The sequence below is a fragment of the Aquila chrysaetos genome, chromosome Z (genome assembly GCF_900496995.4).
Source record: "Aquila chrysaetos chrysaetos chromosome Z, bAquChr1.4, whole genome shotgun sequence".
Classification (NCBI taxonomy): Eukaryota; Metazoa; Chordata; class Aves; order Accipitriformes; family Accipitridae; genus Aquila; species Aquila chrysaetos.
In genome coordinates, this window is record NC_044030.1 from 75,526,428 (window position 1) to 75,646,544 (window position 120,117).

Sequence of the window (120,117 nt, forward strand, 5' to 3'; positions counted from 1 at the left end):
ACAGTCTTGCCTGTCTCTGTAGAGTGTTTACGCCAGAACACGCTGCATCCGAAGTGCCGTGCTGGTGCCTGTGTCAGGACTTGAAGAAGGGCTGCAGGCTTAGTTCATCTGAACAAGCACGCAACAGCTTCCGAGGTAAACCAAAATGACACCTCTTTGGAGGGATGGTAGGGAGAGGGTCTTCGGTCCCTGGCTTTGAGAAGGGAGAAGACTTTAACAGCCCTTGCAAACTGCAGTAGGACCCCTGAGCACGAGGGGTTTCATGTTGCGTCTGCCTGTGTTACCTGTTTCAGCCTGTACTTTCTTTTGGTTCATGATGCGATCTATTAACATTTAAAAAGTATTGTCGTCAACACAACTTCACACAAAAGTAACATAACCTGTTATTGTTTGCTTATTACTGTTTGCACTGATGGCTGATGTAGTTGGGCTGTAAGCATGGCAGCATGCCAGTGCTTCAGATACCCATTACCAGTTTAGTTTAGTCCTTTTCTCATTGTTACTACCTCTGGAGCTGTGCTTTTGCTACCATGGCAATGCAAGCTTTTCATAAAAAGTGCAAGCAAACCATTAGAAATAGGAAGTGGACTCTAGTCCCAATCCTAGCTTCCAGATAAAGCTGTTGTTGGTACAGGTAGAGTGGGGTGGTGGTTGATTGGCCTCTGTAGTTTCAAGAGCAAACACCTATTAATGAAGTGTTTGAAATCAAAAGTCTTGGGCCTTTTTAAATTCCAAAGATCCCCGTTCATTAACATGGGCCAGAAGGATAGACATAATGTTTCAAGAGGGGATAATCCCCCAAAATCACCATAAGCAGCTGCAAGTCCTAAGCAGTGTTTCTGAAAAAATACTTAATGGGTGGTAGGCGAAGAGGTTTTTAGAAGGGATACATGAGGTCTTTAAATCTCTCACCATGAATTGAGGTAAACTGGCTCTCACTTTGCTTTTTCACTTCAGCAGCAGGAAAACAGGAAGTTAATACCAGAAATTAGAAGTGCACTCTTTTAACCGATTCTTGGAAATTGGCAGTTTCATACTGTTATGTATCTTGCAAAACAAAAAGAAAAATAGAAAAACATACAGTTCTTACTACATGCCTGACCTTTGGAAAATAAAATTATGGTTGTTTATACGGAATCAAAGCACAGTAAATCAAATGCATGCAAATACAGTAATTATCACTACTGCGCAAATATCAGGCTTGTCAAGCCATGTAATTGTGGAAGATGAAGAGATGATCTTTTAATACTTAATGCTCAACTCCAACAAGAGAAAAAGAAAAAAAGAAAAAGAAAATACCTATTCCACACAAGATGGTCTCCACATGTGGAATATGAATTTGAAAAACCATAGCCATTCTTTTCAAGGCTTTTACTAACTTTTCATATGAGAATAGTAACGGCAGTTCAGGTCTCTGTAATCCCTATCTGCTTTGCTTTCTTATAGGTCAACACCTGGTACACAGGGAATGCTAAGGTTTTAGAAGCATCACACTCAAATCAACAATTCTTTATGCATTTTTAATCAAGTCCTTCAGCCTTGAAATAAATCAAAATGACTAAAAGAATGAGATTTTTCTGCTGGATCGTAATGAGTTAATTTCTCCCACCTGCAGCATTTCCTCCAAAGCAAGCACCAAGTTTATTTTTACAGCTGAATTCCCAAATAACAGGTCAGTGAGGGGAAGGGAGTGTTTGCTGTAACTGGGGATTTCATGTTCTGTTTTTCAGTAATGATAGGTTTCTTTGAGAATTATTCTGGTTGTTGAGTATATTGACTGTTTGAGCTTTTTGGTAAATGACCTTTACTGTATTTTATTCTATTTAGAAAGAAGATACTAAGAAAAAATGCTGGCTTTAGAAAAGTGGGAAACGAGCCTTAATTCTTCTAAGGTAAATTTCTTCTGTTACCTTCTGAGTGAGTCATCTTTCCCCCCAAGGGGTATAGTTCACTTTCTGAGCTCTTAAAATAGATTTTTGTAATGGGTTTGTTCCCTCATCAGACACTTTCCTTCTGTAGCTGCCTTTAAAGGGCTTGAATTCTTCTACTTACTGCCTCATTTCATATCACACATGTCTTTGGCTGAGAAGAATGTTGAAGCATTAGCTTTTTCTTCAAAGAGAAATTTTAGCATGCAGATTTGAACAGGAATGCTGCAAAATACAAGCTTATGCTTCTGATCACGTAGCAATTACTAACTGCAATGGTTGACTTCTATAGTTACAAATAGTAGAGATGGTAGGAAACACCCTTTGGGGCAAGCAGAATGAGGGACAGCTCTTTAAAGTTTTAGTACTCAGTACTTACCAGTTTAAATGTGGATGAAGAAATTGGCTGAGGAAGGGAAGGTTAGTGTAGAACATGGACACTAATTTTATTAAAGTATCAGGAAAGAAAGAGTAAGGGATACTGCCGGGCAGTATTTTTGCGTGTGTACTGAAACTGGTTCGTTTCTTGTGTGTGTGTGATGTGTAATTTGAGTTTGCATTAGCACTCGCATGATTTTGTATTATGCTTGGGTTTGGGAGGTGGTGGGTTTTTTATGTTGCAATTTGGTATTCTAAATGCTGATAACTTCCATATGTGGTTTAATAAATTACTTTATTAACACTTCTGTTATGGTCACTGCTCAATGTCTAAACCCTGTTGTTAAAAGGTAACACTTTCTTGCTTTAATCACTTAAAACCTTGGTGAAAACATCGGGTCTTTGTTTACACTGCTTAAAAAATGCAATTTCACTTTAAAATAAGAAGGTTGATAAGCTGATGAATGTCTTGTCTCTGCAGCTACCTGAAATAATTTCCAGGTGAGAAGACAGCATTGGACTCCTTATACTGATTTTAAATCTTCTCCTATTTACGGCTTTTCCAAGGAGAGCACTAAGTCTTAAATTACCTTTTCAGGAAATAAAAGTGCAGCTTTTGTTAACGGGGTCTGTAATTTACTGTGTAGGAAAGCTTTCATCTTTGGCTACCTCTGCCCTGCCCTCTGGTGGTCACACAAAGGCCAGCTGAGAGTCTGGTTTTGCATAAACTGGAAGGTTGCTGCTAAGAAATCTCACCTCCATCTGCTGCCAAAAAAAAAAAAAAAAAAAAAAAGTTGACGTTTGCTCACTTTTAGTGGTTTACAGAGAAGGTAGAAAAGATTTAAAGTTTTCCCCATTGTGTTTCAACTACAGTTTTGTACAGTTTTGCAGTCCTGTGGTAGCAGCAAAGACATGCATCTTGGACATTAAATAGTAGAATTGATTACACTACATGTTATATGGTGCTTTCTTCTTCTCACCATATTTTGGACATCTTTTTTCATATAGTTGAAATGAAGGCCAACGGTTTGTTTTTCTGAATGCTAGCTTGCCATTTTTGTCTGTGATATTTTTAGATGCATTGAACTCTGCACAAATAGAGTAGCTGTGCTATTTAATTCCAATTAAACTTTTGTGTTCCAGTGTATGTGTTTTCATTCTGGAAGTTCTTGGCTGTTCTTCTGTAATCTTAATAGGAACAGAGATAGAGAAGTTTTTTCTTCCTGTTTAAAAACAATCTTTTGAATGTTTCACTAAAGCTTTTGTGCCTTTCTCCCTCTGCCACGTGATTTGCACTTTATCACTCCATTTATTTTCCTCCCAGTTAAGGATACAGAAATCAGTAAAGTTCAAAATGCCCTAAAGGATTTAATCTGAATTTATTACTGTTTCATTTTGAAGCATATCTGATACACATGTCTTACAGAGATGCAATCTTGTTTTATAACCCACTGAGGTTTTTTAAGTGTAGACTATGAATCTGATCCTGCGAGCTAGTAGTAACATAAATAGATGTTATGTAATGGTTCATAAAGTCACCAGGAACCATCGGGTTCTTATTAGGGAACTGCTGAGGGAAAGACTTGTATAATACCACTGGGGTTTTTTTTCCAAGAAAATGGGAAACCTTCTTGGGTTTTTTTTTTCCCCACAATTAGTAAGTGTGAGTTCTCATAATGTATGTTTTAATCTTTTTTAAGTGATATATGCACTGAAGAGTCAATATGCAAAATTCACCCAGGAAAGTAATCTGAAACTTCTGCTGAAATTGCAGCTGAATCAGGCTGCCAAACACGAGCTTATGCTCAGACGTATGCAGAGCTGAAATCACAAGATATAGGGTGGAATATTTGAATTAGAACTACTAGAAATTACTTGGATGAAAGAAGTATGAAACCTAAGACAGAAATCTGTATTGTGAATAAGAAAGTGCTTTTTTTTTTTCCCCCTTCAGTTTGTGGAGCCAAAGGTTGAAAAGAGGGTAGATATTCCGAGTTAACCTCATCAGTGAAGAAGGAATAGGCAACTGCAGGCCTACCCACTTGCAAAACATAGCTTTAGTGATACAGTGTCAAAAGATGTGTGAATGTCTGTGTGTGTATATAGATGCTTATATTTTTTATGAAATGTATATTGAATACTGTATATTTATCAGTATATTGGAAGGTTTATAACTGAAAAAACTTGAAATACAGTGGAACAAAGAAAACTTCCATTTCCTTCCTGTCCAAGTACCATGATGCAGTAGTCCAGTTATGAACAATTTTTAATAAAAACAAGGAGAGGAGAGTATAGATATCTCTCATTTGTGTATCCTGAGTCCATTGAGGTTCTCATGGCAGAGGTCATGCCCTTTAAGTTCTTCTATAGAAGATTGTGTAGAGCCCTCTCCTGAAGTACTCTTGTATATAACTTAAGGATTAGGGATTTTGTTTTTATAAGCAATAGCAATTAAAAGTCATCACCCAATAGCTGCTTTCTTCACAGAAAAGCAGCTTTGAGTGGAAGTGCACTGCATAGGTTTGAAATTAATTTTTTCCCATGCAGGTTCCTTTTCGTATTGTGCTTGATTAGGATAAGAATGAACAAGAGTACAGTGCTATTTAGTTCCTATGCAAAACTAATAATAATAATGACCAATGAATTATGTTCAGTGAACTGGCAAGGATGTTTGGCATCTTAAGTAGCTATACTTCATATGTAGCTGCAATAATGTAAGCTTTAGATGAGAAATTGCTTTCCTCCTCTCATTTGTTTTATCAACAATAATATCTTCGTTGAAGTCTTACTGCCTAAGACAACCGCAGGTACTGTGGGATAGGGGAAACCCCTGCTTTTTTGAGGACTGTGGGAGATCACAAGCAGGGCCGTTCTGAGTAGGCGTGGCTGACTGAAAACAAATACTTCTCGAATGATCGCTTTGTAATTAATCCAGAATTGTTTTGTAAGTCTTGATTAGTTTATGAAAAATGCACATCATAGCACAGACAAAGTACACAAATGAGATGCAAGTATTTAAGGATTTGAGTTTTGCTTTGTTCAGAGATTGGGCAAGCATCTGCGGCTCAGAGGGAAGGATTGCCAAAAGGTGGAGCAGAGTCATGGGGAACAGAAGTAAATTCAGTCACTTTGAACGGGAGGTTACTGCACGGGCTGCAGTCTGCCTCCCAACGGTTTTTAGGAGCAATCTGATGGACTGCTGGTGCCTAGAAACTTAAGATGAATGGGCCCTGTATGGGCGAGGCTGCCCGGGGAAGCGGTTGAGTCACCATCCCTGGAGGTATTCAAAAAGCGCGTAGAAGGGGTACTCCATAACATGGTTTAGTGGGCATGGATGATGGTTGGACTCGATGATCTTGAAGGTCTTTTCCAACCTAAATGACTCTCTGATTCTGTGAGGCTTTACCTCATGCGTGCGCTAAGGGAACTATCACAGAATTAATTTGTGGACGTGTCAGCTGCGGTGCCTCGGGGACAGGTCAGACGATGTGCATGTGGCTGTAGTTGGACGGCAGCGACGTTGCTCTTCATGTGTGCGGTCGTGGTGGTGCAGCCGGGGGCCCAAGTGAATTTAAAACTGGTTTTATGTTTAGACGAGCCCGAGGGCTTGCTGTGAACCTTGCAGGAGCTGCAGCTGCTGCCGTTTAGCTCTGCGGCCTCGGAAGAGTGCTAACTATGTACCTGCTGTGTATGCCAGGCTTTGGCTGACCGTGTGCTTGCGTGGGAAAGCCGGTAAATACGGACCCGTGCAGTGCACGCGTGGGGACAAGCACCAGTAAGGCGTGCGTGGCGGTGGCGGGGACCCTCTCCACCCGGACGCCTGTTACTGGAGCTACCTGCTGCGGCGCGTTGTGCCTTTGCAGGCAAGAAATGAGAAACCGACCCTGTCCTTGCACTGTGAGTCCGCGGGTGGCGGTGCGGTGCGGCCCGGGGTGCGGAACAGGGGATAACGGAGGGAGGAGGGGGACAGGCGGGCGCTCCCCTGACAGCAGCTCACCGTAGCGCCTGGGCCTCCGGCGCGGGGAACTACAGCTCCCGAGAGCCTTTGCACATCCCGCGCATGCGCAGGCGAGGACCGGCGCCTCAAGGGCGGTGGCGGCTCCCGCGGCACCCGGCGCGCTCTTCTGCGGGCGGGGGGCAGGGGGCGCGGCCACGGGCAGGACTACAACTCCCAGCGGCCACCTCGCACATCCCGCGCGTGCGCACGGCGCCGGCCCGCCCTCCGCCGTTGTCGCCGTAGGTGGGTGGGGGGAAGGGAGCGAGCGCGGCGGTGAGGCGGCGGGAGGGGGGGGCTGAGAGTTGAGAGTTCAGCTGCCGCTGTCGCTGCCAGCTCGGACTCATGATTCCCATATGCCCGGTAGTTTCGTTCACCTATGGTGAGTAACGGCGCTCGGTGTGTATGTGTGTCCGTGCGCGCAGAGGGGGAGGGGATGCGGCCCGCGCGGGGGGGGAGGGAGGGTGTGAGCGGGGCGGCTGGGGGGTCCTGAGGCGCCGTGTCTGACCTAGCGCTCGCGCGCTCTTTCTGTCCCTTGTCTGTCTGTCCCCTAATCTTCCTCCCGCCCCCCCCCCTCCCCGCCCCCCCCGCCTCCTCCTTCCCCCCCCCCCTCCTCCTGCCGGGCCTCCTGTCATGGCCCCGACCGCCGCCGCCGCCACCGCCTCTTGGTTATCGTCGCTGCAGTGCCCAGCCGGCTGGGAGAAGATGCCAAAATGGCCACCGGCAACTACTTTGGATTCACCCATAGCGGGGCTGCTGCTCAGTATAGGTAACCACCGCGACCCCTCCCTGCCCTGCCCCGCCCCTCCCTCTGCCCGGGCCCGCAGCCCCCTGTCCCCTCTCCGCCTCCGGCCCCCAGTCCCTGAGCGGGCCCTCCCCGCCCCCTCGGGGTGAGAGCTCGGGACTGCTCCCGTCCCCCGCCCCGTGCGGGTGCATCTTCTGCGCCGCCGCTCCTCCGGGATGGCTGTGCCTGGGACCCTTCTGCTTGTCTGCCCCGCCCGCGGGTGTATTTTCTTATCCTCCTGGTAAGGGCCTCCCTGTATCCCCAGCGGTGTGAGGGTGGGGACGTGGAGCAGGGATCTATGCAGGAGGAGGAGAATCAGCGGCAGCATCAGGTCCTAAGGCCCTTAAATTAAAATGGCCACTTGCAGTCAACACCACCAGCAAGTTACCATCTGCTGCCCCCGGGCCCTTCTCCTTCTTCAGCTTCAGGGAAGATGGGGTTTGCTCCTCAAGTCTTTTGCCCCCACTTATGTCAGTGTGGGAGGACAGAGTCCTTTTTAACATAGGTTAGAACCCAGCCTCTGGGAGACTGGGTGGGTAAGGGAAGAGCTGAAGCACCAGAAAATACAGGGGATTTCATTCTATTGAAGCAACGTTATAATTAATGTCTCTAAGAAAGTAGAGCAGGTACGTTCAAGGCCAGGCACCTTTTAAAAAGATTTTCTGCTTTGATATCTAAGACCGGGAGCAGGTCTTCTCATGTTGCTCGGGGACCTGTAACTGTACATTTTGTATAGACACACTGCCGTAAGTCTTTGTATCTTTGTAGTTTTTGTGCGTCCAAATTGTGTATCAGAGTGTTAAGAAGTAATTGGCAGCATCTATTATCTCACATTTTCAGAAATCAGATTACTTAATTAGGCAAAAGCAGATACAGTTGGGAACATCTTCACATTTGTGGCTTGTAGTGAAGTGGCACCGTGTCGTGGTTTAACCCCAGCTGGCAACTAAGCACCATGCAGCTGCTTGCTCACTTGCCCCGCACCCAGAGGGATGGAGGAGAGAATCGAAAAAAGTAGAACTTGTGGGCTGAGATAAAGGCAGTTTAAGATGACAGAAAGGAAGAAAATAATAATGATGATAATAATAAAATGACAGTAATAATAAAAGGATTGGAATATACAAAACAAGTGATGCACAATACAATTGCTTACCACTCGCCGACTGATGCCCAGTTTGTTCCCAAGCAGTGATCCACCCCCCCACCCCCTCCAGGCCAACTGCCCCCAGTTTATATACTGGGTATAATGTCATATAGTATGGAATATTACTTTGGGTTAACTGCCCTGGCTGTGTCCCCTCGCAACTTCTTGTGCCCCTCCAGCCTTCTTGCTGGCTGGGCATGAGAAGCTGAAAAATCCTTGACTTAGTATAAACACTACTTAGCAACAACTGAAAACATCAGTGCGTTATCAACTTTCTTCTCATACTGAATCCAAGACATAACACTATACCAGCTACTGGAAAAAAATTAACTCTGTCCTAGCTGAAACCAGTCCACATTTGAATCTATGTTACTCATTTCATAAATCTGTAATAAAGACCTTCCTTGATCCCTAAGTCTTGGTTAATGGGAAAAGCAGAAGAATAAAGCAAGTATGTGAGGCGTTATTAACAAACAAATGCAGATGTGTGCTACTGTTAACTAGCTAATAAAAATTGCATACCTGACATAGTTTCAGGAATATACAGTTTTATGGAGGTCTTGGAATGACTCCCAATCTATTCTTTCCATCTATTTTTTCCTGGAAATGGACATAAAGTACATTAAATTTCATTTGCTCCAATGTTTAATAGTTAAAGGAGAGGATTAAACTTAGCTCATCTGCTAGTTCTTTTAAGATTAGGTGCTCACAGTATGGTTATGTTTTACTTGACAGTTGCAGTGAAATTTGAAACTTGAGGTGTCGTGGGGTGTGAAGGAGTTTCTAAATAGGATTTTTTTTTTTGTCAGTAGACAAATTAAGTGAATAATAAACAGAGGTCACTATGTCTGCAGTTTTGAAGTAGAGATTAATTTTTTAAATTATTACTCCTTCTTTTATTGTGGAGCTGAGGTGGTCTTTAGACTTACGAACCTGAACAACTCATTTGAAATTTTGTTTTGAATTGCAATATAAAAACATATAATTGGAATAATGTTCAAGTTCAAAACTTGTTTTCATAGTTAATCCTAAACGTATTCTTGAGAAAATGGAAAACTGATCAAAAGAAGCTTTTTCCTTTGCTATCACAAGTGCAAGATACTATTTCATTTGCTGTCAGTAAAAGACTCTACATGCGATAAATGGTTTGTATATTTACCACATCTGAAAGTGAAGAGACACAGCCATGAGTGTTAAAGCAGTCCTTTCATAAGAATGAATTTAATATTTTGAGCAGAAAACACACTAGCCACTTAAAATGTCTAAAAGGGAGCTTACCTTCATGAAGCAGACTTGGCAGGTCCTTAGTAGCTTGTTTACAGAGTGCTACAAAATGTATATTCCACTCCAGTATATTTGAGAAAGAGATGGAGATGGCAGGGGAAGATAGGAAAAGATTTAATACTGCAACAAGTCCTCTACAATTGTTACTAGTATTTGAAGTAACAGTTTATAGAATAATAAAATTCCTGCGTTCTTAGAAACCAGGATAATAGATAAACAAATGGGTGTTTATCTGCATAGTTAATACATAGGTGAGCCTCCTAAATCTAAAAATAAAAATAAACTTCTGGCCACAGGACTAATCCATGGACTTTTAAAAAGTTGCTCAAAATGGCAAAAGATGCTTGTAATAAAGGTTTTCCGTATTTAATTCTGGACTTGTTGGAGACCAGTATAAACCTTGTTGGAATTCATTTCTCAAAATGACAATATTCTCATTTGTATTAGTAGTAACGAAGGGACAACATATTAGAACTATTGGGCTCAAAGAAATAGCTTCTTTGAATCAACAACTGAAAAGTCGATGAAGCTATTATTGGCACTGTGTCTTCCTGTGATTCTAGTTTATGTGTGGCCATGGTGGATCATTTAAATACTCTCTCATCCTTCACACGAAGGGTGAATTAATATTTGTCCAAGGAATATGGTCTTAACTTTAAATACTGGTATTTGAAGCAGTTATATAGGCCAGATTGGTAGCTGCTGAGGTGTTAGATCTTGGATTTGGGAAATTTGTGAGTAGTGTGTGCAGGAGCTGATAACATATTTACTGTTATAACAGTGTAAGCAGTATAGTTTCTCTGAATTGACTAGATAAGAAAGGGAATAGATGTCTTTATTAGTTCATAAATACTACTTTTCATAAAACACACTTGAAATCTTAGCTTGTTTCATATTTAATCAAAGGCAGCACAAGAGCTAAGTGTCCTTTAAACCTGTAAATAATGGATTAGAAGCATTCTTGTTCCTTTCAGTGTTGTCACTGCATAAAATTTCCTGCTGCCCTGCTCATTCAAAATTCTTTGTGTGCACTACCCAGTAATAATATCATGACTTAATGAGAGAAGCATTAGATTACACCCATACCAGTATGGGAAATTTTTCTGAATATTGCAATACCTTTACAATTTGTGCCTTCTGCTAGTGGTTGTATTAGCGCCTAAAGTTATAAACCTGCATGCAATGCAAACTTCATCTGTTACTTATTTAAGTAACTGTATTAATCCATCTATTTAGGAGTCTGAAGTAAATGTAGAATTTGGTGATACTAGTCCTCTTTGTGTTTGTGTGTGTGTGTGTGTGTGCTCTGTAGGTCACCTGAACCACTGTGTGTCTATTCAGTTTGAAATGAACAACCTAATACTGGCTTGTCTTCCATGTGTAAAAAATATTGGCTTTCTTGATTCAGTGCTGGAGAGAGTCATAGTTATGCTTTTATTCTAAAGTTGGCTGACTGAAATGGGGGGATGCTGGTAGAGAGATAGGGGCATTGAGAAATGTCTGGACAGAGAAGTGTGCAAATGTGGTAGTCTTATTTAATTAATCTTGTGTTGAGATTTTGGTTTCTGTTAAGAAAATAAAGAATCTTTAAGTGTCTGAGTTTCATCTTAGTGATACTCATATCGTGTCACTGCTCTAATGAGACAGGACACAGATGGGAGATTCTTGGGTAGTTAGGAGTGATTTGTTAACTTCAGATTGCCTTCAAGTAACGTGAATATTACCGTGTGGCGAGCTTTCACAGATAAAGGCAATTTTAGCAGTTCAGGTCCAGAGCAAACCACAGTGCCTGTGGGTTTAGTTTAAGATGCAATCTTCTAGGCAGCCATATGGAAGTGAACTCTTGCAATTATAGCTGGTTTGAAATTCAAGTGCAGTGCACTATGTTACAGGGTATTCGAGGCTGGTGCAGAACAGCAAAGGAAGGTGAAATGCTGTGGATGGATAAGCTGGCTATTGAGAACTGTTTGGGGGTGGAGTGTTTTATTCACATTTGCTAGTACTTCTAATTAACTTTACCTTTGTCTTCAGTGTCTGCTCCAGTTACCTCTTCTTCAACTAGACACTGGTTTCAAAAGTATTCAGTGTTTCAGAGACATTAGGCCTGTAATTCACACAGGTCTGCTAGCGCCAGTTTAAGGTATCCCTAAAGATAATTCAGACTTGTACTGGTGGACAACAGGAAGATAAGAACAATACTGAGTAGGACTTTGGCTTCTTCTGAAGTGAAAATGTACTGCTTAGACTTAAATTTATGTTAAGAAAAACATTTATTCATCTTACAGTATTGTGTTACATGCACCCCATTCTAAAATGCATGGGGAATGAAGGTAATAGTTCTGTCATAGGATGAAGGTACCTATATCATAGTGTAAAAACTCCAGATGCTTTCTTTCTGCGAATTTTATGACCATGCTATCTTGAGTTGCATCACATCTTAAAGCATATGCATTTTTAGCAAAAGAGGCTTCACCAAATATGATAGAGCTGTGTGGTGCTGATTCTCTTCTGTTCAACCAATGTTAGTCTTAAGTGCTATCCTAAACATGCTGTTCTAGCTTACTTAATGTACACAAGAAGCCTCCAGTAGGCTACTGCTGTTTATAAAAAGATTTTGATAGACTTATTTTCAAGTCAGTGAGGTCCCACTCTCAAAGGAGGTATGCCAACATTAGAAAGGCAATAAGGGGCTCTGGGTTTGTTAACATGGGCTGTACGCCAGTATTGCAGTTGACTAATGATGGGGAGATGGAGGAGGTGGTGGTAATTGGGGAGGAAAGGTGCCTCACTAATCAGAGAAGCCTTTGTCATTTTTAGTAGGGAAGTCTGCCAACTAGTTGAAATTTGCAGCAGGCTCATGTCTTTAGGAACTGAGCACTTGGGGAAGCTTTTCTGTTAATGGTGGTGTTAACATCCTTGGTAGTTCTAACCTCAGTTGTAGGCTTAACTCTGGGGTGCTAAAATAAGTGTAAAATTTTGTCTGCTACTAAAATGCAACAATGGTAAGTTAAAGTATAGTTGCATTATTGGTACTAGAAAAGCAAAGTAGTAGCTTAAGGCAGGAAGTATAGAATGTTTTAAAAATTGAATACAGTTTTCCATGTTAGTGAAGGATCTTTCCTTTTATAGACAATTTGCCAATTCTAGCATTTTTTCTGTTTAACCTCTTCATTAATGATCTGGATGATGCGGCAGAGTGTACCCTCAGCAAGTTTGGTCATGACACAAAACTGGAAGGAGTGGCTCATACACCAGAGGGTTGCACTGTCATCCAGAGGGACCTCAACGGGCTGGAGAAATGGGCTGACAGAAATCTCATGAAGTTCGGCAAAGGGAAGTGCAAAGTTCTGTACCCAGGAAGGACCAACCCCTTGTACCAATATATGCTGGGGTCACCCAGCTGGAAAGCCAGTTGGCAGAAAAGGACCTGGGGGTCCTGGCAGACACCAAGTTGAACATGAGCCAGCAACGTGCCCTTGCAGCAAAGGTGACTGGCATCCTGGGCTGCATTAGGCAAAGTATTGCCAGCAGGTCGAGGGAGGTGATCCTTCCTGTCTAACTCAGCACTGGTGAGGCCACACCTGGACACACTGTGTCCAGTTCTGGCCTCCCAGTACAAGAGAGACATGGATGTACTGGAGGGAGTCCAACAAAGGGCCCGCAAAGATGATGAAGGGACTGCAGCATCTTTCCTATGAGGAAAGGCTGAGCGAGCTGGGACTTGTCTAGCCTAGAGGAGAGAAGGCTGATGGGAGATATTCTTAATGTATATAAATACCTGAAGGAAGGGTGCCAAGAGGACGGAGGTCAGTGATGCCCAGTGACAGGACCAGAGGCAAGGGGCACAAACTGAAACACAAGAGGTTCCCTCTGCACACCAGGAAACACTTTTTTTACTGTGAGGGTGACTAAGCACTGGCACAGGTTGCCCAGGGAAGTTGTAGGGTCTCCATCCTTGGAGATAGTCAAAAGCTGTCTGGACACTGTCCTGGGTGACTGGCTGTAGGTAGCCCTGCTTGAGTGGTGTTGGACCCCCAGATGACATCCAGAAGTCCCTTCCAACCTCAGCCATTCTTTGATTCTGTGACTTTGACAGGGAAAATGTTAGTAGTTGGTACTTCTTCAGGCAGATGTAACATCTCAAGGTCAGTTCTTTTTGTCTTGCATGTTATTACTGTGAACATGGCTGTTGACTAGACTTGAATAAAATCAGTGTTTTGATAATTAAGAGAGCGGTATAGGCAATGAGCTGTCTGTTGCGTGCAACTGAGTAAAGGGAGGTAGATACAGAGCATATATTGCATCACTGTTACACTTGCAGTTATATTGTGATGTACAGTGAGGAAAACATTGCAGAATTTGATTGGATTTAAATCAGGTCGTGGACTAAATCCGAAGAGTAATAGAGCAGTAAGTGTGTATTGAAAACCTGAGGATATTCATCTTCGAAGTGAGTTATTGATACTATATGGTTTAGCTGTCTAGTAGCAATCAGGATTTTTTGTTTGTAATAGAATGACGCAAGGATGTTTTTAGAAACAAGGAAGAGGAATGGAAACTCAAAATTGCTATGAAGAACTGTCTTTTTTAGGCCTTGTGTAGTTAAACCATAGAATACTAGGAGCTGCTGAAATTTAACAGAATTCAAGAGGGGATTGCACATTTGCATGCCTTCAGGCCTCTCTTTGGATTCTTACTGAATTGTGTTACAAACTATGTTCTGTTCATAAAATTGTAATAATATGAAATAATAATTTTAATTAAAGTTCTAAAAAGATATATTCAGTCTTCATCAAAATTTTATGCTTGTAGTGAGTGGACAGGCCCTAGAAAAACAGAAGTAAAGTCACTTCTAAAGTCCAACTTACTGTGGTGTGATATTTCATTTCACCATTTTATGCTGTTTATTGTCAAGTGTGTTTAGGAGGAAAAAAGCTCACTGGATTTTTTTTTTTTTTTTTTTTTTTTTTAATTATTATTGTTTTGTTTTCACTTTGCTTTGCCCAGGTTCCATTAACACACCTGAAACTTCATCTGACCAGTTGTTCAGTAGTGCCTCTTCCTAGGTTAGGATCTGAAGAAGCAGCAGATTGTAGTGCTTCTTTAAGTTTTTGTGGAGTTAGGTCATACTTGTTTCAATCTTCATGTCCCTGAAAGAAAAACTGCAAAACTGTATTTTTTTGTATTCTGCTTCTAATAGAATAATCTATGAAAGTTTCAGAAATCTGGCAGTTAGGTCTCAAAAAATATGGTTTCTGTAATGCTAAAATGTTCAAATGTTCTTAAAAGTTAGAATTCAAGAAAAAAGTCTTAATTAGTGGGGTTTTTTTAGTTCAAGATATTTGTATTTTAAAAATCATCTTAAGAGTAGCTTAAATGTGCTAAGCTAGCCTGAAAATCACTTCTTTAAATGAAAAAAACCTGCAAGAAATATGTTTTAGAAGTTGTAATTTCTGAGGAAGCTTGTGGTTTGGATAGAGACAAAATTGGTTTTAGTCCAGATCTTAACTCCATATCAAAATAGCACTCTTCAAATAACTAAAACTAAAAAAAATTAAGGTATTCTTTGCCTCTAGGAAGAGAGTTTTCAGTGTTCAACACCCTAAACAGAGCTGGAATAACAGCAGTGTTAATGTGTGTGTGTGTGTGTGTGTGTGTGTTGGTTGGTAGTGCGGAGATGCACTGGAGATCAGCATTTTTGTTTGTCTTGGGCTTACATGCATATGCGTTACAACTCATTTTTGTTTTTAGATTAAATCAGTCAGTGTGAAGAAAAGCAAGCCTTATAGGCAACCTTTGTGTGCTTCCTCTAAATGTACCTTTTACATGCTATATATCTTATATGGAAATAGACTGCATTTTCCTGAAAATGTATTCCTCTGACAATAATTGCTACAGATACCTTTTTAAGTTTCTTAACACGTGACTTTCTCCACAAATATCTTAATGTGGAAAATAACATATTACAATCTTAAGTCATCTGAAATTATTACCTGGCAAAATAGATAGCATTATATCAAAGCATTGTATTTTCCTGGTGTTGTTAACATGCAAAAAATAATAAAGCTTTCTACTTTCAATTTACTTTTTTATAAAAAAAGCATCAACACTTTTTTACTAGAAAAGGCCAAGAGCTGGAAATGAAAAAGGACATGAGTCAAGTGTCCTACAGAAGAGATTCAGTATTTGTTTCTTAATTGCTCTTAATTCTCTGTAATTCTCGGGCTGATATATCAGAGGAAATCCAGATCTTCTGTCAGTGTTGCTATATAAAAGTAGCTAGCAAGTGAGGATTCTGCTATATTGGATCTAATAGGTACAACACAAGTTCTCATCTAAGCATTTTTTGTGAAAGAATGTTGCTCATTTACAAACCTACATTATATAGCTGTTTAAGTTAGACAAACCTGTGTGGTTTTAGAACTGGAGAACAATGTTTTGCTAAGTGGACACCAATACTTCATTAATTGCTCTTGATCAGCAATTTCTGCCTCCTAGCCAGCTTCTAACTAAATAATTTTAAGTGTGCTGCCAGGTTTATTTCACTTTGGAAGTCTGTATTTCTTGTTCTATATCAAAAGCGCTGCTACAGTTTCCTTGTTGAAAACCTCTGTGCATTTCAGAAAAGGTTTTTAATTGCTGCTTGAATAATCTGGTTTTTGACAAGGGGAATAAAAATTACCAACAGAATTATGAAATTAATCCAGTTATTATAATAACTAATATGGAGTAGTGATGGCTAACACCTTCTGTTTTGAGAGCTTGTTCTCAGGGTGTAGACTTTTTGTTGCTGGTGTTTTAATACAAGTTGGCCAAATGTAAGTGTTCGGGCTGGAATTTTCCTGGCTAGGTATCTACGTAAAATTACACTTTTTTTTAAAGCTATACTATAGCTTAATTGATTTTGTGGTGTAGAATTGGGCAGGGAGATCTTCATAATTCTTTATGCCTCAAAGTGTTGGAATGGAGACTTCACAAATGAGAAAACGGGTTTTACATGTTATACTGTTTCAGAATCACAGCTCTGAGTGTACACAGCAATATCGAATGTTGATACCATGAAACAGCTGCAGTGTTAGTTTTATGTCCAGCTTCCAAAGTATCAGGACAAAACAGGCACCAGCCTTGGGAAAATGTACTTTCACTTAGTGAAAGGAGTTTCATACACCAGACAGCAATGTGGACAAGGCCAATTTTTACTGTGGCCTTTGCTGTGGGATGAATTCTGCAAGACTGTGAGCCAGTGTGGCCCCTCACCCCTGTCGTGGTTTAACCCCAGCCAGCAACGAAGCACCACGCAGCCCCTCACTCGCTCCCTGCCACCCAGTGGGATGGGGGAGAGAACCGGAAGGAAAAAGGTAGAACTCATGGGTTGAGATAAGAACAGTTTAATAGAACAGAAAGGAGGAAACTAATAATGATAGTAATAACAATAATAATATGACAATAATAATAAAAGGATCGGAATATACAAAACAAGTGATGCACAATGGAATTGCTCACCACTCACTGACCGATGCCCAGTTCGTTCCTGAGCAGCAATCCCCGCAGGCCAACTCCGCCCAGTTTATATACTCGGCATGACATCACATGGTATGGAATACCACGTTGGCCAGTTTGGGTCAGCTGCCCTGGCTGTGTCCCCTCACAACTTCTTGTGCCCCTCCAGCCTTCTTGCTGGCTGGGCATGAGAAGCTGAAAAATCCTTGACTTAGTATAAAAACTACTTAGCAACAACTGAAAACATCAGTGTTACCAACATTCTTCTCATACTGAATCCAAGACATAATGCTATACCAGCTACTAGAAAAAAATTAACTCTATCCCAGCTGAAACCAGGACAACCCCCCAGAAAATCAGATTGACATGGAATTGGAGATCAGTGTGGAGAAAGGTACACAGTCACAGCTCACTGCAGCCAGCCTTATCTAGGAGGTTTAATGTCATAGTGGTGTTTCATAATATATGGCACTTGTTCTGATACTAATGCATCAGAAAGATTAGTGTTTCCCATCATTAGTGTCAGTAGAAATTACAATAGGTGTTATTCAAAGATTTGAGTCAAAGGTGTTTTACAAAAAATACTTTTCTCATGCACTGTAATACAATAATTTTGAATAAAGAATTAATTCTCTTCGTCTTGAGGTTACTTAGGTTGTGGAAGATGAGGGCAAGCTAGGTATACACTGGGGTGTAAAACTTTTGAATAGAAGCAAGCTTGTTTGGGAGGAAGAAGCAAAGAGCATGGGGAAATAGTGATATGCATGTAGCAGTGTAAAGCAGGTAGGGAGAGACAAAACATATGGGTAAGGTGCTGGAAACGACCTTCTGCAGTTGACTGAAACATGCAGCTACAGAACCTGGAGCAGAACAGTTGAGTGCAACATGTAGACTGTAAACTGGCTGTGGCTGGGATAGTGAAAACGCAGTGAAATGGAAATCTGACCTGGAAGATGAACATCAAAGAATGTGTATTATTCCTAGAAAATAGAAATTAAAGTCACCTTGGTGGGGAAGCACTGTTATTATTATGATCAGCTAAAGATATAGGTATGGTATGAATAAAATATATTCTTTTGAATGAAGATTTCTGGTGGAAGAGGTAATATAATAGCAATACAACAGCGTACAATTTGAAGCTGCCAAGTCCTTCACCCATAACTTCTTAAATCAAAGAGTGATGTTTATTTTGGTAGTAAATTAAAACACTGTGAGAATTGTAGTATGAAGTTATGTTGAATTGAATGGTCACAAACTGGGTTTGCCTTCTGTAAATGTTGGTCTAGAGCTCATTTGCTTTTGAAACTGAAGCTTTTATAAACTAAGGAAAAAATTCTTGGCAGTGAGGATGCTCAAACACTGGAACAGGTTGTCTAGAGCAGTCTTGCAGCCTCCATTCTCGGAGATGATCAGAACCTGGCTGGACAAAGCCCTGAGAAGCCTAATGTAACTTGGAAATTAGCTGTGCTGACCTCCAAATCCTTGTTTCAACCTAAATTATTTTGTGATTTTTAAGCTCCACCTAGTTAATAAAGCCAATTGGACTGATTATCTTTTCATATGAAGAGAGCTGGATTTCCTTGAACTCAAAAGATGCTAATAAGGATATTGGAATTTATTTGGGGGAAGGGAAGAATTGATCTACAAAGAAAAATGGCAAAGTTAACCAGGTCAATGAGTTAAGTGTCTCTGTCTGCTGTGCTGCGGTACTTGTTTGCATGTCCTTAGTCCATAGAACATAAAGAGTAATTTGGTTCAACTTTTTCCCACTGTGTTGGGGGATTAAGCTAAACTGAATTACTTTCTTTGTTGTGGTGAAGAACACACATGTGGTTTGTTGCCATAGCTCAGCTGACATACTGTATTCCATTGTTTCTCTAATAACTTGTTCACATGCATAAATCTTTTCAAGTCGTGTTTATTGGGACTAGGTTGAAATACTTGATGTGGTGCGGTATGGAAAATTGCTACTTAAGGTAGACATTAGTAAAAGAATGGTAGAGAAGGAGCTGCTAGAGGTGGTTAGTAGAACTAGAAGAGTGATTATCAAATAGGAATAATTGCAGTGGAGTTCCTTAGGGATTGGTTCTGAGCCTTACTTAGTATTTATATTAGTATGGCATGTCATGATATTTGATGCAAGGAAAATATTGTCAATACACAGGTAACTTTACAAGAAGCTGCTCTGAGGAAGCTAGACTATTTGGAAAGAAAGCACTATCTGGAGCAGAGCAGGTAGCACAGCTGAAACTTCATCTGAAATGATGCATACGGTTCTTGCCACCTGTAGTCAAGAAAGAAGAAGAGATAATGCTAGGATAGGTGCACAGATGAACTGCAAGAAAGATGAGTGGAATAGGGAGTCTGGCAAAGTAATCTAGGAGGAGGTAAGTTCATCTCAGCAAATGTGATCAGGCACTAGCCAACAAACAAGGATAAAAACTCTTGTAAGTTAAATGAAGAAATTGGCACAAAAATCTTCTTATGTAAACTAATTCCATGAAAATGCCTGGTCATCTTAATGTTAAAAGGTTTTCAGTAAGACCACAGGGACAAAAAGGAATGTCATAAATTTAGAAAATATGTCACTGTGAATTTCTGTAACATAATGTAACATAACTTTTAAAAAGGAAGAAGCAGTCAATTCTAGGATATTTTTCTTGCATTCTTGCAAACTCGATCACTAGCTCTGCGTGATGTTGCAGAAGCAAGGGGAACAAGTTTGCTAAAGTAAACATGGTCATAGAACTGTATTAGCCTTAGAAATCAAATGATTGAGGCTGTTAATTCTATACCATGATAAGGAATTTCGATACAAAAATAGCACAAAACAAATGAAGCTGCCTGTACCAGAATCTTGTTAATAGTCCTGCTGATAATGATCCTAATGTCTTCATAGTGTTAAATACTGAAAACTATCAGGTAGCTTTAATCGTATATATTCTGAGAACAAAAGCATTTTCTTTGATAAACTGACTGGTACTGTTACGTGAACACTGTATCATATTTTGTAATAGTAACTTAAGCACGGTTTCATGACACTTGGAAGAGCCAAGTTAGTGCTTCCTGGACAGGTCCCTGTTCTTTCTCCTCCTTCCATTTTTTTTTTTTCCATGTTTGCCTATGTATAACTTACATGGGTTCTGGCACTCAGCAGACTTGTTTTGTAAGCTCCAATGTTTCTAACATTTCAACCATGTTAGAACACAAGCCCAGCAAAAGAAATTCTCCTTGGTTTCTGCTAGATTAATGAATTACATCGGTGCACTGAATGGCTTGACAAGTTACAGAACTAGCATGGGGAGGAGTAGGATGGCATAACCAGGTTTGGTATATGGGAGGAGGGAAGGAGGAGGGTGGGGATAGGATGCAGCAAGACTTTCCTTGTTGGCAGTAGTGGACTGTTGATGTGTTCAACTGCAGTCTGAGTTAAACAGTCTGCTGTCTGTTTTCTCAATTTAATGTGTTTTTAATAGACCCATATGATAATGATTATTACCTCAGAATTTGTGAGTATTTTATACTTCTGTACTGTTAGTTATGTAGCTAATGCAGCCTAACGTTGTAGACTGTCATTCGTTTTTACCATCATAAAATAGTCTTCCTGAATTTTCTGGTGGAGTCTGATTTCTCGCCTTAAACTGACAAAACAGAGAATCTTCCTATATACGTCAAGTAGGAGGATTTGTTTCAAGCAGTGGTGGGAGGTACACCAAAGTGTTTTAGGTCTTTTCCTTCCACTGTTAATGCTAAGAAATTGAAAATAAAATGAAACACAGTTGTGAGTACAACTCACAACTGAATTAAACTTGAATGGAATGCAAGTGGTCTTTTAAGCAGTCAGCGGCCTATGATGGGAAGAAGGTGGAGTCCAGGCATGGAAGTCCAATAGTAATAAAATTTTCTCTGTTTCTGCAGTAAGAATATTTTGGAGTGTTTTTAATATATTGAAGTTAATGGCTTCTGCTGTAATTAAAATGACAAAATCAGGTTTTTCCCATAAATAAATAAATAAATACAAATTACTAAACTCAAGGGAGTTATGGAAATGTCTTTTGCAAAAATAATAGTATATGTAGTTAAAAGGTGCTTTGTTTCTGGTAGGTATGTTGGAGACAGTATTGCAGACTTCAGGAAAAAATACTGTAACTTGTTCCTTTCGGTTTTGAGCATAACCATACTGCACTTCCAGTGTACCACTGAGTACGTTTGCTTCAAGTGAGATTTCATTTTTATATTTTCTTCTGAAAAATAGGGAATACTACCTCCTTGATAGGCATGGAGTTCGTTTTGAATGATCTTTTCATAGTGCTATGGAGATGTGAAACCCTATAGAGATTCTTAAATGTTATTGAACAACGGTGCAGGAAGTGTACTAAAAAATTCAGAATAATCACTCAATGCCCGCTTCATATCATCATTCCAGACAGTGATATTTTGCCTGGTTCACTTTATTTGTTGAAAAATCAAAGTAACTATTCTAAACTTCTAATCATGATGCACAATTATACATCGATATAGGACAGTAATACTAGTTTTCTTTCAAATAATTAAACCTTTGAAGCCTTCATTTTTTATTTCCGCTGTTAATATTTACTCATTCTCAGTAAATAGCCACATACTAATGTCCTACCTGCAAATTTTAGAGAGGCAGATTAGTCTCGGCATGTGCCTGGAAGATTGCCAGAGCTCTGGTAGCAGTTTTCTTGCTGGATTTGACTGTTCTTTTGATGCTTCATGTTGTGAGGCAGTGGACTTCTGTATGAATGAGTGGGGCCAGCTTTTATAATTCTAAATTTTGTGGGAGAAGTCCCTTATCAGAGGTGTGTATTTAAAGTGTCTGTGCCTTAAATGTAAGAGTTCTGAGTTAATTTTCAAGGAAGTCTTTAAAATGTCAGTGCTTTAATATGGTTTATTGAAAAACTTCATCCAAGTGCAGGTTGGTAATGAGGTCTCACAGAAAAGTAGTATTTTTCTTAATTTGACAAGTATGTCGGTTTTATGGAAGAACTGCTAAAGCATTTAAAAACTTGTTGGTCTTGAAAAGATAACAGTTTAAAACTTCTGTATTATTTTGAATGAAAGACTTGTGCTCCTCTGCTTGAAAAAAAAAAAACAACACAAATGCCCCACTTGCTAAGAAGGTCATCACCTGCATGATATGTGTGCATCCACAGAAACTTCAAAATGATACAGCCTTTTTAATGGGTGTGGAAGAGAGGTAATAAAAGCCATTAAAGCGTATACATGTATAGATAGCTGCTCCAGGTCGGTTTGTAGAACAGACAAGTGTTAATCAAATCTGGGATTTTGAAATGTGTAGGCATTAACTTAGTATGTTGGATTAACCTAATTATTTACTTACTGTCTTTTTTAAATATAGCCAGCAGCCAGCTTCGGGTGTAGCCTATTCCCATCCAACTACAGTTGCTAGCTACACTGTCCACCAAGCACCAGTTGCTGCGCACACAGTTACTGCAGCCTATGCTCCAGCAGCAGCTACAGTTGCAGTAGCCAGGCCTGCTCCAGTAGCTGTTGCAGCTGCTGCAACAGCTGCTGCATATGGAGGCTATCCTACAGCGCACACAGCTACAGATTATGGTTATACGCAGAGGCAACAAGAAGCACCACCACCACCACCTCCTGTCACTACGCAGAATTACCAGGTGGGTTCCAAAAAAAATTACTTCTGTTGTATGATTTTTAAATGATACGTTAAAAGGAGGAGGCCTGTTTGGATAAGTGTTGTGGTTTAACCCCAGCTGGCACCTAAGCACCATGCAGTGGCTCTATCACTCCCCCTGCCCCAGTGGGATTAGGGAGACAATCGGAAAAAAAAGTAAAACTAGTGTTAATAGGACAGAAAAGGAAGGGGGGGAGGGGAATAATAATGAGAGAATATACAAAACAAGTGATGCACAATACAGTTACTCACCACCTACTGATGGGTGCCTAACCAATCCTCTCCCAGCTTCTTGTGTACTCCCAGCCTCTGCTGGCAGGGCAGTATGAGAGGCTGAAAAGTCCTTGACTTGGTGTAAACGGTGCTTAGCCACAACTAAAACTTCGGTGTGTTACCAACATTATTCTCATCCTAAATCCAAAACACAGCACTATAGTACTAGTAAGAAAATTAACTTTATTCCAGCCGAAACCAGGACAATAACAGAATGTGATGATATTTATATTTTTTTTTTCTGTGAAGCACAGTTTGATTACAACTCAGATTACTTAGTAGTGAAAACTGATAGAATGTGAAGTGACTGCAGTCTCATATGGCCCATATGGAGGAATATCAGCAGTACTGTTGTACTGCAGGAGCTAAGATACAGACATTAACACAGTAAGCAATGAACTGATGTTTACCTCCAAGTGATTTTGTGAAACTACTGCTGAAAAGAGTAGTACTGTCTTGTCTCAGCTAGCTTAAATGTTCGAGTGGTATGCAGTAAACTTGGTCTTGGAACCGATGTAGTTGAAAAAACTGTTCTAGTAAAAATTTTCAGTGGAGGTAGAAATAGTTCCCTTGCCAGATACCTGGGTGCCACAGGAGTTCTAGTACCAAACATATAAGGTGTGGTGGGTTGACCCTGGCTGGAGGCCAAGTGCCCACCAAAGCTGCTCTATCACTCCCCCCTCAGCTGGACAGGGGAGAGAAAATGTAATGAAAGGCTGATGGGTCAAGATAAGGACGGGGAGATCACTCAACAAGTTACTGTCATGGGCAAAACAGACTTGACTTGGGGAAAATTAATTTATTGCCAATAAAACCAGAGTAGAGTAATAAGAAATAAAACCAAATCTTAAAACACATTCCCGCCACCCCTCCCTTCTTCCTGGGCACAGCTTCACTCCAGGATTCTCTGCCTAGCCCCCCTCAGCAGTGCAGGGGGATGGGGAATGGGGGTTACAATCAGTTCACATGTTGTCTCTGCCACTCCTTCCTTTTCAGGGGCAGGACTCCTCACACTCTTCCCCTGCTCCAGCGTGGGTCCTTCCCATGGGCTGCAGTTCTTCATGAACTGTTCCAGTGTAGGTCCCTTCCATGGTGTGCAGTCCTTCAGGCACAGACTGCTCCAGCGTGGGTCCCCCCGTGGGGTCACAAGTCCTGCCAGAAAACCTGCTCCAGTGTGGGCTTCTCTCTCCACGGGGTCCCAGGTCCTGCCAGGAGCCTGCTCCAGTGTGGGCTTCCCACAGGGTCACAGCCTCCTTAGGGTACATCCTCCTGCTCTGGTGTGGGGTCCTCTACAGGCTGCAGGTGGAGATCTGCTCCACCGTGGACTGCCCTGGGCTGCAGGGGGACAGCCTGCCTCACCATGGTCTTCCCCACGGGCTGCAGGGGAATCTCTGCTCCGGCGCCTGGAGCACCTCCTTCTCCTTCTTCTTCACTGACCTCGGTGTCTGTAGGGTTGTTTCTCTTACATGTTCTCACTCCTCTCTCTGGCTGCTGTTTCTGTCTGTCCCAGCAACTTTTTTTCCTTCTTAGATATGATATCACAGAGGTGCTACCACTATTGCTGATGAGCTTGGCCTTGGCCAGCGGCAGGTCTGTCTGGGAGCCAGCTGTCATTGGCTTTATCAGACATAGGGGAAGCTTCTAGCAGCTTCTCTACAGAAGCCACCCCTGTAACCCCCCAGCTACCAAAACCTTGTGACACAAACCCAATACATAAGGATAGAAGATTGCCCTAGGAGAGGAACTACGCTTTGGGTAGTTTTGCGGTACCCTTTGTGAGATCACTGCCTAACCTCGTGTGGCTACAGGCTTCTACAAAAGGGAACCGTTTGTCTGTTTTCATCTTGGATGTTGAAATAGTATGTCTTTTGTAATAATTTTTTAACTTTTTAGTCCTAAACTTATCAAGGCAGTATCTAGATTCTAATAAGTATTTTGTTTTGTTTAAAAGGACTATACTATTGCTGCATGTTCTCAATTCTTTTGTATAGCTCTTATACTTTGTTACATATGGTAATGAATCATAATGTAGGAGGCTTTCCAATAGCACATGTACTCATAATTGCGAGGTCAGTTATTAGATTCTTTTGGACAGAAAAAGAGAGTCCTCTAAACCAAATAAAAATAATTCCAGTTTACACAGGTTGGATGTAAAGGAAATTTTATTTTTATATTTCTTGGAAATAAAAAGAATTTTTATACTTTGGTACCTTTCAGCTATAGTCGTTCATGCTTTGCTACCCCTCAGTTGATCAACTTTTTACGCTTTACCATAAATACGGTGAGGATAAGAAAATATATGTACATACATATAGTGGGTTCCAGGGCCTTCCCTTCTAACCTTACTAGCCATCTCCTGAGTTCTAGAGGTGTCAGATGGGCTACTTGTCTTGCCATTATAAACTGGATATGGCTCTGTAATGGACTAGTTGATACACCAAAAAGTAAAGAAGGCTTTAAAAATATCACTTTCATACTCTAAAAAATATAACCAAGAGAAGTACTGTTAATGATGGGATTTTTCAAGCCAATATACGGTCATGTTCATAAACTTGTGAATTTATTGTCGTTTGTAGAAATTCACATTTTGTGGAGATCTGTGGTGGTTTTTCACTTTGTATTTTACAGAAATGTAATCTGATACAGTCATTATGAAAAACTAGTGAGATTATTTGCTTTTCAGTAGCAAAAATAATTTGATAGGGAAAGTGATTTACTAGCATGAGGTTAATTCCTGTGTTAAGTCTGAAAAAGACCATCAGGGTTGTTTTCAGGCCTGAAGTGTCTGTAAACATAAATTTAATTTCCTTAATGCATTTATTTATATATACTGTATCTGTGAATGTTTTTTTAAATCTACTTCAGTAGACCAGAAGAAAATACAATGATTCTTTGACTCTGCTAATGACTTTTATTACTCCAGATATATACTTAAAAGAGAAATTTGCTGGTTTTTCTTTTTTGAATTTTTAGGATTCCTATTCTTATGTTCGATCTACCGCCCCAGCTGTAGCTTATGACAGCAAACAATACTATCAACAGCCAACAGCGACTGCGGCGGCTGTGGCTGCTGCTGCCCAGCCTCAACCTTCAGTAGCTGAGTCGTACTATCAGACAGGTGGGTGGCATGATTCAAACTTCTGTCAATACACACAGTCTGTGTAGTACTTTAGTACCTTAAAAATATCTTTTTTAATATTTCATATTATCCAGATTTTTTTTGTTTTATAGTTTTGTCCTGTGATCTCTGTCAATGTGTAGAGAAATTTGCTGCACCTAGAACTTGATTATGTGACATTGCCATAAGTAGCTATCTCTGAGGTTTGGATTATTATTAAATACACTCAAAACACACTTCTAGACAAAATTCTTGTTGATTTGTCTAGAAACCTTGCTGAAATAGGTTCAAATAGTCAATGGTGGGTTCAGATGGTAACTTGGTTAGAAAGACTCTTAATTCTTTAGTTGCTTAATACATGTAATTGTTTAATTATTAGTATCATGATTGCTATAAAGCATAAATCCTATTTACTTTTTTTATTTTAATTAGAAATAATAGGAAAGTTTAGGTGTACTTTGGTTTAGTGTACTTTTATTAAAACCATTGAATGAGAAGGTTGTTTAAAAACATGGCAGCACAGTTAAAAATAAATGAGTAAATCTGAGGCTTCCTAGTGTGAGCTGTGACATGATTAAACAGTTGTGTGATACATGGTACATAATGCATAAACACGACTCTAAAAAAAAAACAAACACCACAACACAAAAACCCAAAACCAATCAAAAAAAACCAAAACAAAACCCACTTGTTAGGTGTTTATTCCCCAGCATATCATTAAGAATCCCTTAACATGTTTTGCATTTCATTCAACTAAAATATATCAGTGTACACTTTTATTTTCTATCCTAATCAGCTCCAAAAGCAGGATATAGCCAAGGGGCAACTCAGTATACCCAAGCCCAGCAAACACGACAAGTGACAGCTATAAAACCTGCAACACCAAGTCCAGCAACAACTACGTTTTCTATATATCCGGTGTCCTCTACTGTGCAGCCAGTAGCGGCTGCAGCTACTGTTGTTCCATCCTATACTCAAAGTGCAACGTACAGTACAACAGCAGTTACTTACTCTGGTAAGAATTTTGCATATTATGTTGCTGGGATCTTTGCAGTTGCTACAGGAGAGGCTTTAAATACAATTCTAGCAGTTCATGTTGAATTACATCATAGTCTACTGAGAAGTATCAGCCAGTTAAATCGTTATAATGGCAAAATATTTTGCTATATCTTGAAAAGATGTTTGATGTTTGTATGTGCCTATTTTGTTACATGTGAGAATATTCGAAGCATTGGCATTGCTACATGCACAGAGTTTTGTGACTTGCTGTAAGATTTGGAGAGAAAAGATGGGCAGTAGAAAAAATAAGGAAACACATCCACACAAATATTACCCAGGGAAATTGGAAGGGAGCATGCTGCCATCAAACAGCAGTTACAGAGACAGGGAGGAGCAGTCCAATATAAATCTTGCAAGTTTGGGCTGTCTTGACCCAAAAGGGGAGGAGAACAGGTGCTGAAAAAAAAGACTTTCCTTCAAACATTAGAAATCTATAAAGTAGTTAAAGATAAAAAGACGTTAACTTATGGCCAGATGGTAATCAACTGGCATATTATAGCTACCTTGGAACTTTTTGTTTTGTTTTGTTTTGTTTCCTGTTTAAAAAGGGATTTTAAGACTTGCTTGAGACAGAGCCTGATCAGAGGATTAAAATAGTTGAACCAGTAGATGTAGAAAGTTTATGGGAAAACTGGCTTAAAGGTATGAAAGCCCAGTTTCCTTGATTTATTCAACTTTGATACTAGAAATCAAGGACTGCATAGCCAGGTCTTAGCAGGCAAGCAGCTTGTTTGCACTAAACCAGCTTAAATCAGTGAAATAGAATGTAATAGCACTAGCAATTCTGTCTTCTATCTTCATTTTTTTTTCCCCTTTCTCTGCATGATGTCTGTCCTCCTTGCCATTTGGAAACTTGGAACAGCAAATCTGGTCCTAGAAGACTGCTTACTTCATGTGGCCTTTGATAAATCTATTATTAAAATTCTTGTTACATCATACTTGGTGATACCAGATGTACCGGGAAATTTCACATATTCTTTAGGGATGCTTTGATTTATCTAACATAACTGTGTGTCTGCAAAGATGTGTCTAAAGTCAAATATATTCCTCATACAATTGGTAGCTACGTATTTGTGTACTGTGAAACATCAAGAAAAATTCAGACTGCCTAAGAAGATCTCAATAAGTTGTTTATATCCTGCCCTGCCCCCCCAACTCTGTTATGCAACACGTTTTTAATTAGTGTATTATGTAATTGATACATGATGTACAGTGATGTAACATTTATTTTATTTTGATCTTTGAGGTACCTCTTATTCCGGCTATGAAGCCGCAGTGTATTCAGCTGCATCGTCCTATTACCAGCAGCAGCAGCAGCAACAGAAACAGGCAGCGGCAGCAGCTGCTGCTGCTGCTGCAACAGCTGCTTGGACAGGGACCACCTTTACTAAAAAGGCACCATTCCAAAATAAGCAACTGAAACCAAAACAACCTCCCAAACCACCCCAGATCCACTACTGTGATGTTTGTAAGATCAGCTGTGCTGGACCACAGGTATCTGTATTATGTAATATTCTGCTATACACTTTAGTCATAATTTCTTCAGCTAAAAAACTTACCCCTTTAAGAATACTTGTTCATTTTTAAAGACCTGATTCTGTACTTCGACTAAAGGAATAATTAAATGAAAATGTGCACTATCATAGAAAGAGTTCCTATGAGAAGACAAAAAGAGACATCCCCTGAGCTTGTGCAGAGAAGCTTCAGCTGTGCTTTGGACTTCAGAAATATTCTAAACCTTGAGTCTGATTTGCTTTTTTAGCACAGCAAACTTCTTAGAAAATACTTTTTTCAAAACTATGGAATTACATACATTTTGTGAATGGTAGGCCTGAATGTTTATTCTTCATTGTATTCCAGCATCCCAGTTTAGTTTCACAGTGGGTACAAGCGCATGGAAAGTAGATACAGATTCATGCAGACTGTTTCACGTGTGTGTCTGGCTAAACAGTTCTTACTGTTTAGGTAAACATGTCATTATTTCCCACCCTGTCTGCTCTCTAGATTGCCAGTGTTGGTATAGGAACAAATGCCAACTTTGGCATTTCATTTTCAGCACATCTTTATTTATGCACTACCTTCTTTTGAATTGTTTTCTTAGTTCTTTGGGTACACGTGATCACTGTGGTCTTATAGTTTGAGGAAAAATCGAAGTCAAGAATAATTGAATGCAGTGCAGGAAACTGCAGTTTTCTGATCCTACCAAGTTTTCAGTGGTAATGTCTGTTGATCAGTACTTGATTGAGGAAGTGAGAAACTAGAGGAGAAAAGCCCATATTGTATTACATAAAAGTGGAATCCTGGTGGTGAAGAATAGAATTTCTTGGTCTTAGAAGTGGCCTGCTAATGCCTTAGAGTATATCACATGGAAGAAATGTTCAATGTAGAAAGTGTTTCTTACACAAAGCATGTGTTTTATGCTATGTTCTATATTACATGTATTCACATGAATGATGAACAAGCAGTACAAAGACAACTTATTCTGTGTGTATTATTTATTTAAACAGACTTATAAAGAACACTTAGAAGGCCAGAAGCACAAGAAGAAAGAAGCAGCACTAAAAGCTTCCCAGAACACCAATAACAGCAGCACTTCTGCTCGTGGAACTCAGAATCAGTTGCGCTGTGAGCTTTGTGATGTGTCTTGTACAGGGGCAGATGCTTATGCTGCCCACATCCGTGGAGCCAAGCATCAGAAAGTAAGAGTTTTCTCTTGTTCTTATTATACAAGTCAGTCATATATTTCTTCCCATCGTTTTTTTCCCATCTTAGAGAGGAGAAAATACACAGAAACAATATAATCTGGATTATTTTGTTTAACAATGTTTCATTTTGCTTTTTGTTTCAAACTTACCTTTAAGCTCACTATTAGAAAGGCCTTGTTGGGAGAAGGGGAGAAAAATATTGCCATGGCATCAATGAGAAGAGGATGTATTGGGGAAAGTATGTAAATTGTAGGAAGAAGGTGTAGAGTAAGATGGGGAAAAGAGTCAATGAGGACATGTGGTAGCATGCTCGTGCCCCCTAACTCTTTTCAAGACTTTTCTTGACATTTGTCTTATTCTTCTGATGCTGTGAAGCTTTCAGTGCACTTTGAAACACTGTAAGCTGAGTCAGTGCCAAGGGACAGGACTATTATGTATACCTCCTTGGTATTTCTTGCAAAGAAGATTGGCATATGGGAACAAGGAACAATGTCCTGTAGTAGACTTTATAATGAGTATGTTTGGAAGACTTCTGGTAAGGATGTTTTCCCTGCTGTTTGGGTGCAGTTCAGTGGGCATTCTGGAATAAAGACTGGGCTGCAGTGTGAACCCCTGTGACCTGTCTTTTAAATTTGGCCATACAATAGTAAATGCAGTGGCATTGTAGAATGTGTGTTTAGATATTACAGATTTTCCTCATAACTCTGGAAAGATTAGTGTCACTAACAAACACAGTATTAATATTCAGCTTTTATAGCTCTTTGCATCTCAGAACACTGTACAAAGCGGCATCGGTAACATTGTTCCTATGAAAAGAAATAAATGTTATAGCAGATTTAAGACAATTTTCCCACAAGAGCAAAAATGATGGTTTAGATAGACTTGCCTAGTGTTCTTCCTTTCGTTAATAAGTTAAGCCATTACATTTTTGGGTTGTGCCCAGTAACTCCATAGGTATATGGAGTATAGTATATATTATCCTTAAATATTTGCATGTAGCTTTCTCTTCCTCATAGATAGTTGCTAACCACTTTTAATTTAGGTTGACATCAGTGTAAAAATGAAGTCTCAAAGGACTTTACTTATGTCTGTGGTACACTAAAGGATCTTGTGCATTCTACTCGAAAAAAGTAATTTTGAAGAGTTGCTTGAACTTAAATTTATAATATTGTGTGACACTAATATGTCTGTATTCTGATGGGGAACATACTTTAAAAATAAGAACAAAAACCTAAAAAGAGTCTGTACACAGTTGTGTGCATATCATGATTGTGTACGTGTGCTTGCATTAAAAGCAAGTCTTGCAGACTGTTTTTTTTTTTCCCCTGCTATTTTCAAAACCCAGTCATTAGTTTTGATTTTGCACGTTTTGTTCTTATGGACTACATACATTGCTTTTTCAGGTGATGGTCAGCAGTCACCAAAAAGAAGTATTATTCTATCTCAAGCATGTTGTGGAAAGGCCTCTGCTTATCACTTCTCAGGATAAGCATGTATCTCTTTACTTTCTATGAGATACTAAAGAGCTCTGAAATACATCTCTCGTGTCCTCCTTAACTATCTCTGCAGTTGTGCTTTTTTTTTTTAAAAAAAGAAAACCTTTGCCTAAGGTCTTTTCAGTTTTGCTAGGTAACCTGGACATTTTTTCAATATGCATACTCTTAAAATGTAGTGACAAAAAGAGACAGTGTTGTTGAATCTGAATTAAATAACTCTTATTTACAAGTATTGTTTGTAACCAAAATAGTTCAATGTACTACACTTCTGGAGGGAGAGTAAAAAGCAACCAGGCAACAAAAAAGTCACATTGAAACAGTTGGAGCGAAATGTTTCCTTGAGTTGTACTGGCTTGTGAGTTTATTGGCTTTCTGTTCTCATCTATACAGCTTTTGGAGTAAATGTCTGAATTTCTAATGGAAATAAGCAATGTGAGATAACAATTAACTATTTCTTTGTTAGAGATGACAAGAGCTTTTACATGTCCTTTTTTTCTTTTTTTTTTTTCCAAGATAACTTTTTGTAAAGAAATAATAGCTAACTTTTTAGTTATATTAATTTTTTTAGTTATATTGATGTTTGTGTTACATTATTTTTTTATAGTTATCCCAGGGAAGATCAAATTAGGAATTTCTCTTCATTTTACAGGTAGTAAAGTTGCACACAAAACTTGGCAAACCCATTCCTTCAACTGAACCAAACGTGGTTACTCAAGCTACTTCCTCAACATCCACATCTGCTTCCAAACCAACTGCCTCTGCTTCAAATATAGCAACTAGCAGCAGTACTGTGAACTCCTCTGTTGCATCCTCTGCAGTGAAAATTCTTACTCCCACAGCAAACACACCACTTAACACTGCGTCCAACAACAAAACATCTTCAACCGCTGCTAATATAGCTGTAAAGAAAATATCTACACCGAAAATAAACTTTGTTGGCAAGTACAGAAGTCAGTCTTTATTTTGAAACCTAACCTATTCTATAATTTTTTTAAGACTTAGTGCAGCAAATACAAATGTATTTAGTTAACTTTATGCATGAGTAACTCTGTTGTGTTTAAAAGAATTACTGATAGGTGAAAATAAGAATGTATATAAGGTTTTGTTTCAGAATTTATGGTGTTTTCTGCCAGGTTGTCTCCACTTGACCTCTCTTGGAGGCTTTTCCCACCTTCGTAAGAAGCCTCCCACCTTTGATTTCTTATGTAGTAGCTGCTGGAGTATTGCAGTTTATAGTTCAGTTGGTCCTAATTTCAGTTCACGTCCTGGGCTGTTAAGGCAACCTGCAGTGGGTTGACAGTTGATAACTGGGCAACTGAAACATCCTTGTAACAATGAAAATCTAACAGTGGAAACTTTTGAAATGAGCATGACAGACATTCGGAGTTGGGAAGCAGCTGTTCAACAATAAGCTATCCTGCTCTTTAAGGAAAGACCTATGCAGTTGGAACACTGAGAGTATACTACCTTTGTTAGTACAAACATTATAAGGTTTTGAAGTACTTTTTTGGATCCATTTTAAAAAAAAAAAAAAATTACCTGATGACAAAAAAAAGATTATTAAAATAGATTTGCTGAGTTGTTCCCGTTCAGTCCTATTTTGAAAAAGCATGAAAATGAATAATGAAAATTGCAATTATATAAAGCAAAAGTTTTTCTTGCTAAAATAAAAAACTGTTTAAATAACTTGATTGTTGTTAAACTTAGTTTTAAAAATCTTTAATTGTATTTAAAATATGTTTAAGTTTTAACTAATTTTAAAAGACTGATAATGCTTTGGCCAGAGCATTGATATTTGCAAATAAAGTCTTCAGTTTGCACATCATGTGTAATCACATTCTCATTTTATGAAAGTTAATGATTTAACTTTTTTCATTTGTAGGTGGCAATAAGCTTCAGACAACAGGAAGTAAACTGGAAGAAATGAAATCAGCTGAAAGTGTTAAAGCAACGCCTGCTGCTACAGTACAAACACAGGAAGTAAAACCAGACACAGCAGCTGAACCAGTGACTCCCACAACTCTTGCTGCCTTGCAAAGTGATGTCCAGCCAGTGGGCCATGACTATGTTGAGGAGGTATTGATATGAAAATGTGTATTATTTTTTAACTATTTTAGTGAAAATGTGTTCAACATGAAACAGAATCACAGAGTGGTTAAGGTTGGAAGGGACCTCTGGATGTCATCTGGTTCAACCCCTCTGCTCAAGCAGGGCCACCTACAGCCAGTCACCCAGGATGGTGTCCAGACAGCTTTTGACTATCTCCAAGGATGGAGACTCCACAACTTCCTTCTATGACCAGGTGACCTCCCTAGTGGATGAGGGAAAGGCTGTGGATGTTGTCTACCTGGACTTTAATAAGGCCTTTGACACTGTCTCTCACAGCATACTCCTTGAGAAGCTGCCAGCTCATGGCTTAGACAGGTGTACTCTTCGCTGGTAAAAAACTGGCTGGATGATCGAGCCCAGAGAGCTGTGGTGAATGGAGTTAAATCCAGTTGGCGGCCAGTCACAAGTGGTGTTCCCCAGGGCTCAGTTTTGGGGCCAGTTCTCTTTAATATCTTTATCAATGATCTGGACGAGGGAATCGAGTGCACCCTCAGTAAGTTTGCAGACAACACCAAGTTGAGCAGGAGGGTTGATCTGCTCGAGGGTAGGAAGGCTCTACAGAGGGATCTGAACAGGCTGGATCGATGGGCTGAGGCCAATTGTATGAGGTTCAACAAGGTCAAGTGCCAGGTCCTGCCCTTGGGTCACAACAACCCCACGCAGCACTACAGGCTTGGGGAAGAGTGGCTGGAAAGCTGCCCGGCAGAGAAAGACCTGGGGGTGCTGGTCGACAGCCGGCTGAATATGAGCCGGCAGTGTGCCCAGGTGGCCAAGAAGGCCAACGGCATCCTGGCCCGTATCAGAAATAGTGTGGCCAGCAGGAGCAGGGAGGTGGTTGTTCCCCTGTACTCGGCACTGGTGAGGCCGCACCTTGAGTACTGTGTTCAGTTTTGGGACCCTCACTACAGGAAAGCCATGGAGGTGCTGGAGCGTGTCCAGAGAAGGGCAACCAAGCTGGTGAGGGGCCTGGAGCACAGGTCTTGTGAGGAGCGGCTGAGGGAACTGGGGTTTGTTTAGCCTGGAGAAAAGGAGGCTGAGGGGAGACCTTATCGCTCTCTAAAACTACCTGAAAGCAGGTTGTAGTGAGGTGGGTGCTGGTCTCTTCTGTCAAGTAACAAGTGATAGGATGAGAGGAAACAGCCTCAAGTTGTGCCAGGGGAGGTTTAGATTGGATATTAGGAAAAATTTCTTTATTGAAGGGGTTGTCAGGCATTGGAACAGGCTGCCCAGGGAAGTGGTTGAGTCACCATCCCTGGAGGTATTCAAAAAGCATGTAGACATGGCACTTCAGAACATGGTTTAGTGGGCATGGTGATGCTGGGTTGACAGTTGGACTTGATCTTAGAGGTCTTTTCCAAACTTAATGATTTGATTTGATTTGATTCCCTGGGCAACGTATGCCAGTGCTTAGTCACCCTCACAGTAAAAAAAGTGTTTCCTGGTGTGCAGAGGGAACCTCTTGTGTTTCAGTTTGTGCCCCTTGCCTCTGGTCCTGTCACTGGGCATCACTGACCTCTGTTCTCTTGGCACCCTGCCTTCAGGTATTTATATACATTAAAATGTCCATGTCTCTCTTGTACTGGGAGGCCAGAACTGGACACAGTGTGTCCAGGTGTGGCCTCACCAGTGCTGAGTTAGACAGGAAGGATCACCTCCCTCGACCTGCTGGCAATACTTTGCCTAATGCAGCCCAGGATGCCAGTCACCTTTGCTGCAAGGGCACGTTGCTGGCTCATGTTCAACTTGGTGTCTGCCAGGACCCCCAGGTCCTTTTCTGCCAACTGGCTTTCCAGCTGGGTGACCCCAGCATATATTGGTACAAGGGGTTGGTCCTTCCTGGGTACAGAACTTTGCACTTCCCTTTGCCGAACTTCATGAGATTTCTGTCAGCCCATTTCTCCAGCCCATTGAGGTCCCTCTGGATGACAGTGCAACCCTCTGGTGTATGAGCCACTCCTTCCAGTTTTGTGTCATGACCAAACTTGCTGAGGGTACACTCTGCCCCATCATCCAGATCATTAACGAAGATGTTAAACAGGACTTGACCCAGTATTGACCCCTGGGGTACACTGCTATTTATTAGCCTCCAACTAGGCTTCATTCTACTGATCACCATCCTCTGGGCCTGGCCATTCAGCCAGTTTTCAATCCACCTCACTGTATGCTTATCCAGGCCATGCATCAACAGCTTGTGTATAAGGATATTATGGTGAGACTGTGTCAAAGGTCTTACTGAAGTCTAGGTAGACAATATCAACTGCTCTTCCCTCATCTGTCAGGCCGGTCATCTCATCACAGAAGTTTATCAAGTTATCAAGCATGACTTCCCCTTGGTGAAGCCATGCTGACTACTCCTCATGATTTTCTTGCCCTTGACATGCCTGGAAATGGTTTCCAGGATCAGCTGCTCCATCATCTTTCCAGGGATTGAGGTGAGGCTGACTGACCTGTAGTTCCCTGGGTCCTTCTTGAAGATGAGAATGACAAGGCATTGAACCTGCAAAGGATTGTGCATATGTTTACATTTCTGTATTGTACATGTTTCTTCTATGCTCACTGGGACATTCTTCACATGGGTGGCATGAGATATGTGGATGAAGTCTTATGTAAATTTTTCATGATTTGCAGGTTTGTAATTACTCAACTCAGTATGTTCAGGCTCAAGTTTAAATCTGTGTACTCTTTAGAATGGAATAACTTTGTTCATTACCAAGCACAATGGTGTGTCTGTCAGAATTGAAATTTCTACTTTGCCTTCTTTCAGGTATTGTGTGAACTTTTTAGCATGTTTTGACACAGAGGTAGACATTATCCAGTGTCACTGATCAGATTAATTTTTACATCCACTTTGTTTTTATAAAAAAAAAAGCCACATGTGTTATAACTTTATTTTCCAGGTAAGAAATGATGAAGGAAAGGTGATCCGCTTTCACTGTAAACTTTGTGAATGCAGTTTTAATGATCCTAATGCCAAGGAGATGCACTTAAAAGGGAGGCGGCACAGACTTCAGTATAAGGTTGGTAGAAATGCTAATGCTTCTATCTGAAAATCCTCCATATGTCAGCTGACTGATTACACATACTTACATTTAAAGACTAGACAGAAGTAGGTACTCTAAGTAAACAGCATATAAAAAAAGGTGGAGAAATATATTTCTTAGGGAATATAGTCTTTAAAGAAGTAATGCAGACTGAAACTATTTTGGTTTGGGTTTTTTTAAACATTTTGAATATTGCTTTCAAGCAACACTAAAGTATGGTACAAGGTATGCAAGCAACAGTAGGTTTTTTATGTTGCTTACCATGAATTTTAAATAGCGTAAAATAGTAGTGCTCAATGTTTTTGGCAGGATAAACCACATAAACCCTTTGTGGAGACATCTGAGAAGCAAGTGTTGCAGATTTTTTAGTCATGAATGGAGAGACACCTGTACTGACATATGGTGTGCATTTTGATTATTACAAGATTATATTGGAGGAATCTACTGTGGTCACAGGAGATACAATGGACCTGCATAATCATGAAAGGGATGAAAGAAGAGAAAAAATTGCCAGAAAATTTTACTCAGGAACTCATGGTTATCCCCCTTTATGAGGGACCCTTCAGGAACAGGGCATCAGGAAGCACACTGTAGTTAAGATGAAATGTTTTTTTCAGGCTATAGCGTAGTCATCCTGCTGCAGAATGAATAGTAAATTCCTTAATATTTCGTGTAACATTTTAATCTTAAATTGCTTTGTTCTCATATAAGTGAAGAGAGAATTCCTGCTATTTGTAATATGTTGCTATTTCTTTCCTTTAAAATAGTGGACACAGATTTTTCTTCTTCAACTCCTCATTCAATGCAGTTCTAAAACTGCATTTTACTCCCCTTGATTTTATTGTAGACCAGTAGTGTGTGTTAAATATGTCAGAGGAACACTGTAACCTTGACATGAGAAGAGGAAAAACAACATTTCATTCATTATTTTTCTGAACTAGAAAAAAGTAAACCCAGACTTACAAGTAGAAGTAAAGCCCAGTATTCGAGCAAGAAAAATTCAAGAAGAGAAGATGAGGAAACAGATGCAGAAAGAAGAATACTGGAGAAGGCGAGAAGAGGAAGAACGCTGGAGGATGGAAATGAGGTGATGCATTCTGTTTTATCAATGAATGAGACAAAGCTGTAGTCAGGTTATCTAAAACTAACTCTGCTTCTGTAGTTACTTATTTTGAATACTTTTTTTGGGAACTCTGTACTGTCTTGTTTTAAATTAAGTTGTTGTTATCCTTCTGGGGTTTTCGTTTGTTAGTGTTCAACCCCTCTGAGGAATGCAGACTTAGAATTGTTTTGCTATAAATTCAGACCCGATTTCAAAATAGCGTTCATTTTAGTTACCCTTTGGAGTTAACTGATATTTGCTTATGACTACTAGAAATGAGTTCGTGAGGACATACAAGAATTTATTTAGAATGGTTGCAAGTATTGTCTGCCATATAAAGAGAATACTTTGATTCATGCACTTCAGGCGATATGAAGAGGACATGTACTGGAGGAGAATGGAGGAAGAGCAGCATCACTGGGATGACCGTCGCAGAATACCAGATGGTGGATATCCTCATGGTCCTCCAGGACCCCTAGGCTTACTGGGAGTTAGACCAGGAATGCCTCCTCAGCCCCAAGGACCAGCTGTGAGTTTCTTAACTTGAGAAAAAAAATTAAATCATACTTACCAGGAGGCACAGTTAAGAACTATAAATTATTTAGTGCTACTTCAGTTGTTTCCAGTGTTTCTTAATAAAGGATTTGGAAAAGTGAAGAAGAAATTGTATGGTAATGATACTGTGTAGATGGACCTGTCTTCCAAAGTAAGTCCACTGAAACGAGAAAATGATGCCTTAAAGACAAATATTGTTTCTTCTGAAATAGAAGTCACTCTGGATTTGTGTACTAATTTTTATTTTATTTAATTGCATTATACAACATTATTTATCTAATTGTGGACAAATGTATGGATAAAAAGTGGTTGGATTGTCAGTCCCAGAGGGTAATGGTTAGTAGTGGGTCATACTCCACCTGGAGGTCAGTAACAAGCGCGGTACCAGGTGGGTTTATCCTGGGATTTGTCTCTTTAGCACCTTAGCAATGATCTGAAAGGTGGTGGAGTGAGTGCACACTCATAAGGTTTGCAGCTGGCATGAAACTGAATCAGTTTAAGGTGGGGAGAATAGCTGATACCCTTGAGGGCAGGGCTGCCATCCAGAGGGATGTAGGCAGACTGGAGGAATGGACCAACAGGAACTTTATGGAATTCTGCAAGGACAAATGTCTAATGCTGCACTTGGGAAGGAATAACCCCTTGCACTGATACAGGCTGAGGCTGGGCAGCAGCCCTGCTGAAAGGAACTGAGGATCTTGGCAGATAGCAAGCTGAACGTGTGTCAATAGTGTGCCCTGGCAGCAGTGAAGGGCAACAGCATCCTGGGTTATATTAACAGGAGCATAATCAGTAGATGAAGGGAAGTGATCAGCCTTCATTAGACCCAAACTGCAATACTACATTCAGTTTTGGGCTTTCCAGTACAAGAAAGATACTGTAAACCACAGTAGGTTCAGTGTGGGGCTACGAGGATGGTCGGGGTCTGGAACACATGCCCTGTGAGGAGAGACTGAGGGATCTGGGCTTGTTCAGCCTAGAGGAAAGAGAGCTTCAGTGGAACATAATAGCCTTCTAATACCTGTCCATTATAAACGCAATGGAGCAAGGCTCTTTACAGTCATGAGAGAGCGAGATACAACCAGCTTAAGCTGAGACAAAAAAGATTCAGATTGAATACAGGGAATAATTTTTTTCACACAGATGTTGTGCAGTCTCCATCGTTGGCAGTTTTCAAGAACCAACTGGATAGAGCCCTAAGCAACATGATGCGGTCTTATAGCTGACCATGGTTTGCACAGGAGGTTGGACTAGAGGACCTCCTGAGGTCCCTTTCTATTTGAATTCTTCTGTGATTCTATGAAAGCAATCATGGATATTTTATTTCGCAGCAATATACAAGTATTTCCCAGTTGATAGAAAGACAATAGGTATTTATGTTGAGGAGATGCTTTTGATCTTGGGATTTCATAATTTGTTTAATTTTGATACATTTCATGTTTTTTCAGACATGATTTATTGTCACCAGTGTAACTTGTTAAGGACACTTCAGTTCATGTTTTGTTACATTTCAGTGATTTGAGGTTTGAATGTTTTGTTGTTTAGCCACATGTTTGGTTTTTGGTCACTTATCATTTGTGATCTTGGAAGTGTACCCAAATTTCAGAAGTATGCTTTTTCATCTGTTTAGCCTTTACGCCGCCCTGACTCCTCTGATGACCGCTATGTGATGACCAAACATGCCGCTATATATCCAACTGAGGAGGAACTTCAAGCAGTCCAAAAAATTGTTTCTATTACTGAGCGTGCTTTGAAACTTGTTTCTGACAACATGACTGATCATGAGAAAAGCAAGAACAAAGAGGGAGATGACAAAAAAGATGGCAGTAAAGACAGGTATTTTTTTAATTACTTTTTAAGAATTTCATCATTTGTTTCTGAAGTTTCTCCTTACACTGTTATCAGTGCTTCCAGGGCTTCTCTTCTCTGGGTTTTGATACAGTATGTCACCATGGCCTCAAAAGTATGTGGAATACTCCTATTTTATTTCACTTTTCTATCTTCAGAATTAGTTTTAAGGGTTTTATGTTATTTTAAATGCAATTTTTAACTATAATTCACAGAGCTTTGAAAGGAGTTTTACGGGTAGGCGTTTTGGCTAAAGGTTTGCTACTCCGTGGAGACCGAAACGTCAATCTTGTTTTGTTATGTGCTGAGAAACCTTCAAAGACGTTACTCAGTCGTATTGCTGAAAGTCTTCCCAAACAACTTGCAGTAAGTAGAATTTAGATTTTTTTATTTGAACTTTTGTAAAAATACTGTAAAAATCTATCCTCAGGTCAAATGTCTGCAGGGCTCACTGCGCCATGCTTCTGTCGTGGTTTAACCGCAGCCAGCAACTAAGCACCATGCAGCCCCCCGCCCAGTGGGATGGGGGAGAAAATCAGGGAAGAGTAGTAAAACTCATGAGTTGAGATAAGAACAGTTTAATGGAACAGAAAAAAAGAAACTAATAATGATAATGATAATGATAACACTAATAAAATGATAACAGTAATAATGAAAGGATTGGAATACACAAATGATACACAGTGCAATTGCTCACTACCCGCTGATTGACGCCCAGTTAATCCCCGAGCAGCGATCCCTTGCCCCCACTCCCCCCAGTTTATATACTAGATGTGACATCACATGGTATGGAATACCCTGTTGGCCACTTTGGGTCAGCTGCCCTGGCTGTGTCCTGTGCCAACTTCTTGTGTCCCTCCAGCTTTCTCGCTGGCTGGGCATGAGAAGCTGAAAAATCCTTGACTTTAGTCTAAACACTACTAGCAACAACTGAAAACATCAGTGTTATCAACATTCTTCTCATACTGAACTCAAAACATAGCACCGTACCAGCTACTAGGAAGACAGTTAACTCTATCCCAGGTGAAACCAGGACAGCTTCATAACTCATGTTCAGTTTCTTCCCATTTTCTGAGTGTTTCCATCTGAATTCGGGGACTATGCTGCACTTTTTTGCTTTCTGTATATTGTGTCCATACAAGTGTCTAGGTGTTTACGCTAGTGGTGTAGTATCAAACATCATTTGATAGATTTCATTTAACTGGGAAATAGAAATGAACAGAACAAAGACTATTATCTGGTTGCTAGCAGCTACAGAGGTAATTTGTGCAGTGTTACAGGAAGCTTGCAGCCTGAAGGTCAAAGTTCTCTATTAATGCCAGTCTGTTTGTGCTTATATCTTGTTTCCAGTTTGTATGCATCAGTGATTTGTAGTTCTGCAATTAGTTAACTGTCTTGTGTGGTTTTTTTTTTTAAATTTGGCCCTTAAAAAAAAAAAGTACCTGCAGTCTTAGACCATTTAGCAAAATTCATATAAACCATTTGCTGTATTTCCACAAGAAATGAAAGTCTAGAATAAAGTCTCTGCTCTCTGTTGAACAAAGCTTGTCCACCATCATTACAGAATGCTTGTCACAGCGTCAGTATTCCAATACAGTCCGCTAAAATGTTCAGCAGAATCAGTGGCATGGTAGAAACTTTAGCAGGATCAGATTAATTAGAAAACAATCTTGAGTTTGCTCTTGTTTGAAGTAACAGAACAGAAGAAAACCTAAAAACTGCACATCTTGGTCTGGCTTTGTGGAGAAGTCACTTGTCCCTCTAGTTTGTGGAAGAAGGTGACAGAGGTGCCTACAGCTTCCTTTTGGGGGTATTTAGAATTATTAAATGTAGTTTCAAGAAGCAATTTGGAATAACAACCTTGTTAGTTACTCTTACATTTTTTTCCTCTGCTGTTTATCTTGCCCTTTGTTCTTAGCCTGTTGTGACAGCCAAGTATAGAATGTACGTAGCAGTACCCATCCTGTAACTGCGAGCTTGAAGAACAACCACTGCATTTTTGTGCTTTTTAAAGGCTCCTATGTTTCAATGAGAAACATATCCAGCTGACATTTTAAGTGGCTCTGATGCTTTTCTTTATCTCAAACACTGTCAAGGTTCTTGTTATGTAACTTACTTGTATATGAGTTTCCTTTCTGGGTAGTTTTTTTTCTTTTGCACGCTTTGTATTTTCATTAATGATTTGGAAACAGTATGCAAGTCCATATATGTATCTTAATTGTGTATGCTGTGGTTTCTTTGAATACAGAGGTAACTGCTTTGTATAATTATATTGCATTTCTGTATTTCTGTTAAAAAGACTGTTGAAATCCGTTTTCTTCCCCATACTTTTATTGGCCACATGCTAATAGAAATTTCTGTTTCTTGATATGTAGGTAATAAGTCCTGAGAAATACGATATCAAGTGTGCAGTCCCAGAAGCAGCAATAATTTTGAATTCATGTGTGGAACCCAAAATGCAAGTTACTATCACACTGACATCTCCAGTCATTCGGGAGGAGAACATGAGGGATGGAGGTTGGGAAGTTGTTAAAGATGTTACTTCTTTCTCATCTGTTTTTATATGTTTATCTATTCTGCTTAAGATGGCATTAAGGTCCTGGAAGGCAACATGCTGGCACATGTATTTGATCGGATACCTTGTTTTTCAACAACCAGTCTTGGTAGAGAGCAGTTGGTTAAAATAAATGCTTATATGATGCGTTTATTTAATTTTTAAAATTTCTAACTTTATGTCCAACCTCAGCTTTCTGGAAAAGGTACAAACTTGACTATTTTTTCCCCTCTTTTAAAATTATGTGGAAAACTAAGTATTTTATAGCAAGTGGCTATAAACTGGCTTTCTAGAACAGTCTTGCCCTAAGAGAAAGATTGTATGGTTTTAGAAAAACAAATCACATGTTTTTGGGTTTAAATGGGATCAGTATTGCCATCACTTACACATTCCAAATAGCAGCGCCACTTAAAATGCACTTTTATAATACTTTTGATGATAACAGTGCTTCGAACTTTAAAAGAGAATGCGATTTTTTCCAGGTCTCTGAGGTTGCTTTTTGGTCTGGAGTGCTTTTTGAGTATATTTAGGCTCCTGGTATTACAATCAGTCTTCTATCCAACTGGCAAACCCAGATTAGTACAATAAGAAATGGCTTTGTCGTTGAGCTGAAGCAGAAGGTGGAGCTTGTAAATCAATTTACATTTCTGAAGTCTGCAGTTTCTCTGGTGCCAGCAGTGTTGCTTTAGGGTCTGTTCTGTAACACTTTCAAAGCTCCAAAAGCTTTTAAGCCAACAAGCATGATTAATGTCTGCAGTACATCGGTTCTTTTTGTTTACGGGTCAGATAAAATTAACTTTTGTTTCCTTTTAATCCTGTATTTTCATAGTTGAAAGAGATCATGGCAAACAGGGTTCTGGTGTTTGACAGTGAACCTACAGTTAGGAAATCTGAGGCTATCTTAACACTTCTCATATGCAGGTTGAAAAAAATTGTATGTGTGTATGTATACATGTGCTTGTGTATATACATATTTATATAAGCCACAGAGGCTTTTTTATTTCATCTCATCATTATGTGTCTTTTAAAATACTTGAGGTTTTTATATTGCATTAGTAAATGTTCTGTAGCTATGACTAGTGTATTGTAAGCAAGCTGTGTTAACAAAGTCGTCCTACATAATCAGAAAGAAAAACTTCAAGATACATTCTCTAGTTTGGATGACTTCTGAAGAGTCTTTAAGAGTGCTTTGTACATGATTTTTAAGCTGTGCATATTATTCCTAGCTATAAAGGCTTTGTACATGTACTGTCACACCCAACCGATTTTACTTTTTTGACAATCTAAGCCTAACATGACTCTTGGTTTGCCTGTGCTGAATCAGACTTCACGTATTATTTAAGTTCATAAAGAATACTCTAACTTAAAAGATTTGATTATTAAATTATGTTAACCATTAAATGAAGTTAACCTTAAAAACCATGTTTATTTCTTAATGTACTATGCAAAAGTGCAGTATTGATTCCTGTCACAATACTCAATTTCAGTTCAGTGGTTTCTGGCCTAAAATTCTATGACGTAGACTAAAAAGAAAATAAATTTCAAATTACTATGATCAATCCCTTAACTTATGCCACCTAAAGGAAACAAATCTGTATTTTTGTCTGACCCACACTTGAGTTAAAATGATCATTGTGAGTTTATTCACTGCTGAATGCAGTACTGCCTTTAGGCAAGCAAAATCAAGTTAGATTTCTCTTCAAGACACTGAGCAGTATAAAAAGGATGTGCAGAAAAGTTCACACTTGAAACTAGAGCAAATAGAAGACTGAATTCCAAATTATTGCAGCAAAGGCGGCCTTATTATGAAGACTGCTGCTTATTTGCTGCAGAGTAATAGTATTTATTTGTGTTTTTTCTTACTGCAGCTTCTCATGCTCTGTGTCTTACAATGGTTTAAAGTTTTCATTGTTTTTAGCCTGCTTGGGAAGCTAGTTCAGGTGATAAGGAAGGCTTTACCGGAAGAACCAGTTTGAGTAAAGATGAGACTGAGACTTGCATGTGGGGTAGAATCATGTTTGATGTGTAATAATCCCATTACATGATAAAAGGCTAAAAAAAATACCGTGAAATAAAATTGTTGACCGCATATCTACTGTTCCTTACAGTATTGTGCGTTTGACAGTTTACCGAATCTGATATCAGATTCGGTAAAGTGCTCTAACCCCTGCTGTGGAATCTTTCCTTCAGCAAACAAAGTGTACATACTTATAAACGCGTATATGTGTGCGTGTGTGGGGGTGTTTTTTTTAATCCTTAGCTAACAGCCCCGGTCCAAAGCCTTCTAGCAGAGGGACTTGATTCCTGTCAGGGGTTGCTTGCCAAGACATTGGAAGGATTTTTGACCAAGGTTTTCTAAAGCTCAGTGTCACACCTGCCATGCTTTAAAAAAGGAGGGGGTTTGGATACATAGTCCTAGCATTTACTGTTACTTTGTGTGGTTTTGTTTCTTTTTCTTTTTGTCTTTGTCTCTCTCCTAGAATTAAGCAGTGTTCACACTAGTCTTGAAATAGTTGACTGGGTAAAATGTATTTCACATAATAAAACTTACCAAAATTGATATACCTGTTAACTTTTAATGAAGAGGTAGTGTGGACACAGCATGTCTCACTGAAGATTAACCCCTTATAATTAGGCTAGTAATAAATTAAGTTATATAGGGTAAGAATTTGTGCTTGTGGTTTTTGTAAATTAATTCATTTTTTTTTATTAGCTTAACAGGGTAGTAGGTTAAGCATCTGAATTTAGTTAAATAGTCTTTAAGGGGTTAATCCTGCAATGTCAAACAGATGCAAAAATCCACAGATTAAGTATTACAAGAGTTTCCTTGATACGTTTTTTTCAGTCAATGTATTCTCAGTGCAATAGGTGCCTTGGCAACTTATGGCTTTCAGAGTCTTTTTAAGTTTCAAGGGTATTCATATAATATTTATTAGTAGCACATTTTAGATCAACATTTCCAGCACTGAGTAAGATTCTCTTCTGTGCACTTAAACTGTAATTCTTTTTAGTAAAATTATTTTCCAAATTGAAGTTTTTCAGAGCTAGAAGTAATTGGAGTTTCAAATTATGTAGTGAATTATTGTGATAAAAGTTTGCACAGTGTCACCTATTTGCATATTAGTTTTAGAAGAATGTAAAAAACTGATTGATTAGGCTATTAGACCCAACAGAGCCATATTTTTATTTTTAATTTCTCAACCTTACTTTGCCTCTTTTTACCTGCTGTGGGTTTTCTCTAAATGTACTCCTTGTCTTTTATATCCAAGTTGTACTTGTTTCATCAGTTATCTTACCTGGCACCTCTCTTGTATAGGTTTGGGTTTGGTTTGGGGGTTTTTTGTTTGTTTGTTTTATTTTGTTTTAAATGAAATACTGCTTTAAATGTCTACATGTGCTCTGTAAATGCCTTGTTAGTGCAGTTTTTCTTCTTTCCACTTTAACATATAGTCCATAAGTTTGAATATCTGTGTGAGAAGATACCTATGTTCTTCTCAGCTTTGTTCTTCTTTTGAAATCCTCCCCCTTTTAGTGCTGTGCAGAGCAACGGGACTTTCCTATAAAAAAATGCTCAAATCTGAATGTAGTACTTAAGATTAAATTTAATTATTATATTGCAAAGTTGTAGCACCGTGTTCATTCATGGCTTTTTAGCTCTCTATATAGTAAAGCATCCTAATATTTATTTCATATTTGTGTAAAATAGGTGGTTGCAGAGCTGTCTTTCTGCAGCATGCCTAAAAGCTTCTCATTGTGGGCATGTTTTGTGAGTCTCAAAATATTTTTTTTAATGTTATTTTCTGACTTACCTAAATTTATATCTTGCTGGAGTAAACTATATTGTTCCATACAGCCAGCTCCTGTGAAATGAGTGCCATTGAGTGAGGGCTTTTCCTTTTGTTTTATCTGGTGTATCACCAGTTATGCTACTGATATACTTTGTCACTAGTCACAATAGCCATTTTCATAATTAGTAAAACAAAGAACTTTTAAAGCTGATCACAGCATTGTATCTGTATAATTTTTAAGTAACCCAAAGATACCATTTCATATTGTTTGGTGGTTCCAGTTTCATTGATTAAACCACTTCCAAAAGGGCCTTGTGGTCTTTTCCTTTTTGTTAACAAAGCAATCAGTTTTATAATTTAATTAATCCTTTTCTGAACATTTAAATATACAAGATTTACTGTATTTTCGTTGTCTTTCAGTCATTCTGCTTTGTTTTTTAAACTATTCCTTGCTTTTCTTTTTCCTGCTGAATCTTAAGTAAAGCAGTCCCTTTTCAGATCCTTCCTTGCATCCTAAATGATATTGGAGTACATATATCATGGGCTGAGGAATTTTATTTATATGAGTAAGAGAAGAGGGTACTAGAAAGTAATGGAACGCTCTAATACTGAAGAGTATTTCACGTTCCTCTAGTCAGGTTTTTTAAAGCAAAATCATTTCCATTTTAAGTTTAATGTATGATAAAAATAACATCATTACTAAACATCTAGTGCTTTTGAGATTTGTTATACTTAGTCTTTCTTTTAAGAATAGGTCCCAATAGTGACCATTAAAATTTACAAGAAACTAAGTTTGAATCTTTCTACTTGGTTAAAGTGGATTTTTGTGTTTCTTCTGTCTTGTGTTCTCTGTGCTGGTGCACTGTGTCCAACCATCCTTCTTTCAGTATTTAATTTTAGGGGATATGTGTTTTTCCAGTGTTAGCTTAAATAATGAAGTATTTTGCATTGCATAATCTGCAATGCATTTGAAAATAACCTGAGAGCTAAAGTATAATATGCTCTTGATCTTCATACTGGGTTGATGCCGTAATCCTAATTGAATGACTTTTATTGAACATTTACATTTGTTATTCAAGTGTTTAAACTTTAAATGGCATGTGTGACATTGAAGCTACTTTAAGGAACTGTCTTGCTCACCTGGTCAAACACCCATTCCTCACTGCATTTTGCCAATTCAATCCATTTTAGATGTAACCTCGGGTATGGTGAAAGACCCACCGGACGTCTTGGACAGGCAAAAATGCCTTGACGCTCTGGCTGCTCTACGCCACGCTAAGTGGTTCCAGGTTCGGAACATCATTTTACTTTCTTCTTGTAGCCTTATGAGAGATTAGTTCAGTTGCAATATAAATGTTTAACTGTGTGAAAAACACTCAGCGTTGTTCATGCTAATAATACTTAATATTTTTCTGGTCCCTAAATTTAAATGTAGAAGGTTGAATATGGAGGAACTGCTTTATGCAGTTATTGCTCATTTGACATGACTTTTTTTTTTTTCTGGTCATTGAGAAGGCGATGTTGAAAGCTTGACTCGCTTGGGGTGATCATATGTTGTGTATTTGTTATATATTCCATAAGGCTGCAGAGTAACTTTGCTTTAAATAATGGAATATGTGTTTAAAGCTTTGTGTTTAGGTTTAAGACTTTTTCTTCCTATTTCTTTAAATGTATTAAGCATAGGGAATGAAAGGCGAGAAGCAACTGTTTGGTTTAGTGACTTTGCATTCTGGCAAAGGCACAATAAAGAAACCAAACAGATTCCCTTGACCTTTCAGTCTCTATACCTATTTCTTAAACCTTTACTTTATTCTTTTTATTTCTAATATAGAAAGATACTGTATTTATTGTTATAAGTGAACGTAGGTCAAAGTGTACAGGGGATCAAGAAATATTTTTCTTGTATAACCTGTGCACTTTGACTTCTACCACCTTAAATTACTAACCCTGTATAAAATACTGCTGTAAATGGCAGCTCATGGAATAAAGTTGTAGAATGATTTGTTTCAATCTTGTATCTGAGCTTCCATTGAACAGTGGTGTTTTAGTCTTTCAACAAGCCCTATTTGCTGTAGGTGCTGGGATTAATTAATTTGATTTTGTATTGCTCTCAAGGCTAGAGCTAATGGTCTGCAGTCCTGTGTGGTTATCATACGTATTCTTCGTGACCTCTGTCAACGGGTTCCAACTTGGTCTGATTTTCCAAGCTGGGTGAGTAATGTTCTTTTGAATGAGTCTTTTTAATGCACATGGTACTGCAAGCAGAGCATAGGAAAGCCTTACTACAGTTTTAAAATGTAGACTTTTTCAAGGAGTAATGTAGGGGTTTGTTTGGGTTTTTTGGGTTTTGGGGGTTTTTCCCCCCAACAAATGATCCAGATTCCCTCTAAAAATTTAATTTTCTGAGGTTTTGTCATTTGGAGCTGGAATTTATTTTTTTTTTCAAAGGGAATTTTCTTGTTCTTTTGAATTCTTTGTGGGTAACATTCTTATTCTAGATTTTAGCATTTTTTTCCTTTACTCTGTATAAAAGAATCTAATTTTTTCTAACGACCTACCCCGAATTGCTTGGAGTTTACTGAAGTGTACTTAAAGTTTCAACTGTGCCCAGGTAGCTCTGTGATAACAGAAAGGCTACTTGAAAGAATAAATCACAGTAATTCTTGTGATCATTAATATATCCTTTCTGCAAGATGAAATATTACAGTACTTCAGTACAGTCTGTGAATGTGTCACCATTAGCATTTTATTCAATGTCACTTAAATCTCTAGGTTGTACCCAGTTACCTCTCTCAATTCTTGCAGCCGAGTGTTCTTGGAGCATTCCTTTTATATCAACTGTCTTAAATGATGCTCTCCAGGAGTGCAACTTGTGCTCTGCATATTAACAGATGTTTAATCTGTGGACTGGACAAAGTTAGTCTGAAACAAAATCTCTGAAACAGGTATCATGTGGAAGTAAACTCGACTCTGACTGTTTTGTTTCATAGACCAAATCCTGTTGCACTGTGCTGCTTCCTAATGTAGACTTTTCAGTTTTGGCAGGAAGAGCGCTAACATTGTCAAGACAGTTATAGTAGTTAGCATTATTTCAATGAGAAATGTTTTACAACTGTATTAAGCTTGCAGACGATTTTATTAAATTACTTCTGATAATATTTATTGCTTCTGGAAAAAATGTGGAGCAGTTATTTCTGTTTTTTGAATATTTAAAGTAAAAAAATTTAGTGCCAGTTTCCATGTTACTTTTCATGAAAGATACACTGTACAAATATAGCTTAAAAGAAGCTAAGAAGTATGTAAGTACCCTCAATATCACTATGATACTGAGTTGTCAAAGAATAAACCCTGGCATACTTTTAGAAAAGCATCCTTAGAACTATTGCAACACACAACAGGCACATAGATAAAGAACAAGGAATGTTTTTTCTTATTTCTCACATTATCTATTCTAAGGCACATCCAGAAGGGAAGAAAGGTGTGAAGCAGTGTGTCAGGCCTAGCTGTGTCTCAGTTGTCTCCAAAAGTGATTCCCGATTTGCTCATGGTACCTGATGCATTGTCAGTGGCATGGATCAACACTGAAGTCCATGTAGTCAGCTGTTTTTTTGGCCCTTTGGCAAAGTCATACTGATGAAAACAATGACAGAATGAAAATGGTGATTTTAAATATATGTAATTTCTGCCAGTCATGGATGGAATTTCATAGATTGAAGGAATATATTTTTCTGGATACAGAACTCCTCCTAACCTGTATGCTAGAAGCCTGTTACAAACCAAAGAGGTGCCAGAGCTTCTCAAAAAGAACCTAGGTAGTTGTAAAAATAGAAGATACTAGGAAGTCTAAACATAGACATTAGTAGCACCCTCTTCATGTACCTAAAAATAAAAACTAAATTAGGATAATTTTGTCAAGTTCCTACAAGTTAGAAGGAATTATTATTCAAGGTTGGTTTTTCAAACTTGAAATCCAGCCTTTCATGCACCTAAACACCAGGGCATCATAATTGACATTTTCCTAGGATTAAGTTTTAGACCTTAGTGTATTGTATGAGGATCCAAAAGAACTAGACTTGAATAAATGGAAAAACATGATCTGCTTTTTTCTTTCGTGCTGTATTTTGCGTCATACTTGAAAGCAACTAAATTACTGTTGCTAAATCCTGCGTGATACTGTGGGAATATGGAAATACCATGCTCAAGAATTGATATTTGTCAGTTAAATGGAGCTAAAATAGAAAGGAATGGGCACCCTTAGTGAAGGATTGTAATCAACACTGCATATAGTTACTGGCATGCATCACAATAGGCATTTACTCCTGGAAAGTAAAAGTAAAAATTTGAACAACTGTAAACTTGATGGGGAGGGGGAGGGCCAAAAGAACCACAAAGAACCAAGAGAGACACATTGTTTGAGAATTAAACTTGCCAAGGAGGCACTATTGAACTATCTATTTAATAAAAAAACCTAAGGAAAGCTATTCTTTACTTTTACAAATATCTTTCATGGGTTTTTCTGGAAAAAATAGTGTCTACTAAAAGTAAACACTGGAAATATTTACAGAAAAAACAATATTTAAAATACAGCTAATAATTTGAACCATTTAAATATCAAATAATGTATAAATTTTAGAAAACCTGTTTATCATCAAGGTTTTTTTACACTTGTTTAACATCTGAGTTAGTGTTATCCTATAATCGGAGAAAACTTGCTGTGAACTTCAGTTTTGCTAAACTGAAGAAGTAGTAATCACTTAAATGTTAAAAGATCATTACATTTTTGATGGTTTAAGTTTCTGTACTCCTGTAGAAAGAATTTATTTTTCTATAGCATCCTGTTAATTTCATTAGCTATACTGTGTGCTGTTTATTCCTGTGGCTGACAGATTTAGGTGACCCATCATGTTTCATACCCTCTCAAAAAACGGCTAGACAAGTTGTCTACTTACATATGTGGGCTACTACTGTATAAATTTCTACAAAACTTTTGAACGACTTGTGATGAGAAGCAGCATATCAGTGTCAGTACTCAACATTAATCTTGCACCAGCCTTCTTTTTATTCATCTTTATAAAATACTGATTTTTTTTCCATTTTGACTGAAAGTGTTCTGTGATGCGTAATGTTCTTCAGAATTCCCGATTCAGAAGTTCTGTACTGAACAACAGTAGCAGCTTTTTTCTGTTTTAATCAGTCTTCTAAATTGGCTGGATTTTCTTATTGTTGATCTAGGCTATGGAGCTGCTCGTGGAAAAAGCAATTAGCAGCGCTACTGGACCACAGAGTCCTGGGGATGCACTGAGAAGAGTTTTTGAGTGTATATCTTCAGGAATCATCCTTAAAGGCAAGTTGCATTTGATCAGTGTCTGTATGCTTATGCTTAACTAGTGTAAAATATCTAATCTTGATTGAAATAAGGTGGAGATGTGCTACTAATTAGCCTAACCATTGTAGGTGGTCCTGGCCTTCTGGACCCTTGTGAAAAAGATCCTTTTGATACACTTGCTGTAATGACAGATCAGCAACGAGAGGATATTACTTCAAGTGCACAGGTAAGGAAATGTGTGAAGTAACTAAATTTGATGGCTGGGTTTTGGGGTGGGTTTTGGTTTGCTTTGTGTTTTGTTTTTGTTTTTTATAAATGGAGCTATATGGTGGACATTAATTTTCCTTTCTTAGAATACAAGAGTCCGGTCTTATCAGACTTAAGCTAGGCAATTAACATGTCACAACAGAGGATATATAATAGTGTTCATTTTTGCACTAAAATTAACATTTTCCTGAAAAGTTTGAAGCACTCCCATCTATATATATCTGTAAAGATGCTTACTCTACAGCAGTATGTTACGGGATTTAAAATTACATTGGCATTTAATATTTTATAAATAAATCTGTGTAAGTTTAATTTTTAATATTTATTGTATCCATTTACAGTATTGACCATTCACACTTGCAGCTTAAGAGGTTACTGCGTCTACCTCTTCATTTGATCCTTTTGCCAAAGATTACTAACGTGCAATGGGACATGTGAGAAGCCGTGGCTGCTTCAGTCCAAGTCCAGCAGCTAAAACACATGTACATATTTTTAAGCTAAGATGATGTACTTTGTACAGAAGCAGCAAATGTGGCACACACGTTTTATTGTGTTGACTTCGTAGGGGGAAGGAAGAGGGGATAATGAGAGCTAAGGATAATATCATACACCGCGAACGTTCTTCATTAATTGTTTGACAAAGTACTCAAAGTCTACATTTGTTTCTAACAGAAATACCTTCTTTCTACCCTTTTTCTAGTTTGCACTGAGACTCCTTGCATTCCGTCAAATACACAAAGTTTTAGGAATGGATCCATTACCACAGATGAATCAACGCTTCAACATTCATAATAATCGTAAAAGGAGAAGGGACAGTGATGGGGTTGATGGATTTGAAGCAGAGGGAAAAAAAGACAAAAAAGATTATGATAACTTTTAAAAATGTTTGTCATCAGTGGTAAGATCAAAGGTGATAAAAAGTCCATTTGTTGCCTTGCTTTTACTTCATTCATAATAATGTCTGTTTAAAACATCCAAAACCAAATTGGGAATTAGATTTGGAAGAGAACAACCTAGCTCTTCTGTGAGATTCTGAATATTTTAATGGATGTACTGTACCAGACAAATTATGGATGGAAAGACCGCAAATGGAAACTCTGTTGTAGGAAAAAACAGTTTTCCCTCACTGCGTTTTCTTTAAATGTGTTCCTAACTTTAGTAACTTTTCTTATTTTTTTTGTCTTTTTTATTAACAAGTGTGTTGTCTTCTTATCTTGACTATTTAATGCAGCATTTGTGCTTCTGTTGCTATGTGTATTTTGACTTTTTATTTAGAAGGGTTTTTGTTTGCCTTTGACACTAGTTGTATAAGTTACTTTGTTAGATAGTATAAACTGTTCCCCTCCCAATTAATATTTTTCAGAACTTTTTTTTGTAAAGTGAGACTGCAGGATTATGTTTTTTTCTAAATGTGAAGGGGTTACAACACATAATTATCCTGCCATTTGAGTGCTCAGAATTAAATGTTCTTGCCAATCTTGTGGCATTTGTCTCCTTAGTGTGATATAACGGTGTAATTAAGACAAATTTGTGTTAATCTAATCAAGTTTGCTGTTAGTTGTGCATTAGCAGTATAAAAGCTAATATATACAGTATGGTCTTGCAACAGTTTTAAAGCAGCTGCATAATTGATCAAAGTTTTGCATGATGTTTTTGATAGAAGGGCTTTTAAAACTATGACTTTAGGTTAAATGCGTAGGTCTTTGTATGATTGACTTTGTGACATAGCAAGGCCAAAAAATAACTTTCTGAATTTATTTTCTCAACATACAAACAAAAGTGGGCATTTCCCATTCAGACAAAGTTAGTCATTCTTTTCAGTCAGCTTTGTCAGTATGATATTAATGCCTCTCAGCCCTTAAAATAAATGTTTGTCCTATCAGTGCCTGTGAGGTTATTCCTTATAGCTATTCCTGTATAAACTTTCTGTGATTTTTTCAATAATTCAAATTTTAAAAGTGAAGTATTACTGAAAAAGTGAAGGTTATCAAAGAAAAAACCCAGAAAATTATTTGATGTGGCCATAGTGTATGCTTATGTCTCTTTCAAAAAGCTAAATATAGCAGTGGTGTAAGTAAAGTTACATCATACTGTTGATGTATGCTCTGGTACACAGGTGTGATTTGTTGTCACAGCACTACAGTGGAATACACAAATAAAAACTAAAATTTATTAAATTACTAAAATTCATTATACACTGGAAACTGAAGTTTCACTCTTTCTGTTCAATGTCTATTAGCTTTGTTGCAAACCCAGAAGACATAGATTAACATAGACTAACATTCCGGTAACTACTTTATCGATGGCTGTAGGAGAGTATCGCACATTACAAAGATCATTTATTATTTCTGGTACCATTTATTAAAAAAACCTTTTGTTCCATTTTGAGGTCGAATTTATCTTTGACCATTTTAGTAAGCAGCTCCTGGAGTAGGGGGATGTTTCTGTTTGCAACACTTAACTGCTAACAGCATGGGCCTATGGAATAAAAATACAGTATTTTAGAAAAATAGAGGGTGTCTAAAGACTTAAAAAATATAATACCGTGTTCTTCAAGCATCGGAGTGCAATTTTTAAGGGAGTGATTATTAGTGGTTAGCAAATAAAAGGAAAGCTTTCTCATTATAGGAAAGATTTCTTACTAGTTTCAGCATCAGAAATACAGAAAGCAGAAATGCTTTAAAGTTACTTTAAAAAAAGATTGCACTAGTTTGTGTTGTTCAGCCTTCATGCATAGCTCCAAGCATATGCTTGTTCATAGTCTTTTTTTAAGAGGATATCTTGCTGCCATGGCGTCTAGTTAGCCATTACTATTTATTTTGAAAGCTACAGGTGCTATTCATGTGGCTAGTTCAACTCCATACCAAAGTTTCTTTCCTCATAAAGCAAACTTGTCTATTCAGGCGTGTGACTCTAAAGTTCAGGATTAAAAAGGTCAAAGATGTATGTTGGATTTCCTGTATTTTTGTTCTGCTGGCTTCTAACTCTTAACCAGTTTCTGGATCTTTTGAAATATTGTATACTTAAAGTGATTCCACATTAAATATGAAGCTGTGACCATGATTTTTGCGCTGTGTGGTGAAGAGTGAATTTGCAGTTTGTTTCTGGTTTTCCTGTCATGTTTTAATGGGCTATTTTAGGTAGCTTCTGACTCTTGTTAATCTAAGCAGAATGGAAAAACAAAAGGTTTTTAAAAGTACAGAGCTAGCTTTGACTTTCAATATTACACTGTGCACCTAGGAAGACAAAACCAAGACCAAGTAATCAACTTATGAACAAGTAATCATTTTAATACCCTGTGTTTTGGTAATGCTAGCAGTTTTACTAATAAGCAGTGTTTGCTTTTTTATTCAGCAGTGCTGTGTGTTAAATCTCAAAATTCCAGACACCATAGTCATCATTACACAAATGAGAAATGTACACAGCAAGAATTTTCCCCTCAATGCTCACCTTAGAGTAACAGTTTGTGAGTATGTGAGCTGTTCTGTGTTGAAGCTTTTTCAAACTTTGACTTGTGTGCCTAGTTGTTAAGTGCGTCTTGTCTGTGAGCAGTGTGGTTTCACATGGATTCCTGTGTAGAGGCATTGATAGAAATTAAAGTCTGTTGGACATAGTCCATCAACTTCTTGCCCTTTTATGAAATTCTAGATGAACTGTTAATCTTACAGGGCTATTGAATGTGATTTGCTGCTTCTATTTTTAGACCTATTTCACTACTCAGAAGTGATTTAATAGTACTTAAAATTGTTGTACGTAGCAAGTTCCTGAGAGTTGGAATCAACTTTAAATATTCCTACAACAATTTGTATGCATATTTAACATTCTTCTTGCTGGTTGAGTATCTGCTGATCATTAGTCTGTTAAGTATTCATACAATGCTGAATTCATTTCTTTATTAAACAATTAAGACTTGTTTGGACTACCCAAATGGATTTTAATAGCTGTCATGGTTTAACTCGGCAGGCAGCTAAACACCACACAGCCTCTCGCTCATCGCTCCCCCCCCCCCGCAGTGGGGTGAGGGCGAGAATCAGAAGAAAAAAAAAGTAAAACTCATGCATTGAGACAAAGGCAGTTTACTAGGACAGAAAAGGAAGGGAAAATAATAATAATTATAAAATAATTAGAATATACAAAACAAGTGTTGTACAATGCACTTGCTCAGTTGTACAATGCAATTGCTCACCACCCACCAACTGATGCCCAGCCAGTTCCCAAGCAGCGGCCCCCGGCCAACTTTCCCCCTAGTTTATATACAGGGCATGATGTCATATGGTCTGGAATATCCCTCTGGTCAGCTGGGGTCAGCTGTCCCAGCTGTGTCCCCCCCCCCACCTTCTTGTGCACCCCCAGCCTGCTCACTGGTGGGGCGGGGTGAGGAGCAGAAAAGTCCTCAGCTTAGTGTAAACACTGCTTAGCAACAACTAAAACATCAGTGTATTACCAATATTATTCTCATCCGAAATCCAAAGCACAGCACTATACCAGCTACTAGGAGGAAAACTAACTCTATCCCATCCGAAACCAGGACAATAGCATAGCATTAATAATAGAGGAAAAAACAGTAGCAGGCACAATTTGCAATCTGTTTTTTTCCACTTACGTTGTAGGTTTACAAAATATAGTGATAAATTCAACAAAAACATCTGTTTTTTCTGTTTGGTTTTTTTTTTTTTTTCTGGCAGCTGTAAGCCAAAGATCTTTCTAGCCAAAAAGGCTAGCAAATTAAATTTCTCCTCAGAGATTCTTTTATAAATCTTCTCAAGAGTTCTTTTTTCCTTCAGCATGGTATTTCTCAGCCTTTTTAAAATGAAACAGATACATGGCTTTTTGGGGAGGAAGAAAAATCCAAGGAGTGTCATCTACAGAGTTACCACAATGGTTTTGATTTACATCCAAATAAAAATCAGGCTTAGTTCTGTAAATATCTGTTTATTTGTACTTTCCCATTTTGTTCCACTTTCTCATTTGGATTATGAAAATGTGCATATATATTCGTACTACTGAGAGAAGTTTGCTGTTGTTTATTGAAATGCTTTCTGATGCTTTGCAGTTTGCATTTTAAGAAATGCTGCCCTAATAATACTTAGCAATTGTAAAGTTCCTAACGGGGTAAAGGTCATTGTCTTTCATGGGTACATGATTGGCAGCTGTTGCTGGGGATTTTTATTGTGCACAGTGCACACTTTCCCATTTAACAGCCTTAACATATCTGCATTAGCAAGGGTCATCATAAAGAGTCATCTTCTTTAACACCTGTATTTTCTGAAACTATTTTGCAAAGCCATGGCCATTAGTATTTATTCTGAAGCCAATGATTCATTTATTGCAGGGTAGTTTAAAGCCTATCAGCTTTTAGAGGCCCAGCCTAGTTTAAATACTTTCACATATATTCTACATCACTCCTATTTCAGATTAATATCCTAAATCCAAAGAAACATAGAATGGCATCAAGAAACCTCTATGGATTTTTGAAGTTTCTGTAGTTAAAAATCTAAGATTGCATAATGGAATAGCTGACCAAGAGAAAATAGATCGCTTTTTCTACAGTAAAAGGGAGACAAAAAGCCTCTTGTTTCTACATGAGAATTGCAAACCTTGTTCTTTATGTAAGCTTTTTTTCTTTCCTTTTCTGCATGCTGCATCGTGTTTGTATTAATTGTATGCATATACAATTAGGAAGTTCTGTCCAGAATACGCAAGACAGCCTTATCACAGACTTAACTTCTGGCATACATTTAAATGTGCCAGTAATTTGCTGGTTATACAAGTTAATGTTTTCTAAAACAGTAAGCTGAGCTGCATTGCTAACAGTGCAAGTCAGAACAATATGGGAGAGATGAAGATGCCTGAATATGGGGAGTTTACTGTCATTTTATATGCTCCTAGGGTATGCACTGCTCCAAAAGGGGACGTGTCTCAGAGGTGCAGGCCCACAGCTGTCAGCCCCATATGGATACCTCAGTATGCCTTAGGATGGCTAGAATGGCGTATTTAGGTAACTAACATGTATTTACATGCATGAGAGAAAAGTGCAGGTACTTTTAAGAATTGGAGCCAGTGTAATCCAGAGTGTTGCCAATATGGTCATGCAAAACTGCAACTTCAAAAAGGGGGGTTAATCATGAAGGAAGCATTGTGGCATCAGCAATGGAGTGTGCTCATCACAGTAAAGTGCCTATGATAATTGAATGCCTTCCCAATTGCTCCCAGTAACTTCAGTAATTTTTTGTAGTGTTTTGTAACTGGAGAGGGAATAGACTAGAACAGAATAGAATATTTCAGTTGGAAGGGACCTACAACCATCTAGTCCACCTGCCTGGCCACTTCAGGACTGACCAAAAGTTAAAGCATGTTACTGGGGGCATTGTCCAAATGCGTCTGAAATACTGACAGGCATCAACCACCTCTCTAGGAAGCCTGTTTCAGTGCTTGACCACCCTCTGGGTAAAGAAATGCTTCCTCATGTCCAGTCTGAACATCCCCTGGCACAACTTTGAACTATTCCCACGCATCCTGTCACTGAATCCCAGGGAGAAGAGCTCAGCACCTCCCTCTGCCTCCCCTCCTCAGGAAGCTGTAGGGAGCAATGAGGTCACCCCTCAGCCTCCTTTTCTCCAGACTAGATGAACCCAAAGTCCTCAGCTGCTCCTTACAGGACATTCCTTCCAGCCCTCTCACCAGCCTTGTTGTCCTCCTCTGGACGCACTTCAGGACATTGACATCCTTCTTAAATTGTGGGGCCCAGAACTGCACACAGCACTCAAGGTGAGGCAGCACCAATGCTGAATACAGCAGGATAATCACCTCTTTTGACCGGCTGGTGATACTGTGTTTGATGCACCCCAGGATGGGGTTTGCCCTCTGGGCTGCCAGGGCACACTGCTGACTCGCATCGAGCCTGCTGCCGACCAGCACCCCCAGATCCCTTTCTTGCGGGGCTTCTCTCCAGGCAGTCATCTCCCAGTCTATCCTTGTGCCTGGCGTTACTCCGTCCTAGGTGCAGAATCTGGCATTTGGACTTGTTAAATTTCATCCCATTGATCATTGCCCGGTGTTCCAACCTGTCTCGATCCCTCTGCAAGGCCTCTTGTCCCTCAAGAGAGTCACCAGCAACTCCCAGTGTGGTATCATCAGCAAACTTGCTAATGGTGTGTTCAACTCTGCATCCAGATGATTGATAAATACATTGAACAGAACAATATGTACATGACTTTCCCTTTATTTCTCATATAGAGCAACCAGTTTTCTACGGCCATAAGTGTCAAGAACGGCACCCAACACATTTTCATTCCCAAATGTATTGTTTCCTATAATGTATCCTGTTTCAAGTTCATTGTCATTTTGGTGGTCTTTTACAGAACCAAGAGCACACACATTTTAGCAGGAAAATGTCTGCTCTTCCCAGCCATTTTCCCTTTGATGATCAATAACCTCAGTAGCTGCATTTTTCCAGTGAAAAGGAGTAGTCTTTGAGTGAATTGTGACTTTGAGAAGACAGAAGAAAGGGAAAAAAACCCAAGGAAAATGGTATCGGAAAGAACAGAACTGATTAAATGGGTCCAACTGAAGAAAGAAAATGAGGAAGGGCATTAGAGAGCTACAAATCAAAGCTAAATTAAAAATGAAAGAAAAGTTACATCAAGTAGTAAAACAGTCAACTACAAACTACAAAAATAGCGGGGGAAAAAGAGAAAGGCTCTATTTTGTGCGGAGAGAAGAGCTATTCCAGTACATGATTTGCCACCCATGCAGCAGCTGCAGTGCTCCACAAAAAGATGGAAGAAAAAAGAAGTGCCAGGTGATTGAGGAGGTTGAGACTGAAATGGTTTAGGCCAGGTGTTAATAAAAGTTACACGAAATGTCACTGCAAATGAGCTGGGAGGAAAGGTGAAAGGAAAGATGAAGAGAAGGGATTGACCTTTCATACATCTATCCTACTTCACAGACAAAACTGTACATCCAGTTGGTGTCCATGTCTTGCTCCCTTACATGTGAATGAAGAGGAGAATGTTGGGGAGCACGTGAGCACACTTCTCCAAACAAAAGTGCAGTGTTACGCAGCAAATCAACAGGGTCAGCTGGGCTGATACCTGAAACGTCTTTGTGTGCTCCTAACAGCAGAGAGCGCTGTGACGTTAGCAGCAGCTTCCATTTGGAAAGGCAGAGTTAATTTTCACCTTGCTGTGACAAGCACGAAGCGAAAACTGTGATGTTTCAGCTATTGCAGCGTTCCTCTCTATTGCCAAAGAATGCATTTCAGAATAATTTTGAAATAAATTTTTAAAAAAATGCAGCAAAGTTGCCAGGGCAGCAAAATCCGATATAAAATCTCTGCTAGTGCCTAAGAAGAGAGCAGTGGTTAGAAACACAATCAGGACTATCTCATGAATAAATTAGAAGTAAATACTTTTGGGAGTGAAGAAATGAAACATTTCAGAGTAGGCATAGGAGAAGGGAGAAGAGAGATTCAATTTGTCCAGAGTCACTGAGAGGCTGCAAAGAAGGAATGAGCTATAGAAGTTCTCCAAGATAAGGATTCCTGCTGAGGAAGGCAACCTAAGAAAGAAGTTGTAAAGAAAGACTTCATAAAATGTGTGTCAGAAGAGTATATCTGGCAAATCACTGAGAACAGGAGGAGAAGGACATTTCAGATGCAATTCTTGTGTGAGGAGATGGTGTGCATTTTTGCTTTATTGCAACTGTTTCTTAAGAAACTTTTTGCAGCTGCTGCCAGGGGTGATTTCAGGGCAATAGATTCAGGATAAGCATTCCTCATATGGCAGTGGTAAATCATAAACCAGGATTCTGGATGCTTTAACTAATGTCCCCAGCATGTTCTCTAGCATATCCAAAGGCATAAGATGTGCCAATTTACAAGCTATGTGACCAGTTCAGAGCTCCTACTACAGGACTAGCCAGGGCTGAAGTGTTTCCCAAGGAGCAGTGAAGCAGAGTGAGAGAAAACAAACCTAGAAGCCAAGGGCTTGGAACAAAGTCCACACAAGAAGCTGCCACCGACCCTCTGCTGGTTTATATATTCTCCCTGAGAAACAGTCCCTCTACAAATGTCACCCATGCCTCAGAAAAGAATAGAAGATTTAAAATAACTTATTTCCCTGGGAAAGCCCTCTGGAGTTCTGGAAGCACAGGTGAGTTCCAGAGTCACCAAGACAAGTGTTTCCAAATACCTGTCCAACATTTAGGTGTGCCAAGTTCCCATGCAGACGTCAGCATGAATATGTTTTAGTTCTAGAAAGTTTGGTCAAGAAACTTTTCAAAGGCCTGGAGCTGAAAACCACAGCAATTCTGGAGAAAAATGTTCTAGCAAATCAAAGACAGTTGCTAACAGGGAAGAACATATGGGCTTATGAGATTTCATTTACAAGATTCGCTGCTTCAAATATGCATTTGTCTTAGCCAGATAAAGGTTTACCTTGATTAGGCAAAGGCCTTTTTGGATTCAGGGACAAATATGGGAAGCTAGAGCCAGCCTCTAGACTCATGTTTGTGTTTTACCATTAGTTTCTGCTAAAGAGCGTGTAGCTTTCCTTAAGGGGTAGGTTTGTGCCTGTTTCTTAAATTATCTGGGCTGGATATTTTAGTTACAGCAGCTGTATGGGAGCTGGGGACGACAACATGAGCATTTAGCTGGATAGCTTCTCTCAATACCAAATCCATGATTAGTGACTCACACATGCATTTTTCATTACGAAATCAAAGCCAAGAGTATGTCAAGGGCCTGGTAGGCAAAGTAAAACAACCACATATTTTTACTGCAGTCATGTGCTAGATAAAATTTTCACTGCTAAAGGAAAGAACAGAAGAGACAGGACACTGCTAGCAAAAGCTTCAAGTCTCTATGTGTACTTTACAAAGAGAAGAGACTATTGTCTAGGCCTAATACCGAGTATTTCTCCCTATGGATATGCTGGAACCCGCCTGTCCTGTACCCTGTGACTCAGATGCTGGATGGTTCTCACTAGCTTCTCTTCTCCCAGCCCAGGTGTCCTCATGCCCAGTAGGAAGAGTACTGCAAGGAACAGCTATTTAACTAGGTGGACCAGATTCCCAGCTGGTGATGGATAGCTGGAAATCTTCCCCAAGGACCTTCCATCCGCATTGTGTTTGGAGAAGCTACTTGGGCAGAAAGAATCGGGGCTGCCCAGTAACTCCAGCAAGGACCCCTTGGCAACTTTTTCCACCACCCAGCTCAGGACTGGCATCCAAATTGGGAGCTGAATGTTGCTCTTTTCTTTTCTGGGGTTCATTCCAAGACAGAAGAGTGAACTCAAGCTCTTTGGTATCAGGAGGACCATATAGCTGTTTATCATTCTTGTTTTCTAAGAGCTTATGATCCTTAGCACCTCCCTTTGGACTGTAGGCTGAGAAGAACTGAGAGTGAGAGGTGACCCCTGATTTAACTGTGCCTCATATCCAGCCATGGCGTAGGCATTCTGCTGATATGGATGGGCTTTGGCTCACCCTTCAGGTACTGTTAAGGAGAAGTCTCCGGCCTGAAGTAATTTGGATTCACGGCCTTTTGGAAGATGAAAGGAAGAGGTTCACCACACAACAAAGAAGTCTGTGTGTGCCCATGAACAAGTAATTGTGTTTGCTTTCAAGAGAGCTAAAAAAAGGTGGGGAACTTCCCTAGTTCCTGTGTTCTTGTTTCTGATACCCACGTTTCCTTGAGGGAGTAGAGTTACTAGTTACTCGCTTCCTCTTCTCCCACTTGTAGCTTAGAAATGGAGGTGGTGTTGCTATTAGACGTGAGGTGCTTTGTTCCCTCAATTTTCAGAGCTTTCATAGCAATACTTTGTCTTCCATCCTCAAGTTTAAAACATGCAATTCCCAGCTGTGTCTCTATGACTAAACACTCCAGTCCAGGGTGTGTTCTCAGCAGTTAATGCCTCTGTCCTACTCTTCACTATGTACTTGTTAATTTAGTCTTGCACTCTTCCGCACTTACGTTTCGGCACTATATGCCCCAAATGGCAGGTGAACCTTCCTGGTACGTGGTGGGATGTCCCCATGGCCCTTCTCTGCAGCCTTTTGCCATCTAGATTATCACTTGACCAAGACTTAAAATTTCAGTTTGCTCATTAGCTCTGGAAGGCCCTTGTAGAACAAAAACTGAGTAATTAAGGGATGGACACAAAATTGCAGCAGTCCATATTGCTACTGCTGAAGGAATTGCGGTTTGCCATCTAAGTCATGAACTGGCCATGCGGGACCTCCCAGATGGCTTTACTCAAGAAATAAAATGCATCTCTTCGACCACCTTCAGGGAGGAACTGGGCACATCGTGTCCCAGGGCTGAGACATGGGATAGTGCAGGAGTCAGAGCCAGAAGTTTCAGCTGAGGAAAGCTAGTATAGAGCTGCTTTCCCTTTACTGGAGGAGCTTCACACAAAACCTCCCCAAAGAAATTAGGTTCTCACAACAATGAGTAGAAAACTCTGCTTAAAAAATTGAAGCACACAATACAGTCAGTAAAGAAACAAAGATAAATGATAAAGAATTCATATAGGACAGCATTACACAATCTCTGACCATATTCTTAGTAAATGAGAATGAAAACAAATGGTTATATTCCACAGCTCTAAATATTACCTTGGAGTTCACCATGAAGGTGCCAGACTCTAGAGGATGAAATCTGAACCAAGTTTGGAAACTAACTCCCGACGGACACCTGAAAGTATTGGCAGATGAAATGTGAATGCAGTGCTAAAAGCATCATCTTAGAGTACAGCCCTTCTTTTATCTTCTTTTTTCTATAGATTTCTCTCAATTTGCATAAAGCTAACATACATGAGTTTTAGTAGGAAATTATCTTAACTTGTGTAAAGCAGAGATAGCTGCTGTCTGTTTATAAGCAGACTGATTTGCTGACCTTTCCCCGAAGGACATCACAGTACATTCCTCATTTCTAATTTTTCCTTTAGTAGTTTCCAGTAATCCAACTTCCAGCTTCCTCTTAAGTCTTCTACATTTCTTGCATACTGATTTCAGCTACTTTAATGTGGTCCCATACTGTTTAAGATACTAAGCCCTAACGTGAGTTATTTAGTTGAATAACAGAAATAGGGAGTATCAGCCCCAGGATGCATGGCCGATCTCTGTATACTCGGGGTAAACTCAACACTTTTGGGACATGTCCTACCTTCTGAGCATGCATGGCCACCCGTGATGCTCTGGGAAGTGTCAGACTGATTATACATATACTACAGAAATACCCAGATTTCTACACCAAAGGGCAATTGTTTTGGTAATGCCAAGAAAAGTGTAGAAAGAGAAAAATCATCAAATTCTACCCAGGTAGCTTTTCAGGATGGAGGAAGAGGATCAGGAAACCGTGACAAGGGGTAACTTTGTGGGATTCTCTTTCCAGCTGCTACTTCAAAACTTTACCCATGGCACCATTGGAAGTGCATTTACTAAAGGCAGTCTCCAGACCTGCATCCAGCCATGATGAGAGGTCAAAGGGCAAGCACAGCTGCAGAGCCCTGCCAATTATTTACCACCCTGGAATGGAAACTCTGCACATATCTGTGCCTTTGCAGGTCTACAGCAGGGCAAAGTCCCTTTATTTTCTTTGAAAAGAGGAAATAGGAAGTAGGAATTCAGATGTAGTCATGCAAGTTGGCTCAACACTCAGGAATGGCTTTTAACACTTAATTCGTTACACCTGCCCAGCCAACATGAACGCGCTCATGACACACAGTGACCTGCAAGCCCTGCCCCTCCGACCACCCTTGGGATTCCCCAAGGCACTGATGTTTACAAAGTCCCGGGCTCAGAAAAGCCGAAATGTGGTATAAAGCTGTGTACAGTGATCTTTGCCGACTACATTCCAGATACTACCTAGGATAACGCCTTATCCAGTCTACTCACTTCCCAGATTCAAGGCAACCCTGACGAGGAGGACTGCCACAAAGGAAAATACGAGATACAACTTGTTGTAGTTAAGAGGATGCCTGAAAGAAACCTGATAGAAAAGCTGCAAACAACTCCTTTGTGGCTCCCCTACATCCGCTATTACTACTGAGCCCGGGCACAGCTGAGAATTCAGCCCCAAGAATTACTCAAATTAATGGCATGTAAGTTTTTTAAACAAAGCAATCTCTGTTCATGAGAACAGCAGAGCTGGTCTGTGAGTTTCCCTCCTGCAGACAGCTTTAAAGGTAAATACTGTGATTATATTTTTAGAAAGAATGCAAAATGTCAGGATAAAATGGGGGCAGTGAAATGCCTATGTTCTTCACCCACCACAGACAAACTAGAACTTGACTTTTAAAAAGTTTTACTCTTCTACATTTGCATGACTGTCATTGACATACATCTAAATGGAACAAAATTACATGAATGATTTTATAAACTCAGGTGGTTGTTTTTTTTCATGGACAGAAAGTCATTGGCAGCATGGAACAAGACTTCCCATTTAGAAATAACATGGGAAGACAGATCCTGTTGATACACCATACCAGCAACTTCAATTTGTTGCAGGAATGATTTTTTGAAAAGTCTTTGTTAGTGATAAGAACAATCCCAAATGATACAACACTGAACCATGTTATTTCCGTAGGGCGAAGGGGTGATTCAGAAAAAACACTACAGAGTAAAAATGCTGGAGGGAGGGGGCACATGATAATAACAGAAAAGTTAATATATAAATACATAAATGAGAGGCAGTAGATGAGCACAGGGGGAGCATAAAGACAAGGTGGGGAAGGGGGACACTCAGAAAAGCCAACTTCAACCTGGCCAAGATAATTTCCTGAGGTGCCCTGAGCACTGGGCAGTCTGTTGAGGCTGTTTCTGAACAAGGAGTTTATTCGGGTGCCCCCATTACCTTCAGAAGGAGCTTATTTCCCTCCACTGTCTGCACGGGGAATCTATGGAGATAAGGTGCCTGGGCTGAAGCTGGCTTTTGTGAGTACTCCTCACAGGCACTCAAGGTTTTAAAAGAAAGGGAGAAGACTGCACAGAGGAGATCTTTCTGGGGAAATGGAAGATCACCAAAGCCCCTGGTGCTCTGTAATCTGTTGGGGCACAGTGTCTGGGTTGCAGTTGGCCTTTTCAGATCCAAATGTGCTTTTCTGAGGTAAGTTAACTTGTGCGTGTGGTAGCTTTGCTTCTTCCATTCCAGAAAAGATGAACACACTGACTGATGAAGTGGGCATCTGAATCCAGCCCCCAAATTCCAGGAAAAGAGCTTCAAATCCCTTCCACAATGGGTTCAGCCTGGCACATTTGGCTGCCTCGTTTGCTCGGGGAGCAAACCCAAGGAACGAGCACTCCCTGTCCATTACCAAGGACAGGACATGGGGTCATGTGGATATTTTGCTGATGCGGAATAGAAGTTACATTCCAAATTTTTGGATGTAGGGCTTTTTTTGATGAGATGTTGAAGAATGAATTCCCATGTGCTATGTGGGAATTAAAGCTCCTTTTGCGCTTCCCATCAGAGTTAAGACTCTGGCCTGGTGTCAAAACATCCCTTCCTCTCTGATATGTGTTATGCCAGTAAGTAGCTGCTTTTTGCCTTAGTCTGCTGTAAACTTCAGGGCATGCTTAGAGGTAATCCTGCTGTTGCCACTGTAAATTCAGATGCTTTAAAAGATTAATTTTTATAGTGCTATTCTCTTTCTTTGTGTATTTTAATACACTGGAGAGCATGGAGGTTCTGTCCCAATTTTACCCTCACCCTAGATTTACACCAATGTAATCTCATGGGCTGTACTTTTGACTGACGCAGCTGAGGTCAGATGCAATGTAAAGGAATGATGGGGAAGTAGCTGTGGAGTGAAACCTAAGAGCTCTTCTGCATGGGATCCCACACCAGAATAACCTTTGTTGTGAAACTAGTAATGAAACCTAATCTCTGAGTTTTCTTTTTTTCAGGCAGAAAGTGATTAAATCCAAAAGACTTCTCATTCCTTGAGTTCGGGATTGAAACTAGGGAAATTCATTTATTTCTGAAATAAAACAGCTACTCCATTTTATTTTTATAAATGCTGTCTCATGACTCCATGTACCTCTTTTTTTTTCTCCTTTAGTTTTCCTAGGTCTGGGTTTGGAGGAAGGTAAATGAAGTTAAGTATTACAAGAAAAAAAAAGGGGGGAGCGATATGAAAAGTACTTACCATTGGTATTTGAAGAAGCTATTGATTTTCACGTCCTACGGTCTACTGAAGTTTGTAAAATATGTTTTATTTTTGTAAAAGTATTTCCATAAAGTCTACTCTGTATGCAAATTGTCGCCTGGGTTACTATTCGTCATTTAAATTGCTGGGTAGTCCTGCTGCATTGCCACAGGCAGTTGACAATATTTGCATTGTTCTGTATCCGCATAAAAGTTAAGCCTTTAAAAGTAACCTAGATACCTGGTAAACCTGGTGTTTATTTACAGCTCTGGTTATACAGTGTCCAAAGACGACATTCCAGGCAGGCCGCGACTGTAACACTTTAATAGACATGGGGCAGAGGACTTCGTGGGGTGCATCAGCAGTCAGGTTTTAGAGGATTTATTTCACGGAGAGCTCATTTTATGTCATTTTCCTTGCACCTCTCCTGCCATAAGTAAAGCTCAGCATCTCAATGCTTTGTTTAGATTGTACTTCACACCGAGTTTTCTCACGAGCGTGCAGGGACACAACACAGGCATTTCGCAGCCCAGTAAGAAACAGCGCGATGGATGATTCGAACAAAGTGACAGCTCGACCAAAGAACGGGCAAGTCTTCACAGTGATGCAAAAAAAAGAGACGTGGCTACCCTGAAACGAAAAAATCCTGCAGGAACCCAGTTAGCTCACGCCGAAGCAAGAGCCGCGCAGGCCGCCGGGCGCACCCCGTGGGACCTGGCTGCATCCCCACCGCCGCTCACGGGCTGCTGCCACCCTGCCCGGCTACCGAGCCCCAAAAAGTGGGTGCTCATCGCCTCCACAGGCGCTTCAACAGCACCCGACGCGGTGGGGTCCGCGGCCGGCCGCCCCGGGCCACCTCAGGCTCCAGGCTCCTGAGGCGGGGCGGGGCGGGGCGGGGGGGGGGGGGGGGGGGGGGGGGGGGTGGGCATAGGGAAGAGCGCCCCCCGGCGGACGGGGCCGCGCCCCGACTGGCCTCCCTCTCCTCCGGCCACCGCCCCGCCTCCTCTAGGCACGCCCCCTCGCGGCCAATAGGAGGAGGGCGCGCTATGACTGACAGCGGCTGTGCCCAGTGAGGACGGGAGCGGCGGGGAGGTGGCGCCCTAGAAATGGCCGGCGGCGGGGCGGGCAGGCATCGGGGTAGGGGGTGGGGTCATTGCGTGTGCCGGATACCGCCGCCCGCGTTTGACGCCGCCGCCTCCGCCACCACGGGCTCTCCCCTGCTGCGGCCTCTGCCCTGCCACGGCCCCCCGGCGGAGGAGCCCTGGGAAGTGGTGGAGCTGCCGGCCGGTGCCGCCGCCGGCGGCGGTTCCGGGGGCAGACGGGAGGCGGACGGAGCCATGTTGGGCAGCGGGGCCAAGGCGGCCAAGCCCTCCTTCGTGTCCTACATCAGTCCGGAGGTGCGGGGCGGGCGGCGGCGGCGGTCCCCGAGGGGGGCTGCGGAGGCGGGGGGGGGGCGGTGGGCGCCGCGAGGGAAGGGGCCGCGGGGAGAGTGCGGGCGGGGGAGCTGTCAGGCTGCCGCAGCCCCGGCCCGCAGGGCGCCGGGGAGCCCTCCGTGGGGTCTCGTCAGGGCCGCGGGAGCCGCCGTGCGCGGCCGGGGAGGAGGCGGTGTGGGTGGAATCTGCGCGCGGGTTCCTGCCGTGGTGCCGTTCCCCTGGCCCCTCTCAGGGGTTTCGCCGCGGGAGTTTTCTGAGGGGAGCCGGGGCGAGCGTCGCGGTGCGGCGGCGGGACGGGGACGGGCGCGGGGCTGGCGAGAGCGTCGTTGGCGGTGCCGTTGTCGGGGGTTGCAGGTCTGGAGCCCCGAAGGTGCTTCCCCGCGAAGGAGGGGGAGCTTGTTGCTTCCGAGAAAGCTTTAAAAAAAAAATTAAAAAGTAGCTGGCCTGTCAGTTTTAAGCTGATTATTCTTCTGGTGCTTCCCTTGAGCTGTTTTTTTTGTAAGCGGTGGCCAGATGTCAGGCTGTCATTGCGACTGTTCAGCTTGTAAGGTGGGACTTCCCGAACCTGTTTTTCTTAATGTCCTTTGACATCACTCCCAATGAGTGCTCTGTCTCTGTAAACTCCTTGTTTTCAGTTCTGTCGCTCTAAAGCCCTGGGTCTCTTTCCTTAACAGCTCGATGTTGAACTCCTGGCTGTGCATATCTTTCATACTGTTCTTCCTGTTGTCCTCTCACTTATTTATTGAAACTTATGTTGGCAGTTTGATTGAAGTGACTTTAGACTCACTTTACTGAGGTCATGTTGTTAGCAGATGGTACTAGGTCAGTATTGGCATTCAGTATTCCTTCATTCTTATTCCTGGTAAACAGCTGTTTTCTAGGAAGACCGATCTTCATGAAAACTAGCCATTTGCGGTGTTGGGGTTTTTTTTCCCTCCATAGTTCCTTGTAATCTGTGTCAAACTGGTTCTTCTTAATCGTTCGATTCTCTTGAGAGCTTCTGAAGGAAGAGATTTTTGTCTATCTTGTTAATTAGTACAGAGTTTGTTGTAGATAGGACCTTGGAGAATCTGCTGGTTTTATTTTTCACTGAATCTGAAATAACAATGCAGAGTAATGGCTTGAGTCAGCTGTGCTGTTTAAAACTTCTGTCCTTATTTTGTGGTAGCAGCTCTGGTTTTATATGTTGTTAAGCCCTAGTGACTTGTAGTTTCATCAGTTTACTTTAGAAGTTTTCTTCTCCCAGTGAAAATGGATGTAAATGATAGCTACAGATTCTTCTGGAGTCAGCAAATACATCTCTGTGTGAAGTCAGTCTTTCACCTTAGGAAAGTACGTTGTGCAAACAGACAAAAAAGTGTGTGCTCAAGGAACTGAATTTTGCGAAGGTAAGAACTTCACTTGTTGGACTTACTAAAAGGCACTTCACCATTTAAACAAGCATGCTGGATGGTGAAAGCTTGCTAGAAGAAATGGCCAGTGGGAAAGTTACAAGACAAATATATGTAGTGCAGTAAGATACCAAATAATCAAGAGTACTTTAAATTGATTTTAACTACAGTAATGTATCTCTTCAAATATGATCCTGATGGCTGCAGGAAGAATAACAAAGGTATTTAATATTGGAAGATGAAGCTCTTAATGAACTATCCTGATGCACAAGAGCTTGCAGTCATTTACTGTATTCATGCTGCTTTTAACTATCTCTTTTATGCACTTAAATTTAAGAATTTCATGGGCTCTTGCAGCAGAAGCTTTGAAATACATACTTGGCTTCTGCCATAGAATTGGTGTCTTTTTTGCGTGTTCAAAAGCTCAGTGGAACAGGTCTGATGCCGGTAGCAAGTAAAGCACGTTTAACTCTTTGCTCTGCTGGGTATTGCTCTCTTTTTGACAGCCTATGACTGCCTTAATGGAATGGTTACACAAGAAGCTGAAGACTTTAGTGGGTTTTATGAGGATTAAAAATAAAACTTGAGGCATATGGTGAAACCTGTGAGCCTATTTGGGGATCTGGAAAAAACATTTTGATTAGATATCCTAAAATAAGCAGAAGTGACCATCTCTCAAGGAACGGTATTCTGTATGTACCTGAGAAAAATAACCTTCTGAACACAAAGTTCCTATACATGTTAAGTTTCATGTAGTTGAGTTTTAAAATTGGAGCTAGACCGATAGAACAGTAGAAATACTTAATCCATCTTATGTGGAACATAGTTTGGTCAACTGGGAACTTTTCTTTCATCAAGATAGTGTAATTGCTGGATGCTTGGGGAAGAGTATAAGCAACAGGTATGTTCAGGGTGATGCTTCCTATGGGAGACCCTGTGAAAAGGTGGCAAGCAGTAGTTCAGGGACTTCGTGAGCTTGAGGTTCAATCTAGATAGCATTTGAGTTAATAGTGGACTTGTCTGTGAACTTATGGAGCCTTGCTTTGAATCTGTTTATACTTCTGACTTGTGGCAAGATTTTCTGTCAACCACTATGCAATACAGAGCAATATAGTACTGTTATGCTGTAGTCCTCCTTGCTTGCAACCTCCAGATTCTTCAGGCTTGTCCTTGTTCTCCTGGAGAGTTGTTTGAGACCTTAAGCTGCTGCTTCTAGGTTAGGGGAGCCCTGCAATAAGAAAATGCAACAGGCAGAGCTGGGTTTTGTTCTAGCCCCATGTTTAGTCCATCCTCAGATACCTGGGAACACATTAGGTAATGTTCAGAAAAACAAAATTAAGTTAGCTTTAAACTGCTTTGGGGGTTTGTCTTAAGATTAAAAGAAACAGGAATTCTATTCATCTTAACATATGGCAAGATGGAAGTAAGGAGTGAAGAGAAAATGCTGTTTATTAAAGGAGCAGAAGTAATTTCTGCTGTGAAACCCCAGAATGTCTGGAAAGGCAGCGTTTTTGACATCTGACTAAATATAACCTAGTTATGCTCTGCTATATGGAACCACAGATCAATCAATGGTCTGTTGAGAGTGAGACCGTAGGATGTTGATATTAATGACACACTTCCCCTCAGGACAGACTTGGCTACCCTGCAGGAAGTGGGGTGAATACTAGGGTATAAAGTCAATGTTTTGACATGTCTGATCATAGACTAGGAATATTTGTCTATGGAGACATAGAAACAAGAAGCAGTGAATTACTTCATGATTTCTAACTCTAATATTTCAAAACTGAAAGCATTTGCAAGGCTAACAAGCTGGATCATATTTTCCTTAAAAATCTTAATGTGAATAAAAATGTAGATGTTAAACTTGATTTGCAGCTTAATGCTACTTTTTGTGCATGCATTCTTAAAAGTTAAATCCTCCATGTTAATTCTTATAGGGTATTAGTTCTTGTATTAGCCCTTAAACTTTTTAATAGAGTTTGTTCTGCTTCATGCTGCTTGTCCCTGTAATCTGGAGTACACCTCAGGCTGCTGAGTTGTGAGGGTAACTGTCATACCTCTTGTGCTTTGTCTCTCAAATTGTGTGTTGCTGTTAGCTCATAACCACTACGAATACTTGTTGCTTGTTAATCTTAGTACAATATTGTGTGTTCTGTAGTGATCACTTTTAAAATAGTATGGTCTTATTCTAAATTGGAGTGATGGAATTGAAGGGTGAAATAAGGAGTAGGTGTTACCAAAGCGGACAGCTGGGCTCTGGACTGACATGGGGGAAGCTGGGTATTGAAGTCAGAGGAGATGGACAGGACAATGTAAGGAAAGAGGAAAGGATAAAGATGAAACGGTCATGGAAAACATGTGCTATGGTCTAATGGGCTGTTGGATAATGGAGCCGCAAAAGGAAGAAAAACAAGTAGTTGGAGATTATTTTCAGCACTGTTATTAAAGTGTAGTAAGTACCTCTAGATTGTATGGCATGCAACATGGGATTAGGCTTGTTTGACCAAGAAGTAGTCTTTCAGAAAATACCAAGTATGTATTGTGGTTTGTTTCTGAATACAAAGTATATGCTAAGCATGTGCATAGGTATTTCCTCTTTTGCATGAAATTCCAGTGGAACTGTTAGACAAAAGTTTGATTTATTTTACTCAGGAATCCTGTATTCACTTGTTGGAGTACCACAACTAATTGCAACTATTTCAGTATACAGTTTGACTTTTACAAGTGATAAAGATAAATCCATAGTTAAGAAAGCTATCTCAGCCCTCTGTTAGTCTTTTAGTGAAGTATAAGTAAATAAGAAAAAAGAATGTTCTCAGCAAGCCTCACCATGATGTAGAGCTTCCCTGTGCAGAGTTTACTTGTGGAAAACTATATAACAACATTGAAATATCCTGTGTTCTCGCAGCACTACTATTTGCTGTCAGCCTTGAAAGAATGTATGTTTCAGCCAGTGCTCTTGAAACCTTGGAAGTGATAACTGGTTCCTTCATTACTTGAATCCAATAAACAATGTTTTTCCCAGTAAGTTTACTAAAAATCTTGTTTTTCATTGTTGGAATTACCTCTAGCACAAATGTCCAGCTATGGAGAAATGGAAGCATTACCATGGGGAAAGGTAGGTTCAGAGTTTATAGCATGTAATTTGCAGCAGCGGACTGTATGAACAGTCTGTCTGCTGAGAGTGATGAGCAACATCCACTATCAATAGGCCTATATACATATTTTGCAATACTGATTTAAATAAATCCAAATTCTCTGACAAGATCTGGACTCTGGCATGCATGTTTTTCACTTTTTACTCATTTTCTGTCCACAGTTGTTCACCTCTCTGTGGAGTGGGAAGCGAGGAATTGCTCTCAGCTGTGGTGAGGCTCTCGGACAGAGAGCAGGAATCATTTGGGATCCCTCTGCTGCCCGAACTGTTAGGACCCTGTTAATATAGCATAACTGCTACTTGACCTTACTGCCTTAAAGTCAGTGTTCCTCACACATGGTGGCTCTTTTATGCTTCAGCACTTGAGGAAGACATGCCTCCCTAGACAGACTTGGGGAATATATTTTAGCCCCTTTAAATATATTTTTGGGGGAGAGCTGAATGTAGTCCCTGGGTATTGCAAGCTATGCAGTTCTTCTGTATACTTGGGTAAAAACCAAGAAGAAAAAGAAGGGTGAGCGTTTCCTTAAGAAAAACAGTTTCTCTATTGTGTTGTCTCCCCCCTGTTGAAGCAGAGAATCTGCAAGGAGCATGGTGTCCCCTTTCCCTGGCATGTCACTGTTTCATAATGCTATCAGCTGAAGTTGGTTTGAGCTAACAAGAAGAATGATGCATTATTTATTAGTATGGTGTGACATGTTGTCAGCCTGCAGTTTTGGTATGATTTGGTACTCTGTACTGTTATAACTGATAATTATGGGGTGTTGCTGAATTGCCTACCACTCTGATAGCCTGGAAAAAGGAATGTAGCACAAGGTAAGTGCACATGTGAGAAGCATCTCTGCAAAACAAGTTTCTAAAACCTTCAGCAAAGTTGAGGTCTTTTTATCATTTCTGAGGCAATCCAGAGGTAATTTTCCTCATTTGCATGGTGTCCTATGGGTGTTTGCATTTAGCTGTTGCTGGTAGTAGGGTTTCCTGTGTTGTGTCTTGAGTAAGAAGTGCCAAGATTCTGCTTGGAGCATTCAGAACGGGGAAGCCACAGATGAAGAAGTATCTATCTAGAGGTGTGTGTGGCTTTCAGTGGTCATATATGGAAAGTGCTTGCATGTGTAACTTCAACAAATGGTCAGAGGGTGAAGTTTCCTGAGGTCTGAGTGGATTTAGTAGCTTGTGGAAAGGGACAGACTTGCTTCTGCTGCTTCCCTTTCTTTTGTTTCTGTGCTCATCTGACCTGTTGATGAGCCGGTTCTGCTAACAATAGGCAGTAACAACAAAACCAAATGTAGCATGAGTACAGACTTTCCAGCTGATCTTATGAACCAAATTACCTCACCATGTAGTCAGACAAACCCAGGGATAAAAGGGGTGAGTGGGTGAGTATGAACTGTGTGACTGATTAAAGGGGTGTTGAGGAGCATGTATTTTAGTGTCAGCGGGCTCTTAAGTTAGTCTGAAGATCTGTTTTGCCCCAAAACTGAAATCCATTAGAAAAATAAAGTTGAAACAGAGTGGAGATGTTCGTTAAACTTATGGGCTCCTACACAACTTGCACTGACTCATGGTGAGTTAACAGCTTTTCTTCATAAAGATTTTTGTCATCTCTCTTAAAAGAGCAAACACAAAATGTGACGTCAGTAGAATTTAATGTGTTTTAACATCCTGCCTTGGAAAATGAGTGCAGCAGCATGGATTCTTCAGCAACGTTCATGGCTTGCATTCTAGTTATCCTTAGTGCATATGTATGAAAACTGTCTGTGAAATATTTATGATTTTATTATGGGAATATAAAAGTTGACTTTCAAATAGAACTGTTCTGGAAGCTCAGCTCTTGGAAGCTGTTGTATGTTAGGGGAACTCTGCCTACAGTAAGCACTTCAATGTCTGTGGGTTTTTGTCAACAACTGGTACTCATGGCAATAAGTATGAACATTCAAGCAGTGTGTATACATAAACAGTAGTTATTACATGCCTTGTGATATCTCCCAAAGTAAAAGTTACTGGAAAAGCACCTAGCTAGTATAGTGCTTTACTGTTCTGTAGCAGTGATTGTTGGCATATAGTTTGTGAGCAAACAGTGTTGCATTTAGTTACACACAAATAGTGATCATAGAAGGCACAGCTATAAAGGCACTAGTAAACCCCAAAGTTTAGCTCAGAGCTATCAGTGGTGAAGAGACAACATTGGGAAAATGCATATGTATTTCTTCTCTGAATGCAGCTGTGAGCTTGAGCCATGTTTGCATAGTAATTTACCTACCTATCAAGCATGAACTTTGATTAAAATTTACTTATACAGCATCCACACTTAGACGTCAAAGGTAGCAAATTGTGTTTTGTTTTCTGCATTAGCTGCCAGCTGTAGTTTCTTCACACCACCACCACTTTCATTTTATAACCCTTTCCTCTTTTCAACCTGTCTTGAATGTCTCTGCTGTTCTCATGACATGGTTTCCTGGTGGTTTTAGTTTTGCTATGCAGTCTTCAAGCTTTGTTTTGGGTCTTCTGAGTGTTGAGAGCAAGTGTTTATATGAATGGCAAAGGGGGATTATTTTTATGTTCTCAGGGGCTTTTGTTTCTCTGTTAATCCAGCAAAACTGTTGTTGCTCATGTCTCCTTTTGATTGCTTGCCTTGATTTGCAATACCTGACTCTGGATGCTGGTGACAAACTAAAATTAGCTTGCTTACTGCTGTGGCCCCGGGGGGGGAGAGGGTTCCAGTTAACTAATAGTTTTCCAGAGACTCCAATGCATGTGAAGTCATTCAGACTCAGAAGAGGAAGTTCTGAACTGGCTGAGCAGGAAGGGTGTAGCATGTCCTTTAGTTTAATAGTCTTTCAGCTGGAGATTTTAGCCCAACTATCAGTGTCCCAAGGCTAGAATAAGTGATACTTAGAATTTAAAAGGTTTGTTTTGTGCAATTTGGGTCCAAAATAAAGGATATCCTGTGGCTGGTTTTACCTCTTGGGTCTGAGGTTCTGAAATCCCCTTCCCTCTAATCTTAGTAGTGCTGTTTAAGTAACTTTTGTACTTTGATTGCAGTAATACATGTAAGAAAATCAGAAAAGATAGTGAAGGATGAAGCTTGAAAAACTGTGAAGGGGACATTAGAAACAAATATTAAGTCTTATGTGGAAAAGCTTATGAATGAACTCTGGGAGATGTTATTGTAATACTGAGTTTATGCTTATCCATTTACATGTGCTGAGAGAACTTAGAGTGTTGGTCATGCTTTATTTCTGCCTGTTATTTATAATGCATTTCCTTTTTTGTGTTCAAAATTGCATGTAACTGACACTGGGTGTCAAATCACTGACTTAATTATTTAGCTAGTAGACTACTGACCTTTAGTGCAAGGAACACATTGCAAACTTGCTCTTCTTAATTTAGTAAGTTTTTTCCTTAATTTTAATTTGCTTATTTGCTAGAATGTGATAAATTTAAAAGGGAGGGTGCTGTTACTTACAGCATATGTTGAAGGTACAATCTTTGCAAAGTAACAGTTATTCTTTCTCTCTTTAGGAAATACACATAAAGGAACCCATAGAAAAGGAAGTATATCCTCGCTTATTACCAGGTAACTGTTGTATATTGTATTAGAATTAAATGATAAAAAAATCAATCACGTAAACAATATTTAAATATTCCCACATCTGCAACAAACAGTCATGTGACATCAGTATCCCAAGTAGTAAAATAGAGGGTTTGGTGTGACAAGCCACACAGGTTGAAATGTTTTCAATATCTGTATCTGCATGGGTTGTTGAAAAACTCTATAAAAATTTCAGTTTTTATAGAGTACAGTATCTTCAGGTAAGCTGCACATGGAGAACTGTCTATACTTTAGTTTGCCCTGTCTCTCAAAAGATAAAGTTGGGTGGGTTTTTGTTTGGGAACTGAAGGCCAAGATCTAGTGGAAACTTACTTTCTAGTTGCTTTGTTTCTACTACGAGTTACTTAGGCCTTTTGATGCCTCATTCACTGTTAAGATTTTTTTTTCTTAATTTACAATTCTTTCTTTTTTAAAAATGTTTTCCAAGATCTGGAAAAATGACATTACTAATAGAAAATACAAGTAAAAGCTTAGAATAAACTAGTATTGTTCTGTTGGAGTTTCTATACTTGATAGGAAAAACACAGGGTCTGGCAGATTATACCTGTTAAAACCTGTTTTTACTTTCTTAAACTTGAAGTTCAGTTCCTCTTAATTTTAAGATTAGAACTTCATTGACCATTATTTATGTAAATTTGTGTTTGAGAACTTTAAGATAGCCCTGCTACCTGTAAAATAAGCAACATCTCCAGTCAAAGCTATGAAAAATTAAGTATGATGAACTTGTAATAATCAACTCAAATGTTTCAGCATTCTTAGAATTTAGCAGTAAGAAAAATTGGAACAGTTTTCAACTTGGTTTATTGACTGTATAAACTACTCTTTGGTGGGCTTCTGGTTTTTTTTGAGTACACACTCTTATGGTTGCTCTTTGCAGCTCCATGTGTTGGCCTACTCTAAGTGGCAGAAGAACGTGATGCAGGTACCTCTGGTTACAGAACTCCTAAACATGTGCAGTTGAACAGTGTTCAGTCCATCTTGACTAATGTTAATAACCTGGAAGGCTCTGAGTGTACTGATTCCAGGAGCTGCCTCTTAGTCTTTTTGTATAACAGTGTTGAAATATCTTCAGGCATACAGTTGTGAGACGCTATCAGGAAGTTAATGCTGAGTTTAAGATAACAGTTGAAATAATTCAATTATAAATATCGGTTATGTTGCAAGTCAGTGTTTCTTTTATACAGGTGAACTGCTGCTTTGTGAGGCAAGCACGGTATACAAGTATATACAAGAAGATGGGTCAAATCGTGGCACCTATGGGAAACTTGTGTGCACAAACTTCAAGATTGCTTTCCTTGATGATAATTCTGCTTCAGATGATGATGTAGGAAGACAAGTCTTCTAATTATGACCAAACAGGCTCTGAAGACGTGTAGTGTCTCTGACTAAATATTCATATCTTTCCCTTATATAAGGATACAGAATGAATATAGATTTATAAAATAGTTTTAATGGGTCCAGACTAATTTTAATCAGACTGCATCTGCTTGGTCTATGCAGGTGCTTCCTCAAGCTCTAATGATTACTTAAGTAAAAATGGTGCAAGGCTGTATGTGGACACTTACACTAGACATAGTTTATAACTCTTCATGTCCTGTGAGTTGGTAATTTTGTGAAGCTTAAGTTAAAAGAATTAATTTTTTTTAAAATTAAATCAACAGGTTGTTTAAACCTGATTTCTGACTGCTTGTCTAGTAGCAATTGCAAAAGTGTGAATGTGAAACGTACTTCTAATGTTTTATAACATCTGTCTGACTTGACTTTGGGCTACCTCTGCAGAACCATTTCAGGGCTGCACAAGACTGAGTAAGCTAACACTCAGTGGAAATGCTCTAGAAAATTGTTTGTCTGGCTTGGTAAAACTCTGAATTATTCCATTCAAAGTCAGGTGTTGACAGCAAAGATTTAAAAACCTGGTACTCTTGAGCTAGCAAACATAAACCTAAAAAGTCCCCAAATCTTAGAAATAAGTTGAATCTTGTTTCCTTTGTTTTAGGTGCTCAAATTGAGCTGTCAATGGGGAATGGTAATGCCACACTTTTTTTGATGTGCTTAAGCATCTGTAATGGTCTGGTCCATTTAAGTGATAAAAAGGAAGGAGAGACTATTATATAGCTCTTGAGTGCAAGGTGATCTTGGCTGAAGAATAGTGAGAAGAATCTGATTTGACATGTGTTCATTGTAGTCTGAAGTTTCTTGGGGTAAAATTTCAGGGAGATAAAATGTTAAACTAAGGCTCCTGCAGCCAAATATGGATTTTTGGACCTTGTGGAGTTAATTGGGACAAAGCTGCAGAGCCCTTTCCACAGATCACATGAGATGTATGCTAAAGTTGGTAGTGACCATGCTAATTTCTGTTCCATCACTAAATTTAAATCTCGGGTTGTAGCATGCCAAGTCAACTATATTTCTCTCAACAAAAGTTCGATATTAGCCACCTGATTCACAGTGCTGCAGACCTGGAAATAACTTGAATGAGGTTAACTCTGTTCACAGCTGTCTTCATGTAAAATGTAATTTGCTGATGTAGTGTACATCAGCCTTCTGGTAATACTATTTAACATAACAATGTTTAATTGTGGCATTACCTAAATGTCATTTTTAACTCCGAACTCAGGGAATGGTAAAAGTGAAGGGAGCTGCAAATCACTTCAAGTTTGGCAAAGCAGTAGACAAGAGAATTGGGTTGTGTGTGTCTTCATTTTACCCAGTGATAAATCTGGCTGTTACGTTGGAATATTCTTGGGATACTTGTTATTTTAAGAGATTTTCTATTTCCTGCCAGGTTCCCATAGCAAGGAAACTTGTCATAAAAGGGCTTGGATTACAGCAAGTTACTGTATTTCCTGTTTACTGCAATGATTCTAGTTTGAAAAGTGACTCTCAATAGAAATGCATGCTTTGAAGCATTTGAAAAGTAATAACTCTAATCTACATTTCAAGCATGGCTGAGACTTAAATAAAACTGGATCTGCAGTTTATAAACTATGCCTGTGTAACCTGCATCTGTCTATTTTAATAACTGTTCTAAGGTGTTCCACCTTACACAGCTTATAAGAATAAGTAGTAATGCTGATAGTAAAATATGTACTGAATACATCCTTTACTTGTGAGAAGGTGCTACTGCTTAGTAGTGTGATGTTTCTAAGAATTTTTTTCATGTTATAGGAGCCACAATTTGAGAATAAGATTGTAGGAGAAAATGACATAACCCTGCAATGTGTAGACCAAATCTATGGAGGTGGGTCAGCTTTCTCCTCTTGGTTTAATAAGCCTCATACTTCTAGGTGTCTTACAGTGCTCATGCTCTTTGTACACTTACATCCTTTTCAGAAAACTGATAGAGTTGTCACTTTGGAAACTAGGATTGGGTAGTCTAGAAAAAACGGCTGCAGTTATATTTGATGATGAAATGACAGATAAGAGATCTATCAGAACCTAGTTTTATCCCTCAAGCTTGTGAAAGCTACATTTTTGTTAATTATCTTGCTGAGACAGACAAAACAATTCCTTCAAAATGTCATGATTCAAAGCAAAGAAGAGTGTACTGTGAAAAATCTCTGACTAAGATTGGTCCACAAGGATCTTTCAGTGTATCAACTATTTCTATAAATACGGAGGTATTCATTTCATTTGAGCAATAGCAGTGCAGAGCAGTACAGGTACCAAATTCCCAAACAATGCCTTTTGTTTGTTTAAGGCAACATTGTTTTATGGGATTCATGATGTCTTCAAAATATCAAAGGAGATAGAAAAGAAGGTTTTAATTTACAAGTAAATCAGTGAGTGTTTTGCAGCAGGGCTTACAGGTATGCCTGTATTGCTAAGAAAGGTAAATGAGAATGGGGCTTGTAATTTGTAAGTAGTGGGGAAGGCTTTATTGAGAAGCCTGACCTTTGACTAGTGTTAGAGTATTTAGAGTATTTATGAATGGTGGTGTGGATTTGTGAAGGAGTGGACTAGGGGGACACTAGTGGAAGCTAGTTGTGAGACACTGTTTAGGTTCATATAAAATGCCCTAACTGGCAGCACTTGAAGCTGTGAAATGATATATCCTGAAACGGAAGCGAACAAAGGGCTCTCCTGGGGACTTTATGGTGGTTTAAAAAAAAAAAATTTTTTTTTAGGAGCTTAGAATGATCTCAGTTGTTTGGGGACTTTCCCTTGGGCAAAACTACTAAATTATGTTCTTTATGCATATCAGAACTTTGAACTGACTATGCAGTCAGAATGTGAACAGAAATAATCACTGAACAGCTGGCTTGCTGCAAGTTTGGTTTCTACCTTGCAGGAAGTAGTTTGAGTGCATTTAAAAAAAAAAAAAGAGTATACTAGCACAAGAGCTTGCCAGTCGGTGTTGTAGGATGCTTTTTCTCACTTGCTAAAACTTGGGCTTGAATTAGTTTCTTGAGAATTTTGAAAAGTCAAGCAGGAATAGCTTTATCAACTGATGTCAAAGTCCTTTTTGATATTTACTTAGACTTTTTAATTTTGCAGTTTATGATGAGAAAAAGAAACTTCTAACTGGACAGCTGAGAAAATACCCAGAGAAGCTAATTATCTACTGTAAAGACCTTAGAGTATTTCATTTCTGCCTGAGATACACAAAAGAAGAGGAAGTGAAAAGAGTAAGCATAGTAACTTAAATTTGTTTTTCTTTTTTAAGGTTAGTGTTGAGTGTTTAGTTGTGGGGATGAGGGAAGGGTGAAATTCACCCTGAGAGATCCCTTAAACTTGGAGTGTTTTCCAGTCATTCCCAATTGAGAGAGAAAGTAAAAGACGTTGATTTCTAGCTAACCTTACTCATTAAACATCGTTATGTATATAGCAGTTAAAAACATCAGATGCACTGGCTCTTTGAAGGAAACTGGAGTTTTAGAGTACTACATGAAATTAGCTTCAGCTCAGGCAAACTTGTAAAGCTGTTCTGTTTGTGATATAAGATTTTAGTATGTTTTAGACTTCAGCGTTTTTTGTATGAAAGCAATTATTTTCCTGATAACTTGAGTTCTTTTGACAGGCTAATCTGAACTCCAAACTAGGAGTCTACTACCTTTATTTAAATAATAAGAGTCATTCTGGAAGTTGAACTTGTATAATACTTCTCATTAAGCCAAGTAGGTATAGTGTCTTGCGGACAGCAGAGAAAGTTTTTTAAAAGTCAGTTTTCAGCTGTTGGGGATAGAAGCCATTAAACAGTTTTGTTTAAAACCTGGAGGTGGGGAAGCGGGGGTAAAAAAAAAATCACATTTTTTGCACTGACAGTCTTAGTCTGTGTTTGGGTGTTAATTTTTGGTCCTTTTCTAGATCGTCAGCGGTATAGTTCATCATAGCCAGACTCCTAAGCTGCTTAAACGCTTGTTTCTATTCTCTTATGCATCAGCTGCCCCAAACAACACAGGTAAATGTTTTCCTATTTTTGATTTGTATTTGTTGCATACTGTTAGTTCCTTAGCAGTCTGGGATGCTTAGTAGCTGAGTTTGTGCTCGGCTTATGACTGCCCTGCTGGCAGATAGCCTCAGAAGATTCATTTTTCTCTTGTTATACATTGTTAGACTTGTTGCTAAAAATTTCTGAATTGTCTACTGTTGGTTTCTGTGTCCTTCAGTGTAGTTGCACAGAAATTTTCCAAGCAAGAGTAGCATCACTGGATTAAAAACTTACTGTGATCAATATGTGCAAATGCTTTTCATGTGCTTCTGACTAGAGTGCTCTCATCTAGAAAATATTTTACTTATTTTATCACTGTGTTTTTTCTGTACTATTGCAGTGAACCAAACTTCCTGCTCTTAATTCTGAAATTATTACATTTTAAGTAGTGTCTAACAAAGTATTTCCCTTTTTGCTCTTACTTGCAAGCGATCTGCTTTTCCCAGGCAACTGCAAAAAAAAGCATAGGTTTGCATAGCAAGATTCCAGTAAACATCTGACTTTCTCTTATAGCTAACTTATTACATAATCTTCCCAACTGATCAAACTTGGCTGAATAATGTAGTAAGCTGCAAAATTCAAGATAAAAAAATTGTCAGTGCACTTTCTAGCATTTCATAGTTCAGACTTCAGCTGAAGTAATAGCACTGTTTTGAATTAGGAACCTGATTCTTAGTGCACCAGGAATGCCTATTCTTTTCACAGAGGGAAGTTTTGATGTACCAAAGGTATTAACTGGACACTTATCAAAGTATGTCAAGGAATTACAGCATCACTGAGGTTAGAAGAAACGTCTGGAGATCTAGTCATGGAGATCTAGTCATCTAGAAAGAAACCTCTGGAGATCTAGTCATCTAGTCCATCTGCCCCTGTTTAGAGCAGGGTTAACTACAGCAAGCTTACCAGGATCATGTCCAGTTGGGTTTTGAGTATCTCCAAGGATTGAGGCTCCACAACCTTTCTGGACAGGCTGTTTCATTATTTGACTGTCCTCACAGTGGAAAAGTTTATTATTATATTTAAATGAAATTTGCTGTAGTTCAGCTTGTGTGCACTGCCTTGTGTCACGTCACTGGATACCACTGAGTCTAGATCCATCTTCTTTACTCCCCTCCACTGCTTCCACCCCTGGTCTGGTGTTTATATGGACTGGAAATATTTCTTGGCCCTCTGCACCCCCACTGAGCCTTCTTTTCTCCAGGCTGAATGGTCCCAGCTCTTGGTCTCTCCTTGTATCAGGTGCTTCAAGCCCTTTAATGATCTTAATGAGCCTTCACTGGACTTGGTCTAGCAAGCCCATGCCTGTCTTGTACTGGGGAGCCCAGCACTGGACACAGCACTGCAGACATGGCCTCACCAGTGCTGAGCCGAGAACAACAATCACCTCATTCAACCTGTAGGCAATGGTTTTCCTAATGCAGCTCAAGAATACATTGGCTGCCTTTGCTGCCAGGGCACATTGCTGGCTCAGGTAATTCCTGCAGATTTTGTCTGTAACTGGTATTCAGTTTGAACTACAAACATCAGAAAGACTGTAAGGTTTTCCAGGTAGAGACTAATCAAATGTGTGAGAAGCCTAGTCTTTATAGCAACATTTAAGTATTGTACCCAATTCCATATTTTAATAATTATCTTCAATAATAAACGCCTAGGTCTCATTCTTTATAAAGTTGTTATAGGCCAAACCAAGCAGACTTGGGTTTTATGACTGTTATGGTCTGATACTCTTAAAATCTTAACTTGTCCCTTAGAGCTCATTAATAATGTTCTGTTTCCAGCTGTAAATTTTTCATCTACCTTATCTTCCTACGGTGGAAAGTTTCAACTTGCCGTTGTATCTTCTGTGGAAACTCTAGCCCTGTTTAGTGTTTAAGTGTTAGCTGATGTTGCAGTATACTTAATTATGATGGATGCCTAAAACAATTGGCCATACTCCATAAATTATATGGTGGTTATACGAGATCTGAGGCTAAATCAACCTGCTGTCATAAATGTTGCTGAGGTGGCTAAATAGAAATACAGGAAAAGTTCTCAGATGAAATGATTGAGACTGAATTGCTGTAATAAATTTTCTGCTCTTATCAAGTGCCTGAAATGTTCTATTCAGTGCAAAACTCCTATCCATGATAAAAGAATGGACTTTAAATGAAATGCAGTATCTGAATTGCAGAAAGGCTTTTGGTATCATTGTTAATTCTATATTTAAGCCTATATTGTTAGATGCCAGTCAGATGCACTAGTATATAATGGTATTTGCTGCACAGCATCCTGGGTTTTAGGCTCAATGTGAGGACAGCCTCAACTGTATGAAAGTTCCATAAGAGCTGACTAATTTCTGTAGGACAAACTATTCCTGAAGTTATTAGTTAAAGCAGTATTTGACAGAAGATGAGTTCTTAAAGATCAGACAGAAGCGGCGTGGTGTACAAAGGCATTTTATCTTTGACTTGAGGCTTTCTGTACACAAGAGGTTTTTTCTTGCTTACCTTAATGAAAACTAACTACTTGATTTAGGAATGCTTTTGTGTTAGAGTTCCTGATAGTCTGCAAAGTTACCATTATTGATGTCTGACAGATGGAAGAAACCAAACAGTGATGTTTGAAACTCTTGAGGACTGGCGTGGTGAGTTGGAGCGGACCAAAGGGAATGCAAAATACAAAGCAGTGACTACCAATGAAGGCTACAGAGTCTCTGAAAAGTAAGCTTGCTGCAGTTAATAGTGAACCTTGGATATACATCTCATTAAGATTTGCCAAAATCAGTGCTGCCTTTGATGCTGAACATTATGCAGTTGTTTAGGGTTTTTTTAGGATTTGTTTTCCATTTTGATTTATGGGATACTTTGATTCGGGACCTCAAGGAGGTCATCTTACACAACCCCTGCTCAAGCAGGGTTAACTTCAACATTAGCTCAGGCTACTCAGGACCTTGGTCAGTCAAGCTTTGAATATCTCTGGAGGTGAAGAATACCACTTCCAAAATGGAATAGAAAATATGTAGGTCTGGTGCCTACGCTTCTGTCATACTGGTTAGGATGACATTTTCTCAGTCCTGTACCTTTACTCTGGTAAAATTCCAAGTTAAATGCACTTGATTTTCTGGTTTAGTTGGGGGGCTGGGTGGAGAAAGAGTAACTGGTTTAAAGTGTATCTCCAAAACATGCTGGTAGGAGTTAAGTTGCATTGCCTTTAGTGGAAGTTTAGAGATGTATACTTCTACCAGTCTAGCTAAGTAACATCTATCGGTAAACCCTTTAGGATGTATACAAGGCTTTGTGTACTACTGTTGTTTAATAGTCAAATCCTGAAAGGTTTCGCAGACCTTGGAAACAAACACCAGTTTTCAAAGAAGTCTTAACTATTTATTCTAGAACTCTGTCTTGAGAGACCCAAGCTGAGGTTAAGTATTTATTTTTATTGCTTCTGTGGATATTGAACATAAATAGTGTTGGCTGACACTGGAAATTCATGGTATATTAAATTACATTCTTGGATTGTGATGCAAACTGCTTACAAGGCATTGAAACATAACTAGTTACCTAATACTACAAAGGCATGTTTTGAAACAGCAAAGAATGAGAGAACCAAGGCAGTCTTAGCAATCAGTCTTAGATGTTAAAATTAACTGTAGGACTCAATTGGAGCCTTGGAAAGGCAGGGTAATGTTGCAGTGAAAGTAATGAAGAGCTCAATATTGGAAGAAAATACTTTATCCAGCTGAAAATAAAGGGAGGGTGTTGAGGGCAATATAATTATCTAGTAGGAAACATTATTGTAGCAGTAAGACTGAATATATAATTAGCATGTGGGCTAGAACACTCACCATCGTTAAGGAGCTTGGAGATTGTTCAGTTTTTAAGTGCAAGAAACTCTTTTTTTGTTGTCTTAGGCTGCCTTTGTATTTTGTTGTTCCCATATGTGTTTCTGAAGAGAGTATCTTGAAGTATGAAGGCAGAGGCATTCCTGTAAGTATATATGCATGGCTGAGGGTAAGAAAACTTATTGAGAAGACAAAATTTCAACTAGCACTTCAGATATTACTTCATATTATTTTCAGAACTTGTTTGTTTTTAACAGCTCGCATGTATGCCTAGTCATCTATAGAAGGGGAAACATCTTGGAAGAAGTGCTTAAAGTATTCTGTATTCCCCGAAACAGTATGAAGCAAAATGTATATGTATGGTTCACAGCCCTCACTTACTTACATCAGATATCTAATGTCCTATAGTCTACATATACTACTGGTCTGTCTATTCATCAGCCTGTTCTTCATGAGACTGAGTACTGACTGCCATCTAACTGGGGCAGGATGTAGGGCTTGAAATGCTATTTGGATACTGAGGTGAAGACCATGCACGTACAGGTATAGCCGAATACCTCCAGTTACCTAGCTTGGGTGCTGGTAAGTAGTATGGCTGTGATGATGCAGCATTTTTACGAAGCCAAGTAGCCTAACTGAAAAACTAGTTCTAACAGTCTCAACAGAAAATGAAGGTAAATATACTGTTTTGCGCCCTGTAGCAAGCTGGCTTTGACTTCCTACCTTGTACTGGAGTTCAAGAACCAGTAAGACAAAGTAGGTAGAAACAAGAAGCAAAGTAACCTTACTTATGAGGTCTTACCGTAGTTGCTGAATGTCCATCAAATTTCCAAGGAAAACCATGTTCTCTTCATGCTCTTAAATTACTTGGCCTGTGGAGAAGATAGTATTGTACTGTCCTGCCTAATTTGTCCTTTCAGGTAGTGAAGTTCAAAATAGTTTGGTTCACTTTTTCTCACATAGTCAACCAGACAAATTACAGCAGCTGTTACACAGAAACAGAAGTGGTTTTGTTTTTTTTTTTAATTGCATCTTGCATTCATAGAATCATAGAATAGTTTGGGTTGGAAGGGACCTTTAAAGGTCATCTAGTCCAACCTCCCCTGCAATAAGCAGAGACATCTTCAGCTAGACCAGGTTGCTCAGAGCCCAGTCCAGTCTGACCTTGAATGTTTGCAGGGATAGGGCATCTACCACCTCTCTGGGCAAACCTGTTCCATCCAGTGTTTCACTACCCTCATCATAAAAAAAAATTCTTCCTTATATCTAGGCTGAATCTACCCCCTTTTAGTTTAAAACCATTACCCCTTGTCCTGTTGCTACAGGTCCTATTAAAAAGTCTGTCCCCATCTTTCTTATAAGCCTCCTTTTAAGTATCAAAAGGCCATAATAAGGCCTCCCTGGAGCCTTCTCTTCTCCAGGCTGAACAACCCCAACTCTCTCAGCCTGTCCGCATAGGAGAGGTGTTCCATCCCTCTGATCATTTTTGTGGCCCTCCTCTGGACTTGCTCTAACAGGTCCATGTCTTTCCTGTGCTGAGGACCCCAGAGCTGAACGCAGTACTGCAGGTGGGGTCTCATGAGAGCAGAGCAGAGGGGCAGAATCACCTCCCTTGAGCTGCTGGTCACGCTTCTTTTGATGCAGCCCAGGATACAGTTGGCTTTCTGGGCAGTGAGCGCACATTGCCAGCTCATGTCCAGCTTTTCATCCTCCAGTACCCCCAAGTACTTCTCCACAGGGCTGCTCTCAATCCCATCATCTCCCAGCCTGCATTGATGCTGGGGGTTGCCCCAACCCAGGTGCAGGACATGGCACTTGGCCTCGTTGAACCTCATGAGGTTCACATGGGCCCACTTCTTGAGCTTGTCCAGGTCCCTCTGGATGGCATCCTGTCCCGCAGGCATGTCAACCGCACTGCTCAGCCTGGTGTCGTCTGCAGACTTGCTGAGCGTGGACTCGATCCAACTGTCTATGTCATTGATGAAGATATTAAACAGAACTGGTCCCAGTACGGACCCCTGAGGGACACCACTCGTCACTGATCTCTATCTGGACATTGAGATGTGGACCATTACTCTCTGGATGCGACCATCCAACCAATTCCTCATCCACCAAATAGTACATCCATCAAATCCTTTATCTCTCCAATTTGGAGAGAAGGATGTTGTGGGGGACTGTGTCAAAGGCCTTAGAGAAGTCCAGACAGATGACATCAGCACCTCTTCCCTTGTCCACTGTTCAGAGGCCTTGTAGAACTCTTCTAATTATTTCCAGATTCTTTTGGGAATGCTGGTTTCAAAATAGCTTGACCATATTAAATCAGTTTGAGACGGCAGTGAAAGGACAGTTTAGCCATTTTTTCCACTCTTGTTGATTATGAGGTTTCTGCATCCTTCTGAGGTGTACCTCTTGGCTAGTATAAATTGGTAGCAGAACTTTAACTTCCTGATTTGACTTGTGTAATATTCCTGATGAAAATGATTCTGACTAGCAGTTTCCAAGCAAGTTTAAAGATCAGCTTGAGTGCTTCTAGCAGTAGGTGTGAGTCAAGAAATTATGTGTAAAGGGAAGTAAGAAGCTTTGAGGACTGATTTGCTAAAAGGAATACCTGTAACTATGCAATCTGATTTAATTGTGGAGTTAATATCTTATTTCATATGCCCAGATAACCCTTTATGCATAGCTTGCCTCAAGGCTGAACTGTAAGAAAAACACTACTGTATCTGTGTGGAGAAAGTGATGGCTAATATATGAGTTACAAGAGCTATCTTGCTGTGGCCTATCTTCCAACCTAATGTGGCCATAGGCATTTTGATCAATTTTTTTTACCTATAAGGGCAGTTGAGAAAGTAATTTTCTGATACAATCTGACATTTTATGTTTCCCTGTGCCTGTAGAAAGCTTAACTTAAAACTTGCAAGTGATAACAGTGTACTGAGGCATGTAGTTTTGGTGTGGATGTAGAAGTTTGCTTCTACAGATGGGTTTATTGAATACACCAAAAATTCAATGAAGCACAGCATGGAGAAATTTCTTGTAATCACTCAGTCACTTAAGCAAATACTTTGTACGGGACAGTTTACCAATTTTTATCACCTGGTAAATGTCTTTCTGCAGATTTGGTGTTGGTCTTGCCATAACGGTGCTGCTCTTCTCAAAATGTCTGCATTTCCCAAAGAACAGGATGACAGCAGTTCACAAATGCAAAAAGCCTTCTTGGATGGGTCAGTAATAGCTATTCTGTCCACAACACTTTGCTTGGTATGGACCTTGCTTCTCTTTTTCCATATATGCTGTATCTTTAAGCTTGCACGCATCAGGAAACGAGTTGTAGATCTAAAAGTAGTTTTCTGTGGTGGAATGGGTTTAAGCCCTTGGCCTAACAGCATTGGTCAATTGTGCAGGACTGTAACATCACTGAAGGCTTATTTGCGGAAATACATATATATATCAGATGAATCTCTGTACAAACTGTGGTGTGTTATTAGGTAAAGCAGCACCAAAGCCTGTAGGTCTTAAGTACAGTTAAAGTATCATTAGCTGATGGGCTCAATTGTGTTTGCAAGTAAGAGAAATTTAGATTCCATCTCTAAACATGGATTTGCAAGCTCAGTTTTAAATCTCCCTGAACTCTGCAATCTTCTGGGAACTAGATTTGTGTTCTTAAATAACTTTAGGTAAAAGTGACCTAAAATGACTGAGACAATGTAGCAGTTCACTACTGCTACTTTCAGATGCAATGGCAGACAGCACTTTGTTTCAGCTGAGGTAGTGAGCTGAATTAGCTCAGCAGTCTGAAAAAATGCCACAGTTAACATAAGGGCAAGAGCACAGCTGCCTGGCTGAGAGTTACAGCAATGACTTGTTGCTCTTTTTTTCTGGCTTTTTTTAACCTGTTGGGTGTCCTGGAGAGAACTCATTTAGCAGCAAGCTATTAGATCAGGCTAGTATGTATAGTTCGTAATGCTTCGCCACTAGCTCCTTTCTCCTCATAGATGGAGAACCTGTTAATCACACAGAACTAACAGAAAATAACTTGATTAGGCTATTAAAACCTCTTTTGTTTATGAAATTAGTAATACTCGCATGGGAAAGGCTTTTGACCCTTCCTGCAGATTCTCTAAAGTTTCTCCCCTGAAATGGGAAAGTTTACATGACTTAAAACTTTTTAATGCTATTTCATAATGTGAAAGTAAGTAAAACTAGCAGTAAGCTGTAACAAGGTATCAACTGATATTTTGATCTCTTGTCTGGGACCATCTGAACTTGGGGCAGTATGGGTGGCTTTCTTTGCTATGGAGTACTGGTGGTTAACCACTAATATTTAAAAATATATCTACAAATTGTCCATAAGGGTGTGTTAACATGCCATTGTAATAGTAGTCTGAACTCAAGCACACAGCAGATATTTACAATTAACAGCCTTTTTTTATTGAAAAAGCTGTTCAAAGCCAGATTGTCCCACACATTGTTTACTTCAATTTGGAAGAGGAATCATAATTGACAAATGATTGCTTTCCCTCAATTCTCTTATCTGATGCATCTTCCAGTAGGTCTAGTAACCTGCATTTCTGATGTGGACACCTGTAGTTCTCACTTAAAGCAGGCTTCTATGCTACAACGTACGGGAAACAAAGTACTCTGTCCTGTCTGGGCAAGTGCCTGCAAGGCTTCACTTCTGAAGTATGAGCTAGAGCAACTTTTCCCAAATCTTGACAATAAAAAGCCAGCATGACAATAGAGGTATTTCCTAAGCTGATGTTTATCTGAGCTGTGGAGCCTGAATGAGAGGGGATGTTGTGGGTCCAAACCAAAGGCTCATCTGGCCTGGTATTTTTTCCTGTCCTCCTAGAGAAAAAATAGCAGATATGTAGGGAAGTACAAGGCAGGTATACTGTCTCATGTGAGTCCAAATTTTTTTTTCTTGCTTTTACTCATGTGTTTCATTAGCAGACCTGGCAGCTAGGTATCAGAACGTAATTTGGTTGGTAAAAGTCAAGAACAATTTTAAGTGTCTGCTGGGAGGTTTGGGTGTTTCTATCCATCTCTTCTTTCTGGATTCACCTCTAAATAACCTACTAGTAAAGTAATTCTGTTGTGTCTAGTGAAGACAATACTAAAGAAGCAGTGGTAAAAATGCAGTAATGCTTGTAATATTCATAACTGCACAAACATGCAGGAATATCATTTTATTGGTGTAACAGTTAAGAGCAGCAAAACTTGTCAAGCTTGTAGGCAAGCTTCCAGCCAGTACTTAATGCATGGAGGCCATTAGCTTTCCAGGGCGTATATCTTTCGGTAATATAGCTGTTTCTAAAACCATACCTATTAACTTTGTCTTCAGTTATAATAGTTGGTGCATTATTTGACTTGTGAAGTAGAAGGCTTTAATCTCTTGATGATTTGATTTAGAATCTATAAGACAATTAGCAAACCTCCCTATGAACTTCTGAAGACAGATGACTTGTCAAGCAGCCTTCCATCTCTGCAAGATATCCAGACTGCGTATACAAAATTTAAACAGCTGTTTTTGATAGGTAAGTCAAACTTTAAAGTAGTCTTTTGTCTCTAAAGTGACTGAGATGCAAAGCATAACAATGCTGTTTTAAGTCTCATGAATGCAGTCCTTGTCTTCATTGGTGTCTTGCTTTTGATGGTGGTTAAAAGCAGATTTTTAAATATGTAACTGAAGACTGTGGTTATGACTGGCATGTTAATGGAGGTTTGTAGTTCTTAGACTTACCACTTCTTGCTAAGCAGTCACAGTGTCTGAAAATTACTTTTAAAGAGAGAGACTATGGAGTTTAAATGTTTGTTGGAATACACTGTCTGGATTGAAATTTATGGGAGAGGATTTTTCAATCTTCTGTGGTCCATTGAAACTGAATGTTAAGTGTTAACCTTTTAGCCTTTGTGCTATGTCAAGAGTTGAGTCTAAAGGCTAATTAATTTTTGCCCTAGCTTTTGTTACAAACTAGTCACATCTCAAAACATATGAAGTGTGAGCTTGCTTAAAATTCTGTCACTCTGGCTGTAGGGCTAAACATGACTACTGTAAATAGTAAGTCCACTTGAAAGGAGTAAAAATGGGATCCATGTGAAAGTATAATCTATGCTTTCAGACTTTTTTTTCTGGGACTCTATTTTGTTGTTATGAAACAGTACTTTGACCTTGCCTCTTGGCATGAGAAAAGCTCCACAGAACCTTGCAACTGTGTAATGTGCCATTGGGCCATTTTGGACAGTGGGTCTTCTACAAGATAATGAGGGTAAATGTTGCAATAACCTCTGTCTGGTGGCATGCTGCACACTGGGGCAGTTCACCTGTGGCTATTGATATTGGACATAACTGAACAGATCATCATTAAGGAAATGTCTATTGGCAGTGTAGCCCACAGATGGTATCCCAGTCCTATTGGTTTTATACATGGTAGCTGGTAAGTTGATATTGATCGCAGATCAGTGTGAATGGTTTCTGGTAAATATGTACTAAAGATTTCAGTGACACTCTGAAGAGAAGTCCAAGATACATGAGGTATTTGCCAGAGTTTCACATTGAGGATTTTGTCTGGAATACACTGTTAAATCCACGGTGAATCTTAGGAGCTAAAAATAATTACCTATATTTTAATGTAGTTTCTGGTAACTTGCCCTCCTCTTGGAAAAAGGCCAAAGCTTGAATTTAAGTCATTTAACATCTCCCAGGAAATAGTGCATATTTCAATGGTGTAACTGTATCATTGTCTTATATTACTTGAAGCAAAAAGGAATATGTTAAAACTGCATTCCAGTGAGTGGTTTTGTCTTATAGCTTTTTTGAATAAGTGTTGTTAGTAGACTATAGCTCACTCAATATAGCACTACAGACTAGCAGTCTGAGAAAACCATTCAGGTAACTTTTTGCAGAAGTGTTAGGATCTTACAGAAATTGACTACTGTACTACTATTTTTTCAAAGTCTGAATGCATTAACCATTATTTTTGTTCTATATGTGCCTAGTTAATTTGATTTAGGTAACTTGGGGGTGTTGGTTGATGAGAAGCTCAACATGACCCAGCAATGTGCATTTGCAGCCCAGAAAGCCAATAGTATCCTGACCGCATCAAAAGAAGCGTGACCAGCAGGTTGAGGGAGGTGATTCTGCCCCTCTGCTCTGCTCTTGTGAGACCCCACCTGCAGTACTGCGTTCAGCTCTGGGGTCCCCAACATAAGGAGGACATGGACCTGTTGGAGCAAGTCCAGAGGAGGGCCATGAAGATGATCGGGGAGCTGGAGCACCTCCCCTATGAGGACAGGCTGAGACAGTTGGGATTGTTCAGCCTGGAGAAGAGAAGGCTCTGGGGAGACCTTACTGCAGCCTTCCAGTACCTAAAGGGGGCCTACAAGAAAGGTGGAGAGGGACTTTTTACAAGGACATTGTGCTGGTTTTGGCTGGGATAGAGTTAATTTTCTTCATAGTAGCTAGTATGGAGCTATGTTTTGGATTTGTGCTGAAAACAGTGTTGGTAGTGACAGGACAAGGGATTAATGGCTTTAAACTGAAAGAGGGTAGATTTAGATTAGGTATAAGGAAGAAATTCTTCCCTGTGAGGGTGGTGAGGCACTGGAACAGGTTGCCCAGAGAAGCTGTGGATGCTCCCTTCCTCAAAGTGTTCAAGGCCAGGCTGGATGGGGCTTTGAGCAACCTGGGCTAGCAGAAAGTGTCCCTGCCTATGGCAGGGGGGTTGCAACTAGATGATCTTCAAGGTCCCTTCCAACCCAAACCATTCTATGGTTCTATGAACTTCCAGTGTGACTTAAATTTCTTCAACACATGGCCAAACTGAAGTTCCACTTATAAAAAGCCTCATTAAGCAAAGCAGAAACCACAGTAGTAGGTAGGCGCTTGAAAGAGGAATTTGATGGGAGGGGACAGCTTGGATCCTCTTAAATTGTTCCTCTTATTTGAACTGTTGCAAAGGCAGATGCTGATTTTGCTAGAGTGCTCACAAGTCTCAGTGTATGCTATTTGCCCACATACCTTAAATGAGACTTTGAACATTTAAGTTCTCAAATCCTAGCAGAGTATTTCTTCATTGTCCTAGAAGATAGGAAGGAAGGGAAAGCTTGCTCTCTATTGTGATGTTATTAAACAAAATACCTTGATTAAGAGGTAACACAAGCTGCAAGTGTTTTGTTGTGCCTTTCAAAAGAAGTTCCTGTTTTGACTTGGAGATGACTTTGGCTGGGGAGAACTGCCAGACCAAGCAATGGTTTGTAGAGGCTTGCACACAAGTGGTTGAGTCTAATTGTGCTAGAGCAGGATTGAAAAAAAACCAAACAGCCAGCCACACTTAATGTGGCTACTCAACGTTTTGCGGTAAAACTCTTCTGTACTGTCCATAATGTAAGAGAACTAAAGAAAACTTCAGTATGGAATATAAGTGTTACTGTTATAGATGAAAGCCTGTTATTTCTACAGGAAAAAAGACGTAAATCCCTTTTCCTTGGTATCATGGGTTTTGGGTGTTTTTGAAGGACTCAAAATTGGTACTATAATTTTGCCTTGATTCAGGATGGACAGGTTTTTCAAATAGTGATGGCAGGCTAAATGGAACATGAGATTTGGGTGCAAGGAAATATTCTAAAACATGGATGGAAAGAGGATGAACTGGGGAGTAAAGGGTGTCGTACTGTAATGTATGTACTTTAAAGGGTATCCTACTTACAGGTTGGAAGTGAATTTGAATATGTTAATCAGAAAAGATTGGAGAAAACTACATCTAATGTGAACAGAACTGACTAGGAAGCTTTCAAGATGCATTCTAATGCTTTTATGGAGAACTAGTTTCTATGGCCAGGGTGAAATGAATCAGGGAAAGAAAGATTTTTATTTTTTTTTAAATGTGTAGTGAACAGAATGAGGGGCACAAGCAGGCATGGAGTCAGAACAGCTACAGGAACAAAATAGATATATGCCTGTGCACTTGAGGATCATAGATGCAAGCTGCAGAAAACAAGACAGAAGTGAGTATGTATTGGAATTAAGCATTGGAAGCATATGGAGAGACTTTGGGAGGTTGTCGTGGTTTCAGCCCAGCCGGTAACAAAGGACCATGCAGCCGCTCGCTCACTCCTCCCGCCCCCTCCGGTGGGATAGGGGGGAGATGGAGGAGAGAAAAGAAAAAAAACTGGAACCTCGAGGGTTGGGATAAGGGCAGTTTACTGGGACAACGCAAAAAAGTTACAACAACAACGACGGTACTAATGAAAGGGTATACAGAAAAGAGTGATGCACAGTGTAACTGCTCACCACCCGGGACCCGACGCTCCGCCACTTCCCCCACCGAAAGTCGAGAGAAGGAGAGACCTCCCCCCGGCCCACTCCCCATGTATATACTGAGCATGATGTCACATGGTATGGAATAGCTCCTTGGCTAGTTCAGGTCAGCTGCCCCGGCTATGCCCCCCCACCTCCCAGGTTCCTGTAAAAATTAGCTCTATCCCAGCTGAACCCAGGACATTATCCACCCCTTATTCTATACCATTTACATCATGCCCAGATCCTACATTTTCCAATCAACCGCTACCACTTTCCTTGTCTTATATATAGATATATATGTATATGGACACCCCCCCCCCCACACACACACACACATACAAATAGTATTCCCTTAGTCAATGGGTTATCCCTCCAATGTGTCCATCAATTTTATTTAGTCCATGACTTTGAGGCTCCATCTGTTGTAACACTTCTTCAGGATAAGAGAGATGGTGTGAGGTGTTGGGCTGTTGTATGCTGTCTCTGGAACTTCTGGCTGGTACATTTGATGCAACCCACACCCTTGGTCTGCAGGTCGAAGATGTTGATCTTGAGGGAATTGCTGGGCGCCAGTTCAAGTTCTATCACTGTTGTTCTTGGCTCAGTTTCAAAGTCCATTCTTCAGTCATTTGGGTAATTCTTACAGTAATACCCTTGATATGGCATATAGACACTATAGATACAATGACATACATTGGCAGGTTATTTAGCAGTTAAATATCATACAGCCTAGTTCACTGGCTATTCTCTCCCAAAATCAAATCTCCCTGAGGTACACATCGAACTTCCCCATCCTTCTGCATCACCCACCAGGTGTACCCAGGTCCCTGAGCAAAAACCACCCCTTGGATGGGTTTGTCTCTGCGTGAGGGAGGACTAACCCAGACTGTCTTTCCTAACATACTCCTCATGTGCACTACAGGAACTTTATCCCCTTCTACAGTATGTGGAAGTCTTGGTTGGGTGGGGCCCGCCCGATTGGTGGATCCTCTAGTATTAACTAACCAGGTGGCTTTTGTTAAATGTGTATCCCAATGTTTGAAAGTTCCACCCCCCATTGCTCTCAATGTAGTTTTCAGCAGTCCATTGTATCGTTCGATTTTTCCAGAGGCTGGTGCATGATAAGGGATGTGATATACCCACTCAATGCCATGTTCTTTGGCCCAGGTGTCTATGAGGTTGTTTCGGAAGTGAGTCCCGTTGTCTGACTCGATTCTTTCTGGGGTACCGTGTTGCCATAAGACTTTCTCTTCAAGGCCCAGGATAGTGTTCTGGGCAGTGGCGTGGGACACAGGATATGTTTCCAGCCATCCAGTGGTTGCTTCCACCATTGTAAGCACATGGCACTTGCCTTGGCGGGTTCGTGGGAGTGTGATATAGTCAATCTGCCAGGCCTCCCACTGTTTATATTTCAGCCATCGCCCTCCATACGACAGGGGTTTCAGTCGCTTGGCTTGCTTAATTGCAGCACGTGTTTCACATTCATGGATAACCTGTGCGATAGTGTCCATGGTTAAGTCCACCCCTCGATCACGAGCCCATCTGTATGTTGCATCTCTTCCCTGATGGCCCGAGGTATCATGGGCCCACTGAGCCATAAATAGCTCACCCCTACGTTGCCAGTCCAGGTCCACCTGAGACACTTCAATCTTGGCGGCTTGATCTGCCTGCTGGTTGTTTTGATGTTCTTCAGTGGCCCGACTCTTGGGTACATGAGCATCTACGTGGCGTACTTTTACCACTAGCTTCTCTATCCGAACAGCAATATCTTGCCACAGTGTGGCAGCCCAGATGAGTTTACCTCTGCGCTGCCAATTGCTCTTCTTCCATTGCTGTAGCCACCCCCATCGGGCATTTGCCACCATCCATGAGTCAGTATAGAGATAGAGCACTGGCCACTTTTCTCTTTCAGCAATGTCTAACGCTAGCTGGATGGCTTTCACCTCTGCAAACTGACTCGATTCACCTTCTCCTTCAGCAGTTTCTGCGACTAGTCGTGTAGGACTCCATACAGCAGCCTTCCACCTCCGATGTTTTCCCATAATGCGACAGGACCCATCAGTGAACAGAGCATATTGCCTCTCATTTTCTGGCAGTTTATTATACAGCGGGGCCTCTTCAGCCCGTGTCACCTCCTCCTCTGGCGACATTCCAAAATTTTTGCCTTCTGGCCAGTCCATGATCACTTCCACAATTCCTGGGCGACTGGGGTTTCCTATGCGAGCCCGTTGTGTGATCAGTGCGGCCCACTTACTCCACGTGGCATCAGTTGCATGATGTGTAGAGGAGACCTTCCCTTTGAACATCCAGCCCAGCACTGGCAGTAGGGGTGCTAAGAGGAGCTGTGTTTCAGTACCAACCACTTCTGAGGCGGCTCGAACTCCTTCATATGCTGCCAATATCTCTTTTTCAGTTGGAGTATAGCGAGCCTCGGATCCTCTGTATCCCCGACTCCAAAACCCCAGGGGTCGACCTCGGGTCTCCCCAGGTGCTTTTCTGCCAGAGGCTCCAGGTAGGGCCATTCTCCCCAGCTGCAGTGTAGAGCACATTTATAACATCTTGTCCTGCCCGGACTGGCCCAAGAGCTACTGCATGAACAATCTCCCGCTTAATTTGTTCAAAAGCTTGTCGTTGCTCAGGCCCCCATTTAAAATCATTCTTCTTCTGGGTAACTTGGTAGAGAGGACTTACAATTTGACTGTAATTTGGAATATGCATTCTCCAAAAGCCCACAACACCTAAGAAAGCTTGTGTTTCCTTTTTATTAGTTGGTGGGGACATAGCTGCTATTTTGTTGATCACATCCATAGGGATCTGACGACGCCCGTCTTGCCATTTTACTCCTAAGAACTGGATCTCCTGTGCAGGTCCCTTGACCTTACTTTCTTTTATGGCAAAACCAGCCATCAAAAGGATTTGGATTATTTTCTTCCCTTTCTCAAAAACTTCTTCTGCCGTGTTGCCCCATACGATGATGTCATCAATGTATTGCAGGTGCTCTGGAGCTTCACCTTTTTCCAGTGCAGCCTGGATCAGTCCATGGCAAATAGTGGGGCTGTGTTTCCACCCCTGGGGCAGTCGATTCCAGGTGTACTGGACACCCCTCCAAGTAAAGGCAAACTGTGGCCTGCACTCCGCTGCCAAAGGGATGGAAAAAAATGCATTAGCAATGTCAATTGTGGCATACCACTTAGCTGCCTTTGATTCCAGTTCATATTGAAGCTCTAACATATCTGGCACAGCAGCGCTCAGCGGTGGCGTGACTTCATTCAGCCCACGATAGTCTACTGTTAGTCTCCATTCCCCATTAGATTTCCGCACGGGCCATATGGGACTATTAAAGGGTGAGTGAGTCTTGCTGATCACTCCTTGACTCTCCAATTGGCAAATCAGCTTATGGATGGGGATCAGGGAATCTCGGTTGGTGCGATATTGCCGCCGGTGCACCGTCGTGGTAGCAATTGGCACCTGTTGTTCTTCAACCTTCAGCAACCCCACAACCGAAGGGTCTTGAGAGAGACCAGGCAGGGTAGACAGCTGTTCAATCTCCTCCGTCTCCAATGCAGCTATACCAAAAGCCCAACGGTACCCTTTTGGGTCCTTGAAATATCCCCTCCTGAGATAATCTATACCAAGGATGCACGGGGCCTCTGGGCCAGTTGCAATGGGGTGTTTATGCCACTCATTCCCGGTTAGACTCATTTCAGCTTCTAATACGGTTAGCTCTTGGGATCCCCCTGTCACACCAGAGATACAGATGGGTTCTGCCCCTTTATAACTTGATGGCATTAGGGTGCATTGTGCACCAGTGTCTACTAGAGCCTTATATTCCTGTGGGTCTGATGTGCCAGGCCATCGAATCCACACTGTCCAGTAGACTCGGTTGTCCCTCTCCTCCACCTGGCTGGAGGCAGGGCCCCTCTAATCCTGGTTAGAATATTCGTTACTCACTTTTCGCACCCGTGAATCAGAAGTCCCTTCAAGAGGATCAGAAATGTGATCAGCCCATCTACTGCATCTGGGGGACTCCTCACAGGAAACTGGAGCAGCAGTTTTCCAAGAAGAATCCTCTTTCCTGGTTGCTTTTTCTCGCAACTCCCGTACCCGTGCATCCAGGACTGAGGTAGGTTTTCCATCCCACTTCCTCATGTCCTCTCCATGGTCACGCAGGTAAAACCACAGGTTAGCCCGTCGTGTGTACTTTCTCTCTCCTCTCTCTTGGGCAGAGGAATGCTTACTCCCAATAGCTGCGATGCGGGCCTGTACAGGTGGGGAGGAGGACATATCCACTTTGAATTGCTGGAACTCCCGGGACAATTCCTCTACAGCCGAGACACAGGCCCGTAGGGAGGAAGAGAGACTTCCTTCGTATTGCCGGAGTTGGACAGCCAATTCATCCACCGTTTGTCCATGGCCTTCTTTCCAGGACATTACTGCCAATGAGTTGGCATAGGTTGGTGGTGCACTTCGTAGAAACTTCCGCCACATGGGTTGTGTGCATTGGACTTCATCTGGATCTGTGGGTGACTGCGCATTTTCTGGATCATTATAAATCACCTCCAGCACGGCTAATTCCCTCAGGTACTGGATACCTCTCTCCATGGTGGTCCACTTGCCTTGGTGACATGTAACTTCATCCTTGAAGGGGTATCTTTCCTTTACACCTAACAGAAGTCGCCTCCAGAGGCTGAGGACTTGTGTTTTTCTCCCAATCGCCTTGTCGATGCCCCCTTCCCTAGACAGAGATCCCAACTGCTTGGCTTCCTTACCCTCTAATTCCACACTACTAGCCCCATTATCCCAGCATCGGAGCAGCCAGGTAACAATGTGCTCACCTGGGTGGCGGCTAAAATCTTTTCGCATGTCACGCAACTCACTCAGGGATAGAGATCGGGTGATTATTTCAGGTTCTGCCTCTTCCTCCTGTTCTCGTGATGACCCTGGTTCATCTTCATCTCTCACTGAGCGAACTGATTTCTTTGTGTGTTTCTTTTTCTGTACAGGGGCGACTGATACTGGCACAGGTTGGTTCTCTGGTTTAGCTGCAGTATCCGTCACTGCGGTTGGGGTAGCCGCGCTGCCTGTTGCCGGGGTTGGGGTAGCCACAGTGCCTGTTGCCGGGGTAGGGGTAGCCACGGTGCCTGCTGCCCTGTTTTCCATCTTTTCCCCCTTTTCTCCCTGAGGGTGCTACATAATATCAAGCAGTGTTTGGTAGATACTGGCCAGGGCCCAGCACAGTGCAGCGAGTTGTACGTCTTTGGAATAGCCACAGCATTTTTCTTTCAAATATTCTACCACTTCATGAGGGTTCTGTAGTTGTTCAGGAGTGAACTTCCAAACCACTGGGGGTGAGAAGTTCTCTAGATACCTGCCCATATCCTCCCACATGCCGTGCCACCCATGAATATCCAGCTTTGGGGCAGATCTCTGGGTGGTACTCTTAAAGAGCCTTTTTGTAGCCCTAAACAAGACCTGAAACATATTCAGGAGGCATAGCACTAACAGCACAGTGGCTTGTGCATCCCAAGGATATTCAAAGTTCTCAAAAGCTGTTGTAATTAGTCGGAAGGAGAAAAGGGAGGCGAACGGACGGGGGGAAGTATCCCCCCCTAACTCCCCCATGGATTGGCTGTAATTACCAATAAAATCCGATAGAAGGTGCCCAAAGTATGGAAATGATATCACTGCCTCATACAGATACCAGCTTAACCTCATGACCAGTGATGTAATCATTTCACAAGTCGACATTGCCCAGTACAGCAAAATGATAATCCCAATCACTCTCCCAGAGGTGAGAAACGTAACTACAGGCAATACATAGAGCATATAAGGACCTACAAAACGCCACCATGTAAACAAATTAATCAACATTGTGACTAACATCTATTTATCTAATATAAGGAATGCGTATGACAAATTTGTTTCAACACGCTCTGGCCAGATCTGTCGTTATCTCAACCCTTCGTGCCCCACGTTGGGCGCCAAAAAAGGACTGTCGTGGTTTCAGCCCAGCCGGTAACAAAGGGCCACGCAGCCGCTCGCTCACTCCTCCCGCCCCCTCCGGTGGGATAGGGGGGAGACGGAGGAGAGAAAAGAAAAAAAAACTGGAACCTCGAGGGTTGGGATAAGGGCAGTTTACTGGGACAACGCAAAAAAGTTACAACAACAACGACGGTACTAATGAAAGGGTATACAGAAAAGAGTGATGCACAGTGCAACTGCTCACCACCCGGGACCCGACGCTCCGCCACTTCCCCCACCGAAAGTCGAGAGAAGGAGAGCCCTCCCCCTGGCCCACTCCCCATATATATACTGAGCATGATGTCACATGGTATGGAATAGCTCCTTGGCTAGTTCAGGTCAGCTGCCCCGGCTATGCCCCCCCACCTCCCAGGTTCCTGTAAAAATTAACTCTATCCCAGCTGAACCCAGGACAGAGGTGAACAGCAGTTATACAGAACATGCAGAACTGAAGCTGTGGGGGGAAGGGTAGGTAAGGAGGGAAGTTTGGTATACCTCAATTGTTTTGCAGTAGTAGAACTGTCGTAGACCTTGGGCTTCAAGGTTTGTTTTATGCAGGAAAAGTAATCTATTCTGGTTTTAACTGACTGTATCAGCGTGTGAGAGCTTTCCAGTTTCTGAACACTGGCTTTGATAGGAATAAAAGCAATAGAGATTTAGGTTGCATTTAAAAAGCTACAAAAGTCCTAGTGACATTCATAAGACTTTAATGACTTTGTGGTATTGTACGTGGCCTCCTGGTTTATCTTAGCTATTCCCTTTTTGATGTATTTTAATGCCTCTTCAATTGCAGTGAAAACTGTTTAAAACCTTTTTCAGGTAGTCTTATGTTACATAAATTTGTGTAATCTCCTTCTAAAACCCATTTGTGTTTCTGGCTGTAACGGTAATGACTTTCAAAATCTAGCCTCCTTATGTTAAGCTTTATATAAATCATGCTTTAGAGTGAAGGCAACTGGAACTTGGAAGAAACATCACCTCTGATTAAACTTATTTTCTTTTCCTTTCCCATTTTGTTAACAGATTTATTTACCTGGTTGCTATGAACCTACAGCATGCTTTTTCTAAAAGCCTGTGGTGCTGTAAAACTTTACTGGTGTTTGTAGGACTACTTTACTTCCTCATTTAGCTATATGGTATTGACTTTAACAGTGAGTAGGATTTACTGACTCCTTAGTATTGGTTGTTTTATAACAGTTCGTAACTGAAGAGTGATACAATGGATGGCTGTTAATTAGCACTACATATATGTGAACAAACTAATTTTTGGTTTTGGTTTTTTTGCAGATAACAGTACAGACTTCTGGGCAACTGATGTGAAATGGTTTTCATTACTGGAGAGCACAAACTGGCTAGAGATAATCAGGTTTGCTATATCTGTAACTCTCTGGGTTTCAAATTGTTTAGATGCATTTGTAGTGGGTTTTCTATCTAGTTTCTTGAAATATGACGACATTCTTCATCTCCGGTAGGAAAGAAAATTAAGACAGACTTATGGTCCCATTTATATATCTTATTTTTACAACTTGAGATGGTATTTTTACAGCGCGGGCTTGTGTTAAACCTCCCACATTAAAGGATGTGAGAAGCAGCAGATCATTCCAATTACAACTCTTCCAGCAAACCTATTAAAACTATTGATCCAGTAATTTCCCTCCTGCACTTAGTCACCTTCTTTCCAAACTGAAGAATCCTATTTGTTTCTTGCATGAAACCTATTCCTTGTCTCTGACTAGCCTTGCCGTTCTTCTCTGTACTCTCTACTTCTGTAATATCCTTTAGGACGGGATGAACTGCAGTATTCAAGATGTTAGCCCACCAAAGATTTATAAAATGACAGTTGTTCTCAGTTTTGTCCCCTTCCTCTCCTGATTGTTCCTCAAGTTCTTTTTTCTTCTCTCAGCAGTCCACAGTGAGTAAGTGTTGGAATGGTGTTGGCTAACTTAAGGCTTGTGATAGTGGAATGTTGAGGGGTTTTATTTGTTTTCAGTGTTACTTTGTGCTAGCTCTATTGTCTGCCAGTTTATTCTGTGATCAGCTTGTTACCATGAAGTGCTTCTGCAGTGTTCTGCAGTCAGCTTTAGTTCTTTCTAGTCTTAATAACAATCAATAAATATTGATAGTTACTCATTCCTTAATCCAGAATTTAAATGTATGTTGAATGAGAGGTTCTAGTGGAGATCATATGTTGAGAAATGCATTGACATAACCAAGATCACAAGTAGTTTAAAGTAAATGCCAGCCCAAGTTTTTATACTTACGTTGTTTTGAGACTGGTCATTTCCACACTTGGATCCAGTTGCTTCCTGGATCAGCCTGGTCTTGGCTCTTGGTGTTAGCAGGAATGCCTTCTCAGCTGTTCTAGATGCTAGAACAATCTGACAACTCCACACTTACGAAATAAACTGTCAGCTTCTATTAGTGACCTAAACAGTTATGAGAATCCTAATTGTGTGCAAACTTTTGCTGAAAATAACCAACTTTATGAAGAGTTAAGTCTAGAAACCAACAGCATTACATCTGGTTTTGTGATCTTTAATTCCACTCAGTCTTCCTTCTGTAATGACAATCTCTGAATAAATTTTGTCTGCATGTTTACAAGATCTGATTGCTGATCCTTCCCTCTGCCTCTTAAAACCACATTTTGGGAGAAATGTAGTATGTAGTAGATGAAAACATAAGTGTGGTGATGTTGACTCTTTCCAGGATAAAGATTTGGCTCTTAGCAGTTGTAATACTTTAGTGTGTGTGTGTGATGGATGCTATTGATCCAGAATAAAGTATTGTATTACAGATGTACAAAGATAACTGGAAATGCATGACCAATGGCCAAGTAAAGATACCTCTTGAAAGTTTGCTCTTGAGGCTAAACAGTCCTTCACTTAATCAAGTTGAGCATGGTTTTTGTTGTTTTAAAGGACTAGTCAAGTTTCAGTAGTATAACATTCTAACCTGTTTTAGGGGAAACTAATGTAAGAAACTGAATTGTAAAAATGCTATGAAAATGTTCACTAATCTTTTCCTGTACCACAACAGGCGGGTCTTGAAGAAAGCAATAGAAGTTGTTGAGTGTCTGGAAAGACAGCATACGAATGTTCTCCTTATAGGTAAGAATTTAATGAGATTATCCTATGTATTTTTTTAAATTTTGTTTTAATTTCTTTGGATGTGTCATAAGCATTAAGTTTATAATTATCGTAGAGGTTGGTAAAATTCATAAAGTACTCAGTGTACCAGACACCTAAATCTCACACCCTTGGAAATGCTTCCTGTAGTTAGCCTGGAACTATGCTTTCCATATTTTTCTAAGAGAAATATGTTGTGGATGAGAAAGCTGCAGATAAGTTGGCAGGAGAGTCATGCTACCTCTTGTTTATGCACTCCTGTTTCCTTGTACTTTAAGGGGATGGGGGGACATGCCTACACAAAGAACATAGAGCATGAAAACTTTCTAAAAGGACATTTTTATGTTCTAGATACACACTGAATACTATGTAGTCTCTTTATTAAAAATACATAAAAGAATATGCTTATTGTACACATCTTGAGCAGTTTGTTTTCCTAGATTGAATAATCACATGGAAAACCAGCTCAGTGTTAACAATTAAGCTATTTTTGGATTTAGTTGGGGTTTTTTTTCCACACACTGCCATTTGAGAAACCTATCATGGGGAAGAGATGTTTCTAGAAGGCACCTGAAGGGTGAAGAATGCATGTTGCATGAGGAGGCAATTTGACACCTTCTGAAAAGCTGCATGCAGGGTAGGAAGAGTAAGGGTAGATAGCTGACCTGGTAGCATAGGGCAGGAGGGACAGTATGTGCATTGTGTGAGACTGAGGGGCGTAGGCATCAAAGTTACAGTAGTAAAAGCTTGGTTTTTGCAGGTTTTATTGTCAAAGTATTATCCTAGTATAAGTGTACAAGAAACCTTACATTTTTACAAAGGGAAGTATTGGAAACATGGATTAACTTCTCTCTGATGGTGTAACACTTGCAAGAAATTGTGTGCTTCTCTGATCTTGAAATACAATTTTGTTTATGTGAAGCTAACAATACTTTGCCTTCTTACCCGAAGTTTTAGGTATGGCTTAGTAGGCAATGTGGTTTCTCTTCTCTTCCATAGAAGAGAGTGCTACTGATCTGTGCTGTGTAATCTCTAGTCTGGTTCAAGTGATGATGGATTCATACAGCAGAACAAAGTCAGGGTTTCAGAGCCTTATTCAGAAGGAATGGGTGATTGGAGGACATGGCTTTTTGGATCGTTGTAACCACTTACACAGAAGTGACAAAGAGGAGGTATGATATTTTTATTACTTTCCTTACTTACTATTTAAAAGTTTACTCAGCATAAGGAGGACTTTAGATGTCAGTCCAGAAGTTCCAGTTACTCTGAGGATCTTTAACTTTGTTTTGTTTTATGGGTTGATGTTTTGTACAGTGTCACTGTTTTTTCTGTTTAGAGTTCAGCAATGTCTTTTTAAGTAAAGAGAACAAATGTAAAATTTCCCATTCAATCTTGAGTCTTTTGAAAGACATGTATCTCATGTCCTTTTAAGCTGTGTTAAATGGTAGTAGTGTCCATAGAAATAACTCAGGTGAATTGCCTATTCTTGTCACATCTAGAGCTTAATTTTATACTGTCTTGTTAGGTGTTGCAGTCTCACCTCTCCTTTTTTGTTTATACGAATAGATCAGATTGCTATAAAAAATAGAAATCATAAGTGTAAACTGTCCAGTTCTGATCAAGAATTGCTATGAACTGGTTTTGCTTTGCCAATGTTAAAAGCTGCATAGCAGTGAATTTCATAGCAAGCTAATGTGTGCAAATTCAGGTTAGAAAGTGTTCATTCTTTCTGTCAACAATTGGCCAAGGGTAGCTCAGATGATACTTCTTCAGAGTTTAGTGAATGTTATATGCACCAGTTCTGTAGTTAACCAGATTGCTTTTCGTACTATTTTTATTTGGAGACACTAACTACTATAAAATGAATAGTCTGCGTGGTGAAACTTTTTTTTTTCTGAAACTGATGCAGTATTTCCTTTTCTTAGGCTCCTGTTTTTCTGCTCCTGCTTAATTGTGTTTGGCAGTTGGTACAACAGTATCCTCCAGCATTTGAGTTCACAGAAACTTACTTAACTGTCCTGTCAGACAGCCTCTATGTGCCAATTTTTAGCACTTTCTTCTTCAATTCACAACATCAAAAAGACACTAATATGGTAAGGGTTTGTTATTTTGTTGGTCAAACCTGTTGTCCAACACACTGCATCCACAAGCAAGGAACACTCAAAAAAAAAAAAAAATTCCCTAGCAGCATGTTTTTCATACTTATTTGAAGGGTGGTGCCCTGAAGGGTGAAGAAATGCAGTTTGGGGTGAAAGGAGTCAAATTCAGGACTTAGGAGTTTATGATGACAAAAGGAAAATAACTTGGGAATATATTATTTTTAATGCATGGCTCTAGGTTCATGTTCATTGCTCTTCATTAAGAATGGAGCTCCTTAACAGATGAGGAATATCCTGCTGTCCTGCAGAATAAGTTACCTACAAAATTCTTGTGTAGTATATTCTGTTGTATTCCAAAATCAACATTTCCTGAATGTTGACTTACATTTGGTTCCTGCTTTTCTCTGGCCTAAGAACCTGGAAGCAATGGGAGTATCCTCTGCAAGGCTGCACAGAGACTAAAAAAAACCAAAGCGAAGATCACTGTCTTGCATATAAATAAATCATTGATCATAAAACTTAAACTGGTAGCACTGCATAAGTGCAGTTAAATTTTGAAGTTTGGAGAGGTTTATTCCACAATCGTAATGTGCCCCCTGTATTTGAAGAATTCAGGTGTATCTCCTGCCCAATTTTCAAAACTTTATTTTTTCCTTAGATTATTTAATGTTATTTCCAACTGTAAAAAGCATTCTTGGTGCTAATTGCACTGTTGAAATGAAATACTACCTGAAGTTACAGAGGATAATATATAGATAGCCTTTGTGTCTGTACTCACTTGCATCTAATAATGTTCAGCTATTGAATACATAGAAATCATGAGTGGTGTTGCAACCCTGGCCTCTTCTGTGAAAAGCCAGCTGGTTAATTTCACCTTGACTTGGTCAGAATTCCTTTCTAGCAGTATTAATTGTGACCTGTTTGTTTTGGCAGACTGGTGAAAGCCTCAATACACAAAGCAGTCCTTTCAGATTTCTTACTGTGTGGGACTGGTCTGTGCAGTTTGACCCCAAGGCCCAGGCTTTCCTGAACAACCCTCTTTATGCAGACAAGCCAAAACCAGATAAAAGTCACCGGAAAACTGCACGATTCAAAGTAAGATGTGTGCTGCTTAACTATTTTTTTAAATTATAAAAGTATTTTGCACAACTCATATTTCAAGTGTACTTGCAGTGGAAGTATTGGTGCAAAGTTTTTTTCAATTGGCAAAATAAATGTACACCTCAGACTCACCTGGATCTTAAGAATACAATTGCACCCACCTCAGTTATAAATCACTGTTTTACAGTTACTCTGCATAGCTGTGAACTTAGGGGTGTTTTCTTCATACTTTTGTGCAAGTGTAGTGATAACTTATGGGACTTGTCAGTCCAACTCACCTGGATGTTATGTTTGAAGTGAGTTTATTTTGTTGTTCCATTGAGTACCTAACTGAAATACGTAGCAGGTTTATAGTTGCCTCCCTAATTTTGACTGAGTGTAATTGGACTGTGGGCCTGCACTTGGAGGGGGAGGGGGACCACCAGTAACAGAAACTGTTCAGGGGATGAAGGATTATGGGTGGACCATCTCATTACTGGAAAGTAGCACAAATTCAGTAAGAAAAGTTTGTTTGGAGTACTGTCTTTCAATTGTAATATACCTGTTAGTTAAATCCTGTTCTGTACAAAGCATTCTCAAGTGAGACACTGCCAGTATGATCTACAGCATTAATCAGAGAACTCTTACATGGTGGGATGCAATGAAGAACCACTGGATAAAAACTTCTAAATTAAGTGCTCTTTAATTTAAGCTAGCCACACAAATCAAACACGGGAGTCTGTAATACTTCAGTGTATGCAAAGAATTCTCCTTTTTCAAAGAAAAATGCTTCAGTGTTAATGAAGTTACAAATATGAATTTGCAAAGAAAAGTTCAGTGTTACTTCGTTGCTACAGTTACAGTGCAGGGAAGGTATCTGGGAATACTAAGTATGCTGTGTGCAAGTATTTTGTGTATTAGCCATTGAAGAGTAACAGTTTTAGACTACATAGCAAAGCAGTGGCTGTGTTTAAGTGACTTTGTTGCTTATAAGTATTTTCTGAATACAAGTTATGTTTTTCTTCCTCTTAAGGTGTTTTCTAAAGTCCCATCAGTATTTATCTCAGTGTATTTTTCTTTTCTTTCCTCTTAAAGCATCAGCGGCAACTTTCTTTGCCATTGACGCAAACAAAATCTTCCACGAAGAGAGGATTTTTCAGGGAGGAAACAGATCATTTAATTAAAAACATTCTGGGTAAAAGAATTGGCAAGTTCATAAATTCTTCAGACGAACCCCCTAATAGCTTCAGGGAATTTTATGATAGCTGGCATAGTAAACCTGTTGACTATCATGGTCTTCTGTTACCTTGCATTGATGGCCCTGAAATCAAAGTCTGGGCACAGCGGTATTTACGATGGATTCCTGAAGCCCAGCTTCATGGTGGTGGTACAATAGCTACAGCTGCCAACATTTTGGACTTGATGGAGGAAGTGCAAAGCTTGCAGGTGAAAATGGATGAAGAACATAGTCAAGCTATTTCTGGAGATTTACGTTCTGTTCCAGTGCTGAGAAATTCTGCCCGTTTGTCGTCTTTGTTCCCATTTGCTTTACTTCAGAGACAGTCCATCAAACCAGCTTTACCCACTAGCACCTGGAAAGACTTGGAAGATGAAGATGACTTGGTCAACAGGGATGACGAATTTGTTGATCTGAGTGGTGATATATTATAAAGTGTATATAAATTGAAGTATGAATTGTATGTGGCTAAGCTCTGAGTTTTATATGTGCTGTATCCTCATATAAGGAACTCAAGCATCTGCAGTCTGTTCAATGGGTTTGTGGGATTAAAAGCCTTGGTTGGAAGTAACTAGTTGCCATGATTAACTGAGCATATTTTGAAGTTCCATTTCACTCTAACAGTATTTATTGCAGAAACACATTTTTAGCATAGGTGTAATAAAACAGAAGTCTAGGCTGGAGTAGCCATATGGCCACTTCATTTAAAAAAGAAACAAACAACAACACCCCATTATTTTCTGATGTAAAGGTAGAATACTAAAAACATACAGCAACAATCACTACCTTAATATAAAACCTCTTCTCCTTATGCTAGGAGTACTAGGATTGGAAGTACTGTAACTAGGAACTTAATACATCTGCATTTCCCCTTCATGTAAAATAAACAGGGAAAGGTGCAACTAAATGTGCATTCACAGATAAGCTTTTTACAGCTGAGGAGTAAACTTGTAGTCACCAGGGGTTTTCTTTCTACTGTGGCATCGGCTGAAGTCATGTGCTTGTCAACCTCATCTTTTCTGACAGTGTTTGTCTTTGGCTTGCAGCACTTCACCTTGCGTGGTATTATAATAGCAGCTTGGCTGGTCTAAGCCAGTGCATGCACTTAGCTTAAGAATCAGATGCAAGAGCTTAACTACACATTTCAAGTCTTAATGTGTGGCTGCTGTGCTATACGGCCTTGCTGCCTTGGAATATTAAGTCCCAAATGTTTGCTGTAAATTGTAAGAAATGGCTTGACTATGAGGTTCTAATTTGCCATGAGTATTTTTTCTCCTTTAAATAGAGTGAGACTTTGATTTTAACTTTCCCCATTTATGCCAGTTGCCTTTGAGGCTTTCTGTAGCTTGCACTGAGACCCTCCCAACAGAAGGGGAGACTTTTTCTGTAATCCTGCAGTGAAGCTGGATTTGCAATCTGTTGCCGTTTGTCATGAGTTGGTGGCACAGCTTACGAATGTGGCGTTCGTAGCATATGAACACTTGCATCCTGTTGCTGGATGTTACAACAGTACCTCAGTGAAAAAAGCCATAAAGAAATGCCTGTTGACTTTGATCTACTGTGTGTATGTTTATATATAAAGTATTTTTACTGCAAATAATTGTCCTTTGTAAAGCTGAATATTATTTGACTGTCAAATCTATTTTGAACACTTAAATTCTAGAATACCCCAAGAATGGATGTAAGTCATAAAATCAGTTACAGTGGGAGGGTAGACGTTGAATATTTTCTCTATTCTCATACCAATTTAGAAATCCATGCTGGAAAACTTAGCTGATGGAGAAACTTGCTTAAATTGGATCAGCTCAGTGTGATTGGGGATATTAAACTGGCTTGCTGGTTAATTATTTCACACTGAGTTGTATTAATATGTATAGCAAAAATCTATCAGCAGCCCTCTAAAAATAAATTCTAGCACGTTAAAAATAAATGTATTAATGGGGATAGGGGGAGACCTTAATGCAACTATGCCAAACTGAAGATTCCCAACTCTTGATTGCCTTAAGTCTTGGTAGTGTGAGGACAATACTTGAGTTTGTAGCATTTTATTTCAAAATACACTAGTACTTATGCTTTATGTGATGCATATGATCTTACAGCTAGCACTTGCTAGAATGGGCTGTCTCGCACATGTCCGACAGACTTTATTATTTTAGTTCAAGCGACTCATGTATGCAATATTTTGCATGTTGAATGAGCAATTCATTTTTATGGTGAAGAAATGCTTATCATTCTAAGGTCATTTGGGTTCAAGGTTTTTTGGTTTTTTTAAACACTGCCATTAGAAAAAATATTAAATGGATTTTTTCTATACTTATGATCAAACTGTTGTAATGTTTCAGTCATGAAGATTACATATTTATATTAAAGAACAGATATTGGACATCTTATTTGTACATAAGTTATCAGAAGTTTTATATAGAAGAGAAACATATATGTGGAGTTGAACATGGGAACACTTCTAATGTAGAGTAAATGGCATTGTTATTGGTTTTCTGCACTGTGGGATTGGAAATGTACTTAATATTTTTACTCCAGGCTTCTGTTTTTACCTCCAGGTTTTTACACTGAATGCAAGCGAGAAGCTTTACAGTTTTGTGTTTTGTTTTGTTTTTAAATATTGCCATTTCTCTCTAGCGGGCTGTTTGGAGAATGTCAATAAAATATACTTTGATGTATTTGTCCTGAAATAAGAATGTATGTTTAAGGTCATATTTTCCAAATGATGCTTTAAATCATAGCAAACTTGACAATCTGCAGTGACAAGGTTTTTCTAGTTACACGCTAGGTTTTTACAGACTGTTACGGGGAGGAAGCTGTGCAGTTTTGACCTGGTTAAACTTACTGGAGAGCTCAGGAAAGAGGAAGGTTCAGTGCAGGGTAGTAGGGTGAACTATGGGAAGTTACTAAGGTGGTCTAGAAAGTGTCTGCTGAATGTCAGTCAGTATTTGAGGGTTTATTAAACACTGTTTATTTCAGTCTTAGCAATGTACATGTTTTCGCCCCATTTCGAGGGGGAACATTGTTCTTAGTGTTAAACTAAAACTTCTTGAAATTGCTACAGTGGGGTATTTCTCAAACCAAATGTGTATTGAGTGTGGATTGGGAGATGATTGCAGTAAGCCGAAGAGTATGAACTAAAAGCCTCTATTTTTTTCCAGAGATTATAAATCACTAGCTTCTGTATAAAAACAGCACTAGTGCAAATCACACATTCAAAAATCATGCCACTTTGGGTATTTCCTAAAGAGAATGTTACAAGACTGACAGACTTGTTCTTGAAGTGTCATACAGCAATAGCTTATGCAGTGGCTGTGAAGTGCTGGGTCACGTAATGCAAGGTGTGCCTCTGCCTCACCCACATCTTCTAAAGATCAGTGAGTGTACTTTGACCGCTTGGCTTTGATTTAAGACTGTGTTCACTAGTGAAAATTTTCAGCTATTGATGTACACAATATTGGAATGCAAACATGTGCTTTATAAAGCCAATTTGGCCTCCTGATCTCTTACTCCAGTTAAAGCTTTTTCCATTCATGCTGAAAGCATGTAATCATAACTTCTTCAGGAGCTAGTAGAATACTTTCTGCTGTGGACGTCTTATGATAGATTAGTTTTATCACACCAGAGGTTACCTTCATTCTGATCTTTAGCTGGAAATTTCATATGCAGTATTTACTGCCTGGTACTTTCCCGAAAAGAGCTAAGTTTTGCATAAAACTCTTTTTATAAATTTTGTGGGATGGACTTCATTTTCTGGGCCAGGGAGGAGATGTATTAGTGAACTCTCTTGAGTCTAGAAAGAGCATTCCATATACAGAACTATATATGCTTTTCCAGCATGAATTGCATGGGGGGAGTGTGTGCAAAACCCTTCTCATGGTCATGGGTCCTCTGTTTTGCTTTATGGTAAAGTTAACTTGTGACAAATACTTTTTGTCAGCATTTGCAGGATGGCAGAAGTCTTACCTGGTGGGATAGTAGAGTTATCTTGGAAAGGAGCGGACAGAGAAGGTGAGAATAGCTGATGTTTGAGCTGGAGAAACAATTTTGTGGGGAGGGTATCTCCACGTTGAATACAAAGGGATTAGAAATGGGGTTGTTCAGGCTGTGTTGGAAGAACATGGTAGAGGCTGCAAATAGTTCTGTTCTCACAAAGAGGCTTGCTTGGGAGGTAAGTTTGACTTTAAAGAGTATCAGCTTTAAGCTTGTTAGGGAGGCTGAGAAGAGTTTAATAGAGGACTGCTAACATCTTGGCTAGTGTTTGTTTGGGCAAGGGATCCTTCATGCTGCCGTGCTTGGACTAACGTGAAGCCATGTCCTCATGTGGAAATCCTATGGAACTGTAAGCACTGTTGCTCGGTGGCAGCATGGTGCTCCACTTCCAGCAAGCATTTGGTTTCTCAGTTTATTTCAGCAATCCAGTAAAATGAAGTAAGTACTTCCCTTAGTGTTCTGGCTGGATGTTTAAAGCAGGCAGATAACACATACTTAGGAAGTGCATTTGTTAATTTATTTTGTGAACAGCAGACCTATGAAGACTGATTTCCCATGGCATTGACTTATCTGGCCATACCACAGTTCCCTGAGCTTCATCCTTTCTTCTGACATTTCCTACCCTTGCTCATACCACAGCATCTTCAGTCTTCCCTCCATCCATCTCCTCTCTCTTCTTAAGTTGCGTGCTGTATCAGCAGTTAATAGGTTTGTCATTGCTACGAACTTCTTGGGCAAGCCAAATTCAGTATCTCTGTTCCTGAGGGACCAACAAAATGGACATGACTTGGCATGGCCAGGCCATATAGTCTCCAGACTGCCTGTTGGAATCTAGTAACTTTTGAAATCTGTTTCTGTCAAATATGATCAAAATTATCTACTGGTTTCCAAAGCTTTGGTGCAGGTGGGTGGGGAGGAAACTGATTAGCTGCCCTGTGTGGTTACTAAGGAAATCAGAGTGGGAGAATGAAACTAAAACCCCTGTGCCTGCAGCTCAGGCGTGATTCAAATCTGCAGTTTTCAGGCTAAAAACTATGCTAATCCCAAATAGGAAAATCTTCTTATTTGCCATCAGATCAGGTATCCCAGTTTTCTCTTATTGCAACTTTTTTTTTTCTTTATTTTGGGTAATGTCTGGTTTTGTGTTCTGAAATAAACTTTTCATTATACTGTAGGTAGGAGCCAAAATTCAGGCTAGGGAACCACTGAGTTTCCTGGAAATCAACTGACATTTGTGTGACTCCTGAAAGGTCACTTATAATCCTTATTGTTATTTTTATTCCCGTATGAAGAAAATTTCCAACTAAGAACAGCTAACACAGCTAGAATTAATGTACAGTTTTGCTAATTAAAAGTGTAAATCTTCAAGTATTTTATAAATACTAGTAAGCTTTTAAATGTCAGAGCTTTTGGGGCTTGCTAGCTAGCTCACTTTGCAGTCAATGGGATTCACTTACTTTTGTGTTCCTACAGGCATTGACTTAAAGTCTGTTGATGTATGAATGTGATGACAGAGAAGCAAATTTTATGCAGAGGGTGTAAGTGCTCATTGCTTCATGTTTTGGTGATGATGCAAGAAGATATTTCAACTTTCACTATGACCCCAATTCAGAAATCAAAACAGGATGCTTCTTACCAAGCTCCTTAAGTTCCACGCGCAGATGAATCCAGTTTGTTTCCTACAAGCCATTTCCTGCATTTTCCAGTTTCCCATCCCGGACTTTCCACTGTGGGTTCACTCTTAAAAAAAATCTTTCTTGACATGCTTTTCTGATGGCTGTTCATTTAAGTTTGGAAAAGATTGGTTTTATACTTACCATCCCTACTTAGTGTTTTCTGTTGCATTTTCCTGAGGTGGAGGGAATACTTGAAAGCCAGACAAGAATACTGCAGATGACTTAACCAGTCTTTTCAAAGTACAAGGTCCCTCGCTTCCCTGCCACTATGGAGCATGGAAGCTCTGGATTTTCTCCTGTAAAAATAATAATTAAAAAAAATATTTAGAATTAAAATCCTCCTGTGCAGCATTTTTCACAAACAAAAACTGCATCAAAGAAAAAGCAGAGTGACAGTCTCAAGCTGTGTTTTCTAATGCAGCGTATCTCCTGTAGCTTTTGGTACTTTGCTGTACTGATGTCTGCAGTGGAGAGTCATAAGTGACCAAAGAATGATGATCTGTTCTCCCAGCAGGGTTTGGGTTTAGGTTACACCCGATGGGGGGCAACTGCGGATGGCTGCCAAAGGGCATCCTGCTGTGCACTGCCCAGCGCTGCACTCCCACCACCTTTGCTGTTAGTCTCATGTAGCTGCCAGCTGATTTTATGGAAATACATGTTTTGCTTTTGTGGATTAGTTTTCTATGAGATCGGCTTGTTGATCTAAATCACCCCATGGGGGTGCAAGGGGAAATAATGCGAGGAGATTGTTTGAGGATGCCCTTTTCAAGAGGCGATCCCCAGTTAGAGCAGACGAGGGGAAAGGTGGAACCACAAGTGCAGTAAATCTAGCTCTTGAGCTGCTGTTTTGTTGAAAAAGAGATAAATCCTGGGAACCACATCTAATGTGCGGCTAGCTGAAATGTTGTAAGTAACATGCACTGCTAACTCCAGCTATTTAACACTTCTGAGGAAAAAAAAAAAAAGACAAGAAAAAACCACAACCCAAAACAGCTTTGGTTTGAGGTTGCCTGAAGAAGCCTTACAGGGTGATTTAAAGTACAGTTGCATTGAATGTGACCTGTTTGCTACAGTAGGAAGGTAGGGTAAACAAAACCTGTTAATTCCATCTATGGCCATCAAACACACTTCAATGCTCTTCAGGCCTGTAGTTCCTTATGCTCTGCTTTGCTTTGGACTGGCAGAGTTTTTAAATACAGCCATGCTGCTGGGGCTGTGATTAAGCAGTGATTGAGTGTGGTTGTTGAAAAGCAAAAAGCATGTTCTGACTTGTAATCTGAAAACAACCATTGCTCAGAAAGTGATTTTTGGATTCCTGATGCATTCCTGCTTTTTTCTTCACAGCTTCAGCAACACACAGCTAAGCTGATTGCTTACTCCCCCCCCTCCATTTTAGCATATCTTACTTATTTACTTCTCATTTTTATTTAGATTTAGTTCTGTTGATCTGCTTTGTCCATACGCAGACCACTATCTGTCTCAAGTATAGGATGGAGCTCTCTCCATTCTGATTGAGAGACCCTAATTTTCTAGGGAAATTTATCCACCTAGTGTCATTTCTGAGGCAGTGACCCTTTTTATGATTCAAATTGCAGCTGAATAGCTATCTGGCAGAGATGATGATAAAAAGGGCTAGTTACTGAAATAAAATACTGTAATAGTAAAACCATTACTTAATGTCTTGGTATTAAGTAGAGGCTGCATGAATATGCAAGGCCTCTGGAGTTCTGCAGGTAATAATGGATGCTGGAAACAGCTGAAATACAATTACCAGGGGACCCAGACTCATTTAGGCAGCAGGAAATGACTGAACATAAATGTTTCTTCATAATCTTTGGATCTTATTGAAGTAATAATAGTCCTACAGGTGCTGGCTGCTGACATTAATATTCTGTCTAGGCTGGTAGACATCCTTCCCCTTCTTGAACGTTTTCCCTCTCAGTTAATATACAACCTGCTGCCTACCAGCTCCACCCTCACAAGGCAAATGCGTCCCCGGCTGCAATGCACACTCAGAGGGAGAAGCTGACTTACATCTTTGCATTTGTCAGAGAAGCATTGTATATGGCTGTTCCCCCACCAAGAAATTTCTTTTGAAAAGTTACATTCAGTCAGTTAAATAATATCTGAGGGTACCAAACTGAAGTTGAAAAGGTAGATTTAATCACAGGACTGAAAAGGAATTCTTTTAAGTGAGGAAATGAGGATTAGCTTTTCTTTCCGTGGACGTGTGGGAGAAAAGAAACACTGTATGGGGTCTGGCAGGCTGTCCCCCTGCAGCCTGTGGAGGTCCACAATGGAGCACATATCCACCAGCAGCCTGCGCAGGATGCCATGTCAGAGCAGGAGGATGTGTCTGTGGAGCACCTGGCAGCACCTGTGGCCCCATGGAAAGGAGCCCATGCTGGAGCAGTCTGTGCCTGAAGGACTGCAGCCCATGGAAAGGACCCACACTGGGGCAGCTCATGAAGAACTGCAGCCTGTGGGAAGGACCCACATTGGAGAAGTTCGTGGAGGACTGTCTCCCGTGCGAGGGACCCCACAGTGGAGAAGGGGAAGAGTGTGAGGAGTCCTGCCCCTGAGGAGGAAGGAGCAGCAGAGACAACGTGTGACATGGGGGGTAGGTAGAGAATCTGGGAGTGAAGCTGTGCCCAGGAAGAAGGGAGGGGTGGGGGGAAGGTGTTTTAAGATTTGGTTTTATTTCTCATTACCCTACTCTGGTTTTATTGGCAATAAATAATTTTCCCCAAGTCAAGTCTGTTTTGCCTGTGACGGTAATTGGTTGAGCGATCTCTCCCTGTCCTTATCGTGACGCACAAGCCCTTCATCATATTTTCTCCCCCTGCCCTGCTGCGGAAGGGGAGTGGTAAAGCAGCTTTGGTGGGCACCTGGCATGCAGCCATGGTCAACCCACCACAAACAATTAGTTACACCCTTTAACAGCATCTGTTTGGCTGTCTGAGTTCTTAGAAAGACTTCATGGTGGGATTTTCAGTCCCTTTATGTATGGCTGAGTTTTAAAGGTATAGAAAATGTATTTCATGCATCTATCTTAGCTTTTGTTCAATTCATTTAACTATTGGTTTGCTAGTAGGTACCACCCAGACAGCTACACTTGCAGGAAGATCTTGCTTAGTAAAAATCACCCACTGATTTGTATTTCCCAGGTCTCTTGAACGTCTCCCTGGGCCTGCTGTGAGAAAGTATGCGTTGCATTAGTTAAGTGAGTAATCTCGGTGTGGCTGTCACCACCTCCTCACTGCTGAGCTATGGAAGTTTAAGCAGTCTGTCCCACATTGGGGCAGGCAATAGCTGCGTAACTGCTCATTGGTAACTTTGGTGTGTCAATCAGATCAGATTTTTGAGGTGTAGCCGATGGCAGTGAGGAGCATGAAATGTATTGCTCTGTGGAGATCGGGTAGGAGAAGCCTTGCGAAAGGGCTCTTGGGTCAGGTGCTGGCTGAAAGAGCTGTGTTTAAAGAAACTGTCTCCAGCTGTTTGATTTGTACCGTGCTCAAAGAAGCAGGGTTGTATATTTTTCTAAATAAATCAAACGGCATCAAAGATGCTTTATTCCTAACTGGAGTAGCCTATCAGACTCTGAGCTGGCCAACTGCCCAGATCAAGAAAGATCTCTTCCTGTGGAAAGGAAACTGGAAGATGAAGCAGAATTAGGAATCTTGATCTTTTTTTATTTTTGTCAGCTGTGCTGAAAAGACACAGTAAAAAGTCTACTTTGAAGTATTTTTATCTATCTATGTATTTTCAAATTTCAAAGTTCCTTCTGTGCAACAGTATCTTTCCAATATGGTCTTGCCAGTGGAAAGTAGTAAAAATGGCATCTTCTTCCTTAAACAGTTTTGGTCCTCCTATATATTCCATGCCATATTTCCTGATGTTAATGGCAAAATAAAGTGCCTGCTATTGTCAGCTTGGAGTAGACCTTCATAAAAATTATTTGCTGAAGCTCTTAGTTCCATTGCAGTAATATACCTAAAAGCAACATGGCCCTGTGAAGTATCAGAAATAGTTCCTTTTGTAAAACAGGATGTTAGAAACACTTAGCGCCTTGTATTAACCTTATATTAACAATGACTAGCAAACATATATTCAAGCATGACATTCATATCTGAGGCCCACTTAGAATCCTGGGGCCATGCAGATATAAGTAATGCTTTGGGTTTGGCTGCAGGATGTTTATGACTGATGGTGAAGCGCCAAGTTGGTTCTCCAGTTCCAGGCTGAGTTTGCAGCTAGGAAAACAGAGCCCATTTGATTGAAAGAAGAGGGAAAGTCCTAAATTTGTTTTTTTACAGAGCTGTGTTTCAGAGTGGGACCGTGCTTCCAGGATAGGGAGTGCTTTCTTTGCTTTGGCGTAGTGCCTGGTCCTGCTCTCCTACTGTAAGCAGTGAGAGAGATCACCTCAATGGATTTCAGCCACAGGTGTGTTTTGATGCTTAAGGCCAGTAAAAGCTTAAGTGTCTTCTGCTCTTGTGTTTGTTCTGTAGAAGCACAAGAGTTGCATTTGCTGCTGCGTAACTTAGGCTATGAGCAATGAGACTAGTTTTAGTTTGGGGGAATTTTTTAAGGATTTTTTTTTTTTCTTTTTCTCTCTGAAGGACTTAACTGTGTAGTAAATAGCTGTTAAGTAAAATGGTTTTATCCTTTGGCAAAAAGAATTAAGCTGGGGGCTAAGTAATGTTAGGGAAAAAATTTAGTGAGGAAAGACCATACATACCAAAGCAAGACACCTTGATACAGATGGCTGGCTCACCAGCATGACATATTCCATGTTAAATATGGGAAGCTCGTATGTCATTTGCTGTATCTCAGCAAGACCAGAATGAGATTTAATTTTTTTCCAAAGATGACTTATAAACCAGACAGAGATCTTGACTTGCTCTCTATGCCGGTGAAAATACTGATATGCTGTGCAGCTTCTCTCATTCCCGCTGTAGCCAAGGGCCTCCCTTGCAGATGCATCTGTGTTGTTTGGGGGTTCCTAGACCACGCCAGGGACACCTTCTTAGGCTGCTGGATACATTTCTATTACCAGTCATCAGCTGGGTTTCTCCACTAAGTTTTTGTTTTTAACTTCTGTCTTAATTTGTGACTGGTGGTAATTTAGCTGCTAATCCTTTTTTCTCTCTCCTCCCTGGGGAGGTCGTCGGAGTCCTTAAGGTCTAATCCTGGCTTCAGTGACATAGCTCATTGCTGTGAGCATCAGTCTGCCTCTGGTAGCTGTGCCAGGCAGATTTTTGGGAGGCCCAAAAGGTAGGCTATGTTTTGTAGCTAGTCCTGCAACTGCCTGCATCAGCACGGGAAAACAATCTGATGGTCACTTGCCACATATTGCTGTTACTTTAAGTGTGAGGCTTTGAGGCAGACAGGTATTGATGTCCTGGCTTGAAGTTATAATTTAATGGTAAACGGATTCAAGAGAATAGGAAAGCTTCTTCTGCCCTGTTTATAGCTACCTTTTGCAACAACTTTGTACCTTTAAAAAAAAAGAAAGATGGTAATGCAAAATAAGTGGCCATCAGCTAGACAGCAGTTCGTATAACTGAACAAGTGATGCAAGCACCCTCTGTCATAATCAGATCCATGTTAGGTGTCTAGTAGGTCGTGATGGCAACAACTGCGCAAAGAATT

At 40.2% G+C, this 120,117-nt stretch overlaps 2 protein-coding genes, 1 long non-coding RNA gene and 1 other non-coding gene across 6 annotated transcripts; 3 read left to right on the forward strand and 1 right to left on the reverse strand.

Annotated features, from left to right (window-relative positions):
• The first annotated feature begins 6,518 nt into the window (after window positions 1-6,518).
• On the forward strand, window positions 6,519-54,999 carry ZFR (zinc finger RNA binding protein). 3 transcript variants are annotated; one of them, XM_030004443.1, is made up of 20 exons: window positions 6,519-6,682; window positions 6,985-7,069; window positions 22,396-22,678; window positions 25,942-26,086; window positions 26,883-27,101; window positions 28,392-28,639; window positions 29,653-29,844; window positions 31,996-32,296; window positions 33,229-33,422; window positions 36,353-36,472; window positions 37,438-37,583; window positions 37,965-38,127; window positions 39,784-39,989; window positions 40,217-40,367; window positions 42,377-42,518; window positions 47,535-47,632; window positions 48,459-48,554; window positions 51,576-51,687; window positions 51,798-51,895; window positions 52,637-54,999. In XM_030004443.1, the coding sequence occupies exons 1-20, from the start codon at window positions 6,646-6,648 to the stop codon at window positions 52,814-52,816; spliced, it is 3,216 nt and encodes a 1,071-aa protein (XP_029860303.1). In that variant the 5' UTR covers window positions 6,519-6,645; the 3' UTR covers window positions 52,817-54,999. The 3 variants fall into 3 exon arrangements, 2 of the variants coding, with proteins under 2 accessions (XP_029860303.1, XP_029860304.1); XM_030004444.1 differs by having other exon boundaries at window positions 31,996-32,284; XR_003921935.1 differs by lacking the exons at window positions 47,535-47,632; window positions 51,798-51,895; window positions 52,637-54,999.
• LOC121232674 lies at window positions 17,073-23,160 on the reverse strand. Its single transcript, XR_005931568.1, has 2 exons — window positions 22,996-23,160; window positions 17,073-17,175 (listed from the first exon to the last, which is right to left on the reverse strand). It is a non-coding gene; the product is annotated as an uncharacterized LOC121232674 (long non-coding RNA).
• LOC115337533 lies at window positions 19,681-19,817 on the forward strand. Its single transcript, XR_003922185.1, has one exon. It is a non-coding gene; the product is annotated as a small nucleolar RNA SNORA66 (small nucleolar RNA).
• Window positions 55,000-68,240: 13,241 nt separating the features above from the next.
• On the forward strand, window positions 68,241-111,474 carry MTMR12 (myotubularin related protein 12). The gene is made up of 16 exons (XM_030003353.2): window positions 68,241-68,482; window positions 76,592-76,646; window positions 77,867-78,006; window positions 79,851-79,923; window positions 81,180-81,310; window positions 81,990-82,083; window positions 84,689-84,812; window positions 86,003-86,078; window positions 89,051-89,157; window positions 91,346-91,470; window positions 102,543-102,621; window positions 104,292-104,362; window positions 105,380-105,552; window positions 106,306-106,473; window positions 107,413-107,574; window positions 108,655-111,474. Exons 1-16 carry the CDS (start codon window positions 68,423-68,425, stop codon window positions 109,228-109,230), a joined length of 2,214 nt encoding a protein of 737 aa, XP_029859213.1. The 5' UTR covers window positions 68,241-68,422; the 3' UTR covers window positions 109,231-111,474.
• Window positions 111,475-120,117: the final 8,643 nt, after the last annotated feature.

Coding starts and splice junctions, on each gene's coding strand:
- ZFR (XM_030004443.1), top strand. CDS start 6,646: ATGATTCCCATATGCCCGGTAGTTTCGTTCACCTATG. Junction 7,070..22,395: donor GGGGCTGCTGCTCAGTATAG/GTAACCACCGCG, acceptor TTTTAAATATAG/CCAGCAGCCAGCTTCGGGTG. Junction 48,555..51,575: donor GGTCTGATTTTCCAAGCTGG/GTGAGTAATGTT, acceptor TTGTTGATCTAG/GCTATGGAGCTGCTCGTGGA.
- MTMR12 (XM_030003353.2), top strand. CDS start 68,423: ATGTTGGGCAGCGGGGCCAAGGCGGCCAAGCCCTCCTTCGTGTCCTAC. Junction 82,084..84,688: donor AGCTGCCCCAAACAACACAG/GTAAATGTTTTC, acceptor GATGTCTGACAG/ATGGAAGAAACCAAACAGTG. Junction 107,575..108,654: donor GGAAAACTGCACGATTCAAA/GTAAGATGTGTG, acceptor TTCCTCTTAAAG/CATCAGCGGCAACTTTCTTT.